Consider the following 121,186-nt stretch of genomic DNA (forward strand, 5'->3'; position numbering starts at 1 on the left):
GTTACTTACACATCCAAAGTCTCTCAGTAGTTAGTAGCATCTTCTTAGGCTGTTTTAGGGTCCTTCTCTAGATCATCACTATTTTGGTAGGATTCATTCACATGCTGGCATTTGAAGCTGGTTTGGCCTCTTGCAGGAAAGAAAACTGCTTTTCCACCCAGCCCCAAACTGGCCTTTTTTGGCAATAAGGACAGTGACAAATAAATACACTGGAAAGTGTGGGATAAAACTTGTGTCCCACTTTCACTGCATATTTAGAGCAGTATCGTGCCACTTTAAACAGTCGTGGATTCCATCAAAGAATCCTATGAACTGTAGTTTGTTATGGGTGCAGAGAGTTGTGGGAAGACCCCTATTCCTTTCGTAGAGCTGAAATTCACAGAGTTCCTGGGGAAGAGGGACTGGTTGTTAAGCCGCTCTGATAATCATAGCTCATAGGGGTCTCATCACAACTCACAACACTCTTTTTAATTTTTTAAAAATAAAAATATTTTTTAAAAAAACAACAACAGCTCACAACTCTCTTAACAAAATGGAGTTCCCAGGATTCTTTGGGGCAAGCCGTGACTCTTTAAAGTGCAGGATGCTGCTTCAAATATATAATGCAGACAGCAACATTGCCTAACTTTCCCACGAACAATGGAATGCTCAATAAACTACTAATACTGCCTAACCTCCCCTTAAACTTTGTTCAAACAAATCAGGATACGAGCTCAATAAACAGGTCATCTGGAAGCAATCTTCTTCTAGTTGTCCCAGAAACCTACTACTTAGGTTACATCAAGGGCTGTAATCAATGTTTCATCTTCCCCTTAATTAGCAAGTATGTCGCACGTATTGTTATATGTGTTCTTTTTGTCGCCTGTATTTTTCACTTGTTAACTTTAAAATGGTGTGTGTGTGTGTGTGTGTTTAAAATGAGCCACAGTTCCCAGGGTTGTGAGGGAATGACTCTTAAAGGAATTAAGCCTGTAATGTGGACGCTTGAAGAAAATAGTCATTTTAGCCGGAGCACCAAAACTTTCACATTAGTACTCATTACCATACCGAATGAAAAAGAGCATGCCAGTTTAAATATTTAAATATGAAATATAAATATTTAAAATGTAAACACTCTGCTCCTCCACACGTGGTCCTGCCTAATGGCAGATAGGTCGCCAAATTTGTTTTCAAGCTTCCTCAATATGGCTTGAGCAATTCAATTTTGGTTTTCCAGATGGGGTCAGCAATATTGATGGCATGGTACACGTGGCAAAAGAAAACAGCCGAGTGAAACGCTTAGGTGGATATGTGTTTGGGCCAGCATGGGTCACTTTAAATCAGGGTTAACTACTCTTCAGTTGATACATTTCATGGGGGATGGGCTCTAGCTGTGTGGAAGATAGGCAGCTGACTTATAGCAAGTCAGAGCATAGAGATTTCTAGCTGTCATGAACTGGATGTGTAGGAGTGGTGGGAGGCACCTAGCTGGGGAACCCCCAAGGTACTCCCCATGGGAAGAAGGCTAAGAGTCCGAGTAGTAGTAGTGAGATGACGATGAGTGGCCAGAGGGAGAAGAGGGAGCAGACTGGGAGGGGTAAGTGTCGGAAGCCCAAGAAGTAACAGGGTTTAGTGAACAGCAGGAGTCTGTGGCAGAGAGCAGTCCAGAATCAGAGACAAAAGCAGAGGCTGGAGAGAAGGAGGACCAAGAGGCGGAGATGAGGCAGGCTGCTGAAGAATCCAGGGAGGCCTCCCTATCCTGCGACGACCAGCTCCCCTCTCCCAGAACCAGAAGAGGTATGAAGAGGGAGGAGCAAAGGCAGGCACGGTGATCAAGTCTCAGATTGCTTGGAAAGGACCCAGGGGAGGAGGAGATGTAGGGAACTGTGGGGACCTTCAGTCCCCACAGCTGCCTTAAAGTGGCAAGTCATGCTGGGATGGGTTGCTGTGCTTACTAGGCCTGGCCTCCCGAGTCGACCTTGTTTCCTTGAATATAAAGTCAACTTCACTGACTCCGTGTGATTTATTGCTGACCTGCTCCTGGCTTCTGCTCCTGACACTCACCCAGTATTGTCTACACTCACTGGCACTGTCTCTTCGGAATTTCAGCAGGGCATATTCCCAGCCCTACATGGAGATGCCACTGAGCTTTCAGTGGTCTGCCTCTGCAAGGACTGCAGCCTACAGATATTTTTGGCTGTAGTGTGGAGACAATCTCATGGGTGAGCACAATCTGTGTGACAAGCCAGTACACATGAAACTGTTGGTTGCATGGTTGCAAAGTGTAGGCACTTTTGAGTTGCCTCACTGTATTTGCTACACCCAGTGGTGGCTGGTGCCCATCAGGGCTAGTGGGGGGGGGGAGGCAAGGAGGCCAACAGCAGGTGGCGCTAGAGCCAATGACAGAAGGAGCCAACTCATTCTACGTTGTTTGTCCCCCTCCCTGGGAATTCTGCAAGGGCAACACTCATTTTGAAAAGGAGAAAGCTGGCAAGTGGTGCCAACCCCTGGACTTGGCATAAGCAAGAAAGCAAGCAGGTGGGGACTGGATGAGGGCAGAGGGAGGCTGGCAGTGGTGATCCATTAGTCCTAATGGATCAACCCCCCCCCCCCAGTTATAACATGTGAAGTGGCCCTATGCAAGAGAGTAGGAAGATATGGCGACTTCTGCCCTGCTTAATTTGTTCTCGAACATAGCACAAACAGGGCTTATAAATTCTTCATTAAAGACCCATGTATATTTCATCCGTGATCAAAACCGTTAGTGTTTCTCATACCCATTTTTGCATGTAAGTTCTTTACCCCTGTGTCCACGTCAACAAGGACCTTAGCAAGGCAGCAGCTTAATTGCCGATGCTGCCAAATCCCCATAGAGAATATGCCTCTTTTGATTCCGGTCTTCCTTTTCCTTGTTAATGCAGAAAGATGATTAAAAATTGAATTTCCATAATGCTGCACTATAAACGGCTATTTATAAGCAGATAACTGGATTAGTTGCCATGGAAACAGAAAATATCGTGCCGAAATCGAATCAGCATAATCTAGAAAGGATCACTTCTGTTCAGGCACGGCACCCTGTTACTCCTCTATTCATCTTCTTCTCTGCTCCCAGCCATGGCTGTAGAAATCCCATCACGGCCCCCACATCCCCTTCTGCACTGGTGGTCGAAGTGGGGTGGGTGGGGGGTAGAACGAGAAAACCATACTGTGGAACTAGGAGGAGGTCTTCAAATTTTGCGCTCTCTCTCTCTCTCTCTTTTAGAATTGAGCTTCAGAATTTGGTTTTTTGTTCCGGTCCATGAAACTGTGGGGACTAATTCATTTCAAGCGAACCATACCATAATCACCACTTTGCGATTCTGAATGCCGATGCACCGTCGATAAAGCAATAAAAAGAAGCTGAGCCATGTTGATATACAAAGATGGCAATGCTTGCCGTGTGCACATCAGGCTCCTGTGATGCTGGCATGTTTCTATGGCAACGGGCCTCTTGCCTCATCACTGTAGCAACAGGTGCCTGATCCCTTTGGCAGCCAGTCTGAAAATCTGCAACAGTATTGTAATTGTATCCTTTTTGCTGGCTCACAATTTTCTGCTCTCCAGCGCTGCTAATCAGGGCCAACGGAAAGAGCCCGATCTTGCAATCCGGCTTGGCCACCATTCGGTATAAGAGGAACTCAATAAGCATTGTAGGGAAGCTTTTAATGTTTGATGTATTACAGTATTTTAATATTTTTTTGGAAGCTGCCCAGAGTGGCTGGGGAAGCCCAGCCAGATGGGCGGGGTATAATTAATTAATTAATTAATTAATAAATACACGAATAAATAAATAAATAATTTTCTTATCTGGACCCTCATTGCAAATTTTTATCAATGAATTGCTTAAAGGTGGTCCAAAAGTAATTTCATGTGGACCACCCAGAGCTCACTGATTGCTGGAATACTGACAAAGAATGCTAGACTAGGTAGGTCTTAAAACAAATCCACCAGGGCACTTGAGCTTTTAAGCAAGTGTGATTACTTAAAATAATTTAACAGGCATTAGTTTTGCCTGACCTGTTCAGAAATCCTGAGTATGTGCTTTGGCCTCCTTATAACATGGGGATTCTAGTTAAAGAATGGGGCTACACAAAAGTATAGCCGGGCCATATCTGATGACACACCATGTAGCACCCTGCTTGTGGTTAACGCTTAGCTGGAATGAAATATTCAACGCAGCAATAGAGAAATTAAAATAATAATTTATTTGTCAGACAAATAAATGATTGGCACAGTGGTATATTTACCAAAAGCTCTGCACACCCCAGCCCTGGTGACCAGCACTTATATTCCCTCAGCCCAGCCTCCTTACTCCTCCTTTTGGCTGCCTCTGTCCAATCAGCCTGGTTGAAATTCCTATTGGCTGTTTGCTAGAACCAATCATAAAAGATACACCCATTTCCTATTACCTTTTATGGGAGACAAAGAGCTATATTTCCTTCTATCAATCTCTTACATTTGCCTTGACAAGGCGTCTTAAATATCAGATCACCCTTTGCTCTTTGCTCTTCTGCCCTTTGCTCTTCTGCCCTTCTAGCAACAAGGGAAAATGGCTAAAACAGATGGCTCATGGTTTCAAATTTTGTCATATAAACAGAGGTCTTGGGTTCACCTTCTCACACACCATCAATGAAATAAGAATCTAACATAAGAATCTAACATCTCTTACTTTCTACATTCTTTTACATTAAAGTCACATTAAAGTCAGTACATATATATATAGATTGATTTTTAGAAGGGAAGAACTTATTAAAAATCAAGTTTCTAAAATGACCAAAAGAACAAGAACTGTTTCCAAAGTGACCCAAAAAAACAACAACCTCAGAGCAGTTTCTCTTCCTCACCAGGCAGCAGCTGTTGTTGCTTTTAGCTCTTTGCCTTTTAACCTTCTCAGGATATCTCAAACCATGTTTTGATGGGAGGCAATATTTACCAACTCTAATTAGTGTTTTTGCAGCTTGGATTGTATTCTGTAATTCGTATGACCTTTTGTTCCCAGCTTTTGCTCCTTTTTACAACTTTGAGGTACTGCAACAAATCAATGAGGGGCCCTTGTTCAGGAGTCAGGAGAATAAACAAAAAGACTCTCAGCCAGGTGGTTTCTGCCTGGCCTGGAGCAAGCATTTGGAGCAAGCATTTGGAGCAAGCATCTACAAATATATTTTTAAGCTTATTTTAAAATACAGATCTTTGATCAGATGCCTCATTCCCCCCTTTCAAGCTCAAGGACCTTCATCCCAAGTGTCCTTGATAGCTTGACCTTCATCATATTCCTGAGGTAAAGCTCTGTATAGGGCCATGATATGAGGTAGAGTTTCATTTGAAATCATCTTGCTAATTGTACTTCTAAAACATGAAAAGATACATGGCACCATACATAAAACCATGACTACTACCGTCAAGAAAAACAAGCAAGACAATAGTATCCCTTTGAGTCCTGCAACATTTGGTAACCAATTGGTGAGCCATCCCATATCCCATCCTTCCCATGTTTGTACTGGGACATGTGCTATACTCTCCATCTTTGTGGCCAACACACGGATTGCCTCACCATTATCAGAAATGTTAAAGCAACAGGCATTCCCTGTCAAGTTCAAGACTCCACATAGGCCTCCTTGCCTGGCAAGTACATAATCCATTCCCAATTTTAGCTGCAAAATAGCGGCTCTACTTTCATCCAACTGTTTTGCAATAAGTCTCAAACTCTGGGCCGTTGCATTGGTTACAAGTTCCACTACTGCTTGCAATCGAATTATTCTGTTTAGATTATAAATAGGATCCCGTGCCCCTTGTATCAGCTCATCAGGATTCCAGGAGGCAGGATCATAATAGGCTATAATGCGCTCTGGTGGCCAATCGTTAGTATCGCTCCAACTCTGGGTACTTCCTCCTGCTATATGAGAAATATCAGCATTTCTTCGTGTATGTTTGACTGAACTAGTGGGCATAACCCACATTGGTGGTAATACCCATCCCAGGAAACAAGTCCCACTCCATTTAGAAGGGAGTTGCTTGTATGCCCATTCTCCACATATCCACCACAACCATCGGGTCTGAGATTTTTGGAACGTGGAGTGCATATGGCGAAATATCACAAGGGGTAAAGAGTTCACAATACAGTATGTTAGATTGCCTTTTGCTGTCACAGTTTTGTTCCACACCATTTTCCATGCATGAATAAAAGGAGGTGCACAGGGCAAGGTATTCCGAGTTCGATAGGAAGTACCGTCTGCCCAGGTTTGATTATTCTCAATATAATTCCAAGTATAGTGGCAACGAGAAGAGCCTACCATGGTAGAATCAGCTGTATCTGATGATTTATGTACACAGAATTCCCCTTGTACAGGTATAACTCGTATTGGTTTAGGTGAGTTCCATCCAGGGAAATCCTGTACTTCTGTTTGATGTGGCATTTCGCTTACCATACCAATGGCATTTAATGGTATCGGTAATAAGGGCATACCTCCCTCTGAATCATCTGGCCCAAGAGAGCAAACAAGGCAATTAGTCTTATTTGTAGCATTGGCTACCATTTCAGCTAAGCCTACCCACATATTGTGGTCATGGCGGAATCCATATTTAGCAAATTTGGTCAGATTCAAGGACCCTTCCCCTTCCCAAGGGATCAGGATTAATAATAAAATCATGTTGATGTCTAGTATATGCATTCCTCCCACAAAAGATTACCTTATTGTGATAGCAAAAAATATTAGCCCCTATATAATTCCCCCAGTGACAGAAATGGGAAACCACCAAGACCAAAACATATATCCCGAGGATCCCCAATGAGTAATATCCCTGATAATTGTTCCACAAGGGGGGGGGGCAGTCAATCAATTATATAAGAGAATCTTCCCGTTCACAATCGCTGGTTTAGACGCTCCTCAAGCTTCAGGCGTGCGCAGGTCAGCCAGCTTCCAGGTTGTGGCTGCAGCAGGCCGGTCGTCTCAATGTTGCCCGTGACCTAGCCCGTTCCCCGTAGGGCTAGATACAGGGGTTTTTGGAGAGAGTCAGTTTTAAAGGATTAGAGGGGTCACCTTTGCACGTCCAACTGCCTTCGGACTTCTTCAAACGGGAGTGATGAATCCAGGGGGTCACCTCAGCTACCTTCACCGCTGTTGGAGTAGAGAGCAAGACGGTGTAAGGCCCACGCCACTTAGGTGCAAGTGGATCACGTTTCCACTCTTTCACCCATAGCTATCGCCAGCCCGGAACTGATGAATCGGCTCGGCAATGCTGCACGGCGTGCGCTGAGGGCCCACCTGTTAAGAGAAACAAACAAACAAACAAAACACGGGAGAGAGATTGCACTTGTCCCTGTGTCACATGGTCTCCTATTTGAGGTCAGCTGGAATATCCCGAACAAAGGAGGGTGGCCTCCCATACAGGAACTCAAAAGGTGACAACTTAAGTCTTTTTGTGGGTGCGCACCCTTCTGATTTCTGAATTTTCTTACGAATGTCAGAAGCGCACTGGGCCACAAAAGTAGCAGTAATCATTCTGCTGTTTTCAGGGGCTTCAGGGTCAAAAGGAGTCTATATACGATAGACTTCCTGCAGCCTCTCAAAAAGTCTCTCGGCCAAAAGTAGAACATTTGATTTCTATTCTACTTCTGAGACTTTAGACATATTAGTGGGCTTCTGGCATGCCCTGCGGATACCTTGCACAAGCGTCTGGCGGTAGGTAGTAAGCCTGGCCAGGTGAATTGCATTGTTTGGATCCCAATTAGGATCTTCCAAGGGGAAGTTGTCCTGAAGATGACAAATATTTCCCACTCTGGCCTGCTCATGCAAATATATCTGTGCTTTTTCAATTCATTAGACCCATAGTCGTGAATGGAATGTATTGGAGGGTCGAAGTTCGAGGTGGCCGTGGCCCGGGTTGCCCGTTAACCAGCACAGGCTCCTCAAGTGCATCAAATACTCTTCTAAGAGGGGCTACTACGTGACCTTTCTCTTCACTTTGCTCTAGGGGCCTCAAATCATAGGGGATGGTATCTGTCCCAAGGCGTTCTTTTAGCAGCTTTATACGCCTGGCTGTATTGCTGGCTGATCGTTCAAGGTCTCCCTGTAACTTCTGTAATAATTCTCTAGGACTTGGACGTACAGGGGTTTGGGGTGGGCAACCAGTTGTTCCACTAAAGGAGACTGTAGATGGAGTTCTACTGGGACTCACAGGTGGAACAACCACTTCTGCTTGGGCTTTATTATAGGACTCCAATGCCTCCTGAAGATATTTATCATAATCTATCAAGGAATCAAGGTCTGTGACTTCAGCTCCATTACTCATTCCACTTTCTTGCCTTGGGGTTGCAACTGGTGGAGTGTTTGGATTAGGCTCCCCCCGACGTGGAGCATAGGGTGGAGGTGAAAGCACCTCTTCCTCTGGTCCCTCAAAAATGGGTTTGAGTTTATTTGGCAAGATTCCTTTCCTAGCTTCGGCTTTTACAGCCAATAATTTGCATTGTTGGACTTTGCATTCCCTTATCCATGGAGGATTATTATTTAATGTGCTCAGCCAAGAGTCTATATATGAAAATTGTTCTGGGCACCCTCCAGTTTCTTTGGTGATGTTAGACCAAAGTTTGCTTGCTAAATTTATATCAAAAGTTCCTTGAGACGGCTATGCAGTATTTTGTTTCGGCCAGTCTAATTCACATAACGTTCTCAAGCGCTCTGGGGTCATTTTGACACCATAAGCTCCTGAGAAGGCTTTCTTAAAATTATTTAACATACATTCAAGAGGTGTATTTCCCCCCTTTGAACCTCCAACTCCCATTGTATGGCCCTGTGAAGTATCCACTCAGTCACTCACACACTCGCTTCGTGGGGTTCCTTGCCCAGTGAAGTCGCCTTACTGGGAAACGAAGTACTACCCACTCCACACTCAGGTCAGCTACAAATAGTACTTTCTCACACATACAATGCGCTGGATACTTCACCACACTCTACCTCCCAATATTTCCCTTTTCCTCCACCAGACCAGCATCTGATGTACCCAGCCACCTAGCGTACTCAGTTCCCCTTAACTGAGACGCAGAAGTTTGATCAAGACTTCTCTTCCTCCCAATTAATTGGAGGGCCACAATCCCTTTTGTGCACTTACCCTTAGCTGGTTCCCTGTTAATTTCTCTGGTTCCCCCCGGTTCCGTCGCCGTTCAGTGAGCAGGGTAGTAGACAGACGAGACTGCTGCGTTCCCCTGGAAAAAAAGTTCCAGTGCGCGCTGGGTAAACAGTGAGTGTCCTCCCTCTGGTACCCTGCCCACTAAGGCGAAGGGGCTGCGTTCCAGCAGACCACTTATCCGAGTCACAGAGGCACCATAAAATGTAGCACCCTGCTTGTGGTTAACGCTTAGCTGGAATGAAATATTCAACGCAGCAATAGAGAAATTAAAATAATAATTTATTTGTCAGACAAATAAATGATTGGCACAGTGGTATATTTACCAAAAGCTCTGCACACCCCAGCCCTGGTGACCAGCACTTATATTCCCTCAGCCCAGCCTCCTTACTCCTCCTTTTGGCTGCCTCTGTCCAATCAGCCTGGTTGAAATTCCTATTGGCTGTTTGCTAGAACCAATCATAAAAGATACACCCATTTCCTATTACCTTTTATGGGAGACAAAGAGCTATATTTCCTTCTATCAATCTCTTACATTTGCCTTGACAAGGCGTCTTAAATATCAGATCACCCTTTGCTCTTTGCTCTTCTGCCCTTTGCTCTTCTGCCCTTCTAGCAACAAGGGAAAATGGCTAAAACAGATGGCTCATGGTTTCAAATTTTGTCATATAAACAGAGGTCTTGGGTTCACCTTCTCACACACCATCAATGAAATAAGAATCTAACATAAGAATCTAACATCTCTTACTTTCTACATTCTTTTACATTAAAGTCACATTAAAGTCAGTACATATATATATAGATTGATTTTTAGAAGGGAAGAACTTATTAAAAATCAAGTTTCTAAAATGACCAAAAGAACAAGAACTGTTTCCAAAGTGACCCAAAAAAACAACAACCTCAGAGCAGTTTCTCTTCCTCACCAGGCAGCAGCTGTTGTTGCTTTTAGCTCTTTGCCTTTTAACCTTCTCAGGATATCTCAAACCATGTTTTGATGGGAGGCAATATTTACCAACTCTAATTAGTGTTTTTGCAGCTTGGATTGTATTCTGTAATTCGTATGACCTTTTGTTCCCAGCTTTTGCTCCTTTTTACAACTTTGAGGTACTGCAACAAATCAATGAGGGGCCCTTGTTCAGGAGTCAGGAGAATAAACAAAAAGACTCTCAGCCAGGTGGTTTCTGCCTGGCCTGGAGCAAGCATTTGGAGCAAGCATTTGGAGCAAGCATCTACAAATATATTTTTAAGCTTATTTTAAAATACAGATCTTTGATCAGATGCCTCAACCATACATTTAAAGCACTATTATACCACTTTAGCTGTCATGGCTACACCAAATCCTGGGAACCTGTAGTTTGCTAAGGACGCTGAGAGCTGTTAGGGAGACCTCAATCCCCTCACAGAGCTCCAGTTCCCAGAGTTCTCTGGAAAGAGGAATTGATTGTAAAACCAGTCTGGAAATTATAGCTCTGTGAGGGGAATAGAGGACGCGGGACACGGGTGGCACTGTGGGTTAAACCACAGAGCCTAGGACTTGCTGATCAGAAGGTTGGTGGTTCGAATCCCCACGACGGGGTGAGCTCCTATTGTTCGGTCCCACCTCCTGCCCACCTAGCAGTTTGAAAGCACGTCAAAGTGCAAGCAGATAAATAGGTACCGCTCCGGCGGGAAGGTAAATGGCATTTCCGTGTGCTGCTCTGGTTTGCCAGGAGCGGCTTAGTCATGCTGGCCACATGACCCGGAAGCTGTACGCTGGCTCCCTCGGCCAGTAAAGTGAGATGAGCACCGCAACTCCAGAGTCGGCCACGACTGGACCTAATGGTCAGGGGTCTCTTTACCTTTACCTTTTAACAACTCTCAACACGCTTAACAAACTATAGTTCCCAGGACTCTTTGAGGGAAGCCAAGACGTGATATAACAGCTCTTTAACTGTGTAGCATGGATGCAGCCTATAACAGCAATTCTATCCATGCCGGCTGTGAACTCAGTACTGCTGAATTTGGCGAGGCTTTCTCCCAGATAAACGAACAAACTAATGCCAAAACTTTGAGAATATCAAATTCTGCCATTATATCCTTTAATCTTCTGGGTTCTTCTGCAGTCAACATTGTTAAGGGCTCTTTTTTTTATTTAATACAAAAGTGTTCATTCTACGTTTTGGGAAGTCCTGTGAGAGGTCAGTCATTTTTTAATTTTACAGATGGTGCGGTTCACAGCCTGCCTGATCATGGATATACAATCTCATCTAACTGAATCAGTTGCACCATTTGTATTCCAAGCTATAAAAAGATTCGCAAGCAATTCTTACAGAACTGTTGAAGAGGTACTGGTTTTAATTTTGCTCTAAACTTGTTTAAGTTTTTACTAATTAAATACTGAGTGAAATATACTCAGAGTCGCAAAGTGATTTCATGCTCTTTATTCAGCTCATAGTGGTGAGGAGGAATGAATGAATGTCCCCTCAAAGTATCTGCTTTATATACATTATTTACACAATGGGCTGCACATGATTGGTTAATTCTGGAATTCTACTGTAAGCCAATCAGGTTGTGGATTCACTTATATCTGGAGCATGATTGGGTGGTTCCTGCCAACCAATCATACTGCTGCATTGTTCTAGGACCAATCAGACTGCTGCATTCTGAATCCTATTGTTCTAGGACCAATCTGACTGCTGCAGTTTGGATCCTATTCAACTCGGTACATAACACTGAGTTTTATTTTTTTTTAAATGGAGCTTCTTTCCCCATTGTTGCATGAAATGAATACCTCATGGCAACCCAGCAGATGCAGTGAATTGAAATCCATTTTCCCAGGTCATGAGAGGGGTGACAGCTAGCAATAGGAACCTCCTTTTTAAAGCACGACAAAACTGCACAACACCTCCTAGGTACATCAGGGATGCTGTAAGGAAGATTCTCCCATGGAAAGCTGGGCCATAGCATAGCTGCTTATTTATCCAGTGTGATTTAGGAGAAATATTATAAATGAGTATGTTTAGGCATTTCGGTGAGTACAGTGGTACCTCGGGTTACAGACCCTTCAGGTTACAGACTCCGCTAACCCAGAAATAGTACCTCAGGTTAAGAACTTTGCTTCAGGATGAGAACAGAAATTGCGTGGCTGCGGCGCGGCAGCAGCAGGAGGCCCCATTAGCTAAAGTGGAGCCTCAGGTTAAGAACAGTTTCAGGTTAAGAATGGACCTCCAGAACGAATTAAGTTCTTAACCTGAGGTAACACTGTATAGATCTCAATGACAGCAGTGCGACACTAGTAAGAGCTTTATAATATCACTTTCATAGACCGTGAAGTCAAGGCAACCTGCTCATTTGCATAACTCCAGCTTAGGTTTGACGTTTTCATCTCCCAAAAGTTTTTGATTTGAGATTCTACTGAAATGAGGCTACATTTTAATGTTGCATTTTAATCTTGTTTTTAAGTTGTATTTTAATCAATTGTTTTATACCTGGTGTTAGCTGCCCTGAGCCTGGTCTTGGCTGGGGAGGGCGGGGTATGTATAAACAAACAAACAAACAAACAAATAAATAAATAAATGAAATGAAATGAAAATAATAAGGTTCCATCGTGCTAGTTTCTGACACAAATATGGACTCCCAAAACTTATTTCTGAACTATATGCAGGCGATACCCAACTAACACATCCTGTCAACACAAGAATTTCTACTGCCACAATGCGGCTTTACCCCTCCTCTCTGTGTGCCCCACACTTTGGCCAAATCTCTGTATGGTTGTGGGGCCCTAGAAACAAATTCAGGGGGCAAACAGGGAGGGGGGGGAGAGTCCCGTTTCTCAAGTGCAAATCCTTGCACTGATGGGATGTGTTACTCAGCGCTACTTTGGATACAACCCCTGGTATTTTCTGTGCCTATTTTAGATTTTGTGTTGCCAAGCACAACATGTAGCAAAGGAGCACTAGGAAAGGGTCCTCCTCTAGATACATGATCCAACACATGGCATTCAAACCCAGGAATGCTTTAAATTGATGGCAATTATTCACAAATATACACAGAGGTGTTATGTTGAAGACCTTTAAGCACCACTCGTTATAGAGAGTCTGCAATTCTCCTGTTTATATTTGTTTTTGGACCCAAAAAAATATTGGGGCTTAGGAAACTGCTCTTTAATATTAATATTAATATTTCAATTCTGCATTGCATTTTTGTGTGTGTGTGTATATATATATATATATATATATATATGCAGGTTTTGGTGTCCTCGGGTGTCTTCCCGTGTAAAAGTTGGGGTGTCTAGGCGACGTTTCGACGAGGTCTCACTCGTCATCTTCAGGCTGGTGCTTTCGGCTTCTTGTTACTGGAACAGAGCAGGATCTCAGTGTTTGAGTTCCTATAAATACTGTTGAGGAGGTGTGGTGTATAGCCTCCAATGTTCTGGGCAGAGAGGAGGTTCCCAGGCTAGTGTGCCTTTTCTTCTTTTGTTCCTTAATTACTTGAGGGATATCTTGAGTGATTTCTTGAGTGATTTCCTGAATCCCACTTAGGTGGGTCATTAGGTGTGGATTAGTTGCTAAAGCCTTCGTGTCTTGAACTCTTGAACTTTGTGAAGAGTTTTTCTGAGAAAATGGCTGTACTGCACTTGGTTGTGCTCTGGCTTGGCTTCGTGTATAGGGGCGAGCTGTGGTTTTGTGGCCTGTGTCAGCCAGATCTGTGTAGGGATTGCAGGGGGGTGCAGCATCCGGAGGTGCCACCCTGGTTAGGCTACTGGATGGTGTCTGTAATTTATCTGTGGAGAGGGTCTGGGTTTGGGTCTGGTGTGGTTGATTGGTGATGGCGTTCTGTGTGCCTCTGGATCTGGTGTCAGATTTTGTGGGGAGGGCTAATTTCCAGATGTCTGGCAAGCGGGATGTGTCGTCACGCTTGTTCATGTTGTGAGGGTGTTTCTCTATCTCGATGGCTTCCATGATTATTCATGGAATAATCTAATGACCCACCTAAGTGGGATTCAGGAAATCACTCAAGAAATCACTCAAGATATCCCTCAAGTAATTAAGGAACAAAAGAAGAAAAGGCACACTAGCCTGGGAACCTCCTCTCTGCCCAGAACATTGGAGGCTATACACCACACCTCCTCAACAGTATTTATAGGAACTCAAACACTGAGATCCTGCTCTGTTCCAGTAACAAGAAGCCGAAAGCACCAGCCTGAAGATGACGAGTGAGACCTCGTCGAAACGTCGCCTAGACACCCCAACTTTTACACGGGAAGACACCCGAGGACACCAAAACCTGCATTCCTGTACCCGTGAAAATCTACGAAAGCATATATATATATATATATATATGGGACGCGGGTGCCACTGTGGGTTAAAGCCTCAGTGCCTAGGGCTTGCCGATTGAAAGGTCGGCAGTTCGAATCCCCGCGGCGGGGTGCGCTCCCGCTGTTCGGTCCCAGCGCCTGCCAACCTAGCAGTTCGAAAGCACCCCCGGGGGCAAGTAGATAAATAGGAACCGCTTACGAGCGGGAAGGTAAACGGCGTTTCCGTGTGCTGCGCTGGCTCGCCAGAGCAGCGATGTCATGCTGGCCACGTGACCCGGAAGTGTCTCTGGACAGCGCTGGCCCCCGGCCTCTTTGAGTGAGATGGGCGCACAACCCTAGAGTCTGTCAAGACTGGCCCGTACGGGCAGGGGTACCTTTACCTATATATATATATATATATATATATATATATATTTGCTTTCGTAGATTTTCACGGGTACAGGAATGCAGGTTTTGGTGTCCTCGGGTGTCTTCCCGTGTAAAAGTTGGGGTGTCTAGGCGACGTTTCGACGAGGTCTCACTCGTCATCTTCAGGCTGGTGCTTTCGGCTTCTTGTTACTGGAACAGAGCAGGATCTCAGTGTTTGAGTTCCTATAAATACTGTTGAGGAGGTGTGGTGTATAGCCTCCAATGTTCTGGGCAGAGAGGAGGTTCCCAGGCTAGTGTGCCTTTTCTTCTTTTGTTCCTTAATTACTTGAGGGATATCTTGAGTGATTTCTTGAGTGATTTCCTGAATCCCACTTAGGTGGGTCATTAGGTGTGGATTAGTTGCTAAAGCCTTCGTGTCTTGAACTCTTGAACTTTGTGAAGAGTTTTTCTGAGAAGATGGCTGTACTGCACTTGGTTGTGCTCTGGCTTGGCTTCGTGTATAGGGGCGAGCTGTGGTTTTGTGGCCTGTGCCAGCCAGATCTGTGTAGGGATTGCAGGGGGGTGCAGCATCCGGAGGTGCCACCCTGGTTTGGCTACTGGATGGTGTCTGTAATTTATCTGTGGAGAGGGTCTGGGTTTGGGTCTGGTGTGGTTGATTGGTGATGGCGTTCTGTGTGCCTCTGGATCTGGTGTCAGATTTTGTGGGGAGGGCTAATTTCCAGATGTCTGGCAAGCGGGATGTGTCGTCACGCTTGTTCATGTTGTGAGGGTGTTTCTCTATCTCGATGGCTTCCATGATTATTCTCTTGTGGTGATGTTCCATGTTAAAGAGCAATTTGGAATCTGCAAAATTAATTTCGTGTCCTGTTTCTTTCATGTGTTGGAAAAGAGAGGAAGTTTTTTCTTCTTTTTTGACGGCATTCTTGTGTTCTGCGATACGTGCATTTATTCGTCTGTTTGTTTGTCCAATGTACGTGGCTGGGCAGACTTTGCAGGGTATTTCATAGACCCCTTGGTTTTCCAACTGAATTTTATCCTTGGGGTTTCTGAGGATATTGGCTATTTTTTGGTTGGTGCAAAAGGCTGTTTTGATATTGTGTTTATGGAGGATTTTGCTAATTTTATCTGTAGTGCCCTTGATATAAGGAAGGAGGGCTATGCCATTGTTTTCTTCTGTGTCTTGGTTTTTGGGGGGTGTTTCTTTTTGGATTAGCTTCGTAACCCTGTTTTGCTGGTATCCATTGGCAATTAACACATTTGAGAGATTCTGTAACTCAGTTGTCAAGTGGTCTTCGTCAGCCAGGCGTTTGGTTCTGGAGATGAGAGTCTTGGCTACGGAGTTTATTTGTGCAGGGTGGTGGTGTGATTGTGCATGTAAGTAGCGGTTGGTGTGTGTTTTTTTCCGGTAGATAGTGTGTCCTAGGGAGCCATCAGGTTTTTTGTAGATTAGGACGTCAAGGAAGGGAAGTTGGTTGTTGGCTTCTATTTCCATAGTGAATTGTATTTTGGGGTGTAGGCTGTTGAGATGTGTGAGGAAGCTATCCAGTTTTTCCTTCCCGTGTGGCCAAATTACAAAGGTGTCGTCAACATATCTGAGCCAAAGTTTGGGTTTGTGTTCTGACTTGTCTAAAGCATTGGTTTCAAAGTGTTCCATGTACAGGTTAGCGATGACCGGTGAGAGGGGTGATCCCATAGGTGCTCCTTCTATCTGTTTGTATCTTTGTCCATTGTGGATGAAGTACGTGTTGGTTAGGCAGTGGTTGGTCAGGTCCAAGATGTATTCGGGGGGATTGTATTTGTTTTGAATGGCTGTCAAGGCTTCATTAATGGGCACTTGTGTGAAGAGAGATACAACATCGAAGCTCACAAGTAGGTCATTGGGTTGTAGGTTTTGCTTCTTTATTGTTTCTATGAACTGGAAGGAGTTTGGAACGTGTGAAGAGATGGATTCTGCATAGGGCTGAAGTTGCTTGGCGAGAAATTTAGCGAGATTTTGTAGAGGTGAGCCTATGGAGCTGACTATTGGTCTGAGTGGTGTTCCTTCTTTGTGTATCTTGGGGAGGCCGTAGAGTTTGGGGCATCTGGATGATTTTTCTCTGGGGATGATTCTTAGCTGGATTTCTTCACTGATAGGAGAGGCTTTTATTTTGGATTTGGTGGTTTTTTCCAGATAGGTGGTGGGATCTGTTTTTATAGGTTGGTAGGTAGGGTCTTGGAGTAGATTTGATAGTTTTGCTTGGTAGTCCGATGTGTTCATCACAACAGTGGCATTACCTTTGTCTGCTGGGAGAATGATTATGTTGTTGTCTTTCCTCAGGTTGGTGAGTGCTTTCTGTTCTTCTTTGTGTAAATTGCTTCTGGGTGGTTTGCTGGAGCAGAGGATGTTGGTGACTTCAAGTCTGATTTTATTGGCTTCATCTGGATTGATTTTGGTTAGGCTAGCTTCGACTCCGCATATGATGTTTTCCGTGGGGATGCGTCTCGGGGCGACTGCAAAGTTGAAACCTTTGGAGAGTACTTTGGTTTCAGTTGAGGTGAGGATCCTGTCTGATATGTTATGTACTGTTTGTTTCATGGGTTGTTGTGGAGGGTGGCTGGGCTTCTGGCGTTTCTCTAGTTTGTGGAGTTTGTTGGTGTGTGTGTCTGTCTTGTGTGAGGTCTCCGTTTCAGCTCTCCAGACGGCTAGTTGTTTGCATTTGTCCCAGAGTGCAGGGTGGATTTTGTTACAGAGTTTGAGGTGAAGAGTGAGTAGATCTTTGTTGGTTTGGTTTAGTAGGTATCTTTTCTTGTGTAGTTCGTTTCTGATTAGAGATAGTTCAGTTCGTTTCAGGATCCTTTCGGTAGCTGGGGTTTTAGAGTGGAATTTAAGTTGGAAGCATGTGGGAATTAAGTTGTTGATCCTGCTCTGTTCCAGTAACAAGAAGCAATCCCTACACAGATCTGGCTGGCACAGGCCACAAAACCACAGCTCGCCCCTATACACGAAGCCAAGCCAGAGCACAACCAAGTGCAGTACAGCCATCTTCTCAGAAAAACTCTTCACAAAGTTCAAGAGTTCAAGACACGAAGGCTTTAGCAACTAATCCACACCTAATGACCCACCTAAGTGGGATTCAGGAAATCACTCAAGAAATCACTCAAGATATCCCTCAAGTAATTAAGGAACAAAAGAAGAAAAGGCACACTAGCCTGGGAACCTCCTCTCTGCCCAGAACATTGGAGGCTATACACCACACCTCCTCAACAGTATTTATAGGAACTCAAACACTGAGATCCTGCTCTGTTCCAGTAACAAGAAGCCGAAAGCACCAGCCTGAAGATGACGAGTGAGACCTCGTCGAAACGTCGCCTAGACACCCCAACTTTTACACGGGAAGACACCCGAGGACACCAAAACCTGCATATATATATATATATATATATATTCTTACACACATTTTTGTTCTCCCCCCCCTCACTTCCCCCTCCCCCCCGAATCACTTTATTTCTTTATATTTTTGATGCCATGGCTTCGTTTCTCCATATTGCTTTTAAAAAAAATAATTCCCACATGCCCATGAACCTGATTTAACTCAGGAAACTGATGAAGCAGACCGTGTCCCTTCAAAGCTTGTGCCATAATAAATTTGGAGTCTTGAAAGACCTACAAGATCTTGGTTGCTTTTGCTGCAACACATGAACAGGGCTGTCCCCCCTGACCTTGTTCAGCATGTGAATCTTTGTTAATGCTTTGAAATGTTCTCAGCTCATGAATTGTGCATGAATAGCTCTGTATAGTTTTGTTGTTTAATCATTATAGCACAATCTGGCTTCTCACCATTGGGACCTTGGTCTACAGCTGGCCTTGAATCCTGAACAAATGGGAGTAGCAGACACTTTGTTGATTAATGCCTGCAAATACTTCTTTATGCAATTAATTTTCCTGTTCTGGGGGGATAGCTAAGGAATGAAACTCGGAGGCCTCCCTCCCAGATCTGCAGGCAGAGTTATCCAGTGCTGGCCAAGGAAAGACCTCCACTGTGGATCACCTCCTCCGTCCAAAGACAGCATGGTCCATAGCACTCTATAGTCCTTGAGATGCCCTCTCAGAGACCATAGAGTCACACCCTTAATCTTCAGAAATGCACATGCATATTCTATTACACAGAACCAACCAGAGGACAAATTGACAATTGTAACTCTTGTGGGATACAGACGAGATACCTCTGCTTCAATGAGGAATTTCATATTTATTTTAATGATATTAGCACAATAAACTCACACAGTAGCATTGATTCTGTAATTATTTAACAAAATACATTTATAGCAATTTACAAATAGTTTTTTTTGTTTTCATTTTAAAACAGTGCATAACAGTTTATTAGAACACAATACTTTATATAGAATTCTCGTTTAAAAACATATCTTGTATTTTACCCAATTTATTTGTTTTTCTTAGTAAAGCACAGCCTAACAAAGAAATTGGTGCCCGTTTTAGCGAGTAAGAAAAAACTAGAAGATGCCACCTGTCAATTTATCTGATTTGTTTGAAATTAAGGTATCAGTGGAATGTAAACAAAGGTTAATTTTATAAAAGGCTCCATAAATGATATACATGCCGGAGTCAAGAGTTCCAATGTATATCTTATTGTTATTATTTTGTTCTTTTACGTAATTATGTTTCTGAGAAGCCAGTATTAAAAAGAGTAGCCTTTGGCACTTCCGAGTAAAAAAAGAGTATTTTCAATATTTTAAGTAAAGAATGCAATTACAATGATTCTGCAAGTGCTTTTAAAATTGTCTGCTATTAAGTAGGAAAAGTTTAGGTAGGAAAAATAGCACACTGCACTTGAAAGGATGCAGTGAATTTCAGAGACTTAAAAGCAACTTGTGATGCCTTTATCTATGGTAAACTAACTAAAACAAAGCAAACTATAAACCATTGCTCCCACTAAAGCTTACTCCACTCCACCTACTGTTGACAGAATAAGCTGCTTTCCCAGAAGGGCTATTTTCTAGTCCTTGTATTATTGCAATTGCTTAAATTGTCATTTTCCCTTCTTAGATTATCAAGTTATTAACAACTCTGTGTTCTCTCACTATATTTCTAGGTCAGCCTTGATTGCGTCCTATCTCTTCATTTCAAGGTCTTCCCTGCTTGGTGTATGTAAACTAAACTACAACCCCTCATCAAGCCAAGTGTTTGCAATATTTTTTGTAAAAAAAAAGTGGGAGGGAAAGGTCAATACCAAGCAGATCTGCTTGGGTTGTTCTACAGTTATTAAAAAATGCTTATAAATACTGTGTATGGAAAACAGTCACCCCCAACCCAGCTAGGTAGATCTGTATGCAGATTTTCTACACAAAATGTTGGGATCTTTGGGTACAAGAAAGTGCTGGATATGAAAATCTGCTGGCCGGATGCCTGCATCCAGCGATCAGGGCGGCATGCTTGGTTCCTGAGCTGGATTGGGAATTTGCAAGGATGGCAACCGACACAGGGTCTGTTGAAATGGGATGTGGAGATACAACTGGATATCCACCCCAGTTCTCAGCGTGGCACACTCATTGGCGCAAAATGGTATGGAGGTTAATGGTGCCTTTGAATCTAATCCAGATGAGAAATGCTAAACCCAACCTGCTCTCTGAAGTCACTGCACATGGGGCTTTTGTTTCTGCACAAGTCATTGCCTGCTAAATACTGTTGCATGGGACCAACATGGGGTTTTCGAGCCGTTATCTGAAGATAGCGCAGGAGAGCGCATTTTGCAGGTGTGAAACCTCAGTACTGTCACTGTTTGGGCAAGTGTGAAAGGCTCTCAGGTAGGAAAACTGGGAATGACCTCTCTTTTAGGACCCCAGAGACTAGCTTTTGATGGGGGAAAGGTGTGAATGCATAGCTCAGCTGTGAAACTGGGTGATCTTGGGCAAATCAATATCTCCGTCTAATTTACTTCACAGCTGTGGTGAGGGGGAAATACCACTGGGCTCCTTGGCAAGGGAAATGGCTGCAATCCTATACACAGATACCTGGAAGTAAGTCCCACTGAGCCCAGTGAGGTTTGTACTTCCAAGAACACATGTATGTGACTGCATAATTAGATTAACTTTGTATCTTTATACCCACTTTATTTTTGTCTGTTATTTTATAGCACTGAGTGGGTTTTACTCAGAAAGGCGGCCTACAAATATTTTAAACAAAATAAAAAAGTAAGGAGGAGGAAAATCATTAGCATCCAAAGGTTGTATCCAGCGCTAGTTTTGCTTGGAATACACTCACTGAAAATAATGGACACAACTAATTTAGGTCCATTATTTTCAATCAATCCTCTCTGAGCAGGACTTAGTTGGGTACAACTCCAAGTATTTTGAGGTCATTGGATTCTGGATAGGTCTGCAGATTTTCCAAATAGTAGATGCTCCTGTGACTTTCAACGCTTCTAGCTGACTACTGCAAGAGGCATTCACAGAATTTGATCTTTGCGAGTTTCTGATATGAATTGATCTTATCCGTGTCTCCAGATTAATGTGGAGATTGGAATTTTGTTTCACTACAGATTTTGCACTTCTTGAATATTCTGATGCAGTTCTTGGCAAAACAGAAAGTATCAAAATACCGTATGTTTAAAAATGTGTTTTAAAATACGCTTTAACATTTGTATCTTTTCTTTTAAAAAAATCATATTTTGAGAGAAATAGGTTTTAAAAGTCACATTTAAATGTGAATTTTCATGTCAGATTTTTATAAAAGAAATAGCAAACTAATGCAGAAACATGGGAGGGACAGAGTGAATAAATGTGAAAATGTCTCAGATAAAAAATACTGTGGTTTGTCTATCCCTAGATATCTCCATTAGCTACATTCTGTATGACTTAGGGCAACACTTCAGTTTACAACTGCCATCATCCCTGATCATCAGCCAAGCAGGCTGCGATTGTCATCCCAATTCCAACCCAGTCAATTTTCTCCTTAGAAAATAATCTCGGCATCATCTCATCTCCTCAGGATGAGTTCACAGCAAGGAAAGGCTTTTCAAATCCCTAACTGAAAAGTATGATTAATGAGAATATCCACTGAATCTAATCTGTGGTACAATACAGCACTTGTGCATTAATTTGGCTGTTGCGGGCCATTCCAAATCTCAAAATAACAACAAGCCCAATGAACATTCTAGGAGTAGCTTAATGGGCATTATGTGCCAAGCCAAACAAGTGATGGAACGACGTCTTGGAGTGAGCTCAAATACGTGTTTCATCAGCAGTTTCCCACAAATGACAGGGTTAGCCCATCCATTGGACTGGGACTTTTGTCTATGGTATTATGCCCAGAGAGATTACCAAATGTCTCGTTCCCTGACACTACCCTCATCAGGTTTGCCTTATGGGATCTTAAATAACTCAGAGGAAGGCTAAACTGCCACAGTGGTGCAAGGATACAGGATAAAATACTGTACCTGCTTAATGTCGCCTTACTTTGAGTCTTTACGATGGTATAAACCCATCTGGGATAGGACCTCGCAACTTAAACACCCAGTAATTTCACTGATGCTGTTTCAGGTCAACCCCTTGACGGTTGTACTAGCTAATAGGAGGTTAAGGTAAGTGCATTAGGATTGCTTGGCATTCTTAATTAAGTTCAGGTCATCTCCAAAGGCAGAGAATGTGGCTCAGGTTCTGGAGGAGGGTACAAACAGGCCCAAATCTTGTCTAGGAGGCCCCGATACCTATGGCCAATCCAGCTAATTGATTCGGAAGCCTGAATTATAATTCCCCCCCCCATCTTTACAACATAGTAGCAATTATCAGAGTGAAGCACTAGATAGTCAATAATGAATAAAAATTAGGAAAGATAAGCAATGAGACAAATCGAGAAACTGTTAAAAATGAAGTGTTAATCAGTGCTCTAAGAGATCCCTGTCTGTTTGTTTTTAAAAAATCCCATGCTATTTCAACTAGTCCCAGATTAGCTCACTGAGAAGTGACCTCTTTGTAGCACCTGAAACTAAACAATTGGAAAGAAACAGAAAAATTAACCAGAAGAGAAAATGTTTCCATTTTCATGGAGTATCATTCACATTGTTTTTTTTTGTTCCAGTAAACATTTCAAAGAACTACACAAAACCTTTGCAATCTTTTAATGTGAAATACCCACTATAACAAAGCTGTCAATATTTTTCTACTCTAAATGAATGCAGCCAGCATCATATTTTCAGCAATATCACTTGGAAAGGAATTACACATCAAAACGTCATGTGTCTGTAGCAATGAACAGGTATGTAAGTTTACTAAAAAAGTAAAAGTAAAAGTAAAGTTAGAATCAGCACCGACTTGTATTAAATTTTGGTGCAAAACCCGCAAAGGTGAAGTACAACACTGATAGTACACCTTTTGCCCATTGTCCTTAGACATATATAAATCAAAAAGTTGGCACATTCAGGAAATAAGGTGTCTGTATTTAAGATTGCTGTTTTTTGTTGACATTGTTCCCATTGGAAAAACATTTTGAGTCTGGGGGAAAAGAAAAACCTCCCGTTCGATAGGTTCTTGCATTTGTGCTTCCCCCTCCCCCTCCACTGCAACATGAAACCCACAAATTCATGCACAATCACTACACATCAGCAACATCCAAAAATGGTCAGGCTGATGGTCGATATTTTGGCACATCAAGAATATTTCGGCATCAGCTCAAAAGTAGAGAGAGCACAAAGCTAGTACCAAACGGTGTCGATTGTCAGTGGCATGGCTGGGCGGATGCACCGAGCCTCATTCTTTGTAAGCTCTTGTGGGGGATGTTCCCTTGTAGAAGATGTTCCTGGTGTTCTCCGGGCTGCTTCCTCTTTCAGGAATCAAAATGATATTACCTTTCCTCCGAAGCGTAGAATCACGGCTGGAGGAAACAGACAGGGTCTCTGAGCCAATCTCGCTGCCTTCCACTGGCGTGACCCTGATCGTCGTCATCCCGTGATGGTGGTGCTCACTGTTGTCGATGTTACTTCTTTTTCTGTCCCCGGATCCATAACTGTCTTTCAAAGATTCGCAGCTCTCCGAGTCTCTGTTGAGATCATTGAGCTCATACGTCTGGCGAAGGCTTCCTTTCTCGGGAGCTTTCCATTTCCACGAGCCACTTCCTTCGCCTTCCGACGGCATCTGAATGATGGGCCTGTTGTTTTCGGGGTGGGCTTCGACTCGCACGATGCTGCTCGGCTCGTGGTCCGTCAAGGTTTTGTATCGGATGGAGCCTGTGCAGGTGACCGTGCTGCCGTCGGAGCTCTTTGGGCTGCCCTGAAGGACGCCTTGCTGCTTTGACATGGCGATGACCTGCATGATCCTCGGCTGGCTGTTGCTTCTACACCCGACAGTCTTCTCGGCGGCTTTCAACCACTTAGCTCGGGCGGAGCTCGTTTTGGGAGACGTGTTCACATTCTCCTGCGTCTCTTCGGGGATGTGGACAAGCTGTGAAGAACCCGGCCGGGACTGAATAGAAACCCTTGGCCCACCAGAAAGGCCAACGCTATTGCAGCCTGGCATGCTGCCGGGCTGTATTTTCAGGTACTGACTGGGAGGCCCATGGTGATCGCCATTAACGCCAACCCTGGATGGCTCAGAGCTAGACCTCATCTCAATTGCTCGAGGTGGTGACTGCCCAGAATCCGTCTCTATCACCTGCAGGGACAACTTCCGGCTTTCATTCTTGTTCTTCCACTGGGATAGAAGCTGTTTGGAGCGGGCAGAATCCATAGATGCATGGATGGTTGCGTTCCGACGAGCTGACTCTTCCATCGCAGGTGTGTTGGCTCTCGGCAGTGTGTTGCTGAAAGTCACCATGTTCTCCTTCCCCATTGGACTTCGCGGCGTTATAATTTCTACGTCGGCATTTGCCCTTTTGAGGTTGGTCAGGGAGCCAGTGTCCCTGTGGTTCCTGTTTAACATACTCTCGGCATGGTGAGGGGGGATGATGTCGTTGCCGCTTCCGTTTTTCCCTGGTAAAATTCGACTGGGATCTTGGCTCAGGTCAGTCAAAGACCTTAACGGTTCTCTGTGCGGGTTCTGGTTGAACATATTGTCTTCGCTCGGCAGGAAGTTCCCCACAGCATACAGGCCCTGGCGTTGGGAGAAGAAAACAAAACACAGGATCCCATTATGAAAAATAAATATTTGGACTTTACTGACATTCAGTGACTGTGTATGCAGAAGCTAGAATGAGAATCCACTTTATGAAGTCTTGGTTCTGATATGTCTCGAGAGACCAATGCAGACAGGCCAGCAAATTGCAGGACATTTCTGGAAATGTCGCCTTGACGTATTTTAATATCTTGGGCATGCCCAGTAGGATTCTGTTCCCCACCCTGCTCTAAACAACAGGCTTCACCAAGTGTTTTGAAACATCCCATAATTTAAATTTCAAAAGTTGCTTGCCAGATGGGCTGCTTCTGGGCAAGAAACATTGGCTTTTCAAAGCCCTTGCTGGGTGCTTGGGTTAAGCCAAACTGTCCTCTGGATCTTGACCACTGTGGGAAGCATCCATTGATGTTTCAACAGAGCTTACCTCCAAATCAAAAACCATTTTGAGTGCATCATTTACTAAACAATGTGGCTTAAAATGAAGAAGAATGGAAATAAAAGCAATAACCTACTAGAAATGCTATCATTTACCATTTAAGTTTGTGATAAGGTGATGATTTCTCATCATAATTCACCAGTAAATGAGTTAGGACAAAAATCAATCCGAGGCAAGTTATCAATGTTGCTGAACATAAATTTCAAAGAATTCTCAAAAGATTATTTTTCTTAATGTAAATACTGCTATTTCATATTCATTTTCAGCTTTGGGATAACTCCTGTCCCTCACACTCAATGTTACAGTCACACCAGCCTGATTTACCGATCGTGGCCTCAACCTGATTAGTTTTCTGCTCAAAGGTTATGCCCTTTCTGTTGCTTAATAGCCATGTAATGCAATATCTTGGCGAGAGACAAATTCATCAGTTTCAAATCAATTTGTGCAGAACCTCAGCAGGAGCTTGAGCTTCACTCTATTTACACATTCAGTGGTCCATTAAAAAGAAAATGCATTGCACTCTCTAAGGACAAAAACAAGTCTCAAGTTTGAAGAACGCCAAGTTCATCATACGTGTACTCCAAGTGGGCTTTATAAATGATATAAGGCTGCTACAGCTGGCCTTATCCATTTTAATGGTATCAGTGTTCAGGCACTTGTCTCAATGCCTGCTGGGTGGTGATTTTAGGCTGACTTTCCCCAACTTGGTGCCTTCATACCGCCTCTTCTAGTATGCCTTAAGGTCCACAAATAACAACACTTTGGAGGTCCCGAGCCTCAAGGAGGTTAGATTGGTTTCAACTTAGTTTCAACTAAGAAGAAGAAGAAGAAGAGGAGGAGGAGGAGGAGGAGGAGGAGGAGGAGGAGGAGGAGGAGAAGGAGGAGGAGGAGGAGGAGTTTGGATTTGATATCCCACTTTATCACTACCCTAAGGAGTCTCAAAGCAGCTAACAATCTCCTTTTCCCTTCCTCCCCCACAACAAACACTCTGTGAGGTGAGTGGGGCTGAGAGACTTCAGAGAAGTGTGACTAGTCCAAGGTCACCCAGCAGCTGCATGTAGAGGAGCAGAGACGCAAACCTGGTTCACTAGATTATGAGTCCACCGCCTTTAACCACTACACCACACTAGCAAGGGTGACATAACTGGGCTTCTAAGGCTTAGAGCACAATGCCCCACAGCTGCAAAAAAGAAGGGAGACATGGACTCAAAAAGGTTGAAAACCTCCGTTCTACAGTATCGCGCAGAACAGAATCTATTACAAATAAAAGTGAAACAAAATATTTCTTATTTGTAGGGCATTTAGCTACCAAAACGCAGGCGTCTCTGCACATTTCCAATTGACTTACCAAGTACAGGGCAATTCCGCCTCCAATTAAAAAGCCACAGTAAACATCAACTGGGTGGTTTTTGTACTGGGTGATGCGAGTCAGTCCACATATAATCCCACAGATGATAAATGCAAATACTAGGAGCGGTTTCAGAAGTTTAGAGGAGTCGGTTAACGTGGAATTGAAGTACATCTTTAAAACAAAACAAAACATTTAAAAAAAGCAATTTAGTTAAATCTCCCAGGTGGGATGGTTTGCTTTCTTGTTTCCTAATGAGCTAGTAATGTGCCTCTCCTTAAGCCTGAAAGGTCCATAGCTTCTCATCCTGAGCTTTCGCTTTGAACTCCATGGGCTTCAGAACATGGGAAGTTTGTAGAAATTAACACAAACTTCTCAACTCTTTCAGTTTCATTCATTTGATGTGGAGGTTAGAGGCATCTGATCTGCATTAATGTGAATTGGTGGCATTTTAAGAAGTACTTGACTTATTCTGAAATTAAAAAAAAACCAATTTCATAAAATTTTACCCTCTAATTTCAGCCCTGATTTCCGCTTTTTTCTATTTCTGGCCTCCCTAAATAAATAAATGGGGGAGCAGAGAAAAAGTTTTTTTTCTGCTTCTTTTGTGGGGGGACGCTTGGCATCTGCAGTCTCAACCTTCCTGCTTTAAACAAGACATGAAATGACATTCTGACTTTACCCTTTTGTCCATGTTATTGCAAAGAGGCTTAATTACTCACCGAAACGTACACAGCTGCAAATGCTGCCAGGGTGGCGTGTTGTGAAGGGAATGACTTTCTGCAAAGGAAGGACACCCAAATTAAATTTCTCACTTAAAAATACATTCCGCAAGGGCTGATTTAAAAATAACCAAAGCACTGGGTGGTCCAGTATTGTAATCATATTTAACTTACAAGCTGTAATATCATCACGCTATAGGGCTTTAAAAAAACACACAACCCGTTCAGTGTTCTGAAGAGAATGTGGAATTTAGGCACCATTAACAGAGTAAACTTCTGGTCTCAAATAATGTGGGTTTTGGTTTACGTATTGCAATGGACAGATTCTACAATTACACAGAAGAATCTGTAATGCACAACAATCTAGGAAAAAAAGGTTGAGTAATTATCGCCATTGGGTTGCATCCAAATAAATTCTGCTCAGTATAGACTTCTTGAATTAATGGACTTAATTCAGGATTAATGGACTTAATTCAGGTGGGCATCTGGGTTTGTCTGATGCAGTCAAAATATATAAAAAAATGACCAGCAGCACCTTAAGAGACCAACTAAACTTGTTCTGGGTATAAGCTTTCGTGTGCATGTATCTGAAGTATCTGAAGAAGTGTGCATGCACACGAAAGCTCATACCCAGAACAAACTTATTAGGTCCCTAAGGTGCTACTGGAAAATTTTATATATATATATAGTATCTATCTATCTATCATCTATCTATCTATCTATCTATCTATCTATCTATCTGTCTGTCTATCTATCTATCTATCTATCTATCTATCTATCTAGATATATATAGTTATAGATATATAATAGATTTAAGGACCTATGACTAATGTTGGGCTTCCACTGCCTGAGGCAGCAGCCTCACCCTGCCTAATGCCTGGGCCAGCTTTGTATGCTAAAGTGATGGGAAGTCACTGTTAAGCACATGAGGAAGTAAGGCAAGGCAATGGCCTATCTAGTCCAGCACCCTGTTCCCACAGTGGCCAATCAGAAACCCACAAGTAGCACATGGACGCAAGAACACTCTTCCCTGCACTGGTTTCCTGCATTATTGGGGAGGCTCTGGGGAGTGAAGAGGTCAAGCCACATATTTGATGCTAGCCTTTCTGTGTTTGTCTTCTCTGAATAATTCATACAACCCCTGCCCCAAATTTCAGTCCTCTCCTACGTATGTGTGTTGTAACTCACTCTACGTGGGGCTGCCCTTGAGACTGACCCAGAAACTCCAGCGGGTGCAGAATGCCGCGGCGAGACTCCTTACGGGGTCCTCGCCACGGGATAACATTCACCCGATGCTATACCAGCTGCACTGGCTTCCGGTGGAGTACAGGATCAGGTTTAAGGTGCTGGTTTTAACCTTTAAAGCCCTATACGGCCTAGGACCCTCGTACCTATGGGACTGCCTCTCCTGGTATGTCCCACGGAGGACCTTACGGTCTTCAAATAAAAACATCTTGGAGATCCTGGGCCACAGGATGCTTAGGCAGGCCTCAACCAGAGCCAGGGCTTTTTTGGCCATGGCCCTAATCTGGTGGAACGCTCTGTCACAAGAGACTAGGGCCCTGTGGGACTTGACATCTTTCCACAGGGCCTGCAAGTCAGAGCTGTTCCACCAGGCCTTTGGCCAAGGCACAGTTTGACCCCCTCTCTCCTTCTGTAATCTTCCTAGAACTCTAGCCTAATGGTTGCCATTAATTTGATTCTGAAGTGATTTTAGAATGTATTTCAATTAATTGACTGTGATTTTATGTAAACTGTGCTATTTTTACTGTTATTAGCCGCTCTGAGCCCTGCTTTGGCTGGGGAGGGTGGGATACAAATAAATTATTATTATTATTAGTCATTATGTTTTTATGGGGCCATCATCCCCCTTGAAGCCAGTTTCTAATAAACAATGCAGGGAGGTACCCACATCTCCTTTGCAAATCCCAGATGCACAACTCTCTCAAATAACTACAACGTGTGCAACCACTGGCAGCTCTAGATGTTAATCAGGGATCGTGAAGGAAATAACGAAGTAGCCATATCTCGTTTCTTGGTCAATGTGACGCTAGCTTTGGTTGGAGGAGCAGATCTTGCTCCTCCCCCCAGCCATCTTGCCATCTGTGCCATATGGTTTCATGAGAGCCAATGAAAACGGAGTCTGCTCTTATCTGCAAAGCTCCCCCCTTCATCTTGCTCTTCTCCCCTTGAATGCTGCTTCTTGGCTATATTAATGCATAATGGAGTTGGGTATGATATATCTAAATCATGAGAATGAAATGCATGTATGCATGCCCGGGTCTTAGAAAAGCTTGCAGATATTATCAGCAGATTTTGGTCCACAGTTATGGATGAAAATAGATGGCGGCACATTTTTGACTGGGATGTACTAAGTGGCCTTAAACTGAGCCAGAACATTATTCCATCTAGCTTGAATTTAGGACCTTCTGCATGCAAGACAGATGTTCTACCACTGAGCTACAACCCCCCCCCCAAAAACACACACACCAAGACATAATAAACAATGAAAGATCATATTTCCCCCCTCCCCCATCTTTTTGTGTCTAACCTTCCATCGTTGATGATGATGGGATCGGTTCCTGAGCAAATATCCTCCACGATGTAAGAATTTTCTGAGCAGGATACGTTGAGTGATGTATAGTTAGGCTTGCATACAGTCAGGAAATATGGCGTTTGATACCCAGTTGACAGCTGTATGATGTCCGTGATGAGAGCTGTGGCACAAAGGCCAAAGACGTGGACACCTAGAAGTGAAGCGGGAGAAGCCTTAACATCTTTGGCCAAATAGATACAGCGCTTCATCCTAGGTCAAGGGATGGCAAACTGTTGGCCTGTGGCCCAAATCTGTCCCCATCAAACAATTTCATTTGGTTATCGTATTTTAATCAATATGTGTTTTCCCAGAGAGCAACGTGTCATGGCTTAAAGCTAAACCTCTCTTTAGATTTAGTATGTAACTGCTCAGATATATCTTCACATGCACACTCCACAATTGTAAAGTTCCCACAGTTAAATGATTCTTCATCATTAAGGCTTGCTTCCCTGTTGGAGTTTGCTTGTGTAATAAAACATGCTTCTAGCCTTGGGATCATAATCTGGATAATAGAGTGCTTTGCCTCCCTCAGAATCAATAGAACAATGCCCAATTAACAGTGAAAAATGGATAAGGTCATTGGTGCAGTTAGGTAATTCCGTAATGGTTTTAAGGGATTTAATGGTTTTAAGGGAGCCTCCCTTCTTTAGAGAGTGGCTTGGTTCACACCATGGTTTGCTTAAGGCATGGTTTGTTTAACAAACCATGGGCTAGCCACAAGTTGTGCCACAGATGATCCAACAAGCTATGGCTTGTTTTTCCAACGTCTGGTTGGTTTTCCCGTGGCTCTTGTATAACACTTTTGTAGTCAGGTGAGTGTCATACAAACCATGAGCAATGAAAGGTGCTGGATTCACATGTAACACCAAGCCATAATGAAAACAAGATAATATCACCAAGACAACTATCTGTAAACAAACAATAAATGTCCATAAATATGGCAAAAGTAGTTTCCTTCCCAAATAGGTTTTATCTTAAACAACAGCAGACACAGTAAAGAAAGAGTTCAGTTGGTGGCTCAGTGCTCATTTCTTCTCTTTCCAAAATAGATTTTATTTCGAGCAATTGCGAACACAGTAATAAAGAGTCCACTTCTGATATAACAGTGGTTCAGTGCTTGGAGATCATTCCAGTAATCAGACGTTTTGTTGCTAAAGAGCTTAGTCATCAAGCTTTGTAGTAAATAATATACAAGAGAAGACAGTATGTAAACGACTTAAAGCAGAGATATATCTGTCCCCATCTGCATGTTTCCATTGGGAGGAGCATAGAAAGGGGACGGTGTCTTTCAGTTTGTTAAACCTAAAGAAGGCTGATGACTAAACTCTTTAGTGACAAAACGTCTGATTACTAGAATGACGTTTGAGCTGAACCGCTGGTATATCACAAACGGACTCTTTCTTTACAGCACTTGCAATTGTTTAATATAAAACCTATTTGGGAAAGAAACTATTTTTGCCATTTTTATGGATGTTTATTGTTTCTTTACAGATAGTTGCCTTGGTGGTATTATCTTGTGTCGACTGCAGTAGTCACTGTATCACCACCCTGTTCATTGTTTTATTATAATGAAAACAAAGCAAGGTTCTTAAGTCAACAAAAAGCATGGCTTCAGACTGTGGTTTGTTGGTAGTAAGCAAACCACAGTGCAGCTGCTGAGTGGGGTTCACATATACAAGCTAAGCCACAGTTTAATAAACCATGGTTTAGTGCAGTATGCAAACCAGGCTGGTATGTGTAATATTTCAGTTACTTCAAAATGTGATAAGCAAAACCTGCTGTGTTTGGGGACTCTTCTGCTCAGTTTGGACTTCTCCCCAAAGTTCTGGCCTTGTAGCTCAACTAATTCTAAGCATGTAATTTAGCTGCAAGCCGCAATGATTTCAACAAGACCTGCTTCCACCAACTATTATTTTTACTTTCTATTTGTTGTTTTTGAATGTATTGTATTTTTATTGGTAATAAAAAGTCATATACCCAGGATAGCATGAATGATGTTGTATCATAATTAGTTGGTTTTTTAATTAAAAAAATATGGTATAATTACATCTCTTCGACCATCTTACAGCAGGATACATAGTCTCCCCCTCCCCCCCTTTCTCCACAACAACCCTGTGAGGAAGGTAAGGTTGAGAGATGATGTTTGTCATCAAATGAGCTTCTTGGCTGAGTGGGGATTTGAGCCTGGAGCTCTACATGTCTAGTTCTATACTCTTGCTGCTACTTAAGTCAGTGTGGTGAGCTGTGCTGAGAAAAGTGGGTGGGTGCTTTGTAAATGGACTGTGCAACAGTTCAATATTATAATGAAAAGGAACACATTATGCACTGTGGAAAATGGATATTCTTCACTTTGTGGTGTGAAGCTAAGAAATTGCTCAATGTGTGTAGGTCCCCCCCCCAATGATTTTAGCTGTAGACTTTCATTCTTTATTTCAAACAGAGCCACGCCAAATTAATATCACTGGCATCTGTGTATTTATTTCTCATTTTCTCTTGTAAAAGGGAATCTATAATAAGTCTTTTTTTTACAATCAAAATGTTGACTTTTCCTTATGATGTGTTGCATTTACTGCCCATCAAGCAACCTCCTGATTTATTTATTTTTAGGCTAACATTTCCAGATGTCAGGGCCAATTCAGATATCCTTCCTAGACTGTACTATTTTATGCTGCAGAAATATTTACAATTTTGAACATAAGCAAAGGCAGGGATTCCCACCTGTCCAAGACTGGATGAGATTATATAACTTCAGAAATAATATCTTACTTTCCTCTTCCCTTCTCATCCCTTTCTCCCTTTTGTGTCATGCCTATTCGATTATGAGCATGTTGGTGGTCTCTTTTCATCTCTGTATATCACTTATGAAGATATTTGACCCAGCCCTCATGGTACAGATCTGAAATCTGACATGTCCTTCAATTTATTTTTTTAAAGAGACTAAAAGCTGCAAGAAAAAACCAGAAATTCTTCAACAAAGGCATGAGCCAAAACCCACCAACAAATCGGACGGCTCTCCTAAGGAAAGAGTTGAAGTTGCAGCCTCCCGCATTGATATTGGCCTCGGCTCCTATGCCATTCCGACGTTTTGAAAGGCAGCAGTAGAGAATTCCTTCGCCCACCATGATCTGTTATGACAAAGGAAGGGTTCAAGGCAACGCTAGCAATTATGTAACCGGAGCATGATTTGTTTAGAAGGACTCATATATAGTCATAAGAGACCAAACTTCATTTGTGCCTGTTAACATTGTTCCAAGAACATGGCAAGGTTAGATGTAATGCATTTCACTGTCTTGAAAACTCATTGTTTTGCAAGGGAGATATTTTGATCTGTTGGGATAGGGACAGTGGTTGACCTTGGATCTGTTCCACCTCTCTAACAATGGCATGCTTTGGGGCTTCTTGGGTTGATTATATATTAATATATTAATAAACACAATTAGAACATCTGCACCCACACCGTCCTCTTCAAAAGAGCCCCAAGATCAGAATTTTTGTTTCACATCAACCCTCCCAGGTAGTTAGCTTAAGATACTAAGATACAATGTGATGCCCAAGGACACTAAATTAAACTCATCGCTGGGTGGAGAATTCACATTTTGAAATGCCCTGCCATCAGGGCTGAGCTGTAATAACTTGCCCTGCTCAGTGACCAAACATGGAAGGAAGGAGACAAAAACACAAGGCTGGGTAAATTGGGCCACAGTTATTTTAACGCAACCAACCTGCAGAGGGGAACAATGGTGAGACATACTCCCTACTCATAACAAACTGCGGGTGAGCCAACCGGCCAAAGGTGAGGGGTACCACTTCATCTAACCTTCCCTTAAGCCCCACCTTTCATGTGAATAAAAAGGCCCCCAGGATTATAGGTTGATGTTACATGTTGGCCCCAAAGGTGCCCCTCACCATGCCAGTGAGTCCCAAAGCCCTGAAGGCGAGTCTCAGAACTACAACTATAACTGCCTGATAACCTCTGGAGACATACCTGTCAATGTTTAACCTATTTAACCACCAGTTTAACCTATTTATTGGTTAATCTTTGTTCATTACATCTGCCAGCAAATCAGTACAGAATAGTGAAAAATAAAACCACCAAGGCCAATCAACTGTTGACTCCCCTCCCAATTTGGTCCTAAATGGTGACCAGCAATGCCTGTACTGAATAAAGGAAGGGAGGATGGGTAGAATGGGTTCAAGGCAGGCCAGGGCAGGCCTAAATAGCCCTGCATTGGCCCTAACCCCAACAATGGGACTGTGTGTGGGGCACCATTTTGTCTATATAAGCAACAGCACTCACATAAACACTGGCAATAGAAGGCATGGTTTGGGGGCCATTCTAGAGTTACCATCCTTTAAGCCAGGCATGGCCAAACTTGGCCCTCCAGCTGTTTTGGGACTACAATTCCCATCATCCCCGACCACTGGTCCTGTTAGCTAGGGATGATGGGAATTGTAGTCCCAAAACATCTGGAGGGCCGAGTTTGGCCATGCCTGCTTTAAGCTGACTGAATGGCTTGTGAGTATTAAGCAAAAATTGCAACAAGCTGTTCATGCACTGAGGGAAAAACTCAGTAGTGCTCCTTTGTTTAGATTATATCCTACCCAAAGCCTGAAACGACCACAAGATCAATGCACAGAAACCTATGTTTGTTCTTAATCTCTCTTGCACCTACTGGAACGTAATAGTTCTCTTCAGTTCTTCATGGACTGTTAAAAACAACAACAACCACTCTCAAACCCACAACCTTAGAGTTTGGACGCATTTGCCTGTTCAACCCTTGATGAAAGCAAATTCATCCAAGGTGTAAATTGAGCTATTGGAGATTTAGCAGCGCAGACAGATGCTGGCATTCAAAATGCAGAACCTTTCCACACGTTTACTTGCCTGTCGTCAAGGAATGTACATGCATGAATATACATTTGATGCTCACTCTTTTGTTGTTGTGGGAGGAGATATAACCATAAAGAAATGGATTCTAATTACCAATAATCAGGGTGACCCCCATGTATTTTAAGTACGAAGCAACGCGGGCGAGGTGTTATTTATTTACTTCATGTTGAAGCTTTAATTAAAAGCTGTGGAAACCCATGACTGCTGATGCAGCAGGCTTCCTGCTGCGTGGTGAGCATAGAGTTCAGTGGTCTGACGCTGTTGCTAGCCCAATAACCTTTTCCCTGCTGCACTGTGTATCTTAATGGGCTTTTCTTATTTCCCCTACAGCAAAATAAGGGCAGCGGAGGTTGTATAATTCCTCAAGAATGTAGATGGCGAAAGGGACCTAGGGGATTCTATAAGCTGAGAGCTACTGTCAAAAACAGCTTCTGAAAACATGATCTGTCTCCACACAGCCATTATGAAGGTGTCACTTCGACCAAGAGCAACTGATGGGGGTTCTTAAATTTGCGTTTTGTTTAACATTGCTCTCTAAAGCTCCATCAGAGCAAATGGCAATCTGCGGGAAACCCACTCTGATGTTTGCTCCGATTCTGGTTTAAAGAGTGGGTTTTCACAGGGAAAGCTGGGGGCAACAAACAGACAAACCACCACACTCAGACACAGAACATTAAAGTGCAGTCCTCTGACTGGAAAGAGTGAGGCAAAAAGCAAGTGTGGATAAGCCCTGGGGGAGTAGTTTCTGAATTATTTAGCCGTTATTGATTGCATCTATATCCTCCCTTTTTCTTCATGGGGCTCAAGGTGGCCTGCATGGTCCTCCTCATTTAATTCCCACAAGAAGTCTGTGAGGTAGGTGAAGCTGAGAGTGAGTGACTGGATCAAGATCACCCAGTGGGGATTTGAACCCTGGTCTCACAGGTCCTAGTCTGACACTATAACTACTGCACCATGCTGCTCCTCAAATTAGGTGGATCACCTAATCTGGATGGGGTTGCACTCTTCCTGAAGAAAGAGGGGAAGTTTCATCTATCTATCTATCTATCTATCTATCTATCTATCTATCTATCTATCATCTATCTATCTATCTATCTATCTATCATCTATCTATCTATCAATCATCTATCTATCTATCTATCTATCTATCTATCTATCTATCTATCATCTATCTATCATCTATCTATCATCTATCAATCTATCTACCATCTATCTATCTCTATCATCTATCTATCTATCATCTATCTATCTATCTATCTATCATCTATCTATCTATCAATCTATCTATCATCTATCTATCATCTATCTATCTATCATCTATCTATCATCTATCTATCTATCAATATCTATCTATCAATATCTATCTATCATCTATCCTCCTCCTCCTCCTCCTCCTCCTCCTCCTCCTCCTTCTTCTTATACCACTCTTCACCCATAGATCTCAGGGCAATTCACAGCATAAAAATACAACACAAAACACATAATAAATACAAAAACAAAACAACCACCACTACATCACTCTTGTATGCAGATATAACTGCGCGACTCAAACATTTGCTGATTTATTCAAGCATTCCCTGATGAAAACGTGAACTCTGCTCTTCTGCTGATGTGCCGACAGTAGTTTGAAAGGGTGTTAAGAGGGGTAAGTGGGATGTTCTGCAACTCACCGTAATGGCAGGTGCCGCAAAAGCCAAGCTGAGCAACATCAGGAAAGGAACAGCCTCTTGTGAAGGTTCGATGTATGGCATACTGAGACTCCTGTCATAGCAACTGAATCCAGAGTGAACCGGCTTGAAGACATCCGTCAGCTCAAGGAAATAGAGGCTAACCACAGAGGAGGCCAGTATGGGCAACTGGGAAGGAAGGAAGGAAGGAAGAGGAAGACTTGTTAAAAGCAATGCATACATTTTTGGGGTCTCATCTGCAAGCCTATATAGCAATATATATATAGCCTATATAGCAACACGAGCAAACTTAAGACACAGAGTTGAGATGGCTTTGCAGCTGAAACAGGACTAATCAGAGAGAGTTGCATACCAATGCCCTGGGCCCTGCAGTTCCCTTAGATAATAAGCACACAGACATGGATATTTTAGGTTTATGGGATAAATGAGGCCACAACTTTATTGGTTACAGATGTGAGCGGTTTGGATTAGGTATTGGGTGAAACCAGGCTATATCCTGACTCATGCCCGTCTGCAAGGAGTCTCACTAAGGGTAAACCACCAGTAGGGGGAGCCCTATGACATACGTCAAATCGGGGCACCCCACAGAATCCCCACTGGGGTCATGGCATGGCCCTAGCCCACGTCCAGGCTTCGGACAGGATTCACACCCCCGGATCCCTTTAACAGGATACCCTTATTGCCCCCCGGCTGCATCACAACTGAGCCAGTGTGGTATAGTGGTTAAGAGCGGTGGAATCGTAATCTGGTGAACCGGGTTCACTTCCCCACTCCTCCACATGCAGCTGCTGGGTGACCTTGGGCTAGTCACACTTCTCTGAAGTCTCTCAGCCCCACTCACCTCACAGGGTGTTTGTTGTGGGGGAGAAAGGGAAAGGAGATTGTTAGCCGCTTTGAGACTCTTTAAGGGGAGTGAAAGGTGGGATATCAAGTCCAAACTCTTCTTCTTCTTCTTCTTAAACGGCCTGCGGCCACGCACCCAGCTGTACCAATTGGCCAGCTGGGGGTGTGACATGGCCGGGCACCAGCATGACATGTGCAGCATCCCTCCATCCTCTGGCTGGATCACTAAGGATCCTGGATGCCTGGCCACAACACTGCACACCAGTGAAGGTGAGTGGACTTAGCAGCATACAGTGGTACCTTGGGCTAAGTACTTAATTCATTCCGGAGGTCTGCTCTTAACCTGAAACTGTTCTTAACCTGAAGCACCACTTTAGCCAATGGGGCCTCCCTCTGCCGGACACGCCGCGGGAGCACGACTTCTGTTCTCATCCTGAAGCAAAGTTCTTAATCTGAGGTAGTATTTTTGGGTTAGCGGAGTCTGTAACCTGAAGCGTATGTAACCCAGGGTACCACTGTACTAAAAACAAAAACAAGGACAACCCAATTATCCCCCTCCTCCCCATCGCATTTTAAAAGGGCATCGGATGACAATCAGCCAAAGGCCTGGTCAGAAAGGAATGTTTTTGCCTGCGCTTAAAGGTGCATAATGCCTATGTGCCACACTCACTGCTGCCATGTGGCCTCAGAGGCTGGACCGAGTGCGAAATCAGCCCTCAGGCCAAAAGAGTTTTGCCACCACTTGTATGTAATAGACTTTTTAAAAAGAAAAAAGCCAAGGGAAAACCATGTATATAAGGAGAAGTTGCAGGTGGCTATTTGAACTTATGAATATTTATTGAGTGTGCTGCTTTGAACAGCAGGAGCATTGCAATTACAGGTATTAACTTCAAACACCTTGAGCATGTCCGATGTAATTAGATGGCATAATGCTCATTGCCTTAACTTCTCTGGACTCAAATTGGAATTTTAAAGGCAAACAGATACAAAAGAGAGAAGGGGCCTAATATCGGCAACTTTACCTGGTTGATGGAGAGCTAGCTTCTGCAATTAACCCTTGCTCCTGTTTGAAATTTACAGTGGGGGAAAAATAAGTGACGCTTTAGTACAAGCTTTAGTACAGTGGGTTTATGGGAGATGCTTCTAGGTATTCAGTGACAAAACTGTAAGTTTGGGATCCTAATTTTCTGGAAATGCATTGTGCAGGAAACAGTAGCCCTTGATTTCAGGAGAATAGGAGGTGAAGATGATCGGTATAATTAATAAGCTTGTTTAACCTCAAAATTGCTTGAGTTCTTTTTAGTATCGCACAAGTGCCGTAATAATAAAAAGGACAAACATCGTCATGTTAATCCTTAGGAAAGCATAGTGAAAAGACAATCACCAAATCAAAAGTATTCAACATGAGGAATTATTCTACTACCGCTTTAGATGCTGCTGCCAGGTATTAATCACTCTCCCAACACAATGAAATTGATTGGCAATGGATGGAGGACTGAAAAGTGGATATACTTCACAAAATGCATACTTTTGTCTGTGGAATTTAAGATGACCACCCACATAGATGTAGCTTTCTAAATGGGTTAAAGAAATCCAAGGACAGGTCAATGAACAGCAGTGAGTTCTGAAAGTAGGATTGACGGCTCCATGTTTTAAAGCAGTACACATCTGATTATTCCACACCTGGGGTCACCAGGGGGGGTTGCGACTGCGTGCTTCTGACTTTCATTGGCCAATCTGTCTGTCTGCTGTTGGAAACAAGAGTTCAAGGCTCCATGGATGTGCAGTGAACCTGGCAATTTATGTGGTTCCGCCAGAAGAAAATGTGATCAAGAGCACACACTTTTTACTTGCTTCCATGGTTTATCTATAGGGGTCAGCAAACTTTTTCAGCAGGGGGCCAAGTCCACTGTCCCTCAGACCTTGTGGGGGGCTGGACTATATATTATTTTCTTTTTTTGGGGGGGGAATGAACGAATTCCTGTGCCTCACAAATAACCCAGAGATGCATCTTAAATAAAAGGACACATCTACTCATGTAAAAACACTCTGATTTCTGGACCGTCCATGGGCCAGATTTAGAAGGCGATTGGGCTGTATCTGGCCCCCGGGCCTTAGTTTGCCTGTCCATGGTTTATCACGACAGGAACAAGGGTAGCTTCACATGAAGGTCCTAAATCCACCCCCATCCTCTTCTGGCCCAGGGAGTTCAGAAACATTTGCTTCTGTTTTTAATTGATTGCAGCTTGTTGCATAGTTCAAATCCAACAAACTGTGGTTAAGCGTTGTTGTTGTTTAGTTGTTTAGTTGTGTCCAAATCTTCATGGCCCCATGGACCAGAGCACGCCAGGCACTCCTGTCTTCCACTGCCTCCCGAAGTTTGGTCAAACTCATGTTCGTAGCTTCGAGATCACTGTCCAGCCATCTCATCCTCTGTCGTCCCCTTCTCTTTGTGCCCTCAATCTTTCCCAACATCAGGGCCTTTTCCAGGGAGTCTTCTCTTCTCATGAGGTGGCCAAAGTACTGGAGTCTCAGCTTCAAGATCTGTCCTTCCAGTGAGCACTCAGGGCTAATTTCCTTCAGAATGGATAGGTTTGCTCTTCTTGCAGTCCACGGGACTCGCAAGAATCTCCTCCAGCACCATAATTCAAAAGCATCAATTCTTTGGTGATTAGCCTTCTTTATGGTCCAGCTCTCTGAGTTGTTCAAGCCCCTTCGCCACGACAAGGCAGTGATCCATGAAGGAGTGGTTAAGCATAACTATGGTTTATTTTAAACTAGCCAGCTTCCAACTATGATTTATGATGCTGCCTTATTTCAACAAATCATAATTTAGGTTAGTGTTGGGGGGCTACACTAAAATGTGCTTACTTGATCTCCTAGCAGCCATGCTGCAGGAGAAGCAGAGGTGAGAATTAGGATATCCAAACAGGCACAGAGCCCAAACTTTTAGAAATTCTCTGACAAAAAAAAGTAAGCAAGAATTAATATCCTGAAGTTAAATGAGGGGAAGGACTTGTTGGAAGCAAATACACACACCTTTTGTGGAAATGCCCTGAAAAATACTCTGGAATTGTTCATGGTTCTGTTCAGCCTGCCCTGTCTTACCCAGCTTCTGCTGCAGTTCTTAATATTGAGTGAAGCGAACTAGTTACTACAGAGTTTCTTGCTACACATACACAAGCCACCCACCATTTCTCCTCCCAATTTGATTGAAAAAAATACATGCAAAATGATTAAGTAAAAGATATTTATTTCAGAAACACACTTGTGCTGCATTGCTTTTTTAAAAATAAAAAATTATCGACATAAATACATACAAAATACAGTGAAAGTAATAAGTGTAACCAATACAACCCTTTTAAATATGAGATAGTTGAATGCTATATTGTATTCTCAGTTGCTTTCAGGTTTTCCTCCCTATTGCCTCGTTGTTTTATTTTTTCTGTCTCTGCATGCATTTGTATTGCATTGCTTGCTTGTGCTCTCTCCCGGTTTCTCTCTTTTTTTCTCTCAGAAGGCCATAAATGAAATGCAAAAGAAATAAACAAAAGCTCTCCAATGTAGGAAACACTACCTGTTGCTTCTCTGGTTATCAGAACATGCTGAAAGCTACAAGGAAATCTGGCCTTCAAAGAAAGAGCTCTAAGCATGCTCAAAACAGATCTGTCATTCTGATAGGTTACCACATCGTGCAGGAATGCATTAAACAACTTCCCTATACAGGGTTGCCTTCAGATGTCTTCTAAAGTTTGCATAGTTACTTATCTCCTTGACTCAGAGGTCACAGAACTCCATACCCTCCAACACTTCTCCAATGAAGTGCGCTGCTCTGGTTCGCCAGAAGCGGCTTAGTCATGCTGGCCACATGACCTGGAAGCTGTATGCCGGCTCCCTCGGTCAATAAAGTGAGATGAGCGCCTTGACCCCAGAGTCGGTCACAACTGGACCTAATGGTCAGGGGTCCCTTTACTTTTACCTTTAAGGGAAAGCAGGACATTCCAAGATCAAATCAGAAACTGGGGCGGCTTGTGTAAATCCGGAACTGCCTCTGGAAAATAGGGACACTTGGAGGGTTTGCTAAGCTGATCTGAGGCTGCTGGATTGTCCTAAACAACAGAGAGGGGTTGGAACCTGCCCAGGGAAGGAGGGGAGAAAACTGAAGGTCTAACAGCAAAGAGTTTAAGTGCTGTGTGTGTTCTGGATCTAACCGAAGCCTCAATGAACTAAAATTCCTGGTGGCTGCTTCTCTCACATTGGACATACTTAGAAGAAGAGAGTATAACTGCCAAACATGTAGCCAACTTAGGCCCAGATCTTGTACAGCAGCCATCAGATGCTGTTCTGATAAAGGGATTTTTTTTGAACATAGCAAAGGGCAGGGCTAGTGCCTTTCCTTCACTAAGTGACACTCCTGAACACACATCTTCTCTAAATGAAATGAAATGGATCAAATCAGCATGTAACCTAACAGCTGACAGGAAGCTCCTGTCCAATTCAGTCAGTGGCAGGTCCGTAAGCTGCAGTTACAGAGATGCCTCCTTCCCTTGTCGCCTGTTCCCTGTCTGTTCCCTGCCTCTTCCACCAGCTACTCCAGATGCAAAGTGTCTATGAGCAAGTACGTTCCATAGATGGGTAAGAACTCATCTTTGGGCTTCTATGCTACATCCTGATTTATAACTTATATAGTGACATAGTGCTGTACACAGTACAAGAGAGCAGACTCCAGTCCCTAAAGTTTACCATCTGACATGGGAGAAAGAGCGGTAGATAGGGAGAGGAAGGTGGAGGTAGGAATGAATAAAAAATAAGGCACAATTTCACCATCACACCAATTGCACACACTGAAGTTTAAGTTATGTGCTTTATATTATGGATAGCATGCTATGGAAAAGCCAGTTTTGAGAATAAGGCACTCTTTGCATTCTCAGAGACACTTGAAACAGCATGTCTGTCAATCAATCTTATTCACTGGTCAAGCATTTGGGGGACTGCAGCATACAGCTTTTAAAACAGGAAGATGTTGCTTAGATAGGCTTTTAAATGTCCACTGCTTTAGAAGCTTTGAAACACCACAATTTAATCACAAGTAGAGTTGATGCAGGTATGGTAGCAACCACAACCTTCAGATTTGCTTCTGGAATCCCCCCGTGTCCCATGGTGCTAAGCGTAGAGGAACGCAACGCTGCTCACATGTGATATTGGCACTGCAAGAGTTAATTATATAATTTATCTCCCTGCTTTCCACCTCCCTCTTTGTATCTCATCAAGTAATCTGTGTCCTTGTAACTTTCCCTGCAACATGTGAGGACTAAATCCCACTCCATCTGGAGGATAAAAAAACCAGACTTCTGCATAATTCCTCCCCACCCCCCTTTTTCTAATATGACATAATGCAATAACAAAGGAACAACTTGCTATTTGCAGGATAGAGAATGATCAAAACAGGGTTTGTTCCCTTAACGCTGTATCCACGCTGGCATTTTAAAACAAAGGAATCACATTCTTTTTCTTTTTGATGCACACACGCACACCAAAGCACAGTCACCACAACTTTGCTTTGCATATATGTGCATGCGCAGCCCACATTCATTAATGGGGTGCGCATGCATCAATGAGCCAAATATTTCAGTGGGAAGCAATGGAGAAGGCGAATGGCACTACATATAGAGGAGTTTACAAAAGGTGTCCATGGGACTCTGATAATTAATAGGCTTGGGGCAACTTCCTATAACTTCAATGGGTTTCCTGACATTCAGTGGGTTTTCACTTCTGATCCTGTGCACAGGAGGTGAAAGCAAGAAAAAAAGAAACTCATACTTATCAACGGCATATATGCAAGTGTTTGCCTTGTTTATATGATTGGATAGGTTTCAATATTTGCCGTTTTTCTCTATACCTGTCAGTATAAAGTGCTACGGTGGTACTCTCAGGGGCATAACTATGTCAGAGACTAATGAAGAGAGCCTGTCAGTCAGATGGCTCTCAATGGGGGGCGGTTGACAAATGCAAGGTGTGTAAGGCTATCATGGGCTAGTACTAGTCCAGGTTCAAAGAATCATAGAATGGTAGAGTTGGAAGGGACCCTGAGGATCATCTAGTCCAAACCACTGCAATGCAGGAATATGCAGCTGTCCCAAATGGGAATACGCAGCTGTCCCATATGGGGATCAAACCTGCAACCTTGGCATTACCAGCACAATGCTCTAACCAACTGAGCTATCCTATCAGGGATAGAATAACTCTGAATCCCAATTCCTGTGGAACCACAGCAGGAGAGGACAGTTGCTATCATGCCCTGCTTGTGGCCTTCCCAAGAGACATCCCATTGTGGGAATCAAGATGTTGTGCTAGCTTAGCCTTTGGTCTGATCCAGTAGGCATCTTCTTTATGGTTGAATAGCATTTCCCTTTTCTCAAGGAACCCTTCGAACCATCGTTCCCTGAAGGGTCCGGGGGTCTGGTACAGAATCATTTGCCTCATGAGTAACCTAGGATCCCCAAAATTCTTGTTATGTCCATTAAACTGGCCAATACAGATCTATAGTGTGGGGGTGTCCTAAGACTGTACAGTGGTACCTCGGGTTACATACGCTTCAGGTTACAGACTCTGCTAACCCAGAAATAGTGCTTCAGGTTAAGAACTTTGCTTCAGGATGAGAACAGAAATTGTGCTCCGGCAGTGCGGCAGCTGCAGGAGGCCCCATTAGCTAAAGTGGTGCTTCAGGTTAAGAAGAGTTTCAGGTTAAGTACAGACCTCCAGAACGAATTAAGTACTTAACCCGAGGTACCACTGTATCACAGTGCCAAGAGGCACTGCATGACCCTCTAGTGAGTGTTTCCGGGCCAAGGGTATAAAATCAATAGCCACAATCCTGCACAAGGCTAGGTGTACTTCACTCCCCATTGATTTCATGGGAAGCTTCTCAGTAAATTTAATGAAGCTGGCTTGGATGCTCAATTTGCAAGACAGAGAGTGATGCGGCAGGGCATGGCCTGAGTTGGGCAGAAGTCCAGACACATTTATTTTCGCTGCCATGACTCAGCCTTGGAATTCATGAAGTGAGACGTTAATCTATTTTCACGAGGTTGAGGGTTTCCCAAACCCTGCTACTACTTTTTCCAGACGATGCAGCTTTTATTCTCCAGGAATATATTGCAGAACGTGCTAGTGCAGCTTCTTAAACAATACACGGTTGGACAGGCCAGTTTGTTTTAAATACTATTGTTCTGACAACCACAATTTGGCTTAGCTTGTTCTTTGACGAGTGACATGCTTTTCCACTTTATGATCATTACCTTAAACCCACTTAGCCCAACTGCTTCTCACTATGGATCCTGAGGATGTCCACTCTGCTCGGTTACATCATTCCTCCTTCCCAACTCTAAGCAACGCAGAGAGCAAGGCCGGCTCCAGACAGGTAGGGATGTTTATGAACCAGGTGTGCAGCTCTGGGGGTTCCTGACTTAATGCAATTTTGCCTTTGCATGTGGATACATGGACCTGAACCCTCGCTTAAGTGGCAGGCCCACTGTAATCCATTGCTACACACACAAAGCTATTGTCTTCCTTCTGCAAAATGTACACAACAAAGTTACTTCATGTCCTTCAGATTTCCTTGGTCCACACTGGTGTGCAGGAGAAGCAGAACTGCTGACAACGTACTCAAAACTCCAGATGACCCCACTCAGTGGCAGTGTTAATAATAATAATAATAAATTTTATTTATACCCCGCCCTCCGCAGCCAAAGCTGGGCTCAGGGCGGCTAACAACAATCAAAACAATCCAACATTCTAAAAACCTTTCACTATAAAATTAATCAAAATCAAATTGATGGCAACCATTAAGCAAGATTCTGTGCAGATTGCCAGAGGAGGGAGGTTAGAAACTGAGATATGAAAGCTAGGAACTGAGTGGCACATTAAACTGAGGTTATGGGCGCCACAATGGAGTGTTTAGGTGAGCTCTTTTATAACAAGAATGCAAAGCTGAAAATGAATGAACTGCAGCTAAAATCTTATGTTCGTTTTTCACATGGCTTAGTCCTCATCTGAAGACTGCAAAAAACAAAGCCATACTTCCCCTGCCTGCCCCCCTAATATTCTTATGAGGGTCCCTTCTCCAGTCTTCAGAGAGTGGATGGAAGTGAGGAGGCAGAAAAAGGTCTTCCTTTTCTTCCAGCAGTAGCAGTTTTAAACTGAAATCTTGGGCTCAGTACTGTGCCCACAGCTCAGAAACTGCTTGCATTAATGAAACTCCCCATCGCAAAACGCACCTAGAACAATGGGAGTTTTGAACGCTGCTCAGCGGTTTCATGTAGATGTTAAATAGCATAGGGGATAAAACTGAACTCTGAAGAACTCCACTCCTATGGGACCACTTCTCCTGGTATGCCCCGTGGAGGACCTTAAGGTCCACAAATGACAACATTTTGGAGGTCCCAGGTCACAAGGTGGTTAGATTGGTCTCAACTAGGGCCAGGGCCTTTTCAGTACTGGCCCCAACTTGGTGGAATGCTCTGTCACAAGAGACTAGGGTCCTGCGGGACTTGACATCTTTCTGCAGGGCCTGCAAGACAGAGCTGTTCCGCCTACCCTTTGGTTTGGACTCAGTCAGACCCTTATGTTTCCCTCCCCTTGTGGTTTTGATCTATGAGGTACTTTTAAAATGAGGCTGCATTTTAAATTGCATTCTAACCTGTATTTTAAATTGTCCCCCCCCCTATTGTGTTCTTACTGTAATTTTACTAGTGTTAGCCGCCCTGAGCCTGGCTCTGGCTGGGGACGGTGGGGGTATAAATGAAATATTATTATTATTATTATTATTATTATTATTATTATTATTATTATTATTATTATTATCATCATCATATTATCATCATCATCATCATTATTATTGGCTCCATGGGGCTGAAAAGCACTCCCCAAGCATCTGTTTCTGTGCCAAAACTGGGCCTAAACCCCCATTGAAATGGATACAGAAAATCAGTTCCCTCCCACAGTTCACTTTACATCTGTGGGTGTCGCAGTGGATGTGTTAGACTGTTGTCTTGCCTCGGTAACAGACTCAATGGGAGCCAATAAACTGAAGCTCAATCCAGATAAGATTGAGGCATTGTTAGTGGGTGGTTCTCTAGACTGAATAGATGTGAGGTTGCTTGCTCTTATAACAATAATAAATATTCTTATTTATTTATACCCTGCCCTTCCCAGTTCAAAAACTGGGCTCAGGGCAGCTAACATCAAATTTAAAACACTTAATTATAAAAGCAGCATAAAATACAGTATAAAAACATGAATAACAATAAAATTCAAAAATCAATTTAGTGGAAATAAGCATTAGATAATCCCCAGGGCTAGCTGGCTGAATTGGTCCTACTTGGGCCAGCTGTGGGGTCTCTGAGCGGGTGATCTTCATAAAAGGGTAGGGGTAAGGAAGAGAAGGGAAATAAAAGATCAGGTTGAATTCAAATTAAAGGCCAGGCAGAATAGCTCTGTCTTACAGGCCCGATGGAAGGAGGTTAAATCCTGAAGGGCCCTAGTCTCATGGGACAGAGCATTCCACCCTCCCTCTAAAGTGGTGGTTATGTAGCTTGGGAGTACTCCTGGATCCTTTGTGGTTGCTTGAGGCTCAGGTGGCCTCAGTGGTGCAGTTGCCTTCCATCAGTTTTGGCTGGTGGCCCAGCTGTGCCCTAATTTGGGAAAGGAATAGCCTAACTTCTGTTAACCTATGGATATGCAAATTTAATGGCTAATTATAACAGGCCCAGTGCTCTGAAACAGGCAGCTTTCACTTGCCTAGAAAGCACGGATCTGAGTGGTTTTCCGCTTTCCCCATTGCTTTGACTGGGAAAATCCGCTCTTTAGTGTTGAATTGGTGCAAACATCAATCCACAGAAAACCTGATAGAAGTTTGCTCCAATTCAGCTGTAAATATTGGGTTATCCCAGTGGAAAGAGCCAGGAGAAGAAGAAGTCTAGATGAGCCTAGGCTGCAATCAAAAGCAAGTTCAGCACCATGGACAAGGACTATAGTGCTGGTTCAGCACCATAGGCAGAAGTGCAGCTGTGGAGACAGAAAGAGCAAATGATCTCAACATAGGGATGGATCAAGTGGGAGAGAGCTTGATAGTAAAAATCCAAAATTTAGAAATAATTACTACGATTTGAAAAACAAAACACAGTACAAACTACAATAATGGGGGAAGAGTGTGACCAGGTGACCTCAGTTGTTAAACGCTGATGGACAAATTTAAGGTCCCTGCTAGCCCTTTTTAGGATTATCTGTCCTTAGATTAGACTTGGACATGTCAAATAAAGGCCGGCTCTCTGTAATATAGGTCACCATTTTGTCTGTATGCAGGGCAAAGCCCTCCCAAGGCAACTTTGCAAACAAGACATAAAAGCTGAAGCATCTCATTACAGTAAAACTAAACAATTAAAACAGCAGCATTTAAAAAAAAGGATTAGACCAATTCATGGAGGAGAGGGCTATCAAATGTTGTGCTTAGTATGAAATAAAAGCCAGTGGCCTGATCCAGAAGGCTATTCTTATGCTCTTATTTCATACTAAGCACAACATTTGTCTATTTATTACTTAATATCCCTCTCTTAAACCTGAAGGCTCCCAGGGTGGTTGGTATATGGCAATTCATAAAAATACATCATTGCAAACCTTGTAACACAAACAATATAAATAGAACAAAAATCAATATAATAAAATGACTAACATCAGAGAGAATCCAGCAGCAACTTATGTCTCACACGAGCCATTTATACTTGTCATGGATGAAGAATCTGCAAATGAAATCTTCTCATGGCCCTGAGAAGAGAGATCCACCAGATTTACCAGGGGAATCTGAAAAGAACTCTTAGCAACTTGAAATCCTTTTCCCTAGAAGTCAATGGCTGCAGAAAATTGCACTGAGCCTTTGACTGACCAGATGCAGCATTTCATATATTTGATCTTGACCACCTAGCCCAGATTACAAAGCTCTGGAAGTAGATCCAGGACAATTTTCTCTATCTACTTCAGCTGCTCGACTTCCAGCTATGATCCTGCACCTACGCTAAAGTTCTTATACATGGTCCTGAACTTGCTTTTGTTTCTAGCCCATATCCTCAGATATATGGTCCTGAACTTGCTTTTGTTTCTAGCCCATATCCTCAGATATATGGGCCATCATCTCTTCTCAGTGGTGGACATCACAATGCACCAGGACAACTCTCATATAAAATCAACGTAAGCAATTAAGAAAAAAACATTTCTTTAAAACCAGAAACAATGTAAATGGTTTGAAATGGTAAGCGCAACACTGCGGCTCAAGGCTGCTTGAAGTAAATGAGTTTTCAAATCTTGTTTGAAAGTGAATTGGGGCCAAACGTATATGTTCCACATATTTGAGGCCCTGTCTCTAGTGACTGTCTCTTGTGACACACTAGAGCTATGAAACTGCCGGCAGAAGGCCAGAGGCATTTCTCCCAAGCAACCTGGCAAGTGGTTGTGTGCGTGTATACCCCCCCCCCAGGTTCATGGGAATACCATGAAAAAAGCCACTGACTCATGGGTATACTAAAGCAATAGAAGGTATATTCGTATATCTAGGCACCAGTTTCCCCAGTACTGGCAAACTGATTCCAGCACCACGTTTTCAGCAAGTCACATGTTCTTGGGCTTTAAAATAAAATAAAATAAAATAAAATGAGGTAGTCCTTGGGTTGGTTGCATTTTTGACAGACTTATAAAAGTGAGCTCCCAACAGGCTTCCAAATGTAGCAGCTTCAGAATATTATAACATGAGTGAAAGCTGGTGGGCTGAATCCATCCAGAGTTAAATTCATGTCACGAACATGTCTGCCTTTGTATTAATTCTGAAACCATCTCAACTGTAAGAGCCGCACAGAGGCAAAGGGTTGCGTCTTCCAGACAATTTATGCTATCCTTTGTCCATGATTATAAACCAAACACTTCTCCCCCCTTATCTTTGCCTTCCCTTTGAATTTACTCTGAGCCTTGTTGTCAAGACCATGTGGGTGGTGACACTGGATAATTGCATTGGCAAGTCTCCTAACGTTCTGTTTCCCTTTTCCCAGGACAACCTCAGTGTTTAAGCCTTAAATGGGGTCAGGATTCAACTTAAGTGTTGTATAGCTTGTAGGATCTACAAATACAGTGGAACCTTGGGTTACAGATGCTTCAGGTTACAGATGCTTCAGGTTACAGACTCGGCTAACCCAGAAATAGTACCTCAGGTTAAGAACTTTGCTTCAGGATGAGAACAGAAATCACATGGCAGCAGTGGGAGGCCCCATTAGCTAAAGTGGTACCCCAGGTTAAGAACAGTTTCAGGTTAAGAATGGACCTCCAGAATGAACTAACTTCTTAACCTGAGGTACTACTGTAACATTAGCAGAGGTTAAGTATCTTAAAGTATCAGTCCAGGTAGATCTTTGGGTTTCCCCAGCTCTGCTCTGAATATTAACCTCAAAAGAAGTTCAGATCCTATTTGGATCTTTCACCAAGCAACTCACATCTCTGCCAGAAGGCCCGGCTTTTCTGTTGGAGGTTAAGGATTCTCTGCATCTGATTTTGGGACACAAGCCTAACTCCATTTAAGATTTAAATACTGAGGTTGTCAAGAGGAAGAAAGTTCCAATGTATAGGTGCTGCTACACTAAAAGATGGATTTCTTACAAACGTGGTATTATTTGGCATCCAGAACAGCACCAGTTCTACACTGTGTTTGCGTGAAAGAGTGTAGACCTGTTGCTTTGCACAGCTCAGGTATGGTGTACACAGGGTAACAGATAATACGATCGTTGAATGTCCATGTGAACACCTCTAGTGCTTGCCTGGCTGTGACGCTGGCTGTTAACAACCTCTGGCAGGCTGGACGATTGGCTTGCTTTTGCTTTCTAGGAATAATCAATGACCTTTAAGAAAAGAAGTCTAATTTCCCTGCTTACCATACAGAACTTCGGCATTGCTCTCCTCGAGCTGGTAGCCACCTCAGGGGCTCATATCACTGTATGTATGCCTTCTTTGTACAAAAAGATTCCCAGCAGATAAGCAGAAAATGTCACTCTCCTTCTCCCACACTTGAAACGATGCTATGCTTTGCTAAATTAATCTTACCTCCATCTAACAGTTCTTTGTTTGCCCCGACAAATCCACAAAGCCTTGCCTGATGTTTAAATGTGTTATGTTTGATGTAATATTCATGCATGAGTTTTGAAAGTTGCCTTTAGAAAAAAAAGTGCTCCACATATAACTCAGGTTTGCTAAATCCTTTCTGTCTGCAGGTCCTCAGGAAACCCCATCCATCAGTATGTTCAGAAACAGAATGTGAAGATGGGTGGTAGCAACAGACTTAGGCTCAAGAGTGTGCCCGATCCAAAAAGAGGACACCAATTTTCGTAAGATTCTCATGCGGTACTACTTACTATAACTGAAACAGAAACGTGACACATCTAACCGTAGTGGAGAAGACACCAGAGGTGATTTGTCTGCCTGCTTAGTTTGCAGATCAAGTGATGAAAACTTGTTGATGGGCATCTTTTTCTGGGCTCTCTTTTTCTATGGTCATTTTAAAACCAGTCTTAGGCCATATTTACGGAGGCCCTCTGCTTACCTCACATTTGGTGCTATTGTGAGGGAGGCCTATGCACTCAAAGATCATCCACATGAGTGAGAACCCTGATAGACTGTACACTTCATGAACTGTAAATCACCTCAGTGCAGTTCTGAGGGCGATATGTGTCTGGAGCCATCCAGACCATGGAAATCCAAACATGAGAATCCTCATTGAACACACCACATTCCAAAATGAGTAACATTCCCCTTCTCAAATGCCCCACCTGAGAAAGTGTTCTCTCCTCTGCATGCAAGTATATTTCTATTACATGCTCTTCACTGTTGCCCTCATGCTCTGTGGCTACCTAAAACCACGCAAGTTTACATTTTATTCTTTACCTCCCACTCTCCACACCCGCGGGCTGCCTTGCCCTCTCCTGCTGGCTTTGGAGAACTAACAGCCAGCAGTGTGTTTTATTTCTTTCATTGTTCAGTGCAGTGAAGTCTTAATGGTTGGTTTCCCTGTACTGTATACAATTCTGAGAGCTATTCCCTGGGCGACAAAATGAAGTGATGACTTTTAAAAGCCATTTTTAGACTGATTCTGTGTGGGTTCTTCTGGAGCGATGGCGGCCTCCACATACTCACTGATTTAAGAGGGAGAGAGCCAGCCCACATATCCTCCTCCCTCCTCTGGACAGAGAAACAAAATGCATTAACGTGACATCATAGTGCTTCCCATTCCCCTGCTGCCATGTGTGGGGGGCTTGAAGTGCAATGACATCATTTGCTACTAGTCGGCTGCTGAGCCAAGTTCAAAGGTGTTTGGGCTGACATTTAAAGCCCTCCATGGCTTAGGGCCCACAAACCCATTGGATCGGTTACTCCCCTATACACCAGCCCAGACTTTAAGACATTGCGGAGACACCCCCTTAACAATGTGACATGTGCCAATGAATGGTATGTAGAAACCTGTGAGAGGATGGTCTCAATTGTGCCACCTTGATTATGGAATGCCCTCCATTCACAGACTGGAGAACCTGTGGTTGCTGACAGCCTGTGGGCACCTTCGAAAGCAGCAGTGGGGGACCTTTGACCTTCCAGATGTTGCTGAACTACAACTCCCATCAGCCCCAACAAACAGGACCAACAGCCAATGATGATGGAAGTTTTAGTTCAAGCAACACCTGGAGGGTCAAAGGTCCAGCAAATCTGCTTTAAAGAGACATTTATTCACACAAGCATTTGGCTAAATTGGTCAGTAGAGTTGATTCTGATTTGTTGTAATGGCTTTTGATGTGTTTTAAGATTTTTTTAATTGTTGAGCATGCAATATGAATTTTCCCTGTTGTAACCTGCTTTGGGATTGATTTTGAAAAGGCCAGGCTCGAAGCGGCTCCAATGAAATGAATAATGTTCCATTCCCCATATGTTCATTAGATTCTTCTAATCAATGTTGCTCAGCTCTCTGCAGCCTGTTTCAGAGGGTGTTGTGTTCTGAAATCAGCAAACAGCAACACTTACCTCAGCAAAACTAATATGAAACCTCTGAGTACTTTCCTTTGGCATAAGCAGCCAACCAGTCTTGGACTCCCTTGACTTTGTCATTTTGGATTGAACCAAGACCATGGATGATGCTTAGGTGGCTGAGTGAAAGAAGGCCCAAGTGGAAGCAGTGATCTAGTAATTCAAAAATTAAGCATCTCACCCTTTGAGCCCCTATCAACAATGGAGCATTTTCAAAGACTCATACCAAGTCGGACTACTGGTCCATCTAGATTGATCCATCTAGCTCAGCATTGTCTACACTGACTGGTAGATGCTCTCAAGGGTTTCAGATTGGGGACATACCCAGCCCTACTTGAAGACGCAGGGAATTGAACCTGGGTACTTTTGCATGCAAAGCAGATGTTTTACCACTGAGCTTCAGCCCTTACTCTACCCTATGGTGTCAGGAGGACCATACCTTTCAAAGTATGGTGACCGTGATGTCATAGCTGCTCTCTCCCAATATAGGCCAAATTTTGCAAGAGTCAGAAAGGGCCTACGAAGAACATTCCATCTATTATCCTATCTCCTCCCACTTTGCTACGTGCCCAGGAGGGAGTAAGGACCCCAGGCTTCTGCTTTCTTCATTTAATATAATCTGAGCACTCTGGCACAGATGCTAATGACTCCATTTTTATTTCTTGTTTATGGAGAATAAGGAGGTGGAGGACATTTAGGGAAAGACTTAAAACTTTTCTTACATGGGATAACTCACACATACCCTCCTTCCCCTTTCAGAACTTGAGGAATCTTTGAACACTCTTCCCTGAATATACTTATGCTTCAGTATATAGGGCATTTCCCGTAACAAAATAATAAACACTTTTCTGAGTGATCAATAAAACAATGCACCCAAGGAACATTTTAAAAACACTCATTTGCCTGCAGTTTTCAGTGTCTCTGCATCCTTACACCTTTAGTGTAATAATTTCTACAGTCCTTGTATTCCAGATATCTAAAACTTAACCGCTCTATATGACTAAGGTGGAGCATCTGTGGACCTTCAGATTTTGTTAGACTACAAGTCCCATCATTCCTGACCATTGGCCATATTGGCTGGGGCCGATGGGATTTGGAGTCCAACAATATATTTGGCGAGCCAACCTTGCTATATGCCATCTGATTATTGCAAATGAGACACAACAGCTAGGCTTTGTGAAGCAGCTATTGGCTATCCTGGACCAGAGACTTCCTATTATGTCAACACAGAGCCCATCATTGGGAGTCTAGATGGGATGGGATGAGCTTCTTTTCTCCAGGTGATGGTGGGAGGCGGCTGACTTCTACAACTTTTTCTGAGTCTTCTTGTCAATCATCTCTAAAGCAAACACAGACTGACTCAGTCCAACACTTCTTCCCTCAGCATATCCTCAGGTCTTCCAAGGATATGCTTGCTCATTTCCTGAGCTATCAACGAAACGTACAAATATGAAATCCCTTTTTGTGCCCCAGTTTGCAAAAGAAGCAGTTCACAAGTGCCTATACATCACGCTGTCAGAAAAGAACCAAAATGAGTGCTTGTGGAACACTAACAAGGTACAACACAGAACAGCCATAACAGTTCTGAAGCCATCAGTGGGGGAAGGGTGGCAGGCAAATGCATTCACACAACCGCTTTGCTTCTGCGAACACACACATCACACCTCGGACCACGTATGGAAACAGGAAGCATCCAAGCACCTCCCATGTACCTGAACATTCACCATGTAAGTGCATGCCAACAATAATGCAACACCAATTGTTTAGCAATCTAAAAACGTTTGTTCCCAACCTTAATTTTAATTTTCTCAAATAATGCATGCCCACTACATGTACGCGTAGAACAACCCTCTTCCTCCCCCCAACCTTGCTCTCCTATTGGAATGATCCTGAGCACGTGAAGTGATCTCCCCTTCATTTGCAACCCTCCTTCAATCCTTAAAGGAATGATTTCTCCCAAACAGCGGAAGAAGTCTCTGTGTGTATGTGTTTCGCCCCCTCCTCCAATTTCAAGCCAGGTTTACACTCCTACAGACCAATGCTTCCTGATGCATCATCCTGATCTTTTTTTTGCTTTTCAGGAAACAGTTCTTTAAGGTGATCCAAAGGGAAGAGAAATACATCGCCTCTCTTCCCTCCCACCAGTCCTTGATTAAAGATGAGATCAGGAGGAGACCCAGTTTCTGGGCAGGAATGCCAAGCAGGCTCTCCCCACCCATGTAAAGCATACACGCTAAATGTTGACGGGCAGCCCACCTCAACCTTACATACACACGCCACTAATGCACAACTGCTCTTTGCTTTTGGGAAGCTGACCCTGGCGCGTGCCAGGTGGGGCAGGCGACAGATCCTGCCCCCTTACATCACCTCTCCCCATCACCATCACCCCCACCGAAAAAAGAGAGGATGGCGCCCCCTCCCCATCGTCTGCCCCACTCACCTCGACGAAATAAAAACAAGGCAACAGCGTGACGCTCTCCTTGACCACTTTGCTTTTCTGCCTCTCTTTCGCAGACATGCTGGACGGCGCGGGCAGGAGACGCGCAGCCGGAGCGGGCGGCAGAGAGTGCGCGACCGGGGCGGCGGCGCTGCCGGGCAGCCGTCCCCCTCTCCTGCCCCACTGCCTGGCGGCGGCGGCGCTAATGTCACATCCCCCCGGGGCCACCTCCCGGTGCGGGAGCAGCGCGCAGCCCACAACCTCCTCCTCTCGGGGCGGCAGCAGCAGCAAGAAGCCCGCTTGGCCGTCGGCGCCACCGCCACCACCGGCAAAGCCACCACCGGCGCTGGCCGGCCGGCCTGCCGCTCGTCCTCCGGCTCCCCTGTCGGCCAGCAGCCGCCGGGCGGCCTCCTTCTCCAAAGCGGCGGCGGCGATCAGCGCCTCCTCGTGCCCGGCGCACTCCCCTCCGGCGAAGGGCCCGCCTTGCCTACATCGAGCGCTGCCGCCAGCCGTCGCTCTCGCCAGCCGGCTTCTTCGTGCAATATTCATAGGTCTGACGTCAAGGAAGCTGCTCCATGCGAAAAGGGGAAGGGGGCCCGCTTGCCTACATGGTGGTGGAGCGCGAAGAGGAGGAGGAAGGAGGGGCGCGGGCACAGGGAGGCGGCCGCCTTAACCTCTTCGCCGCCGAGCCCCGACGCAGCATCATCATCCTCCTCCTCCTCGGCGACGGCAGGGTGGGGTGGCGTCGGGGGTTGAAGGCAGCTGCGCGAGAATGTAGGTCGCCCGGGGTGGGGGGACGCGCGAGCGAGCGAGCGAGCGAAGGAAGGCCCCCTTCACACGTTCGCGGCGTGGGCGGGCGGGCGCCTCCTATGGGACGCCTCGGACGGAACACGTGGCCGCTCCGGCGCGCGCGCACAGGCGCCCACACGCGTCCGGGAGACGCGGAACGCGCCGTCCGGGAGGATTCGGGGAAGGGCCCTGCTAGATCGGGGTCCAGGATTACACGAGGGTGTCCAGTTGGAGAGACCAGACGGGAGCTCACCTGGCTCAGGTGCTGCTGCACACCTGGCCTAAGGGAATTTGGATAGCCGGGGTATAAATATATGGGCGTAGCCAGGATTTTTGTTAAAGGGGGCAGGCTTTTGTTGGGGCAGAACTTCAGATCTGTATTGATCTTTATTGATTGGGGGCAGCTGCTCCTCCCCCCCCCCCCCGCTACACCCATGTAATATAAATAAATAAATAAATAAATAAATAAAGCAAGCTGTTTCTGCACAGATTTAGAAATGGGGTCAGTAATAATGGAGTGGCCCTTAAGACTCTTTTTGCTGTATCAGAGCAATGATGCCTGTATTTCTGATATATTTGCTGTATAATGTGAGAATTAGTTTTGCTTTTTGTGCATTGAGGCCCCTCCTAACAGCTCAGTCAGAAGAACCTGAGACTCTTGTATCAGGGTTGTGGGTGTGAGCCCCACATTGGGCAAAAGGCATTGCGGGGCATTGGACTAGATGATTCTCTTGGTCTCTTCCGACTCTACAATTCTATCATAATTTGAGGCTCAAACTGTAACCTACCTAGCTTGTGCTCCAGCACTGCTAGTTCTCACAGTGACAGACCAGATGGCTGTGGGAAGCTTGCAAGCAGGAGCCAAGGGCAGTAGCAGCACTTTCCCTATTTGTGATTCCCCAACAACTGTTATTCAGAAAAAATATTGCCTCCTGTAGTAGAGGGAGAACATAACCATTGAGGCTGCTAGCCACTGCTAGCCTTATCCTTCCTGAATTTGTACAATCCTCTTAAAGAGTAAGTTCCGTTCTCAGGTAGGGGGAAACTATCAGGATTGTAGGGTTGCCATATTTCAAAAAGTAATATTTCAAAAAGGACACCCTGAAAGTTGTTGTGCTGATTTTAGAAAGACGACGATATTGTTCAGCTTCTTTTGCAAAAATGCCAAAAAAAGGCGATTTATTGATTGACTAGTCGAAGATCCAGGTCACCTTTTGGAAATTCCCCCCAGAACGTCAGTTCCGCCTTTGAAATCCTGGTAATGTCCTTAGGATTGGGACACAAGCCTGGGCAGTGTGTATGGTGGCCCTGGGCTGCCCAGACAACAAGACCCCCTTCTCAGCCTCAGTGATGAGGTCCAAAGGAAATCAGAGCAATATGTTTGGCACCAACTTGGCTGCAAGAGTTGACAGAAAGAGACATGCAAGGCGCCGTCCAACCATCTTAGGGACTCCACTCCAGATTTGTGTAGGGTTTCCTCCTTAGCCTTCTCTTCCTGCAAAGACGTCCCACAAGACAGCCGAGGTTTAGGATCAGAGGTTTCCTTCTTCTAGATGGGCTACCTTACCAGGTTGAGGAGCCCCATCTGCCCCTCACTTCCCTCTACAACTGCTTTCTTAACTGTTGGACCTACTATTGGTCTCATCCGCTCAAGCTGCCAGAGCCTGTCTTTGCATACAGGGGAAGTCCCTAACTCAAAGAGGACTTGAGACCCATCGGCTACCCTCAACTGGTTTAGTCGGCCAATGAAAGCCATTTGGCAGGGTGTTCCTGCTGTCTTATGCTGACAGCTTCTAGGAGCTGCAGATGAGAGCTGAGTTCAGAGTGGGGACCAAAGGTGGACAAGCCACCCCAGAAGGACCATGACTTGTCCACCACCATAGGTACCATCCCTCCCCTAATCCCATACACCTCACGTCTATATACATAAATATATCATCATCATCATTTTTTATTGGTATGCCGCCTTTCCACAGTTAAAAAACGATGATCAAGGTGGCTTACAGTGTAACAAGATTTACATAATTAAAAAAGTCATAAACAATAAAGAAACCACATCAAAAAATACACAACCAAATGGGAAACAATTTCCACATAAATCAAAATCTAAAACTAAGAATACAGCATTCATATCAGTTTAAAATGACATAGGTAAAAAATAACAGCAATTTAAACAAAACCAAAACCAAACGGAGCCCTCTCTGCCCAGCAGCAGTCCTTTATAGAGCCCATCCGGCCCCGCCCTGGGCCAGGTGTTGAGTGGCAGGACTGGGGCCCTCAGGCACTGAGCTGGGGAGTCCTCCTGGGTGGTAGCCGCAGCAGCAGTTCTTATAGGCCTGTCATATCTGAAGTATCACAATCAGTGAAGCAGCAGTTTCATAGCAGACAACGTATGATTCAGCATTGCATCCATCCCTGGCAATGCTAGAGCAACTGTCTTCACCTCTTACAAGACTGACTCCCGATAAAAGCCTGGAGGACAGAAATAGGTTTAATTATTCTGTGAACCACCCTGGGACGTCCAGACATAGGGCAGTATATAAATTCAATAAAGAAATAAAGAAAGTCAAAACATAGCCGGTGATGGCATCTATCAGATTTACAGGAGGGAGCTCCATAGCTGGGGCACCACTACAGAAAAGGCTCTTTCCCAGGTCACATATGGGTATAAACCCAGAAGGGCATCTCCTGAAGGTTTTTATAGAAAGCCCTTTTTTTTAATGTATCTGGGTTCAATGTCATTCAGGGCTTCATATGTTAGAAGTCAACACCTCAATTTGGGCCCGATAACATATCAGAAGCCAACACAGCAAAGGGGGTCCAGGAATGTATGAACCAGGGCTTCCTTTTGAGTATGCACTTGGTGGTGAAACTTGCTTGGCTTCTGTGCAATATGTGAAATAGCCCAACAGCTACATGTTCCTGCATTGTAGGGGGTTGGACTAGACGAGTTGGACAACTCTACAGTTCTATGACTATGTTTTACTATTCCTAGAATAATGGTTAGAAGGGAGAGGCTGAGCTCAGGAGACATGCAGCACCCTAATCCCAGATGGATGAAATTGTCTAAGGTTACTGAAGAAATGGGATTCTGTGCATGCTCAGAAGCAGCATTTAAATGCTATGGTAATCCTCAAGAAAGCAGATGTGTAAAATAAGAATGGCATGTATTGACGACTGATTATTGTGCTGGTTGAAAATCAAGGTGCCAGCTTAGATTTCAGTAGGGATGGGGCAAAGAGGTATCACTGGGAAGGTAGGGGGATGCAAAGGCTTTTTCTTGGATATAATTCAAGATTAAACTGAGAAGAGAAGGAGTAGGAGAAGGGCGAGGAGGAGGAAAGATAACCACCAACGTTCAGTCTTAAGAACCAAACCATCTAAAAAGCCCATGGAGGGGGGAAATGAATATTTAAATCACTAACTTATATCAAGTTTCCTATTTTGAAATTCACATATTTCTTGAATCAGCATTCATACTAAATGGTTGCTGTAAGAATTGCCATATTTGCTTGCATCTAAACAGAGCCTAAACATATGCAATTTAGAAGCATAATCCGAAACTTTTAGCTATGCCATCCTTATGTGCCCTTTCCTCTGGATAATGATACCTGCTTAGAGATAAGAGGCAGATTTTTATTTGGGACTTGGTACACATGCAAGGATACTAAGCAAGATCATTTCCTTGAAGGCTATCAACTTTCCAACAAGGAGATGGAAAGTGAATGTGCATGGTGTTTGATTTGTAGAGTCATAAACATTCATAATTTGAGAACTGAAAACATTATAGGACTTGGGTAACTGAAGGACCTCAAAGAACAACCACAGTGACTCGGTGGATGACCACGGTGAGAAAAAAAGAAGCATTTCTGGGATTCCTACATCTGTAATGATCTCTTGGTCCTGTATGAAGCCTACAACTATTAGCATAATTGCATAATTGACTGTGAAATTTTAAATGCTTAAGCTCAAATATCAGATATTTTCCACAGAGGCATGAGATATTTTCTGAGATATTTTCTTCAATTCAGTGTTTGAAATTGTGTGTGGGATTGAACAAGTTTGTATTAAATTTAGATTTTCTTTAAGCCAGGCTCCCCTCCCTTTAAAAATTGAAAAATGTAAAACATTTAAAGGTAAAGGTACCCCTGCCTGTATGGGCCAGTCTTGACGGACTCTAGGGTTGTGCGCCAATCTCACTCAAGAGGCCGGGGGCCAGCGCTGTCTGGAGACACTTCCGGGTCACGTGGCCAGCGTGACATCGCTGCTCTGGCGAGCCAGAGCCGCACACGGAAACGCCGTTTACCTTCCCGCTAGTAAGCAGTCCCTATTTATCTACTTGCACCCGGGAGTGCTTTCGAACTGCTAGGTTGGCAGGCGCTGGGACCGAACAACGGGAGCGCACCCCGCCGCGGGGATTCGAACCGCGACCTTTTGATCGGCAAGCCCTAGGCGCTGAGGCTTTTACCCACAGCGCCACCCGCGTCCCTTGTAAAACATTTACACTCCAATTATAAAACAACTGATTTAAACATTTTTTTATTTTCTCTTTAAAACAATTTTTATGTTTTCTGTACTGTTTACACATGTGCCCTTCATATCTGATGAAACCACCCTTCTCAGGCAGAGGTGGGAAACCTTTTTCAGGCCCAAGAGGGATCTATTTCAACCTTCCAGGGGCTTCATATCATTGGTGGGTGTAGCAAAAGTGGGTGTGGCCAGAAAAATGTCATCCTCCATCTAGACAAGCAAGGCGTGTGGTCACCATCCAAGGACACATTCCAGCCAGGTAAACTCACTAGAGTAAGATGCAAAGCTGGGCCAGTGGGGATGTGGCCCAGGCAGAGTCTTGAGGGCCGTCTGCAGAGGCTTCAAGGGCCACAATTTGCCTTGGAGGACTGAGATCCCCTCCTCCTGCTTGCACTAGGCTACTGACACCCAAGTAGCAACGTCATGCAAGAAGCAGCCCATAGATGCAGCTGCAGCAAAGGAAGAAAGTGAGTGGGAAGGCAGGCCATATAAGGAAATATTTTCGCAAAACTCAGTCGAAAGAAGAGAGAATGAGAACGCACAGATAATTTCTGCTAACAGTTGCAAATACACCTCCAGAGATGACAGCAGGGATAATGTGATGAATTTTGTTTGCATAAAGGTAAAGGTACCCCTGACCATTAGGTACAGTAGCGGACGAATCTGGGGTTGCACACTCACATCTTGCTTTACTGGCCGAGGGAGCTGACGTTTGTCCACAGACAGTTTTTCCAGGTCATGTGGCCAGCATGACTAAGCCGCTTCTGGCAAACCAGAGCAGTGCACGGAAACGCCGTTTACCTTCCCGCCAGAGCGGTACCTATTTATCTACTTGCACTTCGACATGCTTTCGAACTGCTAGGTTGGCAGGAGCTGGGACTGAACAACGGGAGCTCACCCTGTCACAGGGATTCGAACTGCTGACCTTCTGATCGGCAAGCCCTAGGCTCAGTGGTTTAGACCACAGCACCACCCGTGTCCTTTTTTGTTTGCATATCATTAGTTTTTCCAGTAATCTCTATATATCCAAATAAATACAGTGGTGCCCCGTAAGACGAATGCCTCACAAGACGGAAAACCCGCTAGACGAAAGGGTTTTCCGTTTTGGAGGTGCTTCGCAAAACGAATTTCCTATGGGCTTGCTTTGCAAGACGAAAATGTCTTGCGAGTTCCTGCAATTTTTTTCCGCTCCCCACCCCCTTTTTCTAAGGCACTAAGCTGCTAATAGCCTTTTAGCAGCTAATCCGCTAATCCATTAAGCCTTTAATAGCCGCTAATAGCCGCTAAACCGCTAATAGCGCTAATCCACTAATCCGCTAATAGGGTTGCTTCGCAAGACAAAAAACCCGCTAGACGAAGAGACTCACGGAACGGATTCTTTTTGTCTTGCGAGGCACCACTCTAACTGGATGTTATGTTCAGCTTACAAACATATATACATGTATCTTAATGGTCCCATATATTGTCACTGAATTATTTTGCTTTTGTCATTGTTCTTTACGCATTTAAAACTCCCTTGCCTCCATTCCAACACCCCCAACACACAACATGTATGTGTGTGAGAGAGAGAAAGAGAGAGAGAAGAGAGAGATTCATCTGATGAGGTGGATTCCACAAAAGCTTACATCATATGGGCATGGCAATCCAATGCCCTCCCCTTATGTGGAGCTGGGGGAGTTTGGATTAGGCAAATACATCCGTCCCCTCAGCTGTCTGTCTCAAGGAGTTAGCTGCTGGCCGCTGGATGTGTGAACAGTCAGGAACCCAGACTCCTGGGCCAGTGGAAAGCCCTGAAACAAGGCGTTCCAAGAGTGAGAAGGAAGTGGGGCTGAGCCATCCCAAGATCCGAAGCATTGAGACTGATTGGGAGCCAAGTGCTACACCGGCTTGCCTCCCCACCTTCCATTATGGCTGCTATGATCCTCAGGGCTGCTTGTGTGGTTGTGGCCCCACTGCTTCACAGCCCTGCAGGAGGAGGGGGCGAATTTGGATTGTGGTCTAAGGGTGCATATAAGAGTAAGACTCACTGAATTCAATAGGACTTATTTTTAATGCATGGGACGGGACTATAATAGTGTTGATTCCCCGATTTACCTCTGATCATGCTGACCAAACATTTTACCAACAAAATGAACAAACAGGGAAAACCTCCAGAAAAGATCAATTTTCTCTTCCCACATATCATCAACTTATCAAAATAGGAACCTCTGAATTGCATTGGGTAAAAAGTTAGTGACAATTGACCCTCTTCATAACTTCCCCAGTCTTATCAAAATAACTTTTGCTTCCTTCATGACTTCTGCATTCTTAGAATTCACTGTTGGGTTAAAATTGGTGCAAAAGCTGTTGCATCTCTACTGAAAAACTCACTGCTGATGAATTTTCACCTGCCCAGCTCATTTCTACCTTTTTAGAAAGAGGTAAAGTGTAGTGGTTAAGAGCGGTAGTCTTGCAATCTGGGGAACCAGGTTCGCATCCCCGCTCCTCCACATGCAGCTGCTGGGTGACCTTGGGCTAGTCACACTTCTCTGAAGTCTCTCAGTCCCACTTACCTCACAGAGTGTTTGTTGTGGGGGAGGAAGGGGAAGGAGAATGTTAGCCGCTTTGAGACTCCTTAAAAGTGAGTGAAAGGCGGGATATTAAATCCAAACTCTTCTTCTTCTTCTTTTTCTTCTTCTTCTTCTTCTTCTTCTTCTTCTTCTTCTTCTTCTTCTTCTTCTTCTTCTTCTTTTTCTGTGTGTGTGTAGTTTTTTTAATGACTTGGGAGGCTTTACCAAAACTAACATTTCTTCCTTGATAGTTTATGCTTGATTTTAGTTTCACCTTCACAACACGGTCCTACACATGTCTATCCAGAACTAAATTCTGTAAAGTGGTGTTCACCCATAAGCAGGTGTGTACAGGATTTCAGCCTAAATGTATTTGATGAATTTTCTCTGTATATTCATGATGCTTGGAGAACCACGAAAAGCAGGGTGACGATGCATGAAAGAAACAGATGAATGGATGGAAGGGAAAATGATGAATGAAATATTTTGAATCGGTGTCAATCTGTAGATTAAAACTTGGCAGCCCAAGTTGCATCTTGGCAGCTACCTTTGCATTGGACCTGCCAGTCTTTGACTTTTAATGTGTTGTCCAGAACCGGCGAGAGGCGTCTGCTAGCTTGGCTTGCTTATTGTAAGATCTCTAGGTTGCAGCCTAAGCATTATTTCAGTTGAGAAAATGACTCACACATTGAGTTGTGCACTCACAAAGGCATCCTGTATTATTCCTGGCAGGATCCTGAAGGAAGCTGACTTCACCATGAGCAATTGTTTCCATGGTGAGCTGTGTTATTTTGGGGGAGAATAATATAATAGGCCGAAACCGGAAGCCTCCTTTTAAGCTGCCATTGAAGTTAATGAAAATGTTGCCGTAAATGCAGTGCATCTGTGTGTGCTTATCTGTTATGTATATATTTGCGTTTGTAGCTGTCATGAGATACTACCCTCTCTTTTTTTGGCAATGCACAGAAGCAGCCTGCAAAGAGAGAACAGTGCCATTTTCATAGGATAATATTCCTTAGCATTTTTATAGTCTACATAAAAGGTGTTTCACATACATTTCCTTAGGCTGCAGTCCTAAATTCCAGGAAGAAGGGAGAAAACTAAAGGTGGACAAACTGCCCTGACGAGCTCTGGTGATATTTTGGTGTGTGGAAGCTACAGGTGAGACATAAACTATGGAGCTCAAAGACTGGCATAGTCACCTTCCTATTTTGAGAACTGGAGAAGTGTTGGCTCCTTCAGATCCAAGCCTTCTCCTAAGGTAAAGGTAAAGGGACCCCTGACCATTAGGTCCAGTTGTGACCGACTCTGGGGTTGCAGCGCTCATCTCGCTTTATTGGCCGAGGGAGCTGGCGTACAGCTTCCAGGTCATGTGGCCAGCATGACTAAGCCGCTTCTGGAGAACCAGAGCAGTGCACGGAAACGCCGTTTACCTTCCCGCCAGAGTGGTACCTTTTTATCTACTTGCACTTTGATGTGCTTTTGAACCGCTAGGTTGGCAGGAGCAGGGACAGAGCGATGGGAGCTCACCCCATCGCGAGTATTCAAACTGCCGACTTTCTGATCAGCAAGTCCTAGGCTCTGTGGTTTAACCCACAGCGTCACCCGTGTCCTAGCCTTCTCCTAGTGTGCCCCAATCTGCCCCTTTTCAGGCCCTCAGAGGTTGGAGGTTCACACAGTCCACGTCCCTGCTCTTTGCCCCATTTTTCTCCCTCTTGAAATCCTTATAACACTGTATTCTCCTTAAGGGTTTCATGCACCAGAGACAGTTCTTATTTATTTATGTACTTAGAACATTGGTTTACATTGGAAAAAACAGCATCCAAGAGAAGAAGGTTGTCTCATTATACTTGGACCACTCCTGCTTAACTGGAGTAATTGAAATCTCAGGTGGGCTGAGTAAGCCAAGACCACTGCGGAGATGATGTCCGGGTATTGAGGGCAATGGGTGCTGTTTATAGAAAAGACAGCATAGCCACTGGGGTATTGGCAACATTTAGATTAACTTTTAGCCTACCCATGCAGCTAGAAAGATACTGCCGGCTTGCCAATAAAATTCCCTGTGGCTTACGAAGCTCTTAGACAGCAACAGAAATAATGAAGGCAGAAAGGATGGCCAAAATGGTCTTTGAAATGAAGGAAGTAGAAACAATTGGAAATGTGCTGGTTGTCAATTTACTACTTAGCCAGGTTTAAGGTTCTTCTGTCAGTGTATAAAGCAGGAAAAAAAGTGGGGACCTGGAGACATCACCTTGCCAACAAAGGTCCGTATAGTTAAAGCTATGGTTTTCCCAGTAGTGATGTACGGAAGTGAGAACTGAACCATAAAGAAGGCTGATTGCCAAAGAATTTGTGCTTTTGAATTATGGTGCTGGAGGAGACTCTTGAGAGTCCCATGGACTGCAAGAAGATCAAACCTCTCCATTCTTAAGGAAATCAGCCCTGAGTGCTCACTGGAAGGACAGATCGTGAAGCTGAGACTCCAATACTTTGGCCACCTCATGAGATGAGAAGACTCCCTGGAAAAGACCCTGATGTTGGGAAAGATGGAGGGCACAAGGAGAAGGGGAGGACAGAGGACAAGATGGCTGGACAATGTTCTCAAAGCTGCCAGCATGAGTGTGACCAAACTGTGGGAGGCAGTGGAAGACAAGAGTGCCTGGCATGCTCTGGTCCATGGGGTCACAAAGAGTTGGACACAACTAAACAACAGCAGTCACCTGAAGCAACTCCTTTCTATATGAACCTGCCTAGTCACTAAGATTTTGGGAGGAGGCCTGCCTGCATGTGCCACAACTTGCAAGCTTGTGGAAACCTGTAGCAGGGCCTTTTCCATGGTGGCACCTACTTCAAGCTTTTCCCATCTGCTAAAAAAGTATGTATTCATCGAGAAGTTTTCTGGTAGCTGATGCTCAGTGATGGCAACTTCTCTACCTGCTGTATTTGCCTACTGTGTTCTGTTTCATAGTAGCTTTACTGAATTGCTTTGTATCGATCTTGCACACCGCTTTGGAATTTTCTGCTGCATAAAATATATTATTTTGAATGCAGACATGTTTTTAAGTAAAACAAATAGTTCCACTTTTTGACAAAGTATGTTCTTAGGAATATTGACAGCCGCTGCACGATCTGAGTTTATCACATTAATATTATAATCCTTCCAGGAGACAGCTGCATTCTGGGAGTCAAAGTCTGCTGTGTAAGAACAGCCTTTGGGCTGAATTTGGCAGTTTTAGCTTGTCTCCAGAATGCGCATATTACTCTTGCAAAGTGAATTGGATCCCAGCTGGACACAGGACAATCACTTCTACCGCATATCTGCACCAAAGTGCTTATCCATGCAGGAACAGCTTACATCCATAATATATAAACTTAGGGATATATATATTTTTTAAATAGCTTTTGAAAAACTTTCCAGTTCGATCTTGATACTGTTTTGATTTCAAATTGTGTGTGTGGAAGTACTTTTGGTTGTTCCCACAAACAGCTTGTTCAAAAAAAAATAAAATGCAAATCTGGGAAATATTAGCAAGGTTGGGGAGCGAGGGAAAACAACTGCGAACGATATGTGAAAATGGAATTATAGAATTGAGGGAAGACAGTTGTTAATTATTAACGTTTACATTAGCTTTTAGCAGCTTCACTTCCCCCCACTTTCTAAAGTTTTCTTTCTGTCAGAGAAACATTCTCTGCTTTGAAGCACACTGTAGACCTCAAGAGAACAGGATAGAATTGTACAAAATAGAAGGAGTTTCACAGTGGGGCAGGTTCAGTGTGTGTGTGTGCGCGCGCGAGTGCACATATACAACAGACGTCTCCGGAGAGTACAAGAAAGTTGAAAAGTGCCTTCAAGTTGCAACAGCTCAAAGCAATTGTCTCTATTCTATTCATTAATTTCTCATTTCGTATACCAAGTGGTGTCCTCTCATGTCCTCTCCTTGTAGACCCTGCAGTATGTAGGTCAGTGTCTTAAAGCAACTATTGCATGTGGAGTTTGCTCCCAAAGAGAAACTCTCCCACCTGCTGAAACCAAGCCTCTACCAGGAATGTGGGGTTAGTGGGGGAATGCATGCACTCTGCCTCCCCCATGCTGAAAATCTCTCTCATCCACTGGTCACACTGAATGAGAAAGATGGCGACTCAAACCTCTTCAGCTATAATTCAACCAAAAAGCTGGTAGACATCGGAGTTTAACAGCCAATGGCTGGGCACAAGAGAAACACCCAGAGAACAGCTGTGATAGAATAATCTGACTGACAGTGTCTTGCAGGTAAAGGGGACCCCTGACCATTAGATCCAGTCGTGGCCGACTCTGGGGTTGCGGCGCTCATCTCGCTTTATTGGCCTAGGGAGCCAGCGTACAGTTTCCAGGTCATGTGGCCAGCATGACTAAGCTGCTTCTGGAGAACCAGAGCAGCGTACGGAAATGCCGTTTACCTTCCCGCCGGAGCGGTGCCTAATTATCTACTTGCACTTTGACATGCTTTCGACCTGCTAGGTTGGCAGGAGCAGGGACCGAGCAATGGGAGCTCACCCCGTCGCAGGGATTAACCCACAGCGCCACCTGCATCCCTCCCAGTGCCAGTTTAGCTTACGTATAAGCTAAACAAGCTATAGCTTAGGGCCCCACTCTCCTGGGGGCCCCAAAAAAATTTAAATGAAAAAACAAACAAACTGAATGTACATTTCCAAAATATAAGATAAAAACAAATAAAATAAAACCTACATACAGCAACAGTGTTTTGTGTTGTGTATGGACCTGTTCGGTCCATAAATTACCAAATAGCATATATTGAACACAAAAAACAGTGACAATTTGTTGTTGACAAAGGACAGCTTCAGTAGCTTAGGGCTTCATCAAACCTAAATCTGTCCTTGGGTATTCAAAACAATATTTGCATCAGAAGTGAACCTGCTAGAGGCTTCCAGAATCTTCCAGCACTTTCCAGTTTCTGCCCTCAAAGACCTTAGTCATGACATAATCATAGGCACTTTTCCAGAGATGATGCAGTTGTGGAACAGATCCTCTATGAATATCATAGGAAAGTCAACATTCAGCTTCCAATGTGGCAAAGGTGTGATGCTCCAGTCATTGTTGGTCTACATCTGTCTTCACCCCTTGCCACTGGCCATACTGAAGTTACGGGCTTCTCATCATTTATCTACAGTACATGACACATAAAGACTGGGCGACTCAATTCCATTGCAACTACCTGTGCTTTCAGAACTGCGGCTTTAGATTATACCTTCCCATGCCTGTTAACATTAGCTTTCCTAATGTTTCCTAATGTGTGATTCATACTAGCAATCTCTTCCTTAATTTATAAATTATAAGGTCAAGTGTCTGGGCTCAAGCCAGGCTGGGAATTGTATGCCAGCAGGCAAGCTCTCTCCCTAAAGGCAGAATATTGGGAATTTGATTTACACTTACAGTCCTATTGGACTCTATGAGGCTTACTTTTGAGTAATCAAGCACTCCTTTGCATGTATCATCCTTTTAAGATGCTTGTCCTAAATCATAGCACAAAATGATTTGGGGCACCCATGTAGTCCTTTAAAAAGGAAACAAGAAAGTGCAAGACAATCTCTTCTCCTTGCCATCATCCAGTTTCAAATTCCCCTAAATTTGAGGTTTTATACCCATTTATTCATTTTATAAAATTTATACCCCACTTGATTGAAAAAAACCCTCTAAACAGTTTACGAAAAAGATAAAACAATAAAATTATCAGTAAGAAAAAGTGATGACAATAATGTAAGAGTTTCCAAAAATTAAAATAACAATAGACTAAAAACAGATTTAAACCCATTCCTTTTCTTCCTACTGATCATCTATTCAGGAACAAGTCTATGCATCCACAATTCGTTTTGGGTCTTTCTTTTTTTTCCTTTTTATAAAACAAAACAAAACAAAAGCCTGATCAGTTGCTTATAATTTCTGTCAGTTTTAAATTAGAACCTAACTATGAAAAGTGAAAAGATGGGGTGTCCATGTTTTGTGAAAATGGTGAACAGTGAAAAACAGGAGATGGCAATTGATATTCACGCAGATACAGCAGAGGAATGCCAGGAATGCTGATGTGGCTGAGCTTGCAAAATATTGCAACACTTTATGAATGCAAAATACAGAGGAGTCAAATTTTGGGCACTCATGAAAAATTCAGCGCTACAACCCCCTACCCCACTTGATTAGAATTTTAAATAAGGTTTAGTTTGGATATCCGAAGATAGCAGCATCCTACTGACCAGTGGTGAACATTCCCTGATTCATAAACACCAAATTAAACTCTCGCTCTTGACTCTGATTTGCTGTCATCGGAGCTTCAGAGTTTTGCTTACCCACCCGCCCCCTTGAGCTGATGCTGAAAAGCGATGGATTCCAAATGGAAAGTGTCGACAACCTCCTGGGATTTACTGCATGGCCTGTGTAGCATCAGATCGCTGTAAAACGAGAATAGAGTTGTTCTAAAGTACAACCTAAAGCATAGGAGGCAAGGTGGACTTTACGGTGTAATAAGTAATAGCTGCACACTGTCAGACATAAACAGAAAAAAAAGAATGAAGGCCACTCTGGATCAGAGTGCCTTGGACTGCAATATTTTAGCCTTCTATGTGCTGTAAGAAATAAAGTTTTCATATACCCACAGGTGAGAATGGAGCTTTGTCTAGACACCGTTATCAATGCTTGGGTTTCCTTCTAGTTTTGAATTGTTTAAACATCAACTGAGCATTCCACAAGTATGGCTCACTTCGGCCTTCCCCAACCTGGTGCCTTCAAGATTTTTTGGACTACAACTCCCATCATCCCTGACCACTGACCATGCCAGCTTGGGGGTGGGGATGAGAGCTATAGTCCAGAGCAATGGGAGGGCACCAGGCTGGGGGAAGGCTGCTTTACACCATCACTCCAATTCCTCTGGTGGCTATGAGTGCATGGATGACCCACCCATGAGGCGAGGTGAGGTGACTGCCTCAGGCAGCAGGGTCCAGAGGGGCAGCAGATCCAGCCTCCAAGGATCCATCGCCTGCTGCTGCAGCACACCCAGTCTGATTCAGAGCAGGCCATTTCCCTGCCATGATTCCCACTTCAAGGTAAGGGTTAGGGTTCCTGATTTAGATCTGCACTCTCCACCTGTGCCTGATCTACATTTTCACCCGATTTAGACATTCTTCCCTGGTGAGGGCACCATTTTGTGGTTCTCCTCAAGTGGCAGAATGTATTGGGCTGGACCTTGTTGGCTGGCTTGCATGGGATGTATCCAAGTGCAGATGGACTTTAATGCATTTGCGTGGTGAGTTCCCGCCTCCCCCGGTGGAAATAAAGACACGTGACAAAATCAAAATGGCCACAACTTTATTGGTCATAGGTAATGAGCGGTATTGGCTTAGGCATTGGTCCTAATCAACTATCCGGCTTCAGCCTGTTTGCTTGAAGTCCTGGAAGGGTTAACCACCAGTAGAGGGAGTCCTGTTGATGCACATCAACAAGGGACTCGCCCGGGGTCACCGCTCGGGGGTGTGCCTTGGGCCCTCACCTCCATAGGTTTTGGACAGGGCCACGCCCCCCAGAATCCTTTACCGGACTACCCTTCAACATGCGGGGGAGGTGATGGTGCTTCCTCCCCCCTTCTTTTACATAACAATACCCCTACCAATGCCTAACTGCCAATGCCAGGAAGTTGTGACGATTTGCTACTAGGTAGGCGAAAACCAAGTGGCCGGTGCCAATTTGCCAAGTGGAAAAATTTCCTACCAGGCCCCTTAATGGCGACCAACCAAGGTCCATAGCAAGGTCCAACGGAAAAACCTAAAGGGGGGGGGGGACCCGATGAGCTGAGGCGGCAAAAGAGGGCGATCTCTGGCCGTACCAGTGTATTATAGTATAAGCCATGCCCCCCAGGCCAGCTGATTGGCTGGCCTGGGGATGACGCGACCGGGGATTCCCTCAATCACATGGAGGCTGAGAGCCAGCCCCTGCGCACGTGGAGGGGACGTGAAGCCCACAGCTCCACCTCCTCTCAAGTTCGGAAGTGGCTTTCTCTGTAATGCAGCAGCACCAGCTTGGTGCTTTCCATGTTGTGAACTGCCCTGAGATCTACGGATCTACAATATACAGATTTAATAAATAACCACAATGACTAGCAGATCCACCTTAGAAAAGGATTTAGATATGCTTGTTGCCCTGTGGAGGCTCATCGACGTGACTGTCATTTTCAGAGTCACATAGTGTTCCATCTCCAATGAAATACTCATCCCGGGCTAACAAGTTTTCTGTTCAGCAGCAATTTTTATTTTACAGTGAATCATCGCAGCATTTCTATCTTGGGAAATCTCGCATGTCAAACCCTTGACTGAACAACTGAAAGACCATTTCGGATTTGCGTATGGAGATTTGGGAAGGCGAACACAAAAGCCAAGATGACGTCATCTTTCTATCTTAATCAGTAGACTCCACTTTCCTCCAAGAAATTAAGTCACTATGGGTTACATTTGCAAAGGATGAGGTACGGGTGCTTTGCATCTGCACAGGTACAGCCCAATATGTTTTGGTACTTGAGGCTAACAACATAATGTTCCCCTCAACACCACCACAGGGAAGAAGGGGTGAGTGAAGATCTACATTAGGAACAAGGGGAGGAATCTCCTTACTCTCTTCTTTGGCCCACATCCCCGCCCCAATCCCAGCCTCTTCTGCACCAGTAGTTCATTGACCTCTATCCTCTTCTTGGTATTCCCTTTTCCCTCCTTCCACATGGACCTTTGTCCCCTATTTTCCCATCTCTGTTCCGTCTTGGCTTCACCTCCCTCCCACCGCCACCTCCCTCCTCACGTGTTCACTGCCTGCTGCTGACAGATGCTCTTGTTTAAAACCATTTGCTAATTGGAAATGGTAAGGAGAAACCAGGTGACCCAGTTTTGAAACAAGGAGGAATAATGTCATGTTGCCATCTCCCCCCCCCCCAGCACCCCCGCTCCACATCACCACCTGAGACTCTTGCTGCTCTCATATTACCCTTTAAATATTCACCATGTCAGGGATGTCACTGACTATCTTAACACTGTTTTGCACTTTGCAATAGAGGGCAAGTGCTGCTTCAGGAGCTGTCCAAGGTAGGCTCCGATCCTTTGATTTCTGTCTCTTTTCCTCCTGCTGCTTCTAAGTTATTTCATGCAAACTCTCAATGAAAGTCAGAGCAAACTCTTTCCTCCTGCTGAGCACCCTTGGCTCTTTGTGGGTGCTAGTGGCTGGGCGGTGACCTGTTGATGGAATCAATGAGAACTATACAATGAGAACTAAGGATGCTAATAGTGTAAGGATACAAATAGGGCAAGATCAGATACAAGCAGGGCAAGGTCGGATGGTTCTGCTTTCGGAGCTAGGGCTGCATAGATACTCTAAGTTTAAAGCACATTTCAAGCATATCTTGAAATGTAGTTTGTTAAGAGTCGCTGGGAATTTCAGCTCTGTGAGGGACATTTATTGGGATTCTTGGAGGGAGAATGTGCTTTAAGTCACACCACTTGTGCTGTTTCTGCAAGGAGCAGGGATTACAAATGAATTGTTGGATGCACAGTTCCACAGGCTAGGTGTTTTAGCCCCTTTTGAGAAGTGAAAATAAAGTCGGGTCTCCCCAGATATTCTTGATGGTGCCATTTTCTTGCTGAATTCAGATAACCTTTTTTAAATAATAATAATAATAATAATAATAATTCCAATAAGGGTGGAATCCCATGGTTGAGGAACCAAAACTGAAGGTGGATCATCAACCTTGTCCTATTCTCTGCTAGTCCCTCCCTGGGGCTAAGAATACCAAGAATACTCTTGGCTTCCTCTGTACTTTCCCCTTCCCCCCTTGCTATGAGAAGCAACAACAGGAGAAGGATTTTACGAACACTTCTGGTGTTGCTTTACAGTATGCTTGCAGCAAAAGTTGCCTTAGATATAAAGTACAACCCTAATCTTTGATATATGCACCCGGGGGGGGGGGTGTTAGGATCCAGCCGACATTCTGTACTGCAGAGTGTCCTCCCCCCTACTGCAGAAAGCATAGTGGCCACGGAGAATTAGAGCTGTGCTGACCATGAACCTGATGGATCCTAAACTGGTCTTGTCCCTCACCTGTGCCAGCATGGAAATACAATCCTAGATACACTTACTCAGTTGGGTACACATGTATAGGACTGCATCTTCCTTATAGGAACGGTTTCCCTGCAGAGTTACATAGATGCCTATAGATCGGATCTTTCTGTGGTTGTCTCTAAGGAAGTAGGTATGGCTTCTACTTTGCTGGCTTTCAAGCATACCTTGAATAGCTATTTGTCTATTATCTATTATCGAACCTATCGGCTTGCTTATTGTAAGTTGTGCTCTGTATTGTTTTAACTGCTGCTGTTTAAATGTTTAATGTTCTTTGTTTTGGATTGTGAACTTATTTGATGTAAGACAAATATGATGCTATTGATGTGAGCCGCCATGGGAGGTCTTGTGCCCTAAAAGACCATTTCTTCTGTTGTTTTGCAGTATGCTTGCAGCAAACGTTGCCTTAGATATAAAGTGCAGCCCTAATCTCTGATATGTCACATAACACACCTCCTTAACTCAGCCTTGCATCAGGTTGAGGAACCTCCAGATATTTTCGGGCTCCAATCAGCCTGCCTGGCAATTAGTCAGGGATGATGGGAGTTGTAGTCCATTAATTCTGCCTGACATGGAAAGATGGGTGAACTTGACCCTGGATTTCCATTTTCAGCAGCGATTCTGTGATCAGAACACCATGCCTGTTACCACCCAAGCATACAATGGAGAACAGCGAGAGAGAGAGGCTTGCACTGCCCTTAGCAACTGTCCGCAGCTCTGAAAGACCTCCCCAACATCATCACCGCTGCCTCATATTTTGATAACCATTACCCAAATGCATTCTTACTGGCAGACTGTTCTCTGCAGCCATCTGTGCCTCGTGCATCAGAGGAATGGTTAAAAAGGAAAGAAATCAACATCAGCTTGAATAACCTCCAATATAAGACAGCACTTTAGATGATCAGAACCATTGTTAAACAAGCCAATCAGTTCCAAGTGCACTTCTAAGCCAAGTACTGACTGTATGGAGACCAGGCTGAGAAACACCTTTTACATTCTGCTTGAGAGACTTCCATACAAAATGTGTCGGGGTTTTTTTTGGGGGGGAGGAGGGAGGTACTATTCTCCTAAGAATCAGTAGCTTTGCAGATGGAATTTGTCATGCAGCAGGAGATGACGACATGTCCTTGGGAACCCAGGATGGTCCAAGAGAGGACCACCTCGTTAGAGAGAAGAATTCGAGTTAATGGAGTGACCAAAAACTTTTCCCAGGGAAAAGAAGAGTAGTTATTCTCTTCATTTCCCTGTTCAAGTAGTTATTTTCTTGGCACGTTTTGAGAAATCAGTGGGTGATGTCCAACTAAGATATACTCTGAACAGACTAACTGAAAGCAATGGATGTAAGTTGCTTAAGTCTACATAAAAAAGGTAAAGGGACCCCTGACCATTAGGTCCAGTCGTGAACGACTCTGGGGTTGCGCGCTCATCTCGCTTTATTGGCTGAGGGAGCATCTTCCGGGTCATGTGGCCAGCATGACTAAGCCACTTCTGGCAAACCAGAGCAGCGCACGGAAATGCCGTTTACCTTCCCGCTGGAGCGGTACCTATTTATCTCCTTGCACTTTGACGTGCTTTCAAACTGCTAGGTTGGCAGGAGCAGGGACTGAGCAACAGGAGCTCACCCCGTCACGGGGATTCAAACTGCCAACCTTCTGATCGGCATGTCCTAGGCTTTGTGGTTTAACCCACAGCGCCACCCACGTCCCTTCAAGTCTATATACGTATATCCAAATGGCTCTCCACTGTTGGATATCATCCCACCTCTTTACAAACTTGAAAATTGCAGGAAAACATTCCAAATATCAGCACCCAAGTTCCTAAGCGATATCTAACAAATTCTGTGGTACTCATCTACCACAGTGTTTTGTTGTGGCACATGCGGCACATGACCCGGAAAACTGTCTGCGGACAAAACCAGCTCCCTCGGCCTTAAAGCAAGATGAGCGCCGCACCCCATAGTCGCCTTGGACTGGACGAAACCGTCCAGGGGTACTTTACCTTTACCTTACTCATCTGCAATATTTAAGACTTAAACATACTATATTTAGTTGTGCTGCATGCACATTTATGGTTCGGTGGGGGGGGATGGCAGCCCTCCGTGCCATATTAAACTGAATTGTACTTTCTCTCTCTCTCTCTCTCTCTCTCTCTCTCTCTCTCTCTCTCTCTTTCTCTCTCTCTCTCTCTCACACACACACACACTTTCCATCACTTATGTACAATGTTGTTGTTGTTGTTTAGTCATGTCTGACTCTTCATGACCCCATGGACCAGAGCACGCTAGGCACTCCTGTCTTCCACTGCCTCCCGCAGTTTGGTCAAACTCATGCTGGTAGCTTCATGAACACTGTCCAACCATCTCGTCCTCTACCGTCTCCTTCTCCTTGTGCCCTCCATCTTTCCCAACATCAGCGTCTTTTCCAGGGAGTCTTCTCTTCTCATGAGGTGGCCAAAGTATTGGAGCCTCAGCTTCAGGATCTGTCCTTCCAGTGAGCACTCAGGGCTGATTTCCTTAAGAATGGAGAGGTTTGATCTTCTTGCAGTCCATGGGACTCTCAAGAGTCTCCTCCAGCACCATAATTCAAAAGCATCAATTCTTCAGCGATCAGCCTTCTTTATGGTCCAGCTCTCACTTCCATACATCACTACTGGGAAAACCAGTACAATAAGACCATGCAATTTGTGTGAGCAGGATGATGCATAGGATAACTCTTCTCCATCCCTACCAGTGGGGAAGGTAAAAAAGAAAGGGTTATACCTGTACACTCAGGTTATCAGTGACAACTAGCCAAGAGAGTTACATTCTACCTCTAGCATTATTCCACTGCAAAGTGCAAGCGGGGGCTTCCTGTAGCCATCTGGTGAGAATAAGATGGGCCTTGGGTCTGATCCAGCAGGGATCGCCATATGTTCTTATACTCTTATTGCTTCTGAAGAAATTGGCAGCCACCCTCTCTCGATGGCTGCATTATCAGTAGGGGAGGGGGAATGTCAGGAGATTCAATCATGTATTTCCTGTCATTTGGCCCTCACAATGCTACTACAGCCACAACAAACTGGCAGCTTGAAGGACAGGATTATCTCTCAAGGATGATTAGGAGCAATTTAGCTACATTTTGAGAACAGGGTTAGAGAACAGAAAATACAATGCAATCTGTCAGCAAATGTGTTTTTCTGGGGTGGGGTGGGGAGCTGTAACAGAAAAATAGAGCACAGGAAAAGGGAGGAGTGGGAGACGGGTGGCACTGTAAGAAATAAATAAATCTTATTGCTCCTTAAAGATTAATTGATTTAGGATCATTGGCTCCCAGTATGTTTCCAAGCACAATTCAAAGTGTTGGTGCTGATCTTGAAAGCCCTAAACAGCCTCGGTCCAGTATACCTAAAGGAGTGTCTCCATCCTCATCGTTCTGCGTGGACACTGAGATGCAGCACCGAGGGCCTTCTGGTGGTTCCCTTGTTGCAAGAAGCCAAGTTACAGGGAACCAGGCAGAGGGCCTTCTTGGTAGTGGCACCCGCCCTGTGGAACACCCTCCCACCAGATATCAAAGAGAAAAACAACTCCAGCGGTACCTCAGGTTAAGAACTTAATTCATTCTGGAGGTCCGTTCTTAACCTGAAACTGTTCTTAACCTGAGAACTTTAGCTAATGGAGCCTCCCATTGCTGCTGTGCCGCCGCCACACAATCTCTGTTCTCATCCTGAAGCAAAGTTCTTAACCCGAGGTACTATTTCTGGGTTAGTGGAATCTGTAACCTGAAGCATCTGTAATCCGAGGTACCACTGTACCAGATTTTTAGAAGACATTTGAAGGCAGCCCTGTTTAGGGAAGCTTTTAATGTTTAATAGACTATTGTATTGGAAGCTGCCCAGAGTGGCTTGGTAAACCCAGCCAGATGGGTGGAGTATAAATAAATAAATTATTGTTATTGTTGTTGTTGTTGTTGTTAGATGCAATCCTTTCCCTGAGCCAGTATGGGGTAGTGGTTAGAGTGTTAAGACTGGAACCAGGGGCCTTCAAATCTCTATGCAGTTATGAAGCTCGTCGGGTGATCTTCGGCCAGTCACTGTTTCTCAGCCCAAGCTATTTCCCTCATATGCTGCCTGGTTCTCTTTGGAGGAAATGTGAGATATAAATGAAGGTAATAAATAAACCCACCCACTGAGCAGCCCTTGGAAATGGTGAAGGCGCTGGTTGACTGGTGGAGAAAGGAGGTATAATGGTGAAATGGGATGCCCTACCTTGGAACATTGGCAGAAGGCGCTGCAGGCTGGAAGTCTCTGCCAGCCGAGTACTGATGGCGAAGAGGAGACAAAAATAGGCTGTGGCATAAATGACATGGAGGGGGAGCAACCTGGGATCCATTCAGATGTCCCATCAGTCTGATACACTGCTGTAATCCAAAACATCTGGAGGTCACTAGGCTGACAAATCTTGTTCTGTCCGTTAATTGGTCATGATGCTAGCTATCTCGGGCATCTGCTTCCCAATGTGGAATGGAAGAGAAGATGCCTAGTCCATGAGGGCACATTAAAAGCCCCTGAGAGTCCTCACCAAAGTTTTGGGCACCTGGTGGCAGCGTGGGTGGCGAAAAGTCTTTGCAGGATCAACAGGACCTGCACCCCTTGCCTTCTGTACTCTGGAAGAAGTAGACACAGGAAGTATTTAAAAGCAGACCTGGTTCACAGACTGGGCTGAGTTCATGTCCAACAGAATCCAAGACATTACAGAAGGAAGCAGGCAATGCATTATGCAGATATAATTATGCCAGTAATTGTTAATCTCTGATTATTGAATAAACATACATTTGAACTCCAGAGCTCCCACACTGCCATGTTGACTTGCATCATCTCCTAACACTTGCTTCATCCAATTTGCTCCCAAATTTAAAATTACAATTTGAGGGGAGTGATTTTTATTTTTTATTTTTTTTTAAAGGCACAAATCCCAGAACACTTAAAGGCTCCCACAATGACATTCACTATCTGTAACGAACCAATGCATTGTAATTCATTTTGTGTGCTCCTGTTTTCTTCTAAAACCTTTTAATTTTTATAGTGGCCTTTATTCTTTTTCTGTTTTGCTTTTTTTTAGGGCTTCCATATAGTCATAAACCTCCTGTTAATTATACAAAGGTTCGTCCTTTGCCATGGTAGGCAATATGATTTAACTATCAGCTCCCTGTTCTCCTTGTGGGGCAGTTAGACTGTGTACCACCTAAGCCCTCTTCAGGTGTCTTGCCTCTCACCTGGGGAGTGGGCACATGAATACTAGCTCCACCTTCCCTTTCGGATCAGGTCCATGCTGCTCGCCACACATCGGAGGGCAAATCTCTGCAGCGTATGGTTTCCACATGTGATGTAGAACCCTGAATGACCAGTGGGAATGGACAGAGTGATGCAACAGAGTGGGAGGAGCTATGTTGGACTGCTTTTGAAGATGATTTGGAAACTTCAACTGGTCCAAAATGCAGTGGCTGGGATACCCTTTACATCTCAACAATGCTTTGGATGCCAGTTCATTTCTGGGCCTAATTCCAAGCATCACACATAATGGCCTCAGTGAGAGATGTTAACATTTTTAAGATTAATTTTTAAATTGATAATATTTCAATTGAAGAAAATAAACTGGAAATAAAAAGTTATCTGAGTAAATTGGCAAAAATGTATAAATCTAAATCAAATAAGTGTTGGAAATGTAAAGAGAAAGAAGGTTCTTTTTATCATATGTGGTGGTCTTGTAGTAAGGTTAAAGCTTACTGAAATGATATATAATGAATGGAAAAAGATGTTTAAAATAACGTTTGTAAAAAAAACAACCCAAAGCTTTCCTTTTGGGAATTATAGGGACAGAACTACCCAAACTGTACAGAAATTTATTCATGTATGCGGCTACAGCAGTAAGAATGTTACTTGCCCAAAAATAGAAAGAAGTAGTCCTGGCAAAAGAAGAATGGATACAAAAACTTGTGGAATATGCAGAATTGGCAAAACATCAAGTTAACAAACTTTTTATAAAGAATGGAAATGGTTTATTGATTCTTTCACACAGATATAAGCATGTATGGTTATTTATAACCTCCTATATTTTTTAGAAATGCTTTCCCTATATTGATATATTTGCCCATGCAAAGTCTACGTCTATAAGTAATCCGCTCATAAGTTGTGAGTGTTGTCATATCCTCAACCTGTTGACTGAGGGCAAGGGCATAGATTGATCTTTCCAGTGCATCAATATCAGTCTTTTGACCGCAGTAAGGGCACAAAGAATCTATTTACATCGTCCAGTTGTTAAATTCCATATAGTAAGTCTGTAATTCAAAAGAATATTTTCCTCTGAAAATTTTAACTTTCTCCACACAGCCATGTTTATACAAACCTATACTTTCCCCCCAAAACTTAGCAGGCGAAGGACATTGTAAAAACACGTGGTTCAAAGAAGCATTATCCTGATTGCCTCTCCAACAGCATGCTGTCTTAGATAGTCCTTTTCTATAGAAATGTAATGGGGTCCAATAAATTCTAAATATTATTTTCTGTTGTGTAAGTCGCAATTTAGCAAGCGATGTTAACATAATCACATAAGAGATGCAACCCTGCTCTGAAGCAGACTGAAGGCGTCCCTGTCAGGAGCTCGTCCTACACTTGAGTAGGACCCTGGCAGAGACACGTGCCCGACTGACATGTTCTCTCCTTCCTGGTTGATCGTTCGGGAGCTTCAAAAGCTTTCTTCAGCCCGAACATCACAGCGACTGATGCCAACAGACATCAGCACACTTAGGGATCTGCAGAGTGTTTGCAGTTTGTGTAACAGAACTCAGCAACTCAGCATTTTGGCTAATCTACTTTATTTACATATAAACACACACGGAGGACTGCAATATGGCTCCCTCTCTCTCTAGCATCAGGCAGCAAAGAGAAAGAACAAAGGACAGTAGTCCCACTTCACGGAACACAGTAACACAAACATCCTGTCTCCGTCACTTCCCACTCTGTAGACACCTCTGTAGTACACCATCATGTGATAGACAAAAACCCCATGACTGCAATCATGGAGCAGGAATTCTATCTAGTCCAGCTTCTTTTTCTCATCGTTGCAAACCAGATCCTTGCGGCGAACCTGCAAGCAAGACACGAGTGCAACATTGCTCTCCCACCCTACCTGTGATTCTTAGGAATTGGTATTCAGAGGCATCCAGCTCCAACAGTGGAGGCGGATGTTTTCGGAGGTCTGTTGGTAGAGCATGAGGCTCTTAATTTCAGGGTCTTGGGTTTGAGCCCCATACTGGGCGAAAGATTCCTGCATTGCAGTCCTCGGTCCTGTATACCTGAAGGAGCGTCTCCACCCACATCGTTCAGCCCGGACACTGAGATCCAGCGCCGAGGGCCTTCTGGAGGTTCCCTCATTGCGAGAAGTGAGGTTACAGGGAACCAGACAGAGGGCCTTCTCGGTAGTGGTGCCCACCCTGTGGAACACCCTCTCTTCAGATGAAATAAGCAGTTATCCTATCTTTAAAAGACATCTGAAGGCAGCCCTGTTTAGGGAAGGTTTTAATATATAATGCTGTATTGTTTTTAACATGTGATTGGGAGCTGCCCAGAGTGGCTGGGGAGACTCAGCCAGATGGGCGGGGTATAAATAATAATAATAATAATAATAATAATAATAATTATTATTATTATTATTATTATTATTATTGCAGTGGGTTGGGCTTAGATGACCCTTGCGGTCCCTGCCAGCTCTACCATTCTATTGTTCCATGACACCAGCACGACCAGAGACCAGAGACGATGGCAGTTGTAGTTCCACAACTTTGGGAGGTGGGTGAGCACAGGTTCCCCATCCTTGCTAAGGCAAGAGAACTTTGTGAAGACACCAAAAACAGACACTGCTCATGGAAGTATTTCCTGCCAACTAATCTTGCCTCAGTTGTCCCAAAGTGACCGGTGTAACTTGGAATAATTTCCTGTTGAGGGGACCAGTAATGGACTGCATGCAGCGCACGACAGGATGGGTGCGTTTCAGTCACTTAAGGAATCCCCAAACGGCAGCACTGGAGGACAGGGGGAGAACTAGCTTTTCTCTGGCTCTGTTATTGAGCTGCGTAACTGTATGAGCTCCTATTAATTCTATGGCAATTTCTCTTACGGAGTTGCCTTGCAAGAAAACTGTTGCTCACTCCAGCAATGATGCTTCAGGCGCACGCATCAGGCTGACTGATCATCTCATTACACACACCTCAGGTTGTTCAAATGCTACATATGCCCTGATGCCTTAAGATAGGCTTATGTACACAGGTGTATTTGATGGGTACATTTGCGCACAGCTGAACGGCTACATGTTCGTTGCACATCCGTCCTATCGCTCACACATGCAGAGCAGACTTAAATTTAGGAGTCATAAAAAAAAGGCTTCTCAATTCTGCCATGAATGCAAAAGTGTTCCTGCTGCAGAAATTCCTCCCCATCACATGATGGCTCAGGAAAATGGATGCCACCTCGAGGGCAGGGCTAAATGCATAGCCCTGTAGCCCCAAATTGTGATGCAGTGTGAATGCCATTATTATTCCATTTTTCAACCCGGACACTGAGATCTAGCTCGGAGGGCCTTCTAGCGGTTCCCTTTCTGACAGAAGTGAAGATACAGGAAAGCAGGCCGAGGGCCTTCTCGGTAGTGGCACCCACCCTGTGGAACGCCCTCCCATCAGATGTCAAGGAGATCAAGAACTATACAACTTTTATAAGACATCTGAAGGCAGCCCTGTATAGGGAAGTCTTTAATGTTTGATGTTTTATTATGCTTATATATTTGTTGGAAGCCACCTGGAGTGTCTGGGGCAACCTAGTCAGATCGGTGGGGTACAAATAAAATAATAATAATAATAATAATAATAATAATAATAACAACAACAATAACAATAACAATATATTTATACCCCACCCATCTGGCTGGGTTTCGCCAGCCACTCTGGGCGGCTTCCAACAGAATATTTAAATACAATAGTCTATTAAACATTAAAAGCTTCCCTAAAGAGGGCTGTCTTCAGATGCCTTCTAAAAGTCTGGTAGTTGTTTTTCTCTTTAACATCTAGTGGGAGGGCGTTCCACAGGGCGGGTGCCACTACCGAGAGGCCATCTCCCTGGTTCCCTGTAACTTGGCTTCTTGCGGTGAGGAACCACCAGAAGGCCCTCGGCACTGGACCTCAGTGTCTGGGCAGTACCTCAGTGTCTGGGCAGATGGGGGTGGAGAAGCTCCTTCAGGTATACTGGACCGAGGCTGTTTAGGGCTTTAAAGGTCAGCACCAACATTCTGAATTGTGCTCGGAAACGTACTGGAGGCCTATGTAGGTCTTTCAAGACCAATGTTATATGGTCTCTGCGGCCGCCCCCAGTCACCAGCCTAGCAGCCGCATTCTGGATTAGTTGTAGTTTCTGGGTCACCTTCAAAGGTAGCCCCACATAGAGTGCATTGCAGTAGTCCAAGTGAGAGATAACTAGAGCATGCAGCACTCTGGCGAGACAGTCTGCGGGCAGGTAGGGTCTCAGCCTGCGTACCAGATGGAGCTGGTAAACAGCTGCCCTGGACATAGAATTGACCTGTGCCTCCATGGACAGCTGTGAGTCCAAAATGACTTCCAGACTGCGCACCTGGTCCTTCAGGGGCACAGTTGCCCCATTCAGGACCAGGTAGTCTCCCACACCTGCCCGCCTCCTGTCCTGACTTGTCTGGATTCAACCTCAACCTCAATATTACAATTATTATTATGTCATTCCTCTGAGCACTGGAAGACCACAGTGAACCTGCATAGATAGGCTTACCTAGCAACCGGTTCTCTGTTTACATCCATTTTCAAGGACCTGATCCTACTGTTGGGTGGCATGAGGTGACAGCCTCAGGTGGCTCATTTGGGGTCAGAAAATGGTTAGTTATTTACACAGAACCTGATGCATCTCTACTCCGATTAAGTCCAGCAAGCTTCAGGGGAGCGTAGTGCTAAGTGAAATGTATATAGCAGGGGTGCATAACTAAGGTGATGTCCTCTAGCTGTTGAAACCCAGTGGCGTAGCGTGGGGGGTGCAGGGGGGGCGGCCACACCGGGCGCAACATCTGGGGGTTAGGGTTAGGGGCGCAAATCCACGGGTTAGGGGGTGCAAATTACTTGCCTTGCCCCGGGTGCTGACAACCCACGCTACGCCACTGTTGCAACCATTTCTGACCGCTGTCCATGCTAGCAGGTGCTGACTGGAGCTGCCTTCCGTAACCTCTGGGAGAGAGTGTGTTGGCTACCCCAGTCCATGGAACAGTGCCAGTGTGCTCAGGTCCTGGTTGGCATCTGGGCATCTGGTTAGCATTGTGGGCATCTAGTTGGCCACTGTTGGAACAGAATGCTGGAGTACATGCACCCAGCAGCACTCTGGGTGCATTCACACACACACACCCTCATTCTGCGCTTAAAGGCTTAACCCCTGTTTGACCCCTGCACTCATTTTAAGTTGGCTGCATGTGAGAGGATAAGTAGATGAAAACATGCCAAACGGAAGCAAGAACCTGCGGTCGTTGTTCTTTCCTAGATCAAATACGGTGCAATTGCCAGCTGATTGAGAGCCCGGATTTAAAACAAATACTCGTCTAACGATAAGCCCCTTGCAATGCGTTTTCGCTCTGCTTTTGCTACAGTGCCTTTATCTCGGCTCCTCTCCTGTTTCTCTGTGCAACAGGACATGTTGCCATGGAGACTGGGGGTGGGGGCGAACTGGGGGTGGTGGTGGTTGAAGAAATCTGCGATGAATCTGCCTGCCGAGCTTTTCCTGGTCTTATTCTAAACCCGAGAATTGAGGGCTTCTGTTTATAACGCAGCCTGCGGGATTTTGTTTTCATGCTCAACTCAAATGTTTTTTCTTCTTCTGTTCTATATTTATTTTCCTCTTGCTCTCCCCCCTCCCTGGGCATGCATGTGTTTGCATGATGGGAAGGGGGAGGATGGTAGCAAAAAGGGAAAGAGATATTATTATCATTATTGCTGCTAGCCAGGGTTTCTTCTTAAAACTGGGGCATTTGCTTAGCAATATCAAGCTCGCCATTAAACAGCAATGGCTAGCTAGCTAACAACCTCCCCCCCCCCATCCCCTTTAACACACTTCCTTCCATCTCTTTCTGGTCTTTCATTGCAATAGTTTGCAAAAGGTTGCTACCTGGTGGTTAGAAGAAGGAAGTGCTGGCTGTGATGGTTGCGATACCCTTTGCCTGAAGTTATTCAGCTTTCTGCGCTATTTTGAAATTACAGCAATGGAAGTAGCATGACTATAGGCAATATTTAGCCAAGTGGAAGCAAAGCCGCTACTGAAGGGACAAGCAATGTGCTGCGCCAACAGGGAGTTTGGGAAGAGATTTGTTTGTTTTTATTTATGTATTAAAGTATTTCTATACTGATAAGCGTGCTCCCTCTAAGATATGTCTGGAGGGTGACAATGGGAGAATGGGTCATTTTTGAAAAATATAATTGCCCTCTGTTTGTGGAATGGTCTCTGCAGGGTGGCAACTTAGTCATTTGTCTGACCAAGGTTGTTTTTATTCTTTTCAGCATTTGGACAGCAACATTGGCCAGGCTTTTGGTGGCTTTTGGTGTTCATCCTGTGAGGAACAATGTGGGTATTTTGTGCTGGTTTAGATGACTTTTTTCTTTGGATGGGGGCTTTCAGCATTTTATATTTGCAAACTTTGATTTTTAAAACGCATTTTGAAATTGTTGTAAACCACGTTGGGAGACCTCTGAAGGTTGGACGCAATTTATAGCAAATACAGTGGTACCTCGGGTTAAGAACTTAATTCGTTCTGGAGGTCCGTTCTTAACCTGAAACTGTTCTTAACCTGAAGCACCATTTTAGTTAATGGGGCCTCCTGCTGCCGCTGTGCCGCTGCTGCACGATTGAAGCTGAGGTACTATTTCTGGGTTAGTCTGTAACCTGAAGCGTATGTAACCCGAGGTACCACTGTACAATCAGCCGACTAACTGCCCTGTTCCAGTTGTGAGGAAATGGAAGACTTTGTAGAACTCTGAGTGGCACAGTGACCTAGAAGTTGGAGAGAAATTCAACCCAGGCTTCATTTGAAGATGAATCTAGCGCTTTCTGGAGTAAAAAGTGAACTGAAACCCACTAGCTTTCAAAATTTGCACTTACCTGAATTGTGCTATGCGGTTTGCCAACCAAGCAACATTTAGAAAAGTACATATACAGTAGTACCTCGGTTTACAGACACTTCAGGTTACATACGCTTCAAGTTACAGACTCCGCTAACCCAAAAATAGTACCTCAGGTTAAGAACATTGCTTCAGGATGAGAACAGAAATCATGTGGTGGCAGCGCGGCGGCAGCGGGAGGCCCCATTAGCTAAAGTGATACCTCAGGCTAAGAACAGTTTCAGGTTAAGAACAGACCTTCAGAACAATTTAAGTTCTTAACCCGAGGTACCACTGTATTAGGGGAAGCTGCATGGAAAAACAAATACATTGGTGAAAATAACACCCCAAAATGCCATATATTAGGGGGGAAATTGCTGGCAAATTAGCCAAAGTTTGGTATAAAAATGTGTTTATTAGGTTAAATGCATGCTAAAATCCTGGTGAATTTTGATGAATGTGTGTGTGTGTGTGTGTGTGTGTAACCCCCCCCCCCCCAAAATGTCTGCAAAATGCGGTGAACTGAATTTAAGATTGGAAAAAGGAGAAATTGAGAAAACTGGAAGATCTGCCATCCCTACAGTGGCTGTAGAAGCCGGTTGCAAGATTTGGACTCAGGACTTTACTGGCAACCCTCTGAGATCATTTATTGGCTCCTCTTTGTTAATTAGCAGTCTTCATCTCTGTTCCCTCGCAGCTCAGCCTCTGATTTCTCAGCAGTCTTTGTAATATTTTGTTAAGATTGGACATAATTGAAAGCCTAATTTTCCACAGCTATAACAAGAATATATTTAGAAACTAGAAAGTCTCCGGGAAGCGCCCTCACCGAGCCAAATCAAATAATAAATCCGTATTCAACAGAGAGCTTAATGTGCCATTAATGGCTGCTTATTTTTACCACACGATTCCCCCTTTCTGATTCTTTCACACAGATGTAAGCAGATGGCGAGGACAAAATCCTCCCTGCTTTCCGCAGGGAGAGCCCCCTTGTGGGCAAATGTGGACTCCCACCCAGAAAAATGCAGCAGGCAGTTAGAACTGGAAACTAAATGCCCAGCAAAACAATCCTATGTGGCAACATTGCAAGGTCTGGAAGTGACAGAGTTGTGGATTCCCACTGCAGAAGCCTAGCAAGGAAAGCTGCTCAAGACACTTCCAGCCATTAAGAACAAATTTGACTGAAATTAAGCACCTTTTTTTTGTCCTGCTGATTTTGATAGCCTAGTTAAGCATGTGCTATTCAGCTCATGGGTATGCAAAAGTATTTAATACTGGCTGGGTAACAACAACATGTTGGAAATGTAAAGAAACTGAAGGTACATTCTTTCACCTCTGGTGGACGTGCCCAAGGATTAAGGCTTTCTGGGAGATGATATATAATGAAATGAAAAAGGTACTTAAATATACCTTTCTGAAGAAACCAGAGGCCTTTCTCCTGGGCATGGTCGGCCATTTGGTGTTAAAGAAGGATAGAACTTTTTTTATGTATGCTACAACAGCAGCAAGAATACTCATTGCAAGGTGTTGGAAGACACAAGATCTACCCACCTTGGAAGAATGGCAGATGAAGGTGATGGACTATATGGAATTGGCGGAAATGACCGGCAGAATCCGAGACCAGGGAGAAGAGTTGGTGGAAGAAATTTAAAGACTACTTACAGAAATATTGCAAAATTAATGAATGATAGAATGATGTTGGATTGAGGTTAAGTGGTTTTTAGTAATAATGTTATGAAGGAATATGTAAAAACGGATTGTTAACAGGTGAAAATTCAAAGTTACAATATATTAAGATCAAAGATAAGGATAAAAGTAAAGAGGGAAAGGATTTGCTGAACAAATAATTTGAACTGGAATATAAAAAAGGGAGGTGAGAGGAGGTCTGGGAAACAAGCAAATGCAAGATAAGTTATGAAAGATTGAATTGTTTTTAATTGTTTTTTTATTTGTGTATTTTTTTTTCTTTTCTTTTTGCTTTTTGTAATGTTCTGAAAATTCTAATAAATATTTTATAAAACAACAACAACAACAATAACAACAACAATAAACAATTTATATGCTGCCATCTGACAGGGTTACCCCAGACACGCTGGGCAGCTTCCAACAAATTATAAATGTGTTCTTATTTCAAATGCATAATGTGTCTTATAATGCACAGTTCAATGGGTGAAATCAAAGTTCTTCCTTGTTTTGCTATAGGAGGGGTAGCCAATGTGGTTCTTTCCAGATGTTTGGGACTATCTTCCCCACTATGTTGTCAGTTGCTGACCTATAGTTCTCTTGTTGCCTTACAATAAATTTAGGAGAGGGGGTGGAGCAGGACTGCTGTAGGCGCTCTGCTTTCTTCCTCTACATGCTAAATCCACCCCATGTCTGCTAGGGCTGTGCATCAGATTTGGCTAAGACCTGAGCCAAATCAGGCATATTCAGGGGGCCCCAGGTATTGGATGAGGCAGGCATAGACAGCAACAGATTGCTATAAGTTTGGTGGGATGGTGTCAGGTTCAAGGGATTCTCTCCTCCCCCGGTAACATCAAGGATCAAAGAAGAAACAAGAAAGTTCGTACAGTGGTGCCTCAGGTTAAGAACTTAATTCGTTCTGGAGGTCCGTTCTTAACCTGAAACTGTTCTTAACCTGAGGTACCACTTTAGCTAATGGGGCCTCCCACTGCCACTGCACAGCCGCCGCACAATTTCTGTTCTCATCCTGAAGCAAAGTTCTTAACCCGAGGTACTATTTCTGGGTTAGTGGAGTCTGCAACCTGAAGCGTCTGTAACCCAAGGTACAACTGGATTTGTGGTTTTTATTCAGTAATTGTGGAGCAAGGCAAACAACTCAGTCTTAACTCCATGGTGACGTTGCTCACTCTGAGCCCCTCCCTTCCCCAGCAACAGCCTGTGGCTCTACAGGAGACCTCAGGAGTCAAATGTCGTTGAGCCCTTTGCTCTTGAATTCTGAGTGAGCGACGAGTACAGGGTGAGGGTGGAGCTTCTATGCTCTCCAAGGAAGTCTCTGTTGGCAGTTCTCCAACTCCCCCTCCTTCTCCTAAGATCTCCTTCTCCTAAGATCTCGTAGCTTGGCAGCTCTGCCTTCTGCTGTAATACAATCCTGTCTCCCTCTTCTCTAGAAACTACTGGAGAAGGGTGTGTGTGTGTGATTCCCCACACTCCCCCCCTCCTCTGATGGAAGCAGAGGAGAAGGAGGGGCCAATTCCCAAGCCTCCTATTCAATCCAGGCCCTGACATCTGGCCCAAGAGTGATCTATGGCTATCAGGGGGTAGGGCATGAAACAGGGAAGAGAGGCATAATTGGGTTGGAAAACAACACAAAAAGGCAAACACCTACCTTGACCACTTGCTGTGTCTTCCCTGGAGAAAGCAGGAGCTCACCGCTTGACACTCCTTCAGGGAAGTGCAGCTTAGGTAGGTTTGTTTTTCAATGCAAACTGAGTGTAATTGTCCCTTGAAGTAGCACCAAGCAGGATCAATGGCTCCATCAGCAGAGACATCAATCCAGCAGGATGCAGGGTGCTCTCTTGCAAGCGGCTTCCCTGCAGAGACTGAGCACCCCCGCTGCACAGCTGTTAACAGTGATGATTCACCAACAGTGTGTAGGTGAGAAGACAAACACCCGGGGGACAGGTCAGCTAATTAACACAGGTGATAGAGATGAACTTCTTGATACCTTGTAATTCAGCAAGTTTGTGTTTCTCTCTCCCCCTCTCGAAGTTCCTTTCTTCTAGAGTATTTATTTATGTGTTCCAATATTTATACTAATTTTCCTATGAAATATCAGAAGGTGGCACAGGGACAGAAAACACAGCATTGCTGTAAAAACAATGAAATCAGCAAACATGTCAGTAAGAGCTGGTTGGCCAAGGATCTCAGGTTTGAAAGTCCCATCTGGATAACACAGTTTTCAGAAGACGCCTAAAAGCGAGAGGGGTGACTCCTGCCAAGCATCTACTGGCAAGGAGTTCCACAGTCTAGGGCCTGCCACACTATGGGCTCAGTCTCTAGGAAGGACTAGCTGAACGTCAGGGGCAGATAAGAGCACCAAAAATGTCCCATCAGAAGACCTCAGTGATCAAGGGGGTCCTTAAGGTAGTTTGAGTCCACGTTGTTTAGTGCTTTGTGAATTAGCACAAGATTCTGGAGGGTAGGACTCAAACCAGTGACTTACAAGAAAGAAGACTCCAACTAAACATCAGGAAGAACTTTCTGACAGTAAGAGCTGTTCAACAGTGGAACGATCTCCCTCAGGAGGTGGTGGACTCTCCTTCCTTGGAGGTTTTTAAGCAGAGGTTGGATGGCCACCTGCCATGGATGCTTTAGCTGAGATTCTTGCACTGCAAGGGGTTGGACTAGATGACCCTAACAGTCTCTTCCAGCTCTACAATTCTATGATCCTTGACCCTGGCCCAGTAGGAAACTGATGAGAAATTCAGCATCAGAGTAACTTGTTGCCAGTAGTCTGTTCCTGTGAGCAGTCTGACTGCTGCATTTGGCATCTTCCCAGACCAGATGCAAGGGCAGCTTAATTATTACCTTAAGGCACAGAGTCCTGGGAGACCGAACTGTCTCCCTGCTGTTTCTTTTTATCAATCATGCCAATTCTGATGTCAGATTCATGGCCTTTTATCCTTTTGCATAGAGACCTGTGCTGTCCTGTCTAGATGAGGGAAGGACATTTCTGACAGATAATAGCACGCATCACACTGGAAGATAAACAAGTGAAGTAATCTTTCTATCTCTTCTTTAAAATGGAATAATGGAATTGTCCTTTATTTAAAACAGAAAGCAATCTGATGCACTTTGCTATGACATAATTGCATTATGTGCTCAATGAGTGATGAATCCTGTTTTGTAACTAAGGAGATGAAGAACAGCGCAGCTGCCATTAAGATGTGTTTAAGCTCTTTTGGAAAAAATGGCACCGGTCTCCTGTCAATTTTGGTTTCTCTCAGTTTCCTACTTTTCCATTCTTCCCTTTCCCACATCTCCCCATCAGTTTCCTTTTTAAGTCCTCATGAACACTCTGGTGCGAATTTCCTCTAATAGACAAGTTTTTGCATGTAATTTTGCTTCCATACTCAGTTTTACAAAGCAGTTTTCCCTGATATAATGCATGTGTATGTTGTTGCCACTAGTATATGAGTTTCTATGCACACTGTACCCAATGCATGCATTTTTGTACAGATTGCTTGGCTTGAAAGCTGCATTGCAAAATTCAGAGACATGCGAATTTCAAAGACCGGCTGCTTTGGTTTGAATATTGTTCAGGGAAGTGCAGCTTAAGTAGGTTTGTTTTTCAATGCAAACTGAGTGTAATTTCTTCCCCATTCCTAGATTGGAGTTAAGAGACAGTGCAGACCCAGAATCATGCAGTGGGTGGGCTTTCTGCAGTCTTGGACAGCTTAAGGAGAAAATACCATTGCAAGGCCATAGATGAGCTTCAGTAATGAATTCCAGTGCTCTGCAAAGAGGTTTACACCTCCCCCTACAGCTATACATTTGCAGTTTTACCTAATCATGCACAGGATAACTCTAAGCTCACAAAAGATTCATGAGCGTCAGTGCAGGAACCTGTTGCATTGCAAATGTATTCCATTAAATTCAAGGTGGATACATATATTTCCCCCTGCGATAGAACTTTACATACATTTGCAGAGAGTGAGCTTATTGCTAGTGGCTCGCAGTTCCTGTTGAATGACACAGCCAAGATTTTTGGTGCTCATGGACACCTGGCCTTTGGAAGAAACCCCAGCTTCTGTAATTAGGAATGAGGAATGGCAATAATAATAATAATAATAATAATAATAATAATAATAATAATAATATATTATTTATACCCCGCGCATCTGGCTGGGTTTCCCCATCCACTCTGGACAGCTTCCAACAAAACACTAAAATACAATAACCTATTAAACATTAAAAGCTTCCCTAAACAGGGATGCCTTCAGATGTCTTCTAAAAGTTTGGTAGTTATTTTTCTCTTTGACATCTGATGGGAGGGCGTTCCACAGGGCGGGTGCCACTACCAAGAAGGCCCTCTGCCTGGTTCCCTGTAACTTGGCTTTTTGTAGCGAGGGAACCGGCAGAAGGCCCTCGGCGCTGGACCTCAGTGTCCAGGCAGAAGGATGGAGGTGGAGACGCTCCTTCAGGTATACTTCAGGTTGAGGGACTAGGGTACGTTTAGCTCGGTAAAGAGGAGACTGAAAGGAGATCTGCTAACCATCTTCACATATTTCACATATGTCCCCTGGAAGATGGAGCAAGCTTGTTTTCTCCTGCTCCAAAGCTAAGTCTCACTGAGTTAAGTAGAAGAGTCAAGCACATGCTTAATTGGATCTAGCTGAAATCAGCAGGACTTAAAAGTACTTAGCTTTGACACTAATAAGGACCTAAGTGTGTCTTAACAAAAGCCCCATGCATTACCAAAGTGTTCTCTGTGGAGGGCGGCAAGATCATTAAAGAAAAGGCCTGCTACAGAAAAACAGCAAAGAGATGACCACCTGGGACCACAATATATATCGCCTCTATTATATGTTATCTGTGTGGGCACATAGGATAGGGTTGAAGAGGTCATTTATTTTTCAGTCCTGTTCTGGGTCACACATTTCCCAGCAACTGATCTGTTCCATCCCATTCTGCATCAATCAGTGCTCTAAAGTACATCGAAATATATACATTTTTGGATATATGGAAAACATTTTGTGCTGTATTTTGTGGATTATTATTTTTTTGCATAAAATGACCATAAAGCCATAAGTGCTGGGATAATGTAAGACATAATGTAGCTCATCTGCAACAGCCTCTTATTCCTTCTGGACTTCATACTGCCTACAAACTGTGATTTTTTTTTAATTATCAAAGTCAGCATGAACTGCATCAATCGCTCAGGGGTTTGGCTAAACTGATTTCAAGGGAAGACACAACAACAGCACCTTCGAGTTTCTGTTTCATTAATAGGAAGCTGTAAATATACTGACTCACTTTCAGTGACTGTGGTTATTATAAGAATACTTATTCTTGTTTCAGTGCAGTGCTTGTCGTAACTTATATCACATCTCCATATTCTTTTGCCCTTTGTACCACAACTGCTTGCTGTAATATTCCACAGGTCTCATTGGTTTACCCAGAAGAACCCTCTGCCCTCTGAACAATTCACATTTTGATAATCTTTACTAGTATCAGCTTGCGATGGATGGATGGGTTGGTACGTCTTGCAGAGGTGTTCATTCACAATTTCATTCTCTCCTGTTTTTGCACAAATCTGCAATTTATTTATTTTTGGTGGGAGAGAACCACATTTGTCCTCATCATAGATGTTGTTGTTGTTTAGTCGTTTAGTTGTGTCCGACTCTTCATGACCCCATGGCCCCATGGGCCAGGCACTCTTGTCTTCCACTGCCTCCCGCAGTTTGGTCAAACTCATGCTGGTAGCTTCGAGAACACTATCCAACCATCTCGTCCTCTGTTGTTCCCTTCTTCTTGTGCCCTCCATCTTTCCCAACATCAGGGTCTTTTTCAGGGAGTCTTCTCTTCTCATGAGGTGGCCAAAGTATTGTTGCCTCAGCTTCACAATCTGTCCTTCCAGTGAGCACTCAGGGCTGATTTCCTTAAGAATGGAGAGGTTTGATCTTCTTGCAGTCCATGGGACTCTCAAGAGTCTCCTCCAGCACCATAATTCAAAAGCATCAATTCTTCGGCGATCAGCCTTCTTTATGGTCCAGCTTTCACTTCCATACATCACTACTGGCATCATAGATGTGCTTGCTTAAATTTTTGCTTCAATGGCCGAATTCGCTAATAGTAAAAAACTAAACAAAAAACAAAACACTCAAATGCTAATAAGCAACTAATTGTAAACAGATAAACTGTGCAGAGTAGACTCAATTGCACTGTAAGTAGACAAGACCATTGGCTGAGTCAGTCTAGCTCCTTTAACAGATCTCATTACATCTGTTAAGGCTTGAAGGGTCACTTACCTAAACATGCAAGAGATGAAAATGAGTCATTTCTCTGTCATTATCCTCCACAGATCCAAGGGGTCTTTTCTTCATGCTTCACATTAGTACAATTTTATTCACCTTTGCGGAATTTCAACCCATTCTCCAAAGGCACAAAAGAGAAATTTACAGTTATCAGGGACGAAAGAGATGTAGCTTAAATCTAGAAATCCACACTTTTGCACAACTATTTCAGGCACAGAAGCTCTGCCCCATTTGCATCCGGCCACCCCGGGATAAATGAGTGGCTTTGAAGCACCCCCAATCTTGTATTTTGCATAGCATGTCTCCTTCTACATGATGAGGAAAGGGGAATGTAAAGTTACTATACTAAATTGTTTTGGTGCAAGTGGAGTACTGGTGGCATTCATCAGCCACAGGGACATACAGAAAGAGGACCGACTTATCTGACATCAAGGGCAAATCTTACTCTATAGATACAACTACATCCAGTGCCATCTAGTGATTAAATGATATAATGACACTATCCACATATGCTATATTCAATTTCCCCCCATTGTTGCCTCACCTCTGCTTTACCCTATTGCATCCTCTTTCCCTCTCCCTAGCAAAAACCATAATTCTTAGCACATAGCATGTCCAAAGCACTTTCAATGTATCAGCTCGGGTCCATTCAGTGGCATGTTTGTATGCATGGATGCATGGTGAAATCATGCAGGGGTGCAATGGAGAAAGGGCAATTCGTGTGCCATTCAGATAACTTCCAGTGTGAACTAGAGACAAGTGAGCTTTCTGAATCTTCTTTGGATCAACTCAGAAAAAAGAAATAACCTTAGGAAAACTCTAGGGGGAAATTGGGTAATTTTTCTAAGCTGATCCGAAGGTTTTGAAAAATGACTGTACTCATAGAGTAAGAGAGGTATTCTTTTTGTATCTGCTTCTGTGAAGACTAGCATAGCCTCCAACATTTTTCTGATGAAAATAAGGATGTCCTATTCAACAACAACAACAACAACAACAATTATTTATTGAATTTATATACTGCCCTAAACCTGGAGGCCTCAGGGCAGTTCACAAAAAGGGTCACAATATAGAAAATAAAAATAAAACAATAATCCAATAACACCCTCCCCCCTAAAAAGGCCACATTTTAAAGGGTATAGCATTACTTTATCCCAGCAGTTCTGGCTTTATGGTCATTTTATGCCAAAAAATAATAATCCACAAAATACAGTACAGTACAGCCCAAAACGTTTTCCAAATATCCAAAAATATGTACAAAGGCCTGGTTAAAAAGGAATGTTTTTGCCTGGTACCTAAAGGTGCATAATGAAGGCGCCAGGCAAACTTCCCTGGGAGAGCATTCCACAACAGCAATAATTTTATTTATTGACATCCAACACATAGAAAAAACATAATAAAGCATTAAACATAAAAAAAAACCTTCCCTATACTGGGCTGCCTTCAGATGCTTAGCTCGGGGGGGGGGGGGGCGCGTCTCTCCATACCCTCCAACATTTCTCTGATGGAAATAAGGATGTCCTAAGGAAAAGCAGGACATTCCAGGATCAAATGAGAAACCTGGAGGGCTTCTGTAAATTCGGGACTGTCCCTGGAAAATAGGGACACCTGGAGGGTCTGGACTAGTGGAACTGTTCCTCTGGGTTGTATAAGGGTGGGGGAAATCCAATGTGAGAGTAAAATCAGAGGGAAGAAGGCCACCCCGCCCCAAGAGTGAGCTTCCCCTCTACCCTCAGGAAATGGATCATGCAAACTGGCTTGTAAAGTCATTCAAGGTGCGTGGTAAATACCCCCTGTTGGACTGGTCATGTTGTGATGATGCCTGATGATCATCTTCCAAAGCAACTACTCTATTCTGAACTTAAAAATGGAAAGCATAATGCTGGTGGTTCAAAGACTCTCTCAAGGCAAATCTTAAAAAATGTAGTATAAACACTGACAACTGGGAAACACTGGCCTGCGAGCGCTCCAGTTGGAGAACAGCCTGTACCAAACGTGTCATGGGCTTTGAAGACACTCAGACTCAGAACGCAAGGGAGAAACATGCTAAGAGGAAGGCACGCTTGGCAAATCCACACCATGATCAACTCCCGCCCGGAAACCAATGTCCCCACTATAGAAGGACATGTGGATCCAGAATTGGCCTCCACAGTCACTTACGGACTCATTGTTAAAACTGTGTTTATGGAAGACAATCTTACTCAGCTACGAGTGATCGCCAAAGAAGAAGAAGAAGAAATACTACCTGTGGGTTGGAGGGGAGAGACTCATACTATGTTATCTCATTCCTACCGCCACCATAGTTGAGTGTTATGAACACATTTATTCTTACAACCCTGCATAGTAGTTCAATATTATTCTCTTTTCTTTAAAAAATCATTTTTTTAAAAAAATTGATTTAGTTTTCAAATTTTCAAATTTACAAATGATCATCAAGCAACCAAAACAAAAAGAGAATTCCATTTTTTTAAAAAAATCAATTTTATTAAAGGTTTTCAACATTGAATACCATAAAAACCAAACAAAGCTAATATCTAAAGAGATATCGTCGTTCAATAATAGTTCAATATGATCATCAGAACTTATTGGAAACTATTTTTTAAATGTTCATTTAAAAGCACACTTTTAAACTGCTTAAGGGTTTCCAGGAGCAAAATCAAAGTATTTTGAGTTTTCGCTGTATAAAGGATAAGGTTTCAGTCAGATGAAAGAGCTGTCACCTGGAATCTCTTCACTCTGAGGACAACCTCGTCAATCTTGAAAGAAGGTGAGTGGCAAAAAAAAGTGCTTTGATAGCGCAATGCATTTCATTAGCAATACTCATCATTTGATCTATCTTAAGATTATTAGACAGAAGTGAATCCCCCTCCCTAGCTATTTCTGAAAGAGGGGAAGGAAAGAAGAAATTGTGCATTAACAGCATGCTTTATTTAACAAGAAAAGAACTCTCTAGCCTCAATCCAGACACGTATCTGCTTGGATGTGCATGCAAAGAGCCAATTGCATCAAGAATTCCTGTCCATTTGGGGCAGATCTTTCTTGGATTTTTACAGATTTATATTCAATCAAACAGCACTGCCCCGTGACTTGCGTGTCAAGACCCCACAGCCACCCCCTTGTTGAGAAATAACAAGGACACGGATATTAGGTTAATGTTATTGGGCAAATTTTGGCCACAACTTTATTGATTACAGAATGTGAGCGGCATTGGCTTAGGCATTGAATGGACCAGACTATATCTGATTCCTGCTTGATGCGCAGGAAGTCCAGTAAGGGTAAACCACTGGACGGGGGAGCCCTATCTATGCATACCAACTCCAGCTCCCCCTGGTGTTCTCGTCAGGGTCGTGCCATGACCCTAGCCCCCGACCCGGGCTTCGGACAAGATCATCACCCCCGGATTCCTTTAACGGAATACCCTTAAGCTTGGAGGGGCAGGTGATGGCCACACCTCACTTCCCCCATCACAAGGTCAAACAATGCCTAACCGCAGCCCTAACAAAGTTGTGATGATTGCTACGAGGTAGGCGAAAACCACATGGCCAGTGCCAATTTGCCAAGTGGAAAAATTCCTAGCAGGCCCCTTAACGGCGACCAACCGAGGTCCATAGCATGACCAGTGCCTAAAACCTGCAAAATAGGGAGGGTGGGTGGGTGATTGAGGAAGCGAGCCAAAGAGGAAGCCCTCCGGCTTGCGCCTCTGCTTAAACGGACCTGGCCACGCCCCCTGGCCAGCGGATTGGCTGGCTGGGCTCTGACATGGCCGGGATCCCCCAGGCAACGGGCACAAGGTCCCCTGCCCCCGGAGGGGTGTGGGTGGCCACGCGGTCCATCGCAACTCCTCCCCACTGGGAAGTGGAGCAGATTTCCCTCAGCTTCCCCTTCTGGTTCTTGAAATATTTACTACTTTTGCTTAATTGTTATCTTATTATTATAATCTTATATCTTAATACAGTGGTACCTCGCAAGACAAATGCCTCGCAAGAAGAAAAACTCGCAAGACAAAAGAGTTTTTTGTTTTTTGAGTTGCTTCGCAAGATGAATTTCCCTATGGGCTTGCTTCGCAAGACGAAAACGTCTTGCACATTCGTCAATGCATTCCTATGGGAAACCATGCTTCGCAAGACGAAAAATTCACAAGACGAAAAAACTTGCAGAACGAATTAATTTCGTCTTGCGAGGCACCACTGTACTCTTCTTTTCTTATCAGTTTTATACCACATTTTCTTTCATGATTACATCTTACAGTCAATTTCATTCCATGTTGTCCTTACTTAACCTTTGGTCTTATTTTCTTACATGTAAGTGCTTAATCAAACCCTGCTAGTGAGTCCCTATCTTTACAGTATTTCTGTAAATACAACGTAAAAGGTTCCAAGTCTTTTTAAAATTCTTCATTATCTCTCTGATTCTTTCCATCAGTTTCGCCATTTCTGCATATTCCATAAGCTTGACTAGCCATTCTTCTTTCGTTGGTATCTTGTCATCTTTCCATTTTGGGGCTAGTAGAATCCGAGCCACCGTTGTAGCATACATAAACAATTTATTTCGCTCTTTTGGTAGTTCCTGTCCTATTATACCCAACAGAAAAGCTTCTGTTTTTTTAACAAATAGTTGGGGCAGATCTTTAGAGAGCTTCCTTCTGGTCTACAGCTCTCAGATTCTTACAGGAGTAGATCTACTAAAGCCTTATTAAGAGCCCGGCTATCAAACTGCAGGGGAGGCAATATTTAACCATCTGAAAGGGTTTTTAAAAATAGAACGAGGAGGGGACATTTTCCTATAAATATCCAGTAATATAAATTATTCTTTAAAAATGCATTGTTAGATATTAAGCTAAACTAAATATTGAACAAATGTGGTGCAAAAACCTACCACTTTTAATAGAATTAGGAGGGACCATTTACCTATAAAATTCTGGTAGCATAATTTTTGTTGCATATATTTATTTTTTTAAAAACCCACTTTATATTAAATTGTTATTTGTTTCTCCTCTCAGCTACTGTTTCAGTGCCACCCCCACCCAATTACTCTCTTCACCAGAATGATTTTAGCCAATCAAGTTTGGCTACATGATTGTGTCACTGAGCATAAATAAAGCCAATCGACAGTGAGGATATTCCTTCCTACATCACTGGCATAAGTGATCAAGGCCAATCAGATTCCCCTTTCCTCCCACTCCACATGGATGGACTCGTTTGCCTCACCCCCCCCACATTACAGTTCTTGGAAAGAATACCCCCCTCCCCACAAAAAGAGAGGGGGAGTTTTGGATGCTATTGAAACTATTCAGCAAAAGCACCCCCTATCACCTCGATTCTAATCCTATCCTACCTAAAGCTGCCATATCAAGGATATTTATTTACTGGAGCTTATTTCCTTCAGTAAAATGCGCTGTCGCAGGACAAAAGGAATTTTAAATATACTCTGCTGAGAGGGGCTTTCAAGCCTTCACTTCTTCAAAGCTCTATTGCTGGTCAACGCTTTTAAGAGCACAGCCCGCTGGGAATAAAATGAGGTGGCTGCTTCACGTCTCATGTAGGCATAGCAACTATCACTTGAAAAATGGGTGACTAAACCAAACGGTGCCTTTCAGCCTGTTATATTCCCTGTCTTCCGCACCAAATGGGGAATGGGAAAGGTGAGGTCGACACTGAAGCAGGTACTGCCAGCTCATCCACTTACTTAAACTTTAGTCTTTATTTAGCCTTTGGCACACTTTGTGGAGGCAGCACCATTTAAAGAGGGTTGAATCACAGAATAAACCCCCTAACTATTTGCGGCATTGTATCTTCGCATGTGCCATGGTATGGTGTCTAGCACTTCACACACTGGCTGAGGAAGCATTGGTTCTGTTCCCCGCTTGCGGCAAAAAGCTCACTGGGTAACTTTATTTAGGCCCAAGCTACCTCATAGGGTTTTTGTGAAGGATAAAGGGGTAGTAGCCCTAGGTACACAACCAGGGGTGCCAACTTGAATAAAATACCGGGGGGGGGGGGCTAACTTACACGTGTCTATTCATTTCAGTGGGTGTATTCTGAGTAAAATTTAGTTGACTACAATTCACTGAGTCTACATTTTTGGATTGAAAAGGGTCAGCCAATCATTCTGGAGCAAATCAGTTACAGTGGTACCTTGGTTGTCGAACTTAATCCATTCGACTCCTGGAACTGTTCGAAAACCAAGGCACGGCTTCTGATTGGCTGCAGGAGCTTCCTGCACTCTATCGGAAGCTGCGGGAGCCATGTTGGAAGTTCAGCTTTCGAAAAACATTCACAAACTTACTTCCAGGTTTGCGGTGTTCGGGAGCTGATTTGTTCAGGAGCCAAGCGATTCGACAACCAAGGTACTACTGTACTTTTGGATGAAAAATAATCTACTGGGTCGAATCCAGTTGTGCCCTTTCATTCACAGAAGGGCTTTTGAGCCAGTGGGTGCTTCCATTGTACAGTACATACATTGAACGTGCGTAAATACTCATGTACAATGGAGGACAAACAAAATTGCAGAACAGCAAAGAAGTTGCAAGCAATATAATAGTGAAATCAGAGGTGAGTGTGACTTGGACTGGATCAGACCACTGGTCTGCACAGCCCAGACAAAAATTGAAAACAAAATTGGCTTTAGCTTGCCAGCAGTTGTAAACGCAGCTCAGTTTGTGAGTGCATGATTTGTCGCATGCCACTTTTCATGTTCAGCATGCACACAAAGAAATCCTTTCTATGTATCAAATCCATAATGTCAGAAGCAGCTGCTGAGGATAAGAAGCGTCTTCTCTGTTATGGCCATCCATGCCTCTGTGAAAACTATTCTCTCTTTTAAGTACACCTGATTTCATCTGACAAATGTTGGAGGCCATGGATTCCAAAAAACCCAAAACATCCTCCAGTATTCAGAAGAGTGGCAAGTCTAAAGATCAAGACTTACTTCAGATGTGTAAATTTCTGCAGCTGATCAGCTTTTATGTACTGTTTGCTATTCATGACATAAATGACTTATCTGGAGGGGAAGGCTTTGAAAGAAAGGATTTTGTATGCTACAACATTTCCTTGATCTCTTAGATAATAGAAAAGGTGCCAGCATGATACTATGATTCAAAATAAATTCAGATTCTGCAGTTCCTACATATATAGAGAGAGAGAGGGAGGGAGGGAGAATGAGAGAAATTATGTTAACCATATGTGCATAGCTGCCAGCAATGGGGGGAAACTGGGTAACCCTAATTAGCATTTCCCAAAGCAGTAAACAAACTGAAAAGCAGCTATCTTTCAAAATCACCTCTTCTCTGAATTCTGTGATTCCATTCTCCCACTTTTCTGTTAGAGAATAAAGGTAAAGGGACCCCTGACCTTTAGGTCCAGTCGTGACTGACTCTGGGGTTGCAGCGCTCATCTCGCTTTATTGGCTGAGGGAGCCGGCGTACAGCTTCCAGGTCATGTGGCCAGCATGACTAAGCCGCTTCTGGTGAACCAGAGCAGCGCACGGAAATGCCGTTTACCTTTCCGCTGTTTATCTTCTTGCACTTTGACGTGCTTTCGAACTGCTATGTTGGCAGGAGCAGGGACCGAGCAACGGGAGCTCACCGCATCGCGGGGATTCGAACTGCTGACCTTCTGATCAGCAAGTCCTAGGCTCTGTGGTTTAACCCACAGTGCCACCCACGTCCCCTCTGTTAGAGAATAGTGTGCATTAAAATGAACATTTTAGCGAAAATGGCATACAAAAATGCACTGTGTTTGCAAAGATGTGAATATTACAGGAAATGGCATACTAAAATGCTGGTGGTTTTTTGAGGTGTACAAAAGTGAATATAAGACTGGGAAAATGAGAAATGGAGGAAAGCATATTGTTGAAGGACATCTTGAACTTCTTCTTCTTCTTCTTCTTCTTCTTCTTCTTCTTCTTCTTCTTCTTCTTCTTCTTCTTCTTCTCTCTCTCTCTCTCTCTCTCCTGCCTACTCCCATTACCCCAGTGATCACAAACAAAATGTGGCTCCCTTTTTGGAAGAACTAGCTGCTGTTGACGCAAGCATCTCCCGTGAAGTTTTCAAACTGCAGCTGGTGAGAGAAGAAGTCTCCCTGTTTTATGGGGTGTCAAAAGGCAATGAGATTTCTGCACATAAAACATTTATAGTGTGTATAGAAATGGGGTGGGTGTGGATTGGCCAAAGGAAAGGAAAGATGATGGGTTTATAATGCTGAGGGAAATTTATGAAGCTGACAAACAGATAAAACGTGGCATTTACAAACCGAACAAAAACCAAACACAATCACCAGACAGTTTGAAGCATTTTTCACTTCAGTGTGTGCCTCTCTGGGTGTAAGCTGCAGATATTTTTGTTGATTTTTAAAGGCAATTACAGGGATTTCCCCCTCTTAAATTAAGCACTTGAAAAAGCAACAACCCAAGGCACCCTGGGAGAAACTGGGGGAAGCAAACTTTTCCAAGTTCTGGGAAAAAGGGAGAAACCTGCTCCATCAGCAATTCAGTAAGTACAGTAGTTGGAAGCACAGATGAGAACTAGAAGTTATTATAGCAGAGAGATTGCAAGTAAGTCTATCAATCTCATCCCGGAACACACACACTCCAAACCTCTTGGAACAGAGACAGGAGGACTTTGTATCCTCTCTGTCATTCCTCCACTGCAAGGCTTAGTTCCTTGAAGTCCTTGTCATGAACCCATGTCCCTGTCTAGGACTGGGGGCGAAATTTGATCCAGTTGTCATTTAAAGGCAATCTTACCTAATTTACACTTCCTGGAACCGGATGTGAACTGAAATGCAGCCGTTCTTTGAAATTCGCACTCTTCCAAATTTTGCAATGCGGTGCTCCAGCCAGATTATGTGTGCTAAAATACACATGCTTGGGTACAGTGTACATATGGATGCATATACTGGTGAAAATAACATACAGTGGTACCTCAGGTTAAGTACTTAATTCGTTTCGGAGGTCTGTTCTTAACCTGAAACTGTTCTTAACCTGAAGCACCACTTTAGCTAATGGGGCCTCCCACTGCACGATTTCTGTTCTCATCCTGAAGCAAAGTTCTTAACCCGAGGTAATATTTCTGGGTTAGCGGAGTCTGTAACCTGAAGCGTATGTAACCTGAAGCATATGTAACCCGAGGTACCACTGTACAACAATGCGTTATTTTAGGGGGAATCGTTTTGCAAAAATATGTATACTCAGCAAAATTACACACAAAAAATGTACATTAAGAAACATTAAGAAAAAGGGATTTTCACAAGCACTTTAAAGAAAATAATATGGCAAATCACTGTGGAAATGTGGAGAACTGAACTTAAGAACGGAAAAAATGAGAAACTGAGAGGAAGTCAAATGGACATATTCCCACATCCTTAGTCTACTGCAGGGGTTGGCAAACTAAGGCCTGTGGGCCAGATCAAGACTAATTGCCTTCAGGATCCAGTCTGTGGACTGTCCGTGGATCGGTGTGGGGATTCTGTTCATTTGGGCTGCACCATTTCCCCATGTGCCATTCCATTCCCCCCCCCTCCCTCACACACGCTGTGGTGGCGCCTCCTCCTTCCCTCCTCCTGATTTCTTCCTGCCCTGCCTAGAGGAGGAAGGGGACTGGGCTGAGCTGGCTGAGCGCCATTTTAAGCAGCCCCTCTCTGGAGCCAGCCCTTTTGTGCCACTCATCTTCCCTTCTCCTTCTCTACTGCTGCCCTAGTGCTCCTGTGGGCCAGAGAGTGAAGCGGACAAGCTCACTCTGCCTACCCACGAGAAGCAGCAGCAGTGGTGGTGGTGGTGGCAGCCCCAGGGAAGGTAAGCGCAGTGGCTGGGGCTGGGGCTGGGGATTTGGGGTGGGGAGGAGGACTACTTGCCCCCCTTGCCTCTTCTTCCAGCTCTCCCCCCCCCCCAGTGCTGCTCTCTGGCCCACCACAAGGTCTGAGGGACAGTGGACTGGCCCATGGCTAATTTTTTTTTGCCGACTACTGGTTTACAGGGACAGGGAAATTAATGTGTTTCAGGCAGAAACTACTCCATGTTCAGATCACTGAGTTGTATCTCTTCTGCTGCTATGATTAATGACTACTTTAGGTGCATAGGGTGCTCCCATCTGAAAGGCTCAGGGAGAGGCAACAGAATATATGAATGAATGGTAAGGAAAGAAAGAACCTGGAGCATAATCACGACCCAATAAAATGCCATTGTGTTAAAAGAACCTCCCCTTCTAATGATTGAACCTAGACGTTTAAACCCAACCCAAACAGGCTATTCTACTGCGAGAGGATAAATCTACGCTACAAGCTTACATTGGTTTTCATGCCAGTTTAATTGTTGTGGCTTCCTCCAAAGAACTTAAGTTTCACGAAGACCCTAGCAATTCTTTGGTAGAGACCCCTCATAACTATTAAACCAATTTAACAGGGTAAGGTTGATGCATATATAGAGCTCATGCATATCAAATTTTGGACACTGTTGAAAATAGGACTTCCTTAATTAATTTGCAGTACCACCTCACATCCCATTTCAAGGGACAGGTGTATGTATGTTCTGATTTCATCCCTTATAGTAACCAAGGTAACTACAAATGTGTGCATGACATACCGGCTTTCTGTTTCCTGTAGCGGCTCCTCAACAATTAGCATATTTATTTCATTTCATAAAATTTATACATTGCTTGATGGTGAATAACCTCAAAGTGGTTTACAATGAGATAACACAATAGAACTGAAGAAAAAATTGCAACCCTACTTTAAAACATACAAACGTTAAAAGACAAAAACAGACTAAAATTAACACCATAGTTATGTCAGTGACTGAATAAGGCGCCAATGTGGAGACAGTGCAATTGTATTTGCTTTAGTTTGGTACAATTCTGGGCTTAAACTGGTTTAAATTCTGGGTTTCTAGTGGGCACCAGCTTACTGCTGATATAAAACTGACTACATCGTTCCATGCCATTTTAACATTTTGTACTACTTGAGGACAAACAAGTGCAACAAAAGTAATATAGTCAATAATTTCTTGTACGGGGGCAGGGATATAACTGAGGATAGTGGCTATGCCTTGCTTTGTTGGGGTCATGACATCGGACGATTATGCAGACTGACAGAAAAATAAGGGAGAAGCTTCTCGTACAGTACTAAAGCCAACCTAAAGCCTCAAGGGAGTATTCACAGGAATATAAATTGGAATGGATTTGTCCATTTATAATCTGGTCTGTCAGATATGATCTGTGGCTTGCGAGCTGCTTTGAGTTCAGCATTTGTGCTCTCTCTTGGGTCCTTTTGGAGTTTGTTTTCATTTAAATCATTATCTTCCTCCGCAAAGATACTCTTCAGCTTGCAGCGTTGGTCTAAAGCAAGGCAAAGGGAAGGAATTCCATTCTGAGGTAAAATTTGCTTCAGAGTCTTCCTCAGCTAATTAATCTACATATTCAGCTCAGTAATGGGACAAACAGAGGTGTGGCGAGGGCTGTGTGGCCTACCTTGGTTTACTTAGTACATTCATATCTTGCATGGTTTTGACCTATGAAGCCTTGCATGCCTTGGGATTCCCATCAAGTCCTGCTAGCATGGCCAATGGTCAGGGTTAATGGGAGGCAGAATCCAACAACACCAGGAGCTCATTGGCTGGCCCTGCCATATGCATTTTCTGTTTTTTTATATTGTAATTTTATGTTCTGTACTACCCTGAGATCTACGGGTATAGGGCAGTATATATTTAATTAATAATAATAATAATACTGTATCATACTCCATCAGTGCCATCCCGTTTTTTATCACAAGACCATTTTGGTTGCTGTGATTTCACACAATTTCACAATGCAATTCCCTCCCCAAAAAACACTTTTTTGGAGGGGAGGCTGTGGTACAAAATCGTATGAGATCATAGCAACCAAAATGGCCACTGAACTCTCACAATAAAAAACGGAAAGATAGCGTCTCGGAAGGTGGCACCCCAGATTTTGGCTTCAAAGTGTTGGGCCAACATTTATATAGTGTAAACAACTGCAAAATTGCCCCCTCTATGACTGTTAAGTCTTGCAAGAGTATAATCTCCAGTGAGGATTGTTGTCCCTGTAAATGGTGAAGAAAATGAAAAGGGACACACGGCTGCATATCTAGTTTGTCTCAAACACCTCATCCCATCAATTCTCCAACCCAAGGGGCCAACTTGAATTAAATATTGTGGGGGGCCCAGGTAAGCCCTCCCCAACATAATCGATCACATGACATGGTGCACACACACCATTTGAATGGCAATAGCCATCAACCTTTGGGGGAGATGTCCAACCTCCTCAAATATTTTATTGTGGGGGTCAAAGTCCCTGTGGCCCCAAACATTCATCAATGGAACTTTCGCTTTACTCTAGTATTCAGGTCCAGCAGCTTCATCCATTCAATAAACTCTGGTTCTTATTTTCATTAACAGTGTCTGTTTCTGCTTCTCCTTGGTTTAATGTTGTTTCCAGAAAATTCTATAACTTTTTTGAGATTGCATTTTAAAAATATCTTTTAACTGTGTATCTCCCTGAGGTGCTGCATGGTTTAAAGAAATACATAATGCCCAGGGATGAAAATGACCACTCTTCTAATTACCAGCAAAGAGAAACATGAAAAAAAAACCACCACACACAACATTTTCAGGCAGTTTGAATGCAAAGCCTTTGGATAGTTAATTTAAAACGGGTGACCCTTACTGATCTGCAAGTATTTAGAAAATATTTTTTCCTTATCTGACAGGCAAATATTTTCTTCCCTGGTTTCAGAGCACATGTGCTGACTCCTTTAATCTTACTCTCTAGCTAAACTCAGTGCTTCCCAGATACATTTATTCACCTACCTTTGGGCAAAATGTTACATTTACACCTCCCTGGGGAGCTGAGAAAGCTACAGAGAACCATAATGAGTTTGTGTAATGTTTAAATACATTTGATTAGATGACAGTATTTATCTTTAGATGCAATGAATTATTGACATCTGTTTTGCCCACAGCCTAGGTGAACCTCAGCCAAAAATTGTAGCAAGGTGAATGACTGGAATCTAATATGTCAATACTGTCTCAGTTAAATGCTGAATTATTATTATTATAAGGTATGGCCTTGCTGAGAGAGTTATAGCTGAATGGAAACTCTCAAACCTAGAACTTTGATATCCATCTAAAGTCTTTTATTGCTTTTACTTTTATGTAGCTAGAACTCCACCACCCATCCATGCACAATAGGGGGGCATTGATAGACTTGACGAAAGCTCACATTTTGCGGATGTACACACACACACACACACACACACACACACGGATGGAGGGGAACCCTCAAACAGCCCAACTGAGCATGCTCAGTTCCCACAGAATACTGGTTGGCTGTTGAGAGCAGGAGTCGGTGGAGGACAGCATAATGGAGCTAGCTTTCAGGTAGCAAGATCACTATAGCTTCATATCCTCCAGCAAGTCCAGGATAAAACCGGGCCATGTGTCTTCCAGGCTGTGCTTCCTGGTGAGTCACATGACTCACATGAGATCACACCCTGTAAAAGTGCTTTGTTTCAGGGTAAGATCGTGGCATGAGATCATGGTGCCTCAAATGGCTGCCCTGCTCTTCAGCAAAAAAATGGGATGTCCCGGTTTTCTCGGGACAGTTGAGGGGTATGCAGCTTACCTGGACGGTAGGGGCAGGGGGGTGGCAAGGACATGAACGCACCCCAACAGAGCCAGTCTAGTGCTCTTGTTGGTATACCCACACTGCCCCAACCTCATTGTCCAGTTGGTATACCCACACTGCCCCAACCTCATTGTCCAGGAAAATCTGGACATATGGCAACCCATGTTGGAACTGTAGATTTTGGCGGATTTCACCCCCCCCCCCAAGATTTTGCCAAAAAAGCTCAACAACATTTGCCCAAAAAACCTGCCCAACCTTGGCCTCTCTGCCACCTGGCTTCAACCCAGCACAGTTCCAGGCAAGCTGAGGCAACCCCAGGACTAAGGTGATTATTTTGGCTGTGACTGCATTCAATTAGTCACTCCTCTGTCCCATTCACGCCCTACATTTAAAGCCTATGGCTTCCTCCAAAGAATCCTGGGAACTGTAGTTTACCTTTCACACAGCTATGGTTCCCAGCACCCATAACAAACTACAATTCGCAGGATTCTTTGAGGGGAAGCTATGTGTTTTAAATGTACGGATGTAGCCCATGAGTGACAGAGTGCAGCCGTGTCAAAAATAATCACCTCAGTCCAGAACACATTGGGTGGCTTCAGGAAAGTCACTATTCTCATTAGCCACAGCTCACAGGACCTCACTTTCCCCATAAGTCTTCACTTCTTTCTAGCGTTTTGCCACCCCCCAATGAATAATAAATTATAACAATGGCACATTTCTCCCTTCAGCGAGCTGCACCTTTCACTTTAGTATGACTGGGCACTCAACTAGCCATATGCAATATTAATAGATTGTATTGCATAAACAGCACATCTCTTTTGTAGGGTTATGCGAAAAAGGGGGTCAATGGGAAATTTGTGTGAGCAAGGAGAAAGAAACACTGACTAAGGGTTTTGGGGATATGGACTCGAGTGTAAATTATTACTCCATAAAAGAGCTGTCATATTCAACCGGCACTTTATGCTTGTTCCGATCCTTAGTAATCAGATGACAATTTCAGGAGCCCATCCTGCCTCTAGTTTTATGAGGCATTTTCTTGTTCACTGCTCTTGCTATGAACACGAGCAGCATGTCAATAGATCTCACTATGTTGAAAATCTCAACAGCAAATGACTGGAATATGGAGGAGCAGAATGACCAGGGCTGGGGGAGAACAAGGAGCAGTGCCGGATTTATGTATAGACTAAGTAGGCTGAAGCCTATGGCCTCTAAATCTAGGGGGGCTCGCCAGCCAGCCTGCTCCCAGTGCCGCAGTCTCCCCTCTCCCAAAATTGCAAATCCCAGACTTCATGTGAGAGCAGGGCAACTCGGGCTTCTAAATCTAGGGGGCCTTGCCTGTCTGCCTGCTCCCCAGTACCGCAGTCTCCCCTCTCCCAAAATGGTAAACCCAAGACTTCATGCAAGGGCAGGACAACTCAGGCCCAGCAACTATGAGACTCAGGGCTAGCCAGTGGGGCCCAATTTGAAGCAGTGGGGCACAACTTGATTTTTTTTTTTGTAGGGCCCCAGTTCACAGCCAAAGTCTGCAAAATCTTATAGATATAAATAAAATCCATCTAGATTGCCCTGGTGCGGGGGCCCCCTTAGGAGTGGCACACGGGACCCAATTTGGCAGAATTGCTCCAATTGCCTTAAGGTCAGCCCTGATGAGACTGTGCAGGGGATGGACTAACAAGCCCTGCACCTTCTAGGTTCCTGGTGTCACTATTCAGAGTACAGACTCAAGGACTTGTTATGGAAATAAAGGTGGCACTTATTGGAAATCAGTTATGTCACCTCTTCCCCCTAAACCCTGAGACAACAAGCCCAGCTCCTGCCAACCTAGCAGTTCAAAAGCACGCCAGTGCAAGTAGATAAATAGGTACCGCTGTGGCAGGAAGGTAAATGGCATTTCCATGTGGTGTTTTGTTGCACCAGAAGCGGTTTAGTCATGCTGGCCACAAGACCCAGAAAGCTGTCTGTGGACAAATGCTGGCTCCCTCAGCCTGAAAGTTAGATGAACGCTGCAACCACATAGTCGTATTTGACTGGACTTAACCTTATATGATAGACCCACTCTTTAATTCTACCAGATATCTGCATTCTTCATTCCAGATATTTTTGTGTGGCTTGTGGGACAGAGGGAATTTTTTGGGTGTGGGGGGTGGGACAACAACTAGAAAGTGGTATGACTGTTTACAAGTCAGGACATGAATGCTCTCCAGTTCATGCTTGTGTTTATTCCTTGGCAACTGCCTTCTTCAGTTACTGAAGCTGCCTCCATTCCTATTCCTTCAGTATATCCCTAGGTAGAAGAATCAAGAGGAATGGAAGATGCAATGGCTTTTCCAAGCTTTGGTTGTGGGACTGGATGTTTGGGGAACTTCTCTCCATTGCGTTTTCTCTTGACTGATATTCTGTGTCCCAAACTGTCAGTGCAACGAGCTTTACAAATCAAGAATCCCCATTCCCTAATTATGCATGGTTCCTGGCCAGATTTGTGGCTCTGTGGATGGATAGCCCATTTGTGCTGACATCATGGAGCCAAGAGGATGAACCAGTCTTAGGAGAGAGGCTGACAGTATGTCAGATCCTCCAATCACTTGTCAGGAGTGGTGATGCAGTTACTTCACATTTTACACTGCAATCATGTTTGATTGCTTAGAACTGCTTCACACTTCGAGGGTTTGGAATAGCTACAGGAAACCCTGCTGTTTCCTACAGTAAATGCCAGGATATGCAGGACAGACACACCCCTAAATTCCCCATTAAAAAAGCGGGTGGAATCTCCCTTCACATCCTTGTCTTTTCATGTTGTGATAGAACAAGGCCAGCCCCACCGTTTGACTGAATGAGGTGGTTGCCTCAGGTAACAGGTGATGGGGCACAGGGCAAATGAAGAAGAGACCTTTGTGTGCCATTTGGCCTGCACTGCAACCCTAAGCTAGCCTGCTGCTCTCAGGTGGGATGTACTGACACTTTGTTAGTGTTGAAGTAAGAATCTCAGCTACCAATCTGGTCAATTTCGGTATGGAACTATAGTGGGGGAGCCATCTTCTCTCCTGTTCTAGGCATGAAGATGTCATGTCCTAGCCCTGTGGTAAAGGGATTGCACAAGATAATTAGCTAGAAAGAGAATGCTAGAAATGCGCAAATATGGGTATATATTAGGGTTTGCCATATTTCAAAAAGTGAAAATCTGGACACAAAAGCTGTTGATATTATTATTTTTATTTTAATTATTATTATTATTATTATTATTATTATTATTATTATTTTGCAAAATCTCAAAAAAAAAAAAAAGAAAAGAAAAGAAAAGAAAAAAAGAAGAAAGAATTTTTTGGACCAAAGTTGTGGAGCTTATCTTTTTTCTTTTGGCCAAAATTGTTGAGCTTTTTCCGATGACCGAATCCTGCTAGGTTCAGGAAATTCTGGACGTCTTGCAACCTTGGTATATATACACAGGTTATCTTTATCTATCTCTACCCATATGCATATATTTAGGTACATTTTATCTCTGTCTCTATCTCTATCTATTTATCCATCAATCTATCTATCTATCTGCATGGATTAGAATTTATTTTCCCACCCAGGCTTGCTCTGTGATCAAAGCTGAACAAGAATGAATACTTTGCATGCCTGTTCTAGACCAGGTTTTTTTTCCCTTTTCTCTCCCCACAGGTCAACATGCCTTCCTACACTAGGCCGCATCCTCGTAAGATCAAGACACTTTTGCCATGCTTTATTTTAGTCGAGGTAAGAAAACACTCAAAGTGCTCTTGTGGAATTACCCGTTTATGTTTCTGAAAGAGTAATAATAAAAAAGAAGCTCTCTTGAAAGAAACACCCTCAGATTTATCACCGGGCTTTCAGTGAGCTCAAGGAGCCATTATTGTGTTGTTACAGCATGCTATCTATTTACTAGCAATCACTTTCCACGGCCATAAACAGTCCCGTTCCTGTGTTATTATTGCTTCGTTCTTTGAAGGTAGGAGAAATAGGAGTCCTGTTCACTGACTTTGCCCCTTGGCAATTTACATGGGGCTGGATGGGATGCAGTGGGGTGGAGTGGGGGTTGACTTTGGCTTCAATGCTTTTGAAGTGATAGATTAAGCAAAATCACCACAAATAAAAAATGGTGCCATAAATAGAAATGCAGAGCATTATTCATTGTGCGTTATATTGCATGGCACAATCCTGAGAGCTACTATAGGAGCAAATAAGGGAATTTATTTCGTTGAATGCAGTGCTATTTTTCTAGAAAAAGAGGTGCCAGAACTCACTATGAACGCCTCCCTTGTTCTCTTATAATGGCAATGGCGCCCACCTGAGAGGTGCCAGAACTGAGTTCCGGTGAGTTCCAGCTGAAAAAAAGCCCTAGTTGAATGTAATCCACAAACTTAGTTGAAGTAACCCATTGGGGTTGCTTTGAGTACTACTAATGTTGGATATCACCTAATTTATTTTTTTATTATGCATTCTAAAGGGAAACTTCTTAATCGTTTTGGAGGTGTTATTTTTATGTGCGCTAACATAATAGTTTGCTATGGCGTAGCAAAATTTTGGGCACTGACAGCACAAGAATCCTGTTCAGAGCTTCTCCACAGCAAGGGGCTGGATCTAGACACATTAAAAAAGTGTTTCAGGAAAACACGTTGTAAACTTCATAATGGGAAATCACGTTGGCGATAGATGAGACTCCACAGCGCCATCTGGTGTCACAGTGTTATAACGCATATAAAACACATTTTCTTTACTAATGAGTCCAGGGTAAATGTGTGGAGTTGGAAGCAGCAGGACCACACTGCTGGCCCTCCTGCTTGCCATACATACACATTCACACAATGTTCACAAAGGGGCACCTGCAAAACACATAGCTCTACATTTGTTGACAGTCCATGCAACTGCGACTCCCAGTTGCACAGGTTCCCAGCACCTGCATGCTTAGATCTGCACACACGTAGAAGATCCTTTGCCGTTTTTGCACTGAACACACATACATCACACTGAAGGACCAGTGGCACACACAAAATTGAGGGAGGGCCTGTCATGTAGTCCTATTCTTCCTTTTCCAGACATTTGCCCTAAATGTGGAGAAGGTCTGAAGTTGGGCTATAGGGATAGTCTATTTAGTGCTTTGCACCAATCGCTCGTTTTATAAAGCACCATCCTTATTACCAGAGTTATAAAAAGGTTTCAAGGAATGTATCTGGAGCCAGAATTAAATGTGGCAGGAGCTGGATGGCTTCTGTTCAAAGCAAAAGACCTGCACCTTCCCCTCCTTTTCTCTCCCCCGGTAGTTTCATCTACAGCAGTTTCATCACATCATGTGCTTTGTAGTACTGCAGTGTAATACTACAAAGCACATGATGTGATGAAACTGAATATCAGGCTTCCCTGGTTCTGGAACTGGCAGCCAAGGCAGTGGTTCTATAGTACTAAATGTTACTGGGTGAAGGAGGAATAGACGATGTGGCACTGCCTGCTACCACTGGCAGTGCCTCACCTCACATCTAGTTGTGGCTTGAGGAAAACGGGGAGAAACAAAGAGATAAAGCCAGAAGAAAAGTATATTTAGGCCATTCTTTTCAAGCACTATTCACTGGCAGGAAAACCCAGAAAACCTCACAAATAAAAGCAAGGACAACATTACCTTCATATTGTTGAATCAGCTGTAAGTTGTCCAACTTAATTTGGTTCTTGGCAAGGAAAATAGTTTAAGATTCAGTGGGAAATGGTTGCATAAAAAACTTTGCAGAGTGCATAAGTGAATCACAGATCGATGACCTGTCAGCTTTCCTGAAGAGGCTTAAAAAAAAAATACACCTCAATCTAGCAAACACATTCCACATTTAATAGAGCTGTTGTGTGTGTGGAATGTTTGTCCTTCAGGCTCCTACATGAACCTGCTACAACACTGAAAATAAGGGTGGAAGAGTCTCTCAATTTTGGTTTATCCTAGAGTCTCCTATTACCCAGTCTTAAATTCCATTTGCTCCATTTCAGCAGAAGTTTGTACCATATTTTTTGCTCTATAAGATGCACCAGACCACAAGACGCACCTAGTTTTTGGAGGAGGAAAACAAGAAAAAAAATATTCTGAATCTCAGAAGCCAGAACAGCAAGAGGGATTGCTGCTCAGTGAAAGCAGCAATCCTTCTTGCTGTTCTGGCTTCTGGGATAGCTGCGCAGCCTTCATTCGCTTCATAAGACGCACACACATTTTCCCTTACTTTTTAGGAGGGAAATAGTGAGTCTTATAGAGCAAAAAATACAGTAATATTTCTTCGAGGTCCTTGCCTAAAATCTTCACAGTGAGGTCTCTCCATGCTTTGCCATTCTTTGGAGGGATTTGATGAAGGAAAGAATGTCAAGCTTGCATGGTGGAACTGACTATTGTGAAATGAGTTCAACGATTTAAGATATAGCAAGTGAAAGTCAAATATCTCCATGGAAAAGGCTGACCTGCTCCAATATATCTGGGAGTGAAAGGGAAGAGCTTTTAGCTCATAAAGTGTAGCTTCCAGGTAGCCTTAAGCCCTGACATCTCTTTTTTAACGACTTAAGTATAGATGCTTCCCTATCTATTCCCTGCTCGGAGCCTGTAAAATCCAGCTAAATGCCTTTTACTGGATTCTACAGCCATGCACCCAGAAGTGAAACTGTGGCTTGAATGCTGGCAAGGCACTGCTGGCAGCTGCTATAGTCAATGTGTCCTTGTACATATTGATTTTTCTAAGTGGCATGTTAGATCTGGCTTCTTGGACTTCCTATGTGCTTTAATTATCTGGGTTTTATGATGTACCTGGGTTTTTTGAAAAATGCATCTTCTGAGCTGTTGATGCTGACAGGTTCATTCATAAGGTTTTCTGCCCCTGCAATTAAAGGCTTGATCTAGAGTACAAAGGGTGTTTCACATGAGTACTAAGGTATGCATTTGTGTCTAGCCAAAACTATGGATATGTTGTTTCCCATTGCATTAAGATACAGTAGTACATCTGAGATGGCATGGGTAAGCAAACTAAGGCCCGGGGGCCGGATGCGGCCCAATTGCCTTCTAAATCCAGCCCGCGGACGGTCCAGGAATCAGCATGTTTTTACATGAGTAGAATGTGTCTTTTTATTTAAAATGCATTTCTGGGTTATTTGTGGGGCATAGAAATTTGTTCATCCCCCCCCCTCCAAAAAAATATAGTCTGGCCCCCCACAAGGTCTGAGGGACAGTGGACCGGCACCCTGCTAAAAAGTTTACTGACTCCTGTCTGAGAGTATAGCCCAGCTATCAACACAGTATCATTTTCTGCAACACTCTGTATATATGAAATCTGTTCTCCCAATCTGCACAGAATTTGTTCTGTGACAATCCCTTACAAGTATTCATGTCTAGAAAGCAGATAAGTAGCATCTACTCTTGCTTTTGGAGAGGGGTGAGGGAGAAATTTAGTTTACCTCACATTATGATGCAAACCTACTCAATTTGCACTTTCTGAAACTCAATTTGCACTTCCAAAACATCTGAAAGCTCCCATGTTGGGGAATTCAGCTGTCCATGAACCAAGCAATTCCACAGCCATTTATTTGATTTCACAGGCATTTTCTGCAAGTTGTCGCAGAAATGGCTGTGAGCCTGACAATGGAAAGCAGGCTTCCCCAATGTAGGACCTTCCAAATGTTTGAACTACTACTCCCATTAGTCCCAGTCAACATGTCCAATAGCCAGGGATGATGGGTGCTGAAGTTCAGCAACAAAGACTCTATCGCAAGAGTAGAGAACATGTCCCCCCTTTTTTTCTTGGGAGTTAATCTCCTGGGGGCCATTTGCCATCAGTCGGTGGGGCCGTAAAACAGTACTGGACAGAGCCTGTGCCCCAAGTCGGTGGGGCCAGAGCCAAAAGTGGGAAGGGCACCATTTCCCCCTCTCTATTTTTCTGCCACCTCTTTTATATCTCACCATGGTTGGATAGTGTTCTCGAAGCTACCAGCATGAGTTTGACCAAACTGCGGGAGGCAGTGGAAGACAGAAGTGCCTGGCATGCTCTGGTCCATGGGGTCACGAAGAGTCGGACACAACTAAACAACTAAACAACAACATGTCAGAATGATTCAGCATGCTTTGTCCTGAGCCACAAGGACTTTGCTGCAAACATATAAATTGGTTCAGAACTGTGCCCATTGATAGGTTGCCATTTAATTTATTTATTTTTCAACATTGTGCTGATAAATGCCAGAAATCGAAGGTGTTGGAGATATCTTTCAAGAGGCTGAAACATGGAACGGATGAGTAAATTCCAACCGAAGTTTATAAATAACTGAAAGGCCACTGTGCAGCACAGCACACCCAGAACCCACTTTGAGGTAATTACATGGAAGACAAATTGCAGGATACATTATCAGAGGCAGTTTGTGCTCCTCAAAGTGAACACGGCTAGATCATTTTTCTTCTGGAGTTGGATAACACTGGAAACAAGAAGCTGTTTTTACTTGTCTTTGGTTGAGATGGGAGACGATATGGTGCTGGACTTTCATGATATCTGATGGAGGGGAGAAATAGAGTTCTCTTCCCAATTTGACCACTGGTAAGGCAAAATATAGGCAAAGTCTGGATGTAAAATCACATTTTTTGGTGATATAAGAGTAAATTCTCTCCAACTGCTTGCCTTTACTTTGAAGGTGCACTCCTTCATTGTCTCCGGAGACAGACGGATGCCAACAACTCACACACCTATTAGATATACACACATTGGGTGATATCTAACTAAGTCAAACTTAGAGTAGACCCATTAAATTCAAGTGATTGCTGATCATTATTCATACTCATTATTCTACTCTGGGTATGACTAACATTGACTATTACCATATGTGTCTGGTACACACACACACACACACACACACACACTTACTCAAAGTTTCCAAAATTACACTTTCCAAAGAATGAAAATTAGGTGTGTTCATGGAAGACTGAAAATATCAGGAGGAAGGATTTATCTGTGCAGTTGTATTTGGGGGTTATATCAGCTGATTAAGGTTAGGATTACTACAAAATTCTGTATGTTGCTGCAACTTGAAATTATGATGCCAGCATAACTTTAGATTTATGTGAAGGGAAATTGGGTAGAGATGAGGGTGGGATGCAAGAAGATCAGCTTAGTCCAGTAAGGACCTCAGCCCAGGCTGATGCAAGATTGCAAAACAGCTGACATACAACGAAATGCACATTCATAGGAGTCCATTCATCCAGAGTTCTTTTTTCTATTGCGTCTTTAACTTTGCTACTGGGGGAGCATAAGCTGCTACAAATTGTAGTGTACTGGTCACCATCATATAGCTAAAAGGGTCTCTCAGTTCATGTCCTCATGGCCTGATCCTGTGAGTGCTTACTCAGAAATAAATGAACTGTCCAATAAGTGTCCATGGGATTCACCCAAAGTCCCATGTTAAACATGATATTTAAATTAGCTATGGTCAACATCTTTCATTGGTTTTGAACTACATGAACACTTTACTTTTAAAGCACATTCAAAGTACATTTCACCTCTCAAAGAATTCTGGGCATTGTAGTTTGTTAAGAGTTGCTGGCAATTGTAACTCCACGAGGGGTAAACTTCAGTGCCCAGAATTCTTTGAGGTGGGAAAGTGTGTTTTGGATGGGCTTTAAAAGTAAAATGTGTGTACACAGCCTTAGCGGGACTCTTGTCACAAGAGACTGAGCTATTTTCTAATGAAATTGGATTTACCCAAGAAATTTTTTAGAGTTTTCTTCAAGGCAAACATGTCTCTGTTTCTATGGCAATGGTCATTTGCAAAGTGGTGAGAACAGAACATACTGTGCCCAGAACTTGACCACTGGGCCTGCAGAAGAGAGAAGTACACTACCACAGTCTTTTAGTAATAATAATAATAATAATAATAATAATAATAATAATAATAATAACACAAGCAGACATTCACAAAATTACTTCGTGCTCAAAACTGTTAATCTTAAACATTAAATAGGTACCCAGGATACTTGGAAATACATATATATGTGTTTGTGTGTCACATGGTGATTCTAGTCTAACTGATGTCCTATCTGCAGAGATGCGCTGCATTTTCTTCACAGCAAAATATAATGCATGGGTTGCCCAGAAAATGCATCTTTCCTGAAATAAGAGTGTGACTTTGAAGGAAGCTGTTTTGACCATGAGTAAACAGCAACTAATCAATGTGCACTTGATCTGCATCCAAACTGATTCTGAAGAAAGGCCTTGACATTGTCATAATAAATTCAATAAATTCAGAATAAATAATTTCCAGATAAACTTGGAGAGCTCACTCATCGTCAGTACTGAGATCCTACCAAATCCAGACCTGCAAACTGGAGGCTCCATCCACTGTCCGGGACAAAGGCTCTGAATGTAAATGAATATTTTGCATCTCTCATTCTTGTGGGCAAGTATGTCAGCATTAATCTCTGCCAGCAATTAATGGATTTGGCAGACTGAGTCACTTGATAATGAGGGAGATCTTAAAAGCAGATTCAAAAGAGAGATAGAACTCACCCATAGTAATTCTATGTATATTTCATAAAGGAGATCTCAGAGAAGGCTCTGTTTTGATAAATCATACCCCCTTCTGCCCTCTCTGTGGTTGTCTCTCTCTCACTTTTGTCAAGACCCCAGGCCTTTTTGTACAGTACAGCCATGTGCTGATGTTGCACTAATTATCTAGACTGCCTAGTGGGCTGTGTTATTTGAACTTACGGCTGGATGAACTTAAGGAAGGGGGAGGGGAGAGGAATCTTCCGGTTGAGTCATTTCTGATTTCACATTCATTTTAATGCAGTTTACATTGTAAATTTTATATACGGCAGCAGCTATTCTTGTTTGTCATTGTTGGACAGAGCAAGACGTTATTAGAAAATGTGGAGCTATATCTGACTCTGCCTGATATTTTAACTTTTAAGAATGGTGGCGAATTGTTATTGGAAATGAACTGAGAAATTAAGCTTTGAGGTCACATAATGTGGCAATGAATATTTCAGAGGAAGGTATCTGTACTGAGTGTTTACTGAGAGCAGAGCTATGAAGGCTGTGGGGGAAAAGAGTGAGGATTACAGAAGATGAATTGCCCTCATAAGTTTTTATTTACGTTCCAGCCAGTAAGACCAGAGGTAGATGAGCCTTATTTTCAAAACAGAGAATCATAATAGATTGCCATCTGAATTCCTCCTGATGTTGTTGGAATCTAGCTCCTGATAACCTCAGCCAGTATTGCAAGTGCTCAGACATTATAGAATGTCCAGCAAGATTGGAGATGGCTCCAGGTTCCCAGCCCTACCTGTGAACTGTGTTGAGCATGGTGGAGCCTGACATTTGAGGGGAATTAGCTCAAGTACCGTATTTTTTGCTCTATAAGACTCACTTTTTCCCTCCTAAAAAGCAAGGGGAAATGTGTGTGCGTCTTATGGAGTGAATGCAGGCTGCGCAGCTATCCCAGAAGCCAGAACAGCAAGAGGGATTGCTGCTTTCACTGTGCAGCGATCCCTCGTGCTGTTCTGGCTTCTGAGATTCAGAATATTTTTTTTCTTGTTTTCCTCCTCCAAAAACTAGGTGCGTCTTGTGGTCTGGTGCGTCTTATAGAGCGAAAAATACGGTAAATGGCTGCAACAGGATCACCTCAGCCTGCTTGGATGACCAGCCTCAAATATGCTTGGGACCGCCTCTCCTGGTATGCCCCGCAGAGGACAAATGACAACACTTTGGAGGTCCCAAGTTGCAAAGTGGTTAGATTGGTCTCAACTAGGGCCAGGGCCTTTTCAGTACTGGCCCAGACTTGGTGGAACGCTCTGTCACAAGACACCAGGGCCCTGCGGGACTTGACATCTTTCCGCAGGGCCCGTTTCGCCTGGCCTTTGGTTTGGACTCAGTCTGACCTTTATGTTTCCCTCCCCTTATGATCTTGATTTATTGGCTATTTTAAAATGAGGCTGCATTTTAAATTGCATTTTAACCTGTATTTTAAATTGCCCCCCCCCCTTATGTTTTTACTGTGATTTTATTGGTGTTAGCCACCCTGAGCCCGGCTCTGGCCGGGGAGGGCAGGGTATAAATAAAAATTATTATTATTATTATTATTATTATTATTGGACAACAACAATATGATGGTGAGGATCTGATTCAGACAAGATGGTACTCCACTGCCAGAAACCATCTGGACCAGCTTCAACACTGGTGATCCTCCACATCTGAGACAGCAGAGCCCAGGAGAAGGGGATGTGGCAACAGAAGGGGATGGTGGAGGGCTCAGGAGGAACAATGGAAAGCTGCTGCTGCCCCTGGGCGTCTGTCCTTTGAGGCTATTCCCTCACTCTCCCTATCAATAGTGCTGGCCCTGGGTCTAATTTAGCAGCTAATGAGAAAAATTAGGAAGAAACATTTTAGATCTTCCTCCATTGAGGCTAGGCTAAGGAAGAGCTGATGCTGCTTAGGAACCAGCTGGTGGTCCAGGTTCCTAGAGCAATCCTGTAGTAGAGCCAGTGTGGTGTAGTGGTTAAGAGCGGTAGTCTCGTAATCTGGAGAACCGGGTTCGCGTCTCCGCTCCTCCACATGCAGCTGCTGGGTGACCTTCGGCTAGTCACATATCTCTGAAGTCTCTCAGCCTCACTCACCTCACAGAGTGTTTGGGGGTGGAAGGGAAAGGAGAATGTTAGCCACTTTGAGGCTCCTTAGGGTAGTGATAAAGCGGGATATCAAATCCAAACTCCTACTCCTCCTCCTCCTTCTCCTCCCCTTCTTCTTCTTCTTCTTCTTCTTCTTCTTCTTCTTCTTCTTATCTGCTAAGCCTGTACATTCCTAAATAAAGCATTACAAAGGCATCAAGAGTCCCTGCTTCCTCTTGCAAGGAGAGTTACAGCACCTGCTGTGGCTGCAGAGGCCGATACAGGAGAGACAGGTATTATTACAGGTGGGTCAGATGGAGGTGCCCGGTTGTGCTAATGTCGGTGTACCATGGCGCTTCTTCTTTCTATGGACCTCCCAGTGGTCATTCCACCCCTGATCACTGCTGTGGATATGCGACCTAGTCAAAGAGATAAACAACTACCTAACATTTAGAAGACATCTGAAGGCAGCCCTGTTCAGGGAAGTTTTAAATGTGTGACACTTTAATGTATTATTTTTAATCGTTGTTGGAAGCCTCCCAGAGTGGCTGGGGAAACCCAGCCAGATGGGCAGGGTACAAATAATAAATTATTATTATTAGAAAGGATTACCACATGGTGGGGTTAATGTCCCCAGCCTTCATGCCATGTTTGCAGACATCTTTGTCATGCAGACTTGGTCTGGCAATGGACCTGTTGCCTGAAGTCAGTTCCCTGTACTGTGCTGGCAGGTTCTGTGTGGATGTGATGTTAAGTCATTTGCCAGGGAGGCATGCAGGCTTGATTCAAGGGCTTAAATTCACTCTCTTTGGGGATCCTGACATCTTCCACTCCATGGACTTTGAACATGCTGGGATTGTGGACTTGGGGAAAGTTCACCTTTCTTTGAGACATTGTCCTGCCATGTGATGCCCAGAATCTTCAAAGTAAAACCGATACCCTCATTACAAAAAATACATTTGTTGCGCTAGGGTGATGGGAGGCTTAAATCCACTTTAACTGCACAAACCTAAATTTGCAGTATGCGCTTTGAATCCCTCCTACAAAATAGTGACTGTCTGGAGGCAGCCTAAAAATCAGGGTAGATCTACGTTGGTAGGAGCTTTGCTGCTCAGTCGCCCTAGAATATAACGACTCATTAGAAGAGTGAGATGGAAAGTTCAGAACTCCTTCCTGAAGCTTTGATTGATTTGGGCAATATATATAAACTGCAAAATCAATGGGAAACAGTCTGAAATGCATCTTTCTGCTGACAAAGGGGCCCCTTGCGCTAATGACAATCTAAGCAGTAAAAGTGCTGCCAGGTTCTGTGTGGATGTGATGTTAAGTCATTTGCCAGGGAGGCATGCAGGCTTGATTCAAGGGCTTCAATTCACTCTCAGAACAGAAAAGAGGAATCCAGTGGCATTTTCATTGTAACGCTGATAGTTGTGGCTCTGATTTTACATTGTAAGGGAAAAATAAAAAGGATACTCTTTCAGAATTGTAGGGTTTGGTGTTTGGTGTTTTTTTGCAGGTGTGTCCTGTAACATGTTATTGATGCAATAAATAGTGTGCTTATAAACTGCTTGGAGGTTTTTCCTACAATCAAGCAGTGTCTAAATTTTATGAACTAAATAAATGAATGATGTCTCAATGCAGTGCTGCTGCAAAGCAGTTGCACAATTCAGATGAAGGGTTGTGGGAATGTATTTTTCTTTTCTGAGTTAGAGTCATAGAATCATAGAATTGTAGAGTTGGAAGGGAACCCAAGGATCATCAAGTCCAGGGTTTTCAAAACTTGAGTCTCCAACT

General features: G+C 43.8%; 1 protein-coding gene and 1 long non-coding RNA gene across 2 annotated transcripts; one reads left to right on the plus strand and one right to left on the minus strand.

Annotated features, from left to right (window-relative positions):
* Positions 1–3,505: 3,505 nt before the first annotated feature.
* On the plus strand, positions 3,506–19,976 carry LOC310679611. Its single transcript, XR_014512394.1, has 3 exons — positions 3,506–3,643; positions 11,340–11,462; positions 19,894–19,976. It is a non-coding gene; the product is annotated as an uncharacterized lncRNA (long non-coding RNA).
* PLPPR4 (phospholipid phosphatase related 4) lies at positions 19,013–55,754 on the minus strand. Its single transcript, XM_083444858.1, has 7 exons — positions 54,968–55,754; positions 36,568–36,753; positions 33,002–33,131; positions 29,962–30,157; positions 27,411–27,468; positions 26,689–26,862; positions 19,013–24,883 (listed from the first exon to the last, which is right to left on the minus strand). The coding sequence occupies exons 1-7, from the start codon at positions 55,511–55,513 to the stop codon at positions 23,546–23,548; spliced, it is 2,628 nt and encodes an 875-aa protein (XP_083300984.1). The 5' UTR covers positions 55,514–55,754; the 3' UTR covers positions 19,013–23,545.
* Positions 55,755–121,186: the final 65,432 nt, after the last annotated feature.

Source organism: Podarcis tiliguerta, assembly GCF_965153285.1.
Source record: "Podarcis tiliguerta genome assembly, chromosome: 6".
Lineage (NCBI taxonomy): Eukaryota > Metazoa > Chordata > Lepidosauria > Squamata > Lacertidae > Podarcis > Podarcis tiliguerta.

What these genes read in the sequence shown, in the direction of transcription:
- PLPPR4 (XM_083444858.1), bottom strand. Translation starts at nt 55,513, where the DNA reads ATGAATATTGCACGAAGAAGCCGGCTGGCGAGAGCGACGGCTGGCGGC. An exon ending in TTGCGGCACCTGCCATTACG is followed by an intron (nt 33,132 to 36,567) that starts GTGAGTTGCAGA and finishes TTGTCATAACAG; the next exon opens with ATCATGGTGGGCGAAGGAAT. An exon ending in GAGAGCCGTCCGATTTGTTG is followed by an intron (nt 30,158 to 33,001) that starts GTGGGTTTTGGC and finishes CTTCACTTCTAG; the next exon opens with GTGTCCACGTCTTTGGCCTT.